General features: G+C 45.3%; 1 pseudogene; it reads right to left on the bottom strand.

Annotated features, from left to right (window-relative positions):
• Window positions 1-83,708: 83,708 nt before the first annotated feature.
• Window positions 83,709-87,414, bottom strand: LOC138670807 (B-cell CLL/lymphoma 9-like protein pseudogene; annotated as a pseudogene).
• Between the last annotated feature and the right edge of the window lie 56,765 nt (window positions 87,415-144,179).

Here is a 144,179-nt window from a genome sequence, read left to right as displayed (position 1 = left end):
GTTAAACTTCACATTGGGGTCCTACATTCTAAGCAAGTTACATGTAGGGTGCTCAGTAATCTTCCTGCACAAATGGTTCTGGGTTTTCCATGGTTGTCTATGCACAACCCGGTGATTGACTGGAAAACTCAGGATATAATTCAGTGGAGCGGATTTTGCCAGGAGAATTGCCTGGCCACATGTGTATCTGCTGTGACTTCCAGCATTCCTGAGTCACTGCTGGATTTCGCAGATGTGTTCTCTGAGAAGGGTTGCTCTAAATTGCCACCACATCGACCCTACGACTGTACTATTAGGTTTAAACCAGGGGCCAAATTGCCGAAAGCTAGGATGTTTAACATCTTTGGTCCTGAGAGGCAAGCCCTAAAGGACAACATTGCTGAGAGTCTGAGCAAAGGGCATATCAGGCCTTCGTCCTCGCCGGTGGCAGCGGAGTTCTTCTTCGTTAGGAAGAAAGATGGCGGACTACGCCCGTGTCTGGATTTTAGGGAGTTAAACCAGATTACGGTTCATGATCCATACCCTATGCCACTGATACCTGATTTTTTCAACCAGGTGGCTGGTGCTAAGACCTCAGGGGGGCGTACAACCTCATAAGAGTCTGTCAAGGTGATGAGTGGAAGACTGCTTTTAATACTCCTGAGGGTAATTTTGAAAATTTGGTGATGCCATTTGGGTTGACAAACGCGCCAGCTGTATTCCAACATTTCATAAATGATGTGTTCTCGCATGTACTGGGGAAATTCATTATTGTGTACCTAGATGACATTCTCATTTATTCATGTGACCGTGATATTCATTTAGAGCATGTGAGGCAGGTGCTACAGCTACTCAGAGAAAATAAGCTCTATGCAAAACTTGAGAAATTTGATTTTTCGGTTCAGGAGTTGCCTTTCTTGGGTTATATTGTGTCCGCTTCAGGGTTTAAAATGGACGCCGCTAAGGTGCAAGCGGTGCTGCATTGGGAACGGCCTGATAACTTAAAAGCACTCCAGCGGTTCCTTGGATTTTCTAATTATTATAGAAAAGTTATCAAAAATTTTTCTACCATTGCTAAACCGCTTACTGAAATGACGAAAAAGGGTACCAATTTCACCGCCTGGCCGGAGACTGCTGTGCGCACATTCGAATTTCTTAAGAACAGTTTTGCTTCGGCCCCCATTCTGGTGCAACCAGATGTACCAAAACCATTTACCATGGAGGTCGATGCGTCTGAGGTTGGAGTGGGGGCGGTGCTGTCACAAGGCTCATCCTTGGGCGAGTTGCGTCCATGCGCCTACTTTTCCAAGAAGCTGTCGTCCGCCAAACGTAACTACGATATCGGCAACAGGGAGTTGTTGACTATCAAGTTGGCTTTTGAGGAATGGCGACACGTCTTGGAGGGGGCAGTCCACCAGGTTACAGTTATCACGACCATAAAATCTGCTTTATTTAGAGTCAGCCAAGCGTCTGTCCCCCAGGCAGGCTCGCTGGGCATTGTTTTTCACGCGTTTCAACTTTTTTGTCATGTACCGTCCGGGGTCTAAGAACACTAAGGCAAATGCTTTATACAGGTGTTTTCCGGGGGGAGAACCTCGGGAAGATCTGGTACCCATCCTCCAAAAGGGTGTAGTGGTCTCGGCTCTCACGACAGAGGTTGAGGCGGAGATTGCCGAGGCTCAGGAGGAAGTACCACCAGAGCTTCCCATTAACAAATCATTTGTACCACTCCATCTTCACCTAAAGGTGTTGGATGAGCATCATGATGCTGTTCTGGCTGGCCATCCAGGGGTTAGGGGTACCTTGGAGTTGGTGTCGCGTTGGTTTTGGTGGCCCAACATCCGACAGGACGTGGTCTCGTACATATCAGCATGTACCACGTGTGCTAGGACTAAGATGCCTCGCTCCCATCCTGCTGGCTCATTACATCCTCTAGGGTACCCAGTAGGCCATGGATGGAGATCTCCATGTATTTTATTACAGACCTACCTTCCTCTGCTGGGAACATGGTCATCTTGGTGTTTGTTGATCAGTTCTCAAAGATGTCGCACTTTGTGTCCTTGCCTTCGTTGCCTAACGCAAATACTCTGGCTCAGGTTTTTGTGCAGGAGGTGGTCAGACTTCACGGGGTCCCGTCTGACATTGTGTCTGATAGGGGTACTCAGTTTGTGGCGAAGTTTTGGAAAGCTTTTTGCTCACGGCTGGGGATCAAGTTGTCGCATTCTTCGGTGTTTCATCCTCAGTCAAATGGTCAGACCGAGCGTATGAACCAGAATTTGGAGCAGTACTTACGCTGCTTTGTTTCTGACAACCAGGAGGAATCGTCGACGTTCCTTCCTTTGGCTGAGTTTGCCATTAACAATCACCACCAGGAATCGTCTGGGGAGTCCCCAATCTTTTGTGTTTACGGGTACCATCCTCAATTTTGTACTCTGCGTCAGGGTGGCTCTGCTGGCGTTCCTGAGGAGGACTAGCTAGGAGCACAACTGTCATCTGTTTGGAGGAGAGTGAAACAGCGCTTGCTGAGCGTGGGTGCTAGGTACAAACGAGTGGCTGACAGTAAGCATGTGCCAGGTCTGGACCTGAATGTGGGTGATTGGGTGTGGTTGTCCACAAAAAACATAAAGCTCAAAGTACCATCCCTGAAATTGGGTCCAAGGTTTATTGGTCCATTTAGGGTCGCGGCCATCATTAACCCGGTAGCCTACCGATTGGAGCTTCCTACGCTATATAAAATACACAACGTGTTTCACAGATCTCTGTTAAAGAAGGTGGTGGGTTCCGTGGATGCGGCGCCAATGCCACCTCCAGTCTTGGTGGATGGCAATTTGGAGTTTGAAGTCTCCAAGGTGGTTGACTCTCGTATAGTGCGCCGCACATTACAGTACCTGGTACACTGGCATGGTTATGGGCCAGAGGAGAGGTCTTGGGTACCAGCTTTGGACATACATGCAGACCGGCTGGTCAGTAAGTTTCACCGCCGCCATCTGGACAAGCCAGATCCTATAAGTCGTGAGGGCCGTGGGGTCCCTCGTAGAAGGTGGGGTACTGTCATGTCGGACGCTGTTCACATTATGGCGTCTGACAGATAGCGGTAATTCTACATTTGTCCACTATACGCTCACTGGCGCCGGCTGGATTTTATCCAGGTTATCCAAGGTTAATCTGGCTGGTAATCTGGTTGGAGGCTGGTTCACGCCCGTGGCCTTTAAATAGTCATTCTGGACTTTGGGCGTCGCCGATTATATCTTGTCTCGTGCCTGGTGATCTCGGTCTGGAGTGGTGGTCTAGGAGTTGAAGTATCGTATCTGGTGGTGTATTATCCTTTGTCATATTTCTCTGTTATGATCTGGTGGCCTAGGAGCAGCATGAGACGGACTCTGGAGAAGGTGGTCCCTGTACTGACTTCAAACCCTGAACCTAGCAGCGCAACTAGAAGTAGCCGTGGGGGGTACCTAACACTCCCTAGACCCCTCGGCACAGCCTAAGATCTAACTTCCCCTAAAGACAGAAACAGGAAACCTATCTTGCCTCAGAGAAAATCCCCAAAGGATAGATAGCCCCCCACAAATATTGACTGTGAGAGGAGAGGGAAATAACATACGCAGAAATGAAATCAGATTTTAGCATAGGAGGCCATACTAGCTAAAAAGAAAGAATAGAACAGAGTACTATGCGGTCAGTATAAAAACACTAGAAAATATCCACTGCATAAAATATGGATCACCACATCTGACTAAAGACATGGGGGGTATATCTGCATCTCCAGAGAAATAGCTAGGCTGCAAAAAATCCTTCACAGACTAAGCTGGACAAGACAAAAACTGTTATGACCTGGTGGTTAAGAGGCCACACTGATATGACCTGGTGGCTAAAACGCAACATGGAGCGAGCTCTGAGAATGTGGTATCTCTACTGACCGCAGTCCCTAATCCTAACAACAACACTAGAAATAGCCGTGGGATGTTCCTGACTCTCCCTAGACACCTCTTCACAGCCTAAGAAATAACTACCCCTAAAGAAGGAAATTGAAAGCTATCTTGCCTCAGAGAAAACCCCCAAAAGGAAAGATAGCCCCCCACAAATATTGACTGTGAATGGAGAGGGAAATGACGTACACAGAAATGAAATCAGAATTCAGCAAAGGAGGCCAATACTAAACTAGATAGAGAGAAAAGGATACTGTGCGATCAGTATAAAAAACTACAAAATTCACGCAGAGTTTACAAAAATGTACTCCACACCGACTCACGGTGTGGAGGGGCAAATCTGCTTTCCCAGAGCTTCCAGCTAGCCTGAATAAGACATAGTGACAAGCTGGACAAAAAGAGACATATTTGCAAAGCAATAGAGTCCAAACAAAATGGACAAACAAAAACTAGCAAAAACTTATCTTTTGCAGACAAGGACTGGCCATATGAAAATTCCAAGGAGAGAACCAAATCCAACCAAGAACATTGACAGCAGGCATGGACTAAAGCCCAGAGCAGGTTTAAATAACAAACCCAGGCAAGGCGATTAGTGAAGGCAGCTGCTACAGCTACCTAAAGGAGCAGCAGTTCCACTCGAAACCACCAGAGGGAGCCCAAGGGCAGAACTCACAAGATTACCATTAGCAACCACAGGAGGGAGCTCCAGAACGGAATTCACAACAGTACCCCCCCTTGAGAAGGGGTCACCAAACCCTCACCAGAGCTCCCAGGCCGATCAGGACGAGCCAAATGGAAAGCACGAACCAAATCGGCAGCAAGAACATCGGAGGCAACAACCCAAGAATTATCCTCCTGGCCATAACCCTTCCACTTGACCAGATACTGAAGCTTCCGCCTCGAAAAACGAGAATGCAAAATCTTCTCCACCACATATTCCAATTCCCCCTCAACCAACACCAGAGCAGGAAGATCAACGGAGGGAACCATAGGTACCACATATCTCCGCAACAAGGATCTATGGAACACATTATGAATGGAAAAGGAAGCTGGAAGGGAAAAACGAAAAGACACTGGATTGATAATTTCAGAAATCTTATAAGGCCCAATAAAGCGAGGCTTGAACTTAGGGGAAGAAACCTTCATAGGAACATGACGAGAAGACAACCAGACCAAATCACCAACACGAAGCCGGGGACCAACACACCGACGACGGTTAGCAAAACGCTGAGCCTTTTCCTGAGACAACGTCAAATTGTCCACCACATGAGTCCAAATTTGCTGCAACCTGTCCACCACGGAATCCACACCAGGACAGTCAGAAGGCTCAAGCTGCCTTGAAGAAAAACGAGGATGAAAACCAAAGTTACAAAAGAAAGGCGCAACCAAGGTAGCAGAACTAGCCCGATTATTAAGGGCAAACTCGGCCAACGGCAAAAAGGTCACCCAATCATCCTGATCAGCAGACACGAAGCATCTCAAATAGGTTTCCAAGGTCTGATTGGTTCGCTCCGTTTGGCCATTTGTCTGAGGATGGAATGCTGAAGAAAACGACAAATCAATGCCCATTCACAAAAGGACCGCCAAAACCTAGAAACGAACTGGGAACCTCTGTCAGACACAATATTCTCCGGAATACCATGCAAACGAACCACATGCTGAAAAAATAATGGAACCAAATCAGAGGAGGAAGGCAACGGCACCAAATGGACCATCTTAGAAAACCGGTCACAAACCACCCAGATGACAGACATCTTCTGAGAGACAGGAAGATCAGAAATAAAATCAATGGAAATATGCGTCCAGGGCCTCTCAGGAATAGGCAAAGGCAAAAGCAACCCGCTGGCACGGCAACAGCAAGGCTTAGCCCGAGCACAGGTCCCACAGGACTGCACAAACGAACGCACATCCCGCGACAAGGAAGGCCACCAAAACGACCTAGCCACCAAATCTCTGGTACCGAAAATCCCAGGGTGACCAGCCAACACCGAACAATGAACCTCAGAAATTACCCTACTAGTCCATCTATCAGGAACAAACAATTTCTCCACAGGACAGCGGTCAGGTTTATCAGCCTGAAACTCCTGAAGTACCCGCCGCAAATCAGGGGAGATGGCAGAAAGAATCACCCCTTCCTTGAGGATCCCAGGCGGCTCAAGAACTCCCGGAGAATCAGGCAAAAAACTCCTAGAAAGGGCATCAGCCTTCACATTCTTAGAACCCGGAATATACGAGACCACAAAATCAAAACGTGAGAAAAATAGAGACCACCGAGCCTGTCTAGAATTCAACCGCTTAGCAGACTCGAGGTAAATCAGATTCTTGTGATCAGTCAAGACCACCACGCGATGCTTGGCTCCCTCAAGCCAATGTCGCCACTCCTCAAATGCCCACTTCATAGCCAACAACTCCCGATTGCCGACATCATAATTACGCTCAGCAGGCGAAAACTTTCTGGAGAAGAAAGCACACGGTTTCATCAAAGAGCCATCAGAATTTCTCTGAGAAAAAACGTCCCCTGCCCCAATCTCAGAAGCATCAACCTCATCCTGAAAAGGGAGAGAAACATCTGGCTGACGCAACAGAGGGGCAGAAGTAAACGACGTTTAAGCTCCTGAAAGGCCTCAACAGCCGCAGAGGACCAATTCACCACATCAGAGCCCTTCCTCGTCAAATCGGTCAGAGGCTTCACCACACTAGAAAAATTAGCAATAAAGCGGCGATAAAAATTGGCAAAGCCCAAAAATTTCTGAAGGCTCTTTACAGATGTAGGTTGAGTCCAATCATGAATGGCCTGGACTTTAACAGGGTCCATTTCAATAGCCGAGGGGGAAAAATGAAACCCAAAAAAGAAACTGTTAGGAGTCGAGTTTCCTCTGCTGCACAGGGGGAATCTCGATCCGTCTCCGCTACAGTCTCCCATTCTCCTCCAGCCGCAGTGGAGCCTGCTCAGCAGGGACGTCGATCCCAGCGTCTCGCTCAGTCTGACTCTGTGAGAAGAGTTACTGCTGCTTCTCCAGCTTCTGCCTGTAAAGTCTATACTGGTCAGCAGCGAGTGGACTTCTCTGGGACTAAGTCCTTGTCTGCGCACACTGAGCATGCCCAGGGCAAGATCTCCCGTTGGAGATCGAGGGTCATGTGCTCAGACTCTGCAGCGCATTCTATTGGTCCTCTTGGCAGGTCTTGGAAGGGCAAAGTTTCTGTGGCCGCTTCCTGTCCTGCAACTATATAAACTGCGCATGACCGCACGGCCATGCGCTAGTGTACAATTTAATACGTGTGTTTGTTGTGAGTGCAAGTCGTTCTTTAAATACCTCTACCCTATTGTATGATTGTTCGCGTATGGAGTATGGCTGCTATCTAGCGCCCGACTTATCACTCAACGTGTCACACACGTGTCAGCGTCTACTGCTGTGACCGCCAGTGCGGTGCCACGCGCCAGTGTGCGCTTCCTGACCCATGTCTGGGTGCTTAGTGGTGCCTGCCAGCACGGCACAGTTCGCACTTCGGTGCCTTAATTATATAATTCCTTTCACACCCAGTAGTGGTGTAGTGCCAGCAAGGGTCTAATCGGACTACAATCCCTGTTGGGGTTTAGTTCGCTGACCACTTGCTCGCGCTCTATGTGCGGTACCGCGGTCCTGTGACGCAACAGGATCGCTTTCTTCACGCTGGGTGAGGTTTAACCCACGCGTGTAAACTTTTGAATACCGCCATATTGTCTGTCATTTCCTAGCAGCAGGTTTCACCTGCACGGTGGACCCCGGACTGCGAACGCATCTATATCATCTCTCTTGGTGCGTTCCGCCAGTCCTAACATTACACTAGCGCCAGGGTCTGGCTAGTGATGACAGACAAACAGCAATCTCTGCGACATATCCAGCAGCTGGAGGGTAGGTTGGCGGCTCTCGAGAGCGCGACCTCAGCTGTGGATGTTACTGCAGTAGCTGTACAGGCTGCCAGCGTGGCTGCAGCTACTATGTCCATTGCCACCCCTGTTCCGACATTATCTCGCCTCCCGCTGCCAGAAAAATTTTCTGGTGATAGCAAGTTTTGTAGGGGATTTGTGAGTCAGTGCTCTATTCACCTCGAGCTCCTGGCTACACGTTTTCCCACAGAGCGGGCTAAGGTGGGATTTATTCTGTCTCTATTGTCAGACAGGGCGTTGGGCTACGCCGCTGTGGGAGCGTGGCGATCATGTGGTGCAGAGTGCTCCGCTGTTTCTGAGCGCTCTGAAACAGGTCTTTTTAGGACCTCAAGTCACCCATGATACTGCGCTCCAATTGCTGGCATTAACTCAGGGTGAGTCCTTGGTCAGTCATTTTGCCGTCCAATTCCGCACCTTAGCATCTGAGCTGGATTGGTCGGATAAAGCTCTTATCCCCATATTTTGGAGGGGCTTGGCTGACCACGTAAAGGACGCTCTGGCCACTAGGGAGATTCCTGCCACACTGGAGGAGTTAATAACTGTCTCCACTCGAATTGACCTCCGTTTTAACGAGCGGAGGTTAGAGCGAGCCCAGTGTAGGCAGAGATTTCGGCTGGCTCCTACTTTCGCCAAACCTCTGGAATTTCCGGTCCTGGTTCCTGAGTCACATGAGGCCAGGGAAGTGTCACAAGCAGGATCTAAGTCCCGGACCGCTTGTGCACTCAGGGTCTGTCATGTTTGCCAGCAGTCAGGACATCTAGCCACCAGATGTCCTCAGCGGTCGAGGAAACGTCAGTGTCTAGTGGTAGTAGGTGGAGGTACACTAGACACGGCGACGTTTGCCTCTAAGTTGTCCTTTAAGGGGACAATTACTATTGGCTCATTCTCCTACTCGGTAGAGCTCTGCGTGGATTCTGGGGCGGAGGGCAATTTTATGTCTTCTGCCTTTGCCCAACATCACGCAATACCCCTGGTTATGCTTGCTCAACCAGTAACGGTGCGAGTGGTGAATGGGTCGACATTGCCCTCACAGATAACACACCAGACCATCCCTTTTACTCTGTCCATGTCGCCATCTCATCAGGAGATAATTTCTCTGCTCGTCATTCCGGAAGGAATTGATGAGGTCCTGTTGGGAATACCTTGGCTACGGTACCACTCTCCTCATATCGAGTGGTCCTCAGGCAGAATTCTGGGTTGGGGTGAATCTTGTGGGGGTAGGTGTCAGAGGGAGTGCGTTCAGGTTGCTACTACTGAGGTACCCGCAGATCTATCCTCTCTCCCCAAGCAGTATTGGTCTTATGCAGACGTGTTCTCCAAAAAGGCGGCGGAGGTCCTTCCGCCTCATCGCTCCTATGACTGTCCTATTGATCTCTTGCCTGGTGCTGAGCCTCCCCGGGGTCGAGTTTATCCGCTATCTCTCCCGGAGACGGAGGCAATGTCACAGTACATCCAGGAAAATCTGGCAAGAGGATTCATTAGGAAGTCAGTGTCACCTGCTGGGGCAGGGTTCTTCTTCGTGCAGAAGAAGAATGGGGAATTGCGCCCATGCATAGACTACAGGGGTCTTAACGCCATCACCGTTAAGAATAAGTATCCTTTGCCCTTGATATCTGAGTTATTCGATAGACTTCGGGGAGCAAGGGTATTTACTAAATTAGATTTGCGGGGTGCTTACAACCTGATTCGCATCCGTGAGGGGGACGAATGGAAGACGGCCTTTAATACTAGGGATGGGCACTATGAATATCTGGTGATGCCCTTCGGGCTCTGTAATGCCCCAGCCGTTTTCCAAGACTTTGTGAACGATACCTTCCGGGATATGCTTTCCACCTCGGTCGTAGTCTATCTGGATGATATTCTTATCTACTCTCCAGATATTGACTCCCACCGGAGAGATGTTTGCAAAGTCTTCGACCTCCTACGGGCAAACTCCCTCTATGCCAAATTGGAGAAGTGTATGTTTGAGCAGGAGTTTTTACCTTTCCTGGGCTACATCATCTCGGCCCAGGGATTGGCTATGGATCCTGCCAAACTACAGGCAGTGATGGACTGGCAGGAACCCCATTCTCTGAAAGCGGTGCAGCACTTTATGGGGTTCATAAATTACTATCGTCAGTTCATCACCCACTTCTCAACCCTGGTAGCTCCCTTGGTATCCCTCACCAAGAAGGGAGCGAATCCTAAATCGTGGTCCGAAGAGGTCTCCAAGGCCTTCACTTCTATTAAGTCCCACTTTGCTAGCGCTCCCATCTTACATCGTCCCGATGGGGATAAGCCATTCCTAATGGAGGTGGATGCCTCTTCCGTTGGTGCAGGAGCAGTCCTCTATCAAAAGGATGCTCAAGGTCGGAAGCATCCATGCTTCTTCTTCTCAAAAACCTTCTCACCAGCGGAGAGAAATTACTCCATCGGGGATAGGGAGTTGCTGGCAATGAAGTTGGCCTTTTCGGAATGGAGACATCTCTTGGAGGGTGCTCGGTTCCCATTCCAAGTCTTCACGGACCACAAGAATTTGGTCTATTTACAGACAGCCCAGCGTCTAAATTCTCGTCAGGCCAGATGGTCCTTGTTTTTCTCCCGGTTCCACTTCACTCTACATTATCTCGCCGGGGAGAAGAACATTCGTGCTGACGCTCTCTCTCGCTCCCTGGTGTCAACTGTGGAGGAGGAGGACGAGCCTCGGCTCATTGTCCCTTCAGAGAGTCTGAGAACCGTAGCTCCGGTTTCGCTTGAGTCTGTGCCTCCGGGCAAGACTTTTGTCCCCATCAATTTGCGTCCGGAGGTTCTCTCGTGGGCTCATTCGTCCAGAGTGGGTGGACACTTTGGGGCAAAGAGGACATCTGAGTTGTTGGCGAGAATGTATTGGTGGCCACATATGGTTCGTGACGTTGGAGACTACGTTCGGGCATGTGTCTCTTGTGCCAAAAATAAGTCTCTCCGTCAACGGCCAGCTGGGTTGTTATACCCTCTGCCGGTGGCAGACAGGCCCTGGGAGATGGTTGGGATGGACTTTGTGGTGGGTTTGCCCAAGTCACGTGGCTGTACTGTCATTTGGGTTATCACCGACCATTTTTCTAAAATGGTGCATTTGGTGCCGCTTCCCCGGCTACCTTCTGCACGGGCCTTGGCAGCATTGTTTGTTAAAAACATCTTCCGTCTTCACGGTATGCCAGACAAAATTGTCAGTGATCGGGGTCCCCAGTTTGTGTCTCGGTTCTGGAGAGAGCTTTGTCGCCTTCTCAGTATCGAGTTGAATCTCTCTTCCCGAGACGAATGGGTTGGTGGAGAGAGCCAACCAGACCTTGGTCACATATCTGCGACATTTTGTCTCTGCTAAACAAGATGACTGGGCATCTTTGCTACCATGGGCGGAGTTTGCTCTTAACAATGCTGTAGCTGACTCCACTGGACAGACCCCATTCCTCCTTAACTATGGTCAGCATCCGCGGGTACCTGTGCCCATGCCCGTGTCTTCCGCCGATTCCAGGGTGGCAGACAGGGCTGTGGAGGCACGGGACATTTGGGATCGCACTCAGGATGCCATTCGGGCTTCCAAGGAGAGAATGAGGTCCTCCGCCGATGTTCATCGGCGCCCCGCTCTGACCTTTGCTCCTGGCGACTTGGTGTGGCTCTCCGCCCGTAACATCAGGCTGCGAGTTGAGTCCACTAAGTTTGCGCCTCGCTACTTGGGTCCCTTCAAGGTTCTCGAACAGGTTAATCCTGTGGTCTACCGCCTGGCTCTTCCTCCACGCTTGGGTATCACCGACACCTTTCATGTGTCCCTCTTGAAACCCGTATACATGTCCCGGTTTTCCGAGTCATCTGCCGGGACATCAGGTTCGTCTACGGACGATTACGAGGTGAACGCTATTTTGGGGTGTAAGGTGGTACGCGGCAAAAAGTTCTATCTGGTGGATTGGAAGGGTTATGGTCCAGAGAACAGGTCATGGGAGCCTGCTGAAAACATTCGGGCCCCACAGCTCATTGCTGCCTTCGAACGTAGCGAGGCCCAAGGAGGGGAGGGCCCTAGGAGGGGGGGTAATGTTAGGAGTCGAGTTTCCTCTGCTGCACAGGGGGAATCTCGATCCGTCTCCGCTGCAGTCTCCCATTCTCCTCCAGCCGCAGTGGAGCCTGCTCAGCAGGGACGTCGATCCCAGCGTCTCGCTCAGTCTGACTCTGTGAGAAGAGTTACTGCTGCTTCTCCAGCTTCTGCCTGTAAAGTCTATACTGGTCAGCAGCGAGTGGACTTCTCTGGGACTAAGTCCTTGTCTGCGGACACTGAGCATGCCCAGGGCAAGATCTCCCGTTGGAGATCGAGGGTCATGTGCTCAGACTCTGCAGCGCATTCTATTGGTCCTCTTGGCAGGTCTTGGAAGGGCAAAGTTTCTGTGGCCGCTTCCTGTCCTGCAACTATATAAACTGCGCATGACCGCACGGCCATGCGCTAGTGTACAATTTAATACGTGTGTTTGTTGTGAGTGCAAGTCGTTCTTTAAATACCCCTACCCTATTGTATGATTGTTCGCGTATGGAGTATGGCTGCTATCTAGCGCCCGACTTATCACTCAACGTGTCACACACGTGTCAGCGTCTACTGCTGTGACCGCCAGTGCGGTGCCACGCGCCAGTGTGCGCTTCCTGACCCACGTCTGGGTGCTTAGTGGTGCCTGCCAGCACGGCACAGTTCGCACTTCGGTGCCTTAATTATATAATTCCTTTCACACCCAGTAGTGGTGTAGTGCCAGCAAGGGTCTAATCGGACTGCAATCCCTGTTGGGGTTTAGTTCGCTGACCACTTGCTCGCGCTCTATGTGCGGTACCGCGGTCCTGTGACGCAACAGGATCGCTTTCTTCACGCTGGGTGAGGTTTAACCCACGCGTGTATACTTTTGAATACCGCCATATTGTCTGTCATTTCCTAGCAGCAGGTTTCACCTGCACGGTGGACCCCGGACTGCGAACGCATCTATATCATCTCTCTTGATGCGTTCCGCCAGTCCTAACAGAAACCTTCTGAACTCCAAAGAGGCACTTAGACCCCTTCACAAACAACGCATTAGCATGAAGGACCTGAAATACCATCCTAACCTGCTTTACATGAGACTCCCAATCATCAGAGAAAACCAAAATATCATCCAAATACACAATCATGAATTTATCCAGATAATTCCGGAAGATAGCATGCATAAAAGACTGAAATACCGATGGAGCATTAGAGAGCCCGAATGGCATCACAAGATATTCAAAATGGCCTTCGGGCGTATTAAATGCTGTTTTCCATTCATCACCTTGTTTAATACGCACGAGATTATACGCCCCTCGAAGGTCGATTTTAGTAAACCAACTGGCACACTTAATCCGAGCAAACAAATCAGAAAGTAAAGGTAAAGGGTACTGAAATTTGACAGTGATCTAATTGAGAAGGCGATAATCTATACAGGGTCTGAAGGAGCCATCCTTCTTGGCAACAAAAAAAAAATCCCGCTCCCAACGGTGACGAAGACGGGCGAATATGCCCCTTCTCCAAGGACTCTTTTACATAACTCCGCATAGCGGCATGCTGTGGCACAGACAGATTGAAAAGTCGGCCCTTAGGGAACTTACAGCCAGGAATCAAATTAATGGCACAATCGCAGTCCCTATGAGGAGGCAGAGAACTGGACTTGGGCTCATGAAATACATCCTGGAAATTCAACAAAAACTCAGGAACTTCAGAAGAAGGGGACGAGGAAATGGACATCAAACGAATATCACTATGTATCCCCTGACAACCCCAACCAGTTACAGACATAGATCTCCAATCCAGCACTGGGTTATGTACCTGTAACCATGGAAAACCCAGCACAACAACATCATGCAAATTATGCAACACCAAAAAGCGAATATTTTCCTGATGTCCTGGAGCTATGTACATGGTTAACTGAGTCCAATACTGAGGTTTATTCTTGGCCAATGGCGTAGCATCAATCCCCCTTAAGGGAATAGGACTCCAAGGAAAAACCACAGCGCTTGGCAAATTCTAAGTCCATTAAGTTCAGGGCAGCACCAGAATCCACAAATGTCATAGCAGAGAAGGATGACAATGAGCAAATCAGGGTAACAGACAAGAGAAATTTAGGCTGTACAGTACTAATGGTAACAGACCCAGGAACCCTCCTAGTACGCTTAGGGCAATCAGAAATAGCATGAGCAGAATCACCACAGTAAAAACACAGGCCATTTTGACGTCTGAATTTCTGTCTTTCTGCTCTAGTCAAAATCCTATCACATTGCATAGAGTAAGGACTTTGCTCAGAGGACACTGCCATATGGTGCACCACCTTGCGCTCACGCAAGCGCCGATCAATCTGAATGGCTAGAGACATAGATTCGCTCAAACCGGTAGGCGTAGGAAAGCCCACCATAACATCTTTAAGGGTTTCAGAAAGACCTTTTCTGAAAATAGCAACCAGAGCCTCTTCATTCCACTTAGTGAGCACAGACCATTTTCTAAATTTCTGGCAGTATAACTCTGCCGCTTCTTGACCCTGACACAGGGCCAACAGTGTTTTCTCAGCATGCTCTACTGAGTTAGGTTCGTCACACAACAATCTGAGCGCTTGAAAAAATGCATCCACACTCAACAATGCCGGATCCCCTGTTTCAAGAGCAAAAGCCCAGTCTTGAGGATCACCACGCAGTAAGGATATGATGATTTTTACTTGCTGAATGGGATCACCAGAAGAACAGGGTTTCAAAGCAAAAAACAATGTGCAGCTATTTTTAAAGTTCAAAAACTTGGATCTGTCCCCAAAAAACAAATCAGGAGTAGGAATTCTAGGCTCTAGAGCCGGAGTCTGGACAATATAATCTTGGATACTCTGGACTCTTGCAGCAAGTTGATCCACACAAGAAAACAAACTCTAAACCTCCATACCAGAGCATATATCCAGCTCACCCAGATATCAAGAGGAAAAAGAAGACAGAACAGAGCACAGAAAAAAAATGGTTCAGAACTTTCTTTTCCTTCTTTTGAGATGCATTTAATTCATTTCTGGCCTGCTGTACTTTTATGACCTGGTGGTTAAGAGGCCACACTGATATGACCTCGTGGCTAAAACGCAACATGGAGCGAGCTCTGAGAATGTGGCATCTCTACTGACCGCAGTCCCTAATCCTAACTACAACACTAGAAATAGCCGTGGGATGTTCCTGACACTCCCTAGACACCTCTTCACAGCCTAAGAAATAACTACCCTTAAAGAAGGAAATAGAAAGCTATCTTGCCTCAGAGAAAACCCCCAAAAGAAAGATAGCCCCCCACAAATATTGACTGTGAATGGAGAGGGAAATGACGTACACAGAAATGAAATCAGAATTCAGCAAAGGAGGCCAATACTAAACTAGATAGACAGAGAGAAAAGGATACTGTGCGGTCAGTATAAAAAACTACAAAATCCACGCAGAGTTTACAAAAATGAACTCCACACTGACTCACGGTGTGGAGGGGCAAATCTGCTTTCCCAGAGCTTCCAGCTAGCCTGAATAAGACATAGTGACAAGCTGGACAAAAAGAGACATATTTGCAAAGCAATAGAGTCCAAACAAATGGACAAACAAAAACTAGCAAAAACTTATCTTTTGCAGACAAGGACTGGCCATATGAAAATTCTCCAGAACGGAATTCACAACAAAAAACATGAAAATGCACAGAACTTTAAGGTCCACAGCAGGTGGACAGCAAAAACAAAGCCAGGACTTATCTTTGTAAAAAAGCACAGCAAACTGGAGAGACCAGCAGGGAAGTGAATCCTTCCAGAACAATGGACAACTGGCACTGACTAAAGGATCCTGCAAAGCAATATACCCCAGTCAGTTTTGCAATTGGTAGATACTCCTGCAGTCCAGGCACAACTGCATTACCCTCTACAACCACTGGAGGGAGCCCAAAAGCTGAATTCACAACATTTCTCCTTCCTATATTTGTGTTTATTTTTGCCTTGTGCACATTATAGTGTTTTCCTGTGTGTCTGCGGCGTGGTGCGTATTTAGTTTTCTCTGTCTGTACTTTCTGTGTAGGTTGGTGTGTGGTCTTATCACTGAGTGGCGGGTGGAGGTTTCAGCATAGGGCTGAAACAGGAGTCAGGGTCAGGCCTGGCGGCCCAGACAAGCACACTATCAGTGTAAATTCTGGGAGAGGGACAGACAGGGTTTTCCTTAGTCTGAGGGATAGTGCAGGGGCCCGGGTAATCAGCTTTAGTCTACCCAATACCCCCGTGACATCCACTTTGTGAGAATTTGAAACTCCCTTTTTTGGGGGAGACTGACCCAAAACTCAGGCCCAGTGTATAAAACAACGCAATCTAAGTGGCAGAAAGTGGCTGGCTGACAGACACCAAACTAACAGGAATGCAGTAGATCCACTTTGTGAGAATTTGAAACTCCCTTTTTTGGGGGGAAACTGACCTAAAACTCAGGCCAAGTGTATAAAACAACGCAATCTAAGTGGCAGAAAGTGGCTGGAAGATATATGAAAAAATACAAGGACTGTAGTACAATTTCAATCTCCCTACAATGATCTCAGGACAAGTATGACATTAATAAAAAGGACTGCTGCACACAAAAGTGTGGACAAATAAACAAGATAACTGTGCAGAAAGGAGCAACAGGAATTTTGCTTTTAAAAAAGCAGTTGGTTTGCACAGCAGCCTGCAAACAGCAATGCAGCTATCAGGGAGCCTTATAAGGCAGCCTAATAAGCTACAGAGCTGATGCACAAAAATATAAACTCCACTGTCCCTGCAAACAAATGGTGGTGTTGGACAGTGGAAATCGCTACAGCACAAGCAGTTTCAGGGGTTAATCTTCCCTCCCTAACTATATCCCTTCTTCTGATGAAGTTGCAGCAACCTCTCCCTATGCTACAATCGCCAGAAGTAAGATGGCAGTTGGCGTGCACGCCCCTTTATAGCCCCTGTGACGCCGCAGAAAGCAAGCCAATCACTGTAATGCCCTTCTCTAGGATGGTGGGGACCGAGACCTATGTCATCACGCTGCCCACACTCTGCGTCCTCCTTCGTTGGCTGAAAAATGGCGCTGAACGCATCATACGAAACGCGACTTTGGGGCAAAGATCGCCGACCTCATGGCCGATCCCACACTAGGATTGGGTCGGGTTTCATGAAACCCGACTTTGCTGAAAGTCGGCGATTTTTGAATTTGTCCGATCCGTTTTGCTCAACCCTAGCCTTGATTTTTTTTGGGCACACCAAAATTGTGTCAACAAGTTGGCTATGACACACAAAAAAAGGAGTACTAAAATTGTAAGATATTTTGCGCAATGATATGCGATGCATGTTGTGAATAACTCACAGAGATAAATATAAGAACTGTAGCTAAATATTTTTGGGTCAGCTACAGATGTTTTGGGCAGAAAAAATTACAATGACCTGTCTGTAGTCTGAAGTGTGACCAAGTGAATAAATGTAGAAAAAAGGGGGCTATGGATTGCTTTAGAATAAATTGAGCAGGTATAAGCTGCAAAAAAAAAAAACCGCCACAGAGAACTGCAGCTATGTACTGTATATATTAAATAAGCAGCAGCAGACATTAATAAAGCTTTTTGAGGTATGCAGTGAGATCTATGTACTTACATACAGTGCCTGCAGGCCTTGCACTGATGTGGCTATGTGCACATAAACTCACTTGCCTACCAAGCGCCGCAATCTCCACATTAGCCCTAAAAAGGACTGTTGGTTTCTCAGGATTTGTGGACTACACACCAGCAGACCCACACTAACTATTAAAAGGACGATTCTGACCCTATCTCTGCAGCAGCTCTCCCTACACTACGTAAGTCCGGAGCAGAATGCGGTGAGCAGGGTAGCACCAGTCTTTAATAGACCCGATGACACTGTGAGGCCAGCCAATAACTGTAATGCCACAACAAAGATGGCTATGGTGTGGCACCCCAGGAGTTCGGGTACCACAGTGGCGCAGCCTTCCTCTCGGGGAAGGTAGTGCCATGCCTGGAGACAAGTGGGATCCCTTTGGCAGGTAAGTTGTACACACAACACATTCTAACTCTAGGCCAGAAGGGGGAGCTCAAAACCCTGTTTTAGGGGAACTTCCCTGATTTCAATCCTGGTCTGGAGATGGAGTTAGTTCAGTCTGTGAGAGAAGAGATGGGAAAGGAGCTCAGAGGAGTGATTAGGAGCTCAAGGAGGCAGCAATTGGGCCTCCTGTAAGCCAGAGTGCAAAAACCGGGCACCGGGAGACCAAGGTTGTGGATAACTGCAAGGTCCACAGTAGAAACGGAGGGCATAGGATGATACATAAATTGCTCATACTAAACCTGAGGTACAGCAGCAGTTAGAGCCTGGAGTCACTGTGTCTGAGACCCCAAGAGAACAACACCAGTTGCCTACCGTGCAGATACTGTCCCAGGACAGGAGAGAGAAAGGGGTGCCTTGCTAGAAAACTACAGGTAGCAAGGGACCAGAAAACCAACGCATAATGAAAGGCTCCCAACCTGACCTGCCAGGGTGATTTCTACTTGTTTTCGGGCTGCCTGGACTCCTTCTGCACCTTTTGCCAATACCCTGGACTGAGGCTGACTACTACTTCAGTAAACCAGGTAAAGACTGCAACCCTGTGTCCTCCATTATTTACTGGCAACCCACTATCCTTGCCATACACCTTGGGAGCCCTGGGGACCCCGTTTCACCTGTGGGAAGTGCGCAACATCATCACCCTAGAGGACCCCTTTAAGCAGCGTCAGTCCCCTCTGACCGAGAACCACAGGTGGCGTCACGAATAGACTTTTTTCCAAAATATCCAGGGACACAGACCGGTCACAGCCACTGTGACATCACCTTTAAGTGCAACCGGACCCGGTACCGAGTACCACAGGCCCTGATGGGTAACTGAGCACCATTACAGTGCATGGCAGACAATCCCTGCATTGTCATTGGCGCTCTAAAGAATTGCAGTGCGGAGACCCGAGCTAATCATGGAAATACTTGGCGCTCACCAAGTACACCGAGCACAGTGATACATGGGTGAGTACCGAGTAGTGGCAAGCACGATCGCTCATCACTACTCATATCATACCTGTCTCACAACCCTAAACAGTTATTCAGTACTTTCAATTCTCCTGCGTACACCAGTTCCCCCTCCCTTTCCTACCATTTCAGCTGGAGACTTTGCCTCACCACACGTGAACTTGACACAATAACGTCCCACCTCATTCCAAACTTTACCACAGTCTTCATCACAAGTTTAACCCACCTCTTCAACCTGTCAATAACAACTGGGGTCTTCCCTTCTGATTGAAACATATCTCAGCCACACCTATCCTCAAAAAGCCCACCCTTGACCCATCCACTGTGTCTAGCTATCACCCCATATAATTTCCATGTCCATTTTGAACTGTCCTCCCACCTCTCCTCTTGCTCCATCATTGACACCCTACAATCTGGCTTCAGACCATATCATTTCACTGAAACTGCCCTGACTAAAGTCAACAATGACCTACTAACCACCAAATGAAAACAACGCAAATTTTTCCTCCTCCTTCTCCTGGAACTGGCATCTGCCTTTGACACAGTGGACCATTCCCTATTACTACAGACTTTCTAATCTGTTGACATTACAGACTTTCCCTTTGTTGGATCTCCTCGTACCTAACAGACAGGACAGTCATTGTTTCCTACACACACACACCTTCTCCTTATCTTGCCCCCTATGTGTCAATATCAACCAAGGTTCAGTTGTAGGACCAGGCGCTATGCTTAGGGCACGCACACTCCCTCCCTCTTAAAAGGGACAGCCCGCTTCATCCTAAGGTCTTCCCAGCCTACAGCTTGGCAACACATATTTAAGGCTTCTCCTCCAATATGGAGGTGCCTGAGCTACGTTGCTAGTTTGCCTTGCAGGCTTCATAGTTATCAGGTTCCCCAGGTCTGACCGTCTGCTTGTCTACCCTGTACCCATCTGCTCTTGCCTGTGTCTCCATCTGCTCGTACCTGTCTCTGCTCTTCTGTCCATCAGCTGGTTATAAATTGCACCTGCCAGGCCCATCTGTCTAACACCCGGTACAGCCCGCACCTGCCAGTGCTTTTCTGTTACTCAGCTGGCCCCATCTGCATTTGTGATTCCAGAATTCCTACAGTGCCTGCCTTTATTCTTCATCCCTCCTTTGGGCCGTAGTAGTTTACCCGCTGTAGAGTGTCAGCTGCCACCTTCTGTAGGTCAGCCATGAAGTGGCACCTGGTGCCACCTCTTTGTTCCTCCTTGGTTTGCAGTTTTCGCTTGTTGCCACTTGTCCAAGTTGGGATTTGGTAGGCTACCTAATTATGCCCCTCCAGGATTACAGAGGGATATGGCACAGTGGTTCCACCACCTTCCCCGTTACAGTCTCCATCTGCTGGGTTGGCTGTAGTGGAAAAGGGCTCGGTCCCCGCTATACTAGTTCTGCTCTATTACAATTGTTGTTACTTTGTTGGTGTCTGCCACTAATTTTTGTGAATGTATAGACTCTTGGTTGGGTCTCCTTCATGCATGTTGCCTGTAGCAGTAGGCATCCAAGACCATTAAGCCTCCACTTCCTTGGAGTCAATTACCAGTGTTACTATCCTTAGATTTTTCTGACAATAGTAGTCTACAAAATTTATATAATATTTGTGCCACCTGAGTGTGGCTGAGCATGAAAGCAGGTTAAGCTGTTGCATGTGGTATCATGGCTTCTAGCAAAGGAGGCCTACACCGATCCTTCACCCACCTCGGTCTTAATCTGTCGTTCAGTTGAAAGCTGTAAATCCTGTCACAGACCCAGATGCCTTATGCATGGCTGATTGAGGCCGCTTTCCTGGTGTCTGTCCCTCATTTGATGTGTTTTGGCAGCATTTGGGGTCATTCTAAGGAGTTGTGCATGCGTTTGTTTTTGCCTCCCATTGACATTAATTGCATTCGGTTATGTTCACTGATTATTTGAATATTGCAAACTCGGCAATTGTAATCCGAACTGACAAAATATTCACTCATCTCTACAGATAACATCACCTATTCCCTGAAAAAATCAATGTCTGCCAGGGTGCATTTTACCACAGACACCTGGATGAGCAAACATGGACAGGGGCGTTAAATTTTGCTGACTGAGCACTGGGTGACTCTGGTGGCTGTGGAGTAGGCCATCAAGGGAATGCCTAACAAGTCTTGGAACCCCAATGACTTGCAGGACAGACCTCTGCATCTAACATTTCCTCCACTGCTTCTAGCTCATCCACCTCCTCTAGGGCCTCCACCTGCACCCTCATCCTCTCCCTTAATAAGACATGTCTTCCAAAAATGCAGAGAGAATCTATACCTCCATACTGCGCAGCCAGGGCTCACCGCATTTAGGTAGTGTTTAAATTAATATGTCTTGGAGATCACAGTCACACAGTTCAAAAGTTGTGGACAGCTATCCTGGCTGAGTTAGAGCAATGGTTGTCTCCACTCAACCTGGAGCCAGGGAAGGCGGTGTGTGATAACAGTGTAAATCTGGTAGCAGCCCTATGCCAGGGCAACCTTACACATTTGCCTTGCATGGCTCACGTTTATAACCTGGTGGTACAGAAATGTCTCTGCCTATATCCCAGCCTGGATGCACTGCTGCAGAAAGCACAGATGAAGGACCTCTGTACCCTTCTGCACAGTACTGAAATGGTTACTAAGATGGTTAGCACTGATGATGCCATCATCAGCATCACTATTCCAGTCATCTACATGCTGGAGCACACAATGAATAGACTGCGTGAGAAGATTGTAGTCTCAGAGGAAGAGGTGAAAGCAGAGGAGGATGCAGAAGGGATAACTATATATCTAAATTCTGGACTGTTGTTGCACAGGTGGGTTACATGGGAGCATGGATTACAGCGATCTAGGGGGCTCATGGTACGAGACAAACTGTTTGTGAAGGTGCAGGAGCCAAGGAACAAATTGAGAATGACAAAGAGTAAGAGGTGATGGATGCTCAACAGTCAGGAGATGAAGAGGATATTGATCAACTCTCTGTTGTCTGGTTGGTTGGAGGGGATGGTGGAAGCAACCTTGAGTATTACCCCACCAAAAACATACCATGGACTTGGACCTCATGTAAGCACCAAAGACATGAGCTCCTTCTTGCTGCACTATCTTCAACATGATGTCCAAATTCTTAGGGTTAGAAATAGTGTTGACTACTAGGTTACTACTCTGTTAGATCCACGTTACAAAAGTAAATTTTGCCAGATGCTTCCTCCACTTGAAAGGGACACACACATGCTGTAGTGTCGAACCACACTTACAGACAATCTTAAGAGTGGTTTTCCATGAGAGAGCAGTGAGGCACACATACTGCATCAGAGTTCTAGACTTCTCTTCCTGGACATGTCAAGGCATGATCTCAAAAACAGCAGCAGTAGCAGTGTAAGAGGCATAAGCAATTTCTGTGTGTTTCACACATTTTTTAGACCAGCCCGTGCACCAGCAGTACAGAGTAAAAGATTGATGACAAGAGATGTTGGTGAAAGAGTATTAAAAGCTTAGCATCAATTCCATCAAGGGGAATTTGGGACCTTTTGCATTTTGGTCTTCAAAAATGGAACAGTGGCCTGAGAATGCCTGTCACGCCTTGGAGGATTTGTCATGCTCTGCAGACAGAACATGTCTTCAGCGTTGTTGGTGGTGTCCTGATGGACTAACACATCAGTCATCCCCTGAAAGTGTACACTGCTTAACTTTCATCAAAATGAACAAGTCATGAATCTCCATTTACTTTTGCACCCCAGTCTCATACTGGGCAGATTAGGAAGACTAGGCGATGGTGTCATTTTTAGTGTCATGCATTGATCTGGGGGGTGGGGTTAGAACAGTTAATAATTTAAGAAAGAGTAGAGGTACAGAGAGGAACATCAAGTGCATGTATACTAATGCCAGAAGCCTCGCCAACAAAATGGACGAATTAGAACTAATGTTGTTGGAGCATAATTATGACATGGTGGGGATATCTGAAACGTGGCTGGATGAGAACCATGACTGGGCTGTTAACTTGCAGGGCTATAGTCTGTTCAGAAATGACCGTACAGATAAGCGAGGGGGTGGGGTGTGTCTATATGTAAAATCGTCCTTAAAACCCATCCGGTGTGATAATATAGGTGAATTTAATGAAAATTCAGAATCCCTGTGGGTGGAGATAAGGGGAGGGGGGAAAATAATAAATTACTGATAGGGGTTTGTTATAAATCTCCAAAACTAATGGAAGCAATGGAGAATATCCTCGTAAAGCAAATAGATGAAGCTGCGACTCAAGGAGAAGTCATTATTATGGGGGACTTCAACTACCCTGAAATAGATTGGGCAACAGAAACCTGCAGTTCCAGCAAAGGTAATCGGTTTTTGACAACTATGAGAGACAATTACCTTTCAAAACTGGTTCAGGACCCAACAAGAAGGGGGGCACTGCTAAACCTAATATTAACCAACAGGCCAGACCGCATAGCAAATATAAGGGTTGGGGGTTACTTGGGAAATAGCGATCACAAAATAATAATAAGTTTTCATGTATCCTTTAAAAAGATGTGTAATAGAGGGGTTACAAGGACACTAAACTTCAGGAGGGCAAATTTCCAACGGATGAGAAAGGATCTTGGTGCAAGTAAATGGGACGATATCCTGAGACACAAAAATACACATAGAAAATGGGTGACGTTTATTAACATCCTGGATAGGACCTGTGCACAGTATACACCGTATGGGAATAAACATACTAGGAATAGGAGGAAACCAATATGGCTAAATAGAGCTGTAAGGGGCGCAATAAGTGACAAAAAGAAAGCATTTAGAGAATTAAAGGAAGTAGGTAGTGAGGAGGCATTAAATAAATACAAAAAATTAAATAAATTCTGTAAAAAGCAAATCAAGGCAGCAAAGATTGAGACAGAGAGACTCATTGCCAGAGAGAGTAAAAATAATCCCAAAATCTTCTTTAACTACATAAATAGTAAGAAACTAAAAAATTATAGTGTTGGCCCCCATAAAAATAGTCTGGGTGAAATGGTGGATGAGGATGAGGAAAAAGCCAATATGCTAAATGACTTTTTTTCATCAGTATTTACACAAGAAAATCCCATGGCAGACAAAATGACTAGTGATAAAAATTCTCCATTAAATGTCACCTGCTTAACCCAGCAGGAAGTGCGGCGGCGTCTAAAAATCACTAAAATTAACAAATCTCCGGGCCCGGATGGGATACACCCTCGAGTACTGCAGGAATTAAGTACAGTTATTGATAGACTATTATTTTTAATCTTTAAAGACTCCATAATAACAGGGTCTGTACCACAGGACTGGCGTATAGCAAATGTGGTGCCAATATTCAAAAAGGAGACAAAAACTGAACTCTGAAATTATAGGCCAGTTAGCTTAACCTCTACTGTGGGTAAAATCCTGGAGGGCATTCTAAGGGATGCTATACTGGAGTATCTGAAGAGGAATAACCTCATGACCCAGTATCAGCACGGGTTTACTAGGGACCGTTCATGTCAGACTAATTTGATCAGTTTCTATGAAGAGGTAAGTTCCGGACTGGACCAAAGGAACCCAGTAGATGTAGTGTATATGGACTTTTCAAAAGCTTTTGATACGGTGCCACACAAAAGGTTGATACATAAAATGAGAATAATGGGGATAGGGGAAAATATGTGTAAGTGGGTTGAGAGCTGGCTCAGGGATAGGAAACAAAGGGTGGTTATTAATGGAACACACTCGGACTGGGTAGCGGTTAGCAGTGGGGTACCACAGGGGTCAGTATTGGGCCCTCTTCTTTTTAACATATTTATTAATGACCTTGTAGGGGCATTCAGAGTAGAATTTCAATATTTGCAGATGACACTAAACTCTGCAGGGTAATCAATACAGAGGAAGACAATTTTATATTACAGGATGATTTATGTAAACTAGAAGCTTGGCCTGATAAGTGGCAAATGAGCTTTAATGGGGATAAATGTAAGGTCATGCACTTGGGTAGAAGTAATAAGATGTATAATTATGTGCTTAATTCTAAAACTCTGGGCAAAACCGTCAATGAAAAAGACCTGGGTGGATGACAAACTCATATTCAGTGGCCAGTGTCAGGCAGCTGCTACAAAGGCAAATAAAATAATGGGATGCATTAAAAGAGGAATAGATGCTCATGAGGAGAACATAATTTTACCTCTATACAAGTCACTTGTTCGACCACACTTAGAATACTGTGCACAGTTCTGGTCTCCGGTGTATAAGAAAGACATAGCTGAAATGGAGCGGGTGCAGAGAAGAGCGACCAAGGTTATTAGAGGACTGGGGGGTCTGCAATACCAAGATAGGTTATTACACTTGGGGCTATTTAGTTTGGAAAAACGAAGACTAAGGGGTGATCTTATGTTAATGTATAAATATATGAGGGGACAGTACAAAGACCTTTCTGATGATCTTTTTAATCATAGACCTGAAACAGGGACAAGGGGACATCCTCTACGTTTGGAGGAAAAAAGGTTTAAGCATAATAACAGACGCGGATTCTTTACTGTAAGAGCAGTGAGACTATGGAACTCTCTGCCATATGATGTTGTAATGAGTGATTCATTACTTAAATTTAAGAGGGGACTGGATACATTTCTGGAAAAGTATAATGTTACAGGGTATATACACTAGATTCCTTGATAGGGCGTTGATCCAGGGAACTAGTCTGATTGCCGTCTGTGGAGTCGGGAAGGGATTTTTTTCCCCAAGGTGGAGCTTACTCTTTGCCACATGGGTTTTTTTGCTTTCCTCTGGATCAACATGTTAGGGCAAGTTAGGTTAGGCTATGGGTTAAACTAGATGGACTTAAAGTCTTCCTTCAACCTTAATAACTATGTAACTATATGATCTTGCGTCATTGCATTCTGTGACACCTTTGTCGTGGCTTCTGTGATTGCTGTGACTACTGCTACTGATGTTACAGCCAATTTTTTTAAATGTGGAGAATCCAAGTTGGGTATCCATCTGGTGGGTTGCCTGTAGTGGAAGATGTGTCAGAGGCCAGTTATACTGTTACTACTCTGTGGGATTTGATGGCACTTTAGTGGTGAAGGACAATAATTTTTTAAAATGTGGAGAATTCAAGTTGGTTCTCCTTCATGTGTTTTGCCTGTAGATGTAGGGCTTCCAGACAGGCAGGCCTGCACTTACTTTTACTCAACTACCTGTGTTACTATCCTTACATTGTTCTACCAATAGTACTCTATGGAATTTATGTTTGTGCCATCAAATTGTGGCTGGAAGAGTTGAGCGACTTTTACTTTTTTAGGATCGAGTCGGGTTTCGTGAATTTACTTTATAATAATAGTTAGGCATTGAAAACAGGGGGTCATTTGGCTAAAGTTGTGGGGGGGTAGTGCTGGCTCAAGATTTTCGTGGGCCCAGGAAACGCGGAATGCGTCACGGCGGTGGAGCAGGGAGAGGTAAGTATTTCAACTTTGCAAATGCTGTAATCCTGAGCAAGCAGGGAGGCCCACTAAACGTGTCATACGAAACGCAACTTTGGCGTCAAGATCGCCGACCTCATGGCGATCCCACACTAGGATCGGGTCGGGTTTCATGAAACCCAATGTTGCCGAAAATAGGCGATTTTTGAATTTGTCTGATCTGTTTCGCTCAACCCTAGTGGCTGGGAAAATAAACCTTTTGCATGAGGTAAAAAAAATGTAAGCTATTGCATGAGGTATCAGGGCCCTTAGCAAAGACAGCTTACACCTTTCCCTTAACCACCCGGTCTTAATTGAAGCTTCAATTCAAAGCTCTAAATGCTAGACCAGACCCTCATATCTCATGCATGGCTCATGGCTGACTGCTGCTGTTTTGTTTAGGTTCAAGGAATTGTGATGAATAAATAAATGCTCACAGAAAAAAATGAATAAACTAAAATGAATTTACTTAATAAAAGATACTAAATATAAACAATCACTAAAAATAGCACATAATCAATAGTCATACCTTGCATTGAAATGGTAGGAGTCAATCAGCCATCTCTCTAAGTGTCCTCTCTCTTCCATCTGTGTCTATCTCTCCTAGTCTCAGGCAATACTTCCATTTATATGTTAAAACTGACCATTGAATCTTATCTGAAGGCTTTTGATCTAAACCCTGTATGCCAGTGTGACACCTACTTCAGGCCAAATAGATAAGAACTCCCCACCTGGCATCTCTCAAAGCTTAACAAGTATCAGTCTAATTAACATTTACATGATACCATCTCATGGGAACAAGTCCATTCCATTGGTTCTCATTTTTGAAGATAAGTGTAAAGTGTACACTAAATGTAAATTACTGGGTCATTTACATTCCTTTGTTTAGTCTGACCATCTGGAATAATTAACATGTGACTGGACAAGTTTTCAATTAGCTTTCTGCTATACTCTTTGAAAGTAGACATATCTACTGCATATTATATAACAAAACTAATCAATATCTCTATCACTCGTATTAATTAATTGGAGTGTTGAAATCATTTAAAAATATTTAACATACTACACATTCCACCCCTGATTTGAATCACTTTAATCAATTAACCTACTAAATTATTTAAATTTTTATAAACCATTTTTAATTGTTCCCTATATATTTATTTGTTTGCTACCAATAGAAAACCATGTTGGTTCAAAAAACAATGGACATAAAAATAAAAAATCAAAACCAAAACAACGGACCAAAAAGTACTGGAATAATGAAATGTCTTTGCAGAAATCTTCTTTTCTTCTTTAGATCACAAATATAGATTGGTCTGCTGTGGAGGGAATGCAAGGGGATTATTGTGCCCTCATTGTCTTGCCTAAAGGCCAAGATGAATTCACTGCTTTTCCCTGGTTGGCCAAAGAACAGACTCATAAACATAATCTGTCCCTGCCCTTATGACATTAACCCCTCGTCTCTTCAAAGCAATGGGTGAGGGGGGTGCAGGTGTCCATGGCTGAGTCCCTTCATCTTCTACCGCTGCAGCTGGTCAGGGCCGTAATTTATACGCCGTTTACATTCAGGCTTTTAGGGTAAGTTCTCCCCTCGTTTGTCATCAGCTGGCAGTTTTGAGGTTTACCCTAGTCACGGCTTAGCAGCATCTGGGCTCGGTCTCAGCACTCAATTGGACATTGGCAGCTTATGTACCCATTCTGCACTGTAGGAGAAATTCATAGTGACACTTGAAAACTCAGTCCAAAGCAACAGTCCAAGATAGATTAACTTGGTCCATGATAAATCAGTCCAAAAGTTCTGGTCCTGGTGGCTTGTGTCTCCACCCTTTCATCAAGTGAATAAAACAGAAGTACCTGGTACAATTAAATATGTCCAAAACAACCTTTGAAAATTTTTATGGTAGCAAACATATATTTCTCTCTATCATAACTATATTCTCAATAAAACATGTGTATCATATATAAATTGTAAATGTCTGGACTTATACATTGAAATATATCGTACCATTAGTTATAAAACATCAGTTATCAAATGTATAAAATTCACATCAATCACATTTGCATAATAATGATCATAATAATTTCTAGTATAATCGTGTCAATAAGAGTAACAAAATTATGTTATTAGTCAAAATCAGTAATTAAATATATCCAAAAACATAACGCAAACAAATATGCTTTTAACCCAATTTTAACAAAATAATTATGTACATCAATACAAACACTTTACATGCACACACTGTCCCTGATTTCAGCAAGGCATTCACTCAGTAAGCAGTAAAGTTTCTCATTTACATATGAACAAAGAAAATTACACTTTGGGTAACCCACACCTTTGTATTGCATGCTAATACTGTATTCCAGTGTAGATGTAAATCAAAAACAAAACTGATATTAATAAACATCAATTCTTTTTAACGTATACATTTTTTCAAAAACCCAATATACACGGGAATTCCCAAAAATATAAAAACCTAAAAAAAATAAAATAAGTCACTTCTAAATTTAAATGGATTCCTGTTTGAGTACTGCAGAGACAAAAACTATTCACAATGCACAAATGGTAATCAGATTACCAAGGTCTCTTCTTTCACTCATGCAAACAAACAAAAGGTTAATTACACCCCCCCACCCCCCAATCCAACATTTGGTGGGCTGAAAGGAGAAAACTGTTGCTCTTGAAAAAAAAAAAAACTAATCACAGTGTAAAAATAAACAAAGTTGAAAGAATGAGCTCATAAAAAATACAAAATAAAAATACAAAAATACCATGTGGATTTTCTTTGGCTATCAACCATTTTAAACAAAGGATATCCATGACAAATACAGGGGGTTTACACAAACAACATACAGTGACAAAAACATGTAACAAATAAGTCAAGTCATCTATTACTTCAGTCAACCCCCATAATGTTTTAAATTGTCATCTAAATAATCATTGTCTGTAATTTTAACACCCTCTTTTCCTTGTATGTCTCTTTCACAATGGCTTCCACATACAGTCATCTTGCATCTGTTGTGGTCTTTTGCCATTTAAAAACATGAAGGTCTAGCACCAAATGACAGCGGACTGTCAATTGGAAGGCATTACAAACCCTCAAATGAGAAATGCATATTTATGCATTCCCAAAACCAAACTCAATTCATCATATCAGCCAGTGCATATGTCATAATGTGCTCACAGGATATTTCTCTTTGCATTAACGATTAAAACAAAAACAAACATCATTAGACATCACAAAAAATATGGTAAAACTGTTCAATCACAATTCTAATGGAATGTTCCACAACTTTTATCTAATTAGTCCATGAGGGAATACAGGCATGGTATTAGAGGAGTCAAAGGGGCGGGTGCAGTAGGGACTTTGTTATCAGGTGTCCCACCTCTATCCTTCCAACCTCCTATTTCATTTCTCGCCACCCTCCTGGGCCTGGCGATTTTCAATGTGACTTTTCCCCTCAGATTGTGTCATCTTCTGAACATATCACAAGTAGGGATGACATCTAGGTCCTGGAAGGGAACTCCACTAACTATCAGGTCACAAAACAGCTCCTTCCTGCTCTTTCTAATTCGGGTATTATCCCCTTTCACTCTTTTTTGATCTACTCTGTCTACTGACACTTTTGTTTTCTCTAGAGCAGATAACTGAGAGATCGAACTGCATGTTGTATATACATTAGTGGAGTTTCCTATGAGCGCACTGAACATGGTGAATAATGGGGATTTGTAAGCAGCTGGGGCACCTTCTATGAATTTATTTTTCATCATTACTGTCATCACTGCAGCATTTGGCCCCTTCCAATCCCTGACAACAGCAAAGTGTTCATTCATATCTGGCAAAGGATTACGAGTTATACCACCTATGCACGCGATTTCTCTCAGTCTCTGAACTCCATCTGCAACAGACTTCCATCGTGTTTGTGGTATTAATTCAATAGGAGAATCATACACTTGTACCACATAATCCCTTACCAAATGCAATAGTGAAAAATTATCTGCAGTGTCCCTTGCACGTCTCATTTTTAAACGCACCATGGGATCAATACAAATACTACCAATTCCTATGCCCTCAAGATGGTTCAAGATTATCGTATCGGCTCCAAAATCCCATAACCTGAGAATCCATGTTAACAACTGCTTACTGCCTTTACCTGGTAGCTAATTCTGTTAGTTCCCCTGCTGTATAATTTATAGTTTCCTCTGTCATGGCGGATTCTGCGCCAACAGCTGCATCTCCTGCATCCATGCTATCTCCCCTACGCTGAGTGACTTCTCTCTTGGTCTTTGTTACTACAATAGGTCTGGCATGCAAATCTACCTCATTTTCTAAACCATCCCATTCTATCAAATCTGACCATTTCTCATGGTACTAACATGTGCAGTACAAATATCTGACACTGGCTGCTGTCTCCTCCTGTGGTTATTCTTATTCATATTTTGCATCACATATTCTTCAAAACTCTTTTTTATATTATCATGCTGTTTCACTTGATCTCTCAAAGCTGATTGCAAGCTGATTCTTTGCTCTATAGCTGTATGCAGCTCTAACCGCAAATTATCAATCTCCTCCTGCAAACTTTGCAGTGCATGCACACAGACCCATCCAACGGCTGCTGCTGTTTTTTTGCTCCTTTGCATCATACCTTGAGAGATCAAATTTTGCAGCCACATCCTGGGGATTTGCTAAACGCTGTCACTCCATATACTTTTTACATTCCTGTGCCATTGGGGTCCATGGTCCTGACAACACCCATTCCAGCAAGGATCTGACACTACTCTCAATTGCTTTCCTATTCTTAACAAACTTATTCAATTTTGCAAACATTTTTATTCAAGACACAATTCCCACTTGCTGACACCACTTGTTTTGTTTAGGTTCAAAGAATTGTGATGAATAAATAAATGCTCACACGAAAAATTAATTTCCTTAATAAAAGATAATAAATATAAACAATCACTAAAAATAGCACATAATCAATAGTCATACATTACATTGAAATGGTAGGAGTCAATCAGCCATCTCTCTCAGTGTCCTCTCTCTTCCATCTGTGTCTCTCTCTCCTAGTCTCAGGCAATACTTCCATTTATATGTTAAAACTTACCATTGAATCTTATCTGAAGGCTTTTGATACCCTGTATGCCAGTGTTACACCTCCTTCAGGCCGAATAGATAAGAACTCCCCACCTGGCATATTTCAAAGCTTAACAAGTATCTGTCTAATTAACATTTACATGATACCATCTCATGGGAACAAGTCCATTCCATTGGTTCTCATCTTTGAAGATAAGTGTAAAGTGTACACTAAATGTAAATTACTGGGTCATTTAAATTCCTTTGTTTAGATTGACCATCTGGATCAATTGACATGTGGCTGGACAAGTTTTCAATTAGCTTTCTGCTATACTCTTTGAAAGTACAGTACATATATATATACTGTATATTATATAACAAAACCAATCAATATCTCTATCACTCGTATTAATTAATTGGAGTGTTGAAATCATTTAAAAATATATAACATACTACACAGCTGCTGTGCCATTACAAATTTATACTGTGGGTCAATATATGTGACTTTTCATGGTGTCTGCCCTAATTTCAGCAATTTGGGAAGCTTTTTTCCACCCCTTGTTGTGCATGCATTTGGTTTTGCCTCCCATTGAATTGGGATGTTCAGTAACTCGAACCAAACCTCAAACCAAAATGTTCGCTCATCTCTAGTCCCCAAGCCGTTTTTTAAACTTATTGCACAGCCTCTGGATGAATACTCTAATCGTATGCTTGCTCTTGCTGCTATCAGCGAGACCACGTGCACGATGATGAGAGTAGTACTGTCATCAGCTGATACCTGTGACCGTCAGTAACCCTTTTACCGCTGTTCGCAGATGCTGGCTCACACGCTGTCGTCTGCATGGCAGTAACAAACCTACTGCGATCAGAGACAATGTTTCTCATGCCGTCACACAGATGACAGCTTTGGAAACACCAGATGTTCAGGCTGCTGAACCTGAATAGTAACTTGGATTTCAGGGAGAGGTCTGTGTTTGAGTTCTATGCACAGACACTACCCATCCCTACTACATATAGTATCAGTCCAGGCAGATAATTGTTCTGCTATCCTTGAGTGAAAAAGGTGCAGGTTAATTGTACAGTCAATGTTTCTTAATATGTTGATTACCCATTGTATCGGTCCATGCAGCATGTTGTTCTTCAAGCATTGAAGGACAAAATATACAGGTTAATTGAACCTTTGAACAATGAGAGATGATCTCCTCCCATCCCCCCCAAATGTGTGGATAATGGCCGGAAGGACAGCTGTGGGAATAAAAAGGGACCTATCTCTTTTTACAGAGACATGCTAGAGGACATAAGCCAAGGCACAAAGGCTCCAACCAGAGGAATACAGATTTTATCCTTTGCCCATCACTGAACCCATAGAGATGTTAGGAGAACCCAGGTTGAAACAATTAGGTCACATGACCACATACCTCAACAGTCTGTCATCTTCCTAAGCTTTCCTCTACTTCTTCTCTGTGGGTGTCCACCAAAAGCCAGGTTCCACTGGTTGGGGTATTTGGCCCTGGATGCCTCGAAGTCACAGATATTCTAAATCTTAGTGAGCCAGCGGAAGGGTGAGACATTTGCACCATCTTATGTACTTGCTGGGACTGTACTATATGTTGTTGAATGTTGGTGATCCAATAAATTATTACCGTAGTGTGCTACCCTCACCCTATGTTATATGAATAGTATACTACTCACGTGGAAAGACTATGGGGATTCAGTGGATGAGCCCTGGTCCATTCGGTCTTTCTAAAGACAGCAGACGAGAGCACCCACTGACCATCATGTCTCCACAAGCGCTTAATGAGTTATGAGGAGATCCAGGAGATTGCAAGGTCTTTGATGCCAAGGAAAGAGAGGTGCTATAGATGGAGGAAGCATCTGACTGTGTCAATGGCTGAGGACAGATCAAGAAGTAGGAGTATTGAATGGAAAAATTGAAATGTCGAGAAACAGTTAAAAATCAAAATCAGTATTATAGTTCATGCACTTGGGAATAGGGGACAACATTTTTGTATATATAGAATTTGAGCAGGCCACAAATATCTCAATATGCGCCTAGAAAATTTATGGAGATGCAAAGGTACGTTAAAGGGCTCATTATATTTATGGAGGCCATGGTATGGCTGCAGAAAGTGTGCATGAGCTCTTTAAAGAATACAGCTCGCTCAACTCAAAACTTAATGTGCCTCAGGAATATTTTACATAAATTAAACATTTTCTTTACCCACTTGTCTGTATTTTGACTTTTAATAATTAGTGAAGATAAAGATTATTTTAAACTGTCATATTACGTTCTAAAATAGCTAAATGGTTGTAAATGGTTTCCTTTAGATGCACTGAGAAACATGACATGTGTGTAAATTTATCGCTTTCATTTATATTACTATACTATCACCAATCAATTTTTAATATAGTTCCAGTCACAGTAAATGATAGTGTCTTCTAATCCTTTCTGTTCTAAATTGTAGCAAAAAAAAAAAAATCTTTAGAATGGGTCAATAGGGGGAGAAAAAGAGCCAAGAATAAGCATTTTTCTTCTTTTTTGTTGTTGCACTGTATAACCAGCAGAGGACTAAATTTTTAATGGTGTCTGGATAAAGTTCGGCATTGTAGGTTTTACAGTTTTGTGGCATATTGAAAAACAAAGTAGAAGAGTGAACTGTTTATTCCCATGGTTTGCTTACTCAGCACAATAGCGAGGAAAGATTGAAAGAGCTGGCTGGACCTCTAGGCCTATAACTATTAGGACTCTATGACACATCAGCAGCTGTGGTGCCAAGCATACCTCTGCATTTCCTAATAAAACCAATACGAAGTGAAGCTTGTGAGACAGGCTCGCAAAGAAAAAACTTTTTTGGTCACTGAGCACATCCTTTTGATCTAAGAGTGAAATTATGTCAGTTTGGATGACTGTGTGTGGATGAGCTTCCCCATAATGAAAGCTTTTTTTTCCCCAGCAATTATCTCCCAGAAGGACAACAACACGTGAAACATCGAGGCCTCCATATGAAGTTGCTTTCGATCAATGATTTCTGAATCAATGTTTCTGGGGCTATCATTTAGCAGTTTGACATTATGAAATATTGATCGCGTCTGAGATGTTACAACCTTGTATACTAATGTGTCTCGTGAAAAGCTAAAACACGGGTATATATATATATATATATATATATACACTGTATATATATAGTGAAAACGACTTCCATATTGTTTCCATGGAACATTGAAATTACCATAAGTGTCAGGAATAAATTGCCATGTAACAATTCTTAAGATGCAGAAACCCATAACAGGTGTTTTTATTTTAACGCCACTTTAAAGGGAACCTGTCACGCCGTTTTTTCAGTAGGAGATAAAAAAAAACGTTAAATAGGGCCGGAGCTGTGCTTTACAATAGGGTATTTTTTGTCCCCTGATTCCCTACCTATGCTGCCGAAATACCTTACAAAAGTGTCCTTTTTCGCCTGTCAATCAGGCTGGTCAGGTCAGATGGGCGTGGTCACAGCGCTGTTTCTCCCCCACATCTTGCTTATGTTCCCGTTGGTGGCGTAGTGCTTCTCGCATGCGCAAGTGCCGAATGCACTGCGCAGCTGTAGAAAAAGAGCGCGCTCGCCGCTATTCAGCGGTTTCTCGGTGGGCGCGGCCATCTTCCTGAGGCCGCGCGTGCGCAGATGGCGTCTCCTGCTTCCCGGGGCTTCAGGAAAATGGCCGCGGGATGCCGCTCGTGCGCAGATGGACATCGCGGCGGCCATTTTCCTGAAGCCGAGATTCGAACTTGGCTTCAAGAAAATGGCCGCCGCGATGTCCATCTGCGCATGTGCGGCATCCCGTGGCCATTTTCCTGAAGCCCCGGGAAGCAGGAGACTCCATCTGCGCACGCGCGGCCTAGGGAAGATGGCCGCGCCCACCGAGAAACCGCTGAATAGCGGTGAGCGCACTCTTTTTCTACAGCTGCGCAGTGCATTCGGCACTTGCGCATGCGAGAAGCACTACGCCACCAACAGGAACATAAGCAAGATGTGGGGGAGAAACAGCGCTGTGACCACGCCCATCTGACCTGACCAGCCTGATTGACAGGCGAAAAAGGACACTTTTGTAAGGAATTTCAGCAGCATAGGTAGGGAATCAGGGGACAAAAAATACCCTATTGTAAAGCACAGCTCAGGCCCTATTTAACGGTATTTTTATCTCCTACTGAAAAAACGGGGTGACAGGTTCCCTTTAACTAGAGAAAGAGGAAATGTCAACTACCATCTTCTTTTTCTGTCTTCCCTCTTTCTCTTGACATTTTTATTGCTTGCTTCAGATTGATTTCAAAATATTAAATAAGATCCGCACTTTTTAGAACCTGAAAAGTGATATGAAGGCTAGAAATATTTGAAATTAATAGAGTCTCATATTTTTTGCAGAGCTGCTTGCGATCGTTGGCTAATTATTTTGAACGCTGTCTGGTATTGTAGCAAGTCTTGCAATTCTATAAATAGCATGGGGGAACCGTGCTTGCTGTTGGATTTAATGAGAGCTACAGTTGAGGGAGAGGTATGTTATTGCAAGCAGCTGACAACTAACCTTTGTACCTTTTGGAAAGACTGGCTGGGAAGTAGTTCAATTTCAGGTTTATGATTCTGCTTCGGGAACTGTTTTAGTGTCGACAGATATGGCCGAGAGAGAAAAAAAAAAGTAGAAAAAAATCAATTGTACATTCTCTGGAATGTGCAATGCGCCTTTCTCCAGATGCTGCAAAATGTCGGCTGTAAATAATAATCTAGGCATAAGTTTTGAGACACAGATGCGAGATTCTCCTTGTGCGAGAACATTTCAAAGCAGGTGCATGATCCATGCCTCTGTTACCATGACAACACGATAGATAACAGATATTTCATTTCGTGGTTTTCATAGGTAGGTGGATTTCTTAATTGCTCTTCACTTGTAACAGAAACATCGTCATTATTATGTAATATTTCAATTTGCCCCCTAAAAGTAACATCATTTTCACATATTATCTTTTATCGTACATGTTTGGGACATTGTCTATGGCAGAGCTCTCTATTTCGATGACATTTTTAAATCTGTTTTTCATTGTCCATCAATAGCATAAAAATAGCTTCAGCCTAAATTTGTCTTTGCCATGTATCACTGGAAGTCAGCTATAGTTTATTCATCAAATAGAAGCTTAATTGAAGACATCATTTTTCCCTCCTCTGTGAAAACTATGGGCAATGCCATAGGAAAGGATTTAACCTTTAAAGTGGTGAAATTTATTAAAAATTAATCAATGGCTATTGCCACACACGGAGCTCTCCCTACTGTTATTTACTGAACATAACAAATACACAAACGTGTTTGTACAGGATCTACCTTGGGAGATTTGAGCCAATTTGGCTTGTGTAGATAGATAACTCTCGCACAGTCTATCACATCTGTCTATCTTATCTTGTAAGCCTGTGGGTCCGTGGTTTGATGAATGTCAGCTTTTGGAATACTCTGCAAAAATCGCTTATACCTTTATAATGGCAGTTTATGCCTGTTTATGTCTGTAGGCGTTCAAAACATAACAAATAGTATCAACAAGCTAATAATTGATTTTAGTCATTAATTACTAAGCATGAAATTAATGCTGTGAGCTTTGTATGGTGCATGAAGTATTCATTTATGAATGGATAAACACAAGCATAACCCTGTTTTTGTCTCCTCTGTCACCTGTTTTTAAGACAAATGAACACTCGTTGCAATAGAGAACAATGCTATCAAAGCAAAGTCAAGTGTTTGCTTTATAAAGGCCAAAAGGAAAACACTATAGTGAAAGCTGTATTATGTAATATGCAAAAATATATTTTGCATATTACATAATATATCAAATTAAAATAAAATCACATTTACTTTCTTTAAACAGAATCAATAATAAAAAAAAAAATATAGGCATCCCATATAGAGTTTGGAGAATCTATTTGCAGGATCTTTGTCCAGCAACCAGGTCAGTATTCCAACACTGTTGGTAGACAGTCCTGCAAATCGCTGATGAACTGATGGCATCTGCATCATCATTGTGGTTTGACACATGCACAACGTCATGCCAACTCAATTAATCAAAAGTCGAGCTCTGGATGCCGCCAGGTAAGAGATAGTGATGAGCGAGTATGCTCGTTACCCGAGTTTCTCCGCGTATGCTCGGGTGGTCTCCGAGCATTTGGGAGTGCTCAGAGATTTAGTTTATGTCACCGCAGCTGCCTGATTTGTGGCTGCTAGACAGCCTGAATACATGTGGGGGTTACCTGTTTGTTAGGCAATCCCCACATGCATTCAAGCTGCCTAGCAGCCGCAAATCATGCAGCTGTGGCAATATAAACTAAATCGAGCACACCAAAATACTCGGAGACCACCCAAGCATGGTCAGAGAAACTCGAGTAATGAGCATACTCGCTTATCACTAGTAAGAGATGATTCACAGGTCTCCCATCCAGCAGATGTGGGATACTGATCTTGCTGCTGGAGAGGGAGCCTGTGAATCTATTCTCCTGTCTCTTATCTCTCCTAGTCACTAATGGCTTATAAAAGGAGGAAATTCACTGTGCATTAAGAGTGTATAATTAGAAAAAAATGTGAGAAAAATCAGTCTCAAAAGTACAGTATATCTCTACAATTCTCACCTACCATCATCATGCACTTCTATTTTACAAAATGAAAACTTGGGTTATTATCAGTGATGAGCAAATTTGTTTGGAAAACGATGGTCAAACATAAATTTAGTATGAATATGGCACATTTGTGTTCGTAATCTGAAACAAGCACAATTTTACAAAGTCGGTAAAAATCGGTAATATTTGGTAATAAGTGCAGGAAAATATTTGCCTTGCCACAAAAGTATTTTCTGCACTTTTGCAATATTAATGGTGGTGTATCATAAGAGTTTTGCATGTGTTTGATGAGGGGAGGGGGTTTGCAGAGCTCAGAGGCGCAGCGTTCTTGTAAACTTATTTTTCCCCTAACTTTACGTGTGCACATTGTGGCTAGCCAATCAGGGCGCAGAAAACATCCACAATGTCCTGACACCACAGGTTGTGTAATTGGCTGCTGAAATCAGATGTCCCTCTCCATATAAAGAGCAGAAATCTTGTTTTAGCGCAATTTTGACACAGTAACAGAGAAAAGAGGCTGCTTCTGTTAGCAGCAAAATTTTAGCTAGTTAGCTAGGTGGTTGTATATCAGTCAGATAGTGTAGCTAGCTAGTGTCCAGAGTGGCTGTTAAATTTACCTTCCAGCATTTTTTTTGGCCATTCCACAGACTAAGCCAGCAGGACACTTGTCCTACAACTATATTGTGCACTGCTTCTTTTGTGATCCATGCACGACTATAATGTTCTAAATAATATTTTTTCAGAAGCTAAATGTGAAAGAGCCTTGTCATTTAGTGCTATGATAATATAAAACTGTCTGGAGACCTAACGCAGATTAAATATAATGTAATTTTTCAGCTACAAAAAGTTAGACAGCCTGCCGTATCACACTTTATCATTTTGTTGGGTTAAAATTACACATAACCAAAAATGTTTTCTGCTCCTAAATGTCATACAGTAGGGGACTCATCTTTAATATAAATCATCTACAAGAGCACAGCTGACAGCACCACCGCTGCAGCTGACTACCTCCGCTTCAGGCTAATTAGCCTCAGCTGATCCCCTGATCTCGGGTGCTAGAGCCGGAAACCAGATAGCGTGGATATGAAGAAAAAGAAAGTGGCAGCACTCACCGATCTTCTGATGCAGGTGTATTTATTTGTTAAAAGTCTTCACGGCACAGGGGTGTGTAACATAGGGATGCGGGAGCAGAACGACGGCCGTTTCACGCCGGTCTGGCGCTTCAACGGGTTCAATGAGGGATCGGATGTGACGCCTGAAGTAGTGTGATCTAACATAGCTCCTCCTTACAGGCTCACTCCTCCCCCCCACGGCACAAACTTAGGTTAAAAAAAACATTAAAATCAAAGGTATATGCAGACAAGTGTACATTAACGTTACAATTGAGCTGACATCTTAACTGTACCTAAAGTATATAGCGAGCAGCAGAATTAAGCAATATTCAATACTGAACACGTAAACCTTATATCCTTATGGTAACGACTGTTATCGCTTACACTTACTTATTCTCTATATTTCACTACTTTTATTATTATAACTTCTTCTATACAACTCTATTACTAATGTCTTATCCAACTACACTAGCGAGATACCAGACCCAAGATAGACCATATTGTCTCTACATGAGATATATCGATAAGATAAAGGGTTGTGCAGAAAACTAGAGATGCGTGTTTTATACCTAAGATAAAGATAACGGTCACAAAAATATGGACATGTCTACTTTGTCATTAAGACCAGCGGGGCCCATGGCTCCCGTTTTCATGATCCAAGTCGCCTCACACCTTAATAGTGTATTGTGATAATCACCTCCTCGTGTGGGCGGTTTAATCCGTTCTATCCCTGCGAAAGACAATACACCCGCATTACCTCCATGTTCTTACCTTATATGTGTTATAAGCCTGGGTGCACCTTTACCTGTTATTATGGATCTACTGTGTTCTCTGAACCGTACTGAAAGGCATCTAATGGTCTTCCCTATATAGAAACGCTCACATGGGCAGTATATCACATAAACTACGTGTTTAGTTTTGCAAGTTATAAATTGCATCACTTTGTGTTTGACTGGTCCAATATGCAAAATCCTATCTGTGACATGCTGTTGACAATACTTGCAATGTCCGCATCGATGGTTCCCTAAAGGGACCCCTCGTTCTAGCCAACTCTGGGTTCTAATGGGAGTGATCCGATTCTGCACTATTAAGTCTCTTATTCTGGTGCTTCTTCTATTTGAGACCAAAGGACCTCTGGCTACCATGTCAGCTAAATCGCTATCTCTACTCAGCAGATGCCAATTATTTCTTATGGCTGCTCGAATATGCTGGTCCATGGGGCCATATTTAAAGCAGAACGTGAATTTTTCGCCACGGGAATATTGGTATTGCTGCTTCCTACGGATCTATTGTTCAGTTTCCTTCGTGCTTCCTGCAATACCTGGTCAGGATAACCTCTATCTTTCAGACGGTGTTCTAATTCCTGTGTTTGTCTATCAAACCCCCCTTGTGTGTTATTGACCCTTCTAGTCCTTACAAATTGACCATACGGCAGTGACCGCTTTGTGTGACTAGGGTGATAGCTGCTAAAGTGCATTAGTGCATTAGTGGAAACTGATTTACGGTATACGGACGTTTGTATGGCCCCGTCAATTACATCAATTGCTACATCCAGGAAATCTAGATGTAGTCCTCCGAAAGTAGATGTAAAAGACATCCCCATCGTATTGCTGTTCAGGTAGGATGTGAAGTTATCAAATTCCTCCTCTGATCCATCCCAAATGAAAAACATGTCATCGACATAACGTAAGTATAATTTGATGTGCTTCAAAAAGAGGTTATTGAACGAATACATGTATACTTCCTCGAAGTGCCCTAGAAAAAGATTCGCGAACGTACAAGCTGCCGGAGTCCCCATTGCAGTACCAACCACCTGCAGGTACCAGAGGTCCATAAAAGTAAAAGCGTTATGCGTTAAAATAAATTGGAGACTGTCACAAATGAAATTAATAACCGAACTTTCCTCTTGTGTGGTTTCCAAAATTAAACGTATAGAATCTACTCCATCTTTAATATAGTTTGTAGTATTTAGTGTATTATAGAGGCCTGATCTCGAGGCAATCAAATAAATTCTTCTGTTCCTAGTGTCATACAGTAGGGGGACCTGACTTTAAATTGTTTGTAGCATAGCTTCTTTGTCATACTGTCCTCATCCACACTTAAACAATTCTTCTTTGGCTAACGCAACACAGCATGCCATATTTCATCTTGGAATGTACTGCCGCTGAAATTCAGCTGTTTGCTAGTTGGTGCACAGTTTAAAATCTAATTTTTTACTGTAAATACTGTGCTCCTACCACACTATCTGAGCAACATGACTGTGAAAAAGTGAGGCCATGATGGAAAGGAAATTAGGCTTGGTGTTCAAGGTGTGTGTGGGGTAGGTGGTAAGGTTAGTGAAAGCACTAGTGAACCAACAATGTCACACCCTATGCAAAGACATCTGACAACTTCTGTTACTGGATGGACTAAACCACTACCTTTCTTTGGCAAATGCACAGTGGTACTCCTTGTTGATGAGGCCCAGAAAGAGCATGTGCTCGAGTGGGTGGCAAGCGCAGCTTCAAGTGACCTCTCCTCCTCCTCCTTGACCTCAATATCACATCCAGTACAGTCCACAGAGGTGGCACCCAAATTCCCCTTGCTTCCCCCCGTGTCTCAACTCTCCAACCGTACAACTGACTGTAATGAACCACAGATGGGTGAGTCTGAAGAGCTGTTTACACATTCTATGCCATGGTCATCAGAAGTGTATGCAAAAGCTTCACAGAGTCAAGAGGAGGAAATCTGCACTAATGCCCAAATTGTTTTAGCTTAGATCCGGGGCAGAACGAAGTAGGGTCCAAACAGCATCCTGACCTTCTTCATCAGATGTTAACCCCTGGGGGGCTGTGATCCTGATGAGGCTCATGCGAACTGTACTGTGCTATCAGGGCAGAAAGAGGAGGAGGGTGACTCCAAGGGCAAGGAATGTGATAACACAGAAGATGATGATGCGTTAGATCCCAGTTGGCGTGAACTTAGAGGCACACAGCAGAGTAGGTCATCTGAGGAGGAAGACAAGAAGGTAATGTTGTGCTGTACATTGCAGACACATAGTGATGCAGCCATGATGAACAATGCATCCTCAGCAACAACTGTGGCTATGACTAGCAGTGTCCACAGTTTGCAGTTCCCCATTACCAATTGTGCAGTAGCCATTACTTTTCTAAGAAAGCTGTGCCTGCGCTACACCAGCATGTCATAGACAACATCATCCATTCCTTGACAAAATCTATTTCTGCCAGGGTGCATTTCACCATAGACACATGGACGACTAAGCATGGCCAAAGGGTGTTACATCTCGCTGACTGGGCACTGGGTGACTCTAGTGGCTGTGGGGGCAGGCATTGCTCCACAACTCTTGGAATCCCCAAGGCTTGTGGGACAAACCTCTACATTTAACACTTTGACCCCTGCTTCTGTGTCCTCCTTTATCTCCTCTAGTGCCTTCACCTGCACCCTCAACCTCTGCCTTGATGAGACACGCGTTCCAACAGTGCAGAGCAAATCCCCACCAACTCCGTACTGCACAGCCAGGGCTCACAGCAACCAGGCAGTGTAAAAATTGATATGCCTTGGAGATTGCAGTCATACAGCTGAAGAGTTGTGGAAAGCTCTCCAGGCCGAGTTTGATCAATGGCTGTCTCAGCTGAACCTGCATCCATAGAAGGCCGTGTCTGATAACGGTGCAGACCTGGTGGCCACCCTACGGCGAGGCAAGGTCACACACATGCATTGCATGGCTCACATCCTCAACCTGGTGGTACAGTGTTTTCTCCACCACTATCCTAGCCTGGGTGAGCTGCTCCAGAAAGCACTGAAGCTGTGGGCTCATTTCTGTCCTTCACAACCCTCAGGTCATCGACTTGCATTGATACAGATGTCTTTGTCATGCCAGTTAACAGGTTGATATGCGATGTGCCGACATAGTGGAATTTCACTGTGCACATGTTGCAGCGAAAGTGGCAGCAGCTACGAGCCCAGACATAGTATGTCATGTCGTGTAGCTTGAGCCAATGCTGTGTGGACATGGCACATATCATGTTTACGGAGTGGGCACAGATTAGGGACCTCAGCACCCTTCTGCACAGATTCAAAATGACTACTAAGATGGTTAGTGCTGATGACACCATCATCAGCATTACTATTCCAGTCATTTATATGCTGGAGAAGACTTTGAATGGCCTGCAGGAGGATACGGTGGTCCCAGAAGAAGAGGAGGAAGCAGAGGAGGATGCAGAAGAGATAACATTGTCTCTAAGTTCCAGACTGTCATCACACAGGCAGATGCCAAGGGAGGGTGGATTACTGCAATTAAGGAGGGCTGGTGATACCATCATACTGTTATCGAAGGTGCAAGATCCGAGGAACAAATGGAAGAGGTGATGGGTGAGCAACTGTCAGATGAAGAGGATAATCCTCCCCTCTCTGTTGGTCATGCTTGGCTGGAGGGGATGGAGGAAACAAGCATCATTGTTACCAAGCCACCAACACAGCATTGGCTTGGACCTCATGATAGAGCCCAACATATGAGTGCCTTCTTGCTGCACTATCTGCAACATGATCCCCGTATAGTTATGATTTGGAATATTGCTGACTACTGGGTTGTCACTCTCTTAGATCCACGTTATAAAACCAAAATTTTGCCAGATGCTTCCCGACCTAGAAAGTGCCCCACTAATGCTGGAGTATCAAAACATGCTTTTATACATCCTTAAGAGGGCTTTTCCCCAAGGCGGCAGTGAAGCACACAGTTTGCATCGCAGCTCCAGACTTCCAACCTCAGGGATGTCAATTCTTCAATCACAAAACATTATTAGCAGGAGCAGTAGTGTAAGTGGAAGTAGTAATTTCTGTGAGTCCTTTGACACTTTTTTTTAGACCAGCTTGTGCACCAGCACAAAAGAGTCCAAGTTTGCATGTGGTGAATGAATTGAGAGGATGGTGCATGAATATCTAGAACTGAACATGAATACCATCAGGGAGGGTTTGGACCCTTTCACATTTTGGTCTTCCAAAATGGATGAGTGGCCTGAGCTTGCCTCACATGCCTTAGAGGTTTTATAATGTCCAGCAGTCAACGTTCTCTCAGAACATGTCTTCAGTGCTGCTGGTGGAGTCTTGACGGAGTGTAGGCCACCTAGCTTTCATCAAGATGAACAAGTCTCCAAGGACTTTTGCACCCCTATCGCAGATCGTACAGACTAGGATATTGCATTTTTTAGTGTGCTGTTTTAATGTCATGTATGTGCACTCTGTGATATCTATAGTTTGGCTTTTGCGCCTTCTGTGGCTGCTGCTGATGTTAACACAAATTTGTGGAAATGTGAACAGTCATTGTTGGTCTACATCTGCTTGGTTGGCTGTAGTGGAAGACGTGTCGGTCCCAATTATACGTTTTCTACTCTTGTGACACTTATTCCTCATCTGTAGTGTAAAGCCCTAATTTTTTAAAATGTGAACACTCCTGGTTGGGTGTCCAAATGTGAACACTCCTGGTTGGGTGTCCATCTGCTGGATTGGGTGTAGTGGAAGACATGTCAGTCCCAATTATACTATTTCTACTGTTGTGAAATTGATGCCACATTGGTATCGTCTAACAATAATTTTTGGAAATGTGAACACTCCCGGTTGGGTCTCTTTCATACATTTTGCCTGTAACGGTAGGCCTCCACTTCCTTGAGCTCAACTACCTGTGTTACTATCTTTAAATTTTTCTGACAATGGTAGTCTACAAAACTGATATTTGTGCCACCTGAGTGTGGCTCAGTATGAAAGCAGGTAGAGGTGTTGCATGTGGTATCAGGGCTCTGTTGTGAATTCTGCTCTTGGTCTCCCTCCGGTGGTTATGAGTGGTAGTGCTGCGGTAGTTTGATCGCAGCATTTATCAGGTGTATCCTTTTTTTGTAATTTGGGCTGGGCTATTTAAGTCCTGCTTCATCCTTTGTCAGTGCCAGTTGTCCATTGTTTTTTGGAGGATTCACATCCATTCTTGGTCTCTCCTGGTCTGCTGTTTATTTCTTCAAAGATAAGTTCTAGCCTTGTTTTTGCTGTCCACCTGCTGTGGACCATATAGTCTGTGCATTTTCTTGTTTTGTTTTGTCCAGCTTTGTCTGTGAAGGATTTTTTGCAGCCTTGCTGTGTCTCTGGAGATGCAGATATACCCTCCATGTCTTTAGTCAGATGTGGTGTTTTGTATTTTCTGTGGTGGATATTTTCTAGTGTTTTTATACTGACTGCATAGTACTCTGTCCTATTCTTCCTTTTTAGCTAGTATGGCCTCCTATGCTAAATCCTGATTTCATGTCTGCGTATGTTATTTCCCTCTCCTTTCACAGTCAATATTTGTGGACGGCTGTCTATCCTTTGGGGATTTTCTCTGAGGCAAGATAGTTTTCCCATTTCTGTCTTTAGGGGTAGTTAGTTCTTAGGCGGTGTCGAGGGGTCTAGGGAGTGTTAGGTACCCCCCACGGCTACTTCTAGTTGCGCTGCTAGTTCAGGGTTTGCGGTCAGTAAAGGTACCACCTTCTCTAGAGTACGTCTCATGCTGCTCCTAGGCCACCAGATCATAACAGTACAACTGGCCAACAATGAGTTAAATGCATCTCAGAAGAAGGGAAGGAAGCTCTTGAGCCATTTTTTTTCTCCAGTCTATTCTGTGTTCTCTTCCCTCTTAATCTCTGGGTGGCTACAGAACCTAGTATTAACATGAATGTTCAGGAGTTAGTTTCTCGGGTGGATCAGCTTGCTGCTAGGGTACAGGGTATTTCAGATTTCATTATTCAGACTCCTGCCTTAGAACCTAAGATTCCCACTCCTGATTTATTTTTTGGTGACAGATCCAAATTTTTGAGTTTCAAAAATAATTGTAAACTGTTTTTTGCATTGAGACCCCGTTCTTCTGGTGATCCCATTCAGTAGATTAAAATCATCATATCCTTGCTGCGTGGTGACCCACAGGATTGGGCATTTTCCCTGTAATCTGGCAATCCTGCTTTGCTTAATGTTGATTCTTTCTTTCAAGCATTGGGGTTATTGTATGATGAGCCTAATTCTGTGGATCAAGCTGAGAAGATCTTGTTGGCCCTGTGTCAGGGTCAAGAAGCGGCAGAAACGTATTGCCAGAAATTTAGAAAATGGTCTGTACTGACTAAATGGAATGAGGATGCCTTGGCGGCAATTTTCAGAAAGGGTCTTTCTGAATCCGTTAAAGATGTTATGGTGGGGTTCCCCACGCCTGCTGGTCTGAGAGATTCTATGTCTCTAGCCATTAAGATTGATCGGCGCTTGCGCGAGCGCAGAGTTGTGCACACTGTGGCGTTGTCATCCGTGGGGAGCCCTGAGCCTATGCAGTGTGATATGATTTTGTCTAGAGCTGAACGACAAGGATGTAGGCATCAGAATAGGTTGTGTTTTTACTGCGGCGATTCTGCTCATGTTATTTCTGATTGCCCTAAGCGTACAAAGAGAATCGCTAGTTCTGGTACCATCAGTACTGTACAACCAAAATTTCTGTTATCTGTGACCTTGATCTGCTCATTATCGTCATTTTCTGTCATGGCATTTGTGGATTCAGGCGCCGCTCTGAATTTAATGGACTTGGAATTTGCCAGACGTTGTGGTTTCCCCTTGCAGCCTTTGCAGAACCCTATTCCTTTAAGGGGGATTGATGCTACACCGTTGGCTAAAAATAAACCTCAGTTTTGGACAGAGCTGACCATGCGCATGGCGCCAGCCCATCAGGAAGATTGTCATTTTCTGGTGTTGCATAATTTGCATGATGATATTGTGCTGGGTTTTCCATGGTTACAGTCACATAATCCGGTGTTAGATTGGAAATCCATGTCAATGACTAGTTGGGGTTGTCAGGGGGTTCATGATCATGTTCCTTTGATGTCAATTTCCTCTTCCCCCTCTTCTGAAATTCCTGAGTTTTTGTCAGATTTCCAGGATGTATTCGATGAGCCTAAATCTAGTTCCCTTCCACCACATAGGGACTATGATTGTGCTATTGACTTAATTCCAGGTTGTAAGTTCCCTAAGGGTCTACTTTTCATCCTGTCTGTGCCAGAACATGCCGCCACGCGGAGCAATATTAAGGAGTCTTTGGACAAGGGGCATATTCGGCCATCTTCTTCACCATTGGGAGCAGGTTTTTTTTTTGTTGCCAAGAAGGATGGCTCCTTGAGACCGTGTATTGATTATCGTCTCTTGAATAAGATCACGGTCAAATTTCAATACTCTTTGCCCTTGCTTACTGATTTGTTTGCTAGGATTAAGGGGGCTAGCTGGTTTACTAAGATTGACCTTTGAGGGGCATATAATCTTATTCGTATTAAACAGGGTGACGAATGTAAAACTGCATTTAACCCCTTTCTGACATCGGACGTACTATCCTGTCGAGGTGGGGTGGGCCCCTTTGACCACCGACGGGATAGTACGTCCAGCGTGATCGGTGGCACTCACGGGGGAGCGTGGCCGATCGCGGCCGGGTGTCAGCTGCCTATCGCAGCTGACATCCGGCACTATGTGCCAGGAGCGGTCACGGACCGCTCCCGGCACATTAACCCCTGGCACACCGCGATCAAACATGATCGCGATGTGCCGGCGGTGCAGGGAAGCATCGCGCAGGGAGGGGGCTCCCTGCGGTCTTCCCTGAGCCCCCCGCAGCAACGCGATGTGATCGCGTTGCTGCAAGGGTCTGCTCACCTCCCTCCCTGCTCCAGGCCCGGATCCAAGATGGCCGCGGCATCCGGGTCCTGCAGGGAGGGAGGTGGCTTCACAGAGCCTGCTCAGAGCAGGCACTGTGAAGCTTGCAGCACTGTAAGTCAGATCAGTGATCTGACAGAGTGCTATGCAAACTGTCAGATCATTTATCTGTGATGTCCCCCCCTGGGGCAAAGTAAAAAAGAAAAAAAAAATGTTTCCAAATGTGTAAAAAAAAAAAAAAAAAAAATATTCCCTAAATAAAGAAAAAAAAATACTATTCCCATAAATACATTTCTTTATCTAAATAAAAAAAACAAACAATAAAAGTACACATATGTAGTATCGCCGCGTCCGTAATGGCCCGACCTATAAAACTGGCCCACTAGTTAACCCCTTCAGTAAACACCGTAAGAAAAAAAAAAAAAAACGAGGCAAAAAACAAAGCTTTATTATCATACCGCCGAACAAAAAGTGGAATAACACGCGATCAAAAAGACAGATATAAATAACCATGGTACCGCTGAAAACGTCATCTTGTCCCGCAAAAAACGAGCTGCCATACAGCATCATCAGCAAAAAAATAAAAAAGTTATAGTCCTGAGAATAAAGCGATGCAAAAATAATTATTTTTTCTATAAAATAGTTTTTATCGTATAAAAGCGCCAAAACATAAAAAAAAAATGATATAAATGAGGTGTCGCTGTAATCGTACTGATCCGAAGAATAAAACTGCTTTATCAATTTTACCAAACGCGGAACGGTATAAACGCCTCCCCCAAAAGAAATTCATGAATAGCTGGTTTTTGGTCATTCTGCCTCACAAAAATAAGAATAAAAAGCGATCAAAAAATGTCACGTGCCCAAAAATGTTACAATAAAAATGTCAACTCGTCCCACAAAAAACAAGACCTCACATGACTCTGTGGACCAAAATATGGAAAAATTATAGCTCTAAAATTTGGTAACGCAAAAAATATTTTTTGCAATAAAAAGCGTCTTTCAGTGTGTGACGGCTGCCAATCATAAAAATCCGCTAAAAAACCCGCTATAAAAGAAAATCAAACCCCCCTTCATCACCCCCTTAGTTAGGGAAAAATTAAAAAAATGTATTTATTTCCATTTTCCCATTAGGGCTAGGGCTAGGGTTAGGGTTAGGGCTAGGGTTAGGGCTAGGGTTAGGGCTAGGGTTAGGGCTAGGGTTAGGGTTAGGGCTAGGGTTAGGGCTAGGGTTAGGGTTAGGGCTAGGGTTAGGGCTACGGCTAGGGCTAGGGTTAGGGCTAGGGTTAGGGCTACAGTTTGGGTTGGGGCTAAAGTTAGTGTTGGGGCTAAAGTTACAGTTAGGGTTTAGATTACATTTACAGTTGGGAATAGGGTTGGGATTAGGGTTAGGGGTGTGTCAGGGTTAGAGGTGTGGTTAGGGTTACTGTTGGGATTAGGGTTAGGGATGTGTTTGGATTAGGGTTTCAGTTATAATTGGGGGGTTTCCACTGTTTAGGCACATCAGGGGCTCTCCAAACGCGACATGGCGTCCGATCTCAATTCCAGCCAATTCTGCGTTGAAAAAGTAAAACAGTGCTTCTTCCCTTCTGAGCTCTCCCGTGTGCCCAAACTGGGGTTTACCCCAACATATGGGGTATCACCGTACTCAGGACAAATAGGACAACAACTTTTGGGGTCCAATTTCTCCTGTTACCCTTGGGAAAATACAAAACTGGGGGCTAAAAAATTATTTTTGTGGTGAAAAAAAAGATTTTTTATTTTCACGGCTCTGCGTTATAAACTGTAGTGAAACACTTGGGGGTTCAAAGTTCTCACAACACATCTAGATAAGTTCCCTGGGGGGGTCTAGTTTCCAATATGGGGTCACTTGTGTTTTTTTTTTACTGTTTAGGTACATTAGGGGTTCTGCAAACGCAATGTGACGCCTGCAGACCATTCCATCTAAGTCTGCATTCCAAATGGCACTCCTTCCCTTCCGAGCCCTCCGATGCGCCCAAACGGTGGTTCCCCCCACATATGGGGTATCAGCGTACTCAGGACAAATTGGACAACTACCTTTGGGGTCCAATTTCTTCTCTTACCCTTGGGAGAATAAAAAATTGGGGGCGAAAAGATAATTTTTGTGAAAAAATATGATTTTTTATTTTTACGGTTCTGCATTATAAACTTCTGTGAAGCACTTGGTGGGTCAAAGTGCTCACCGCACCTCTAGATAAGTTCCTTAGGCGGTCTACTTTCCAAAATGGTGTCACTTGTGGGGGGTTTCAATGTTTAGGCACATCAGGGGCTCTCCAAACGAAACATGGCGTCCCATCTCAATTCCAGTCAATTTTACATTGAAAAGTCAAATGGCGCTCCTTCGCTTCCGAGCTCTGCCATGCAACCAAACAGTGGTTTACCCCCACATGTGGGGTCTCGGCGTACTCAGGACAAATTGTACAACAATGTTGAGGGTCCAATTTCTGCTGTTACCCTTGGTAAAATAAAACAAATTGGAGCTGAATTAAATTTTTTGTGAAAAAAAGTTAAATGTTCATTTTTATTTAAACATTCAAAAAATTCCTGTGAAGCACCAGAAGGGTTAATAAACTTCTTGAATATGGTTTGAGCACCTTGAGGGGTGTAGTTTTTAGAATGGTGTCACACTTGAGTATTTTCTATCATATAGACCCCTCAAAATGACTTCAAATGAGATGTGGTCCCTAGAAAAAATGGTGTTGTAAAAATGAAAAATTGCTGGTCAACCTTTAACCCTTATAACTCCCTAACAAAAAAAAATTTTGGTTCCAAAATTGTGCTGATGTAAAGTAGACATGTGGGAAATGTTATTTATTAAGTATTTTGTGTGACATATCTCTGTGATTTAATTGCATAAAAATTCAAAGTTGGAAAATTGCGAAATTTTCATAATTTTCGCCAAATTTCCGTTTTTTTCACAAATAAACGCAGGTACTATCAAAGAATTTTTACCATTGTTATGAAGTACAATATGTCACGAGAAAACATTGTCATAATCACTGGGATCCTTTGAAACGTTCCAGAGTTATAACCTCATAAAAGGACAGTGGTCAGAATTGTAAAAATTGCCCTGGTCATTAACGTGCAAACCACCCTTAGGGGTGGCTCGAAGGCCATTTTGAATACCTGGTGATGCCATTTGGACTCTCTAATGCCCCATCTGTGTTCCAGTCTTTCATGCATGATATCTTTCGGAGTTATCTTGATAAATTCATGGTTGTATATTTGGATGATATTTTGATTTTTTCCGATGATTGGGAGTCTCATGTGAAACAGGTCAGGATGGTATTTCAGATCCTCCGTGATAATGCTTTATTTGTGAAGGGGTCGAAGTGCCTCTTTGGAGTGCAGAAGGTTTATTTTTGGGCTTCATTTTTTCTCCCTCATCTATAGAAATGGATCCGGTTAAGTTTCAGGCCATTCATGATTGGATTCAGCCCACATCTGTGAAGAGTAGTGTTGAGCATTCCGATACCGCAAGTATCGGGTATCGGCCGATACTTGCGGTATCGGAATTCCGATACCGAGATCCGATATTTTTGTGGTATCGGGTATCGGTATAGGAGGTGTAAAATAAAGAATTAAAATAAAAAATATTGTTATATTCACCTCTCCGGCGGCCCCTGGAACATCACCGCGAGTCACCGGCGTCCGGCAGGCTTCTTTGTTCAAAATGAGCGCCTTTAGGACCTGCGGAATGACGTCGAGGCTTCTGATTGGTCGCGTGCCGCCCATGTGACTGCCACGCGACCAATCAGAAGCCGCGACGTCATTCATCAGATAAATTCCTAGAATGAGCGCCTTTAGGACCTGTGGAATGACGTCGCGGCTTCTGATTGGTCGCGTGGCGGTCACATGGGCGGCACGCGACCAATCAGAAGCCGCGACGTCATTCCGCAGGTCCTAAAGGCGCTCATTTTGAACAAAGAAGCATGCCAGATGCCGGTTCCTCGCGGTGATGTTCCAGGGGCCGCCGGAAAGGTGAATATAACAATATTTTTTATTTTAATTCTTTATTTTACACCTCACTATGGATCCCAGGGCCTGAAGGAGAGTTTCCTCTCCTTCAGACCCTGGGATCCATCAGGATACCTTCCGATACTTGATGTCCCATTGACTTGTATTGGTATCGGATATCGGTATCGGCGATATCCGATACTTTTCGGTTATCGGCCGATACTATCCGATACCGATACTTTCAAGTATCGGATGGTATCGCTCAACACTAGGGTTGAGCGAAACGGGTCGTTCATTTTCAAAAGTCGCCGACTTTTGGCAAAGTCGGGTTTCATGAAACCCGATCCGACCCCTGTGCGGGGTCGGCCATGCGGTACGCGACTTTCGCGCCAAAGTCGCGTTTCAATGACGCAAAAAGCGCCATTTCCCAGCCAATGAAGGTAAACGCAGAGTGTGGGCAGCGTGATGACATAGGTCCTGGTCCCCACCATCTTAGAGAAGGGCATTGCAGTGATTGGCTTGCTGTCTGCGGCGTCACAGGGGCTATAAAGGGGCGTTCCCGCCGACCGCCATGTTACTGCTGCTGATCTGAGCTTAGGGAGAGGTTGCTGCCGCTTCGTCAGAAGCAGGGATAGCGTTAGGCAGGGTCCATTAACCACCAAACCGCTTGTGCTGTAGCGATTTCCACTGCCCAACACCACCTTCGGTGTGCAGGGACAGTGGAAGCTACATTTTTTTTTTTTCCCCCTCAGCGCTGTAGCTCATTGGGCTGCCCTAGAAGGCTCCCTGATAGCTGCATTGCTGTGTGTACGCCGCTGTGCAAACCAACTGCTTTTTTCAAAGCACAAATCCTCTTGTTCCTTCCTTTCTGCACAGCTATCTTTTTGGTTTGTACACACTTTTTATTTAATTTGTGCATCAGTCCACTCCTTATTGCTGCCTGCCATACCTGGCTGAGATTACTGCAGGGAGATAGTAATTGAAGGACACTCCCTGTTTTTTTTTTTTTTTTTTTGTGGGAGATTAAGATTGACATTTCTGCTAGAGTGCCATCCCTGTCTGTGTCATCTCTCACTCAGTGGGCCATAGAAAGCCTATTTATTTTTTTGCTTGATTTGGGTTATAAAATCTACCTGAAAAAATCACTACATCAATCAGTGGGAGAAAAATATTGGCCTCAGGGCTTGTGTGCCACTCTTGACTCCTGTGTGCATCATCACTCACTCAGTGGGCCATAGAAAGCCTATTTATTTTTTTGCTTGATTTTGGTTCTAAAATCTACCTGAAAAAATCACTACATCAATCAGTGGGAGAAAAATATTGGCTTCAGGGCTTGTGTGCCACTCCTGACTCCTGTGTGCATCATCACTCACTCAGTGGGCCATAGAAAGCCCATTTTTTTTTTTTTTTGCTTTATTTGGGTTCTAAATTCTACCTGAAAAAATCAATAAATCAATCAGTGGGAGATTAATATTGGCCTTTGGGCTTGTGTGCCAGTCCTAAGCGTGCCATCTCTCTCTCTCAGATAGTGGGCCATAGAAAGCCTATTTATTTTTTTTTTTATTGGGTTTATAAATTTTCCCTGGAAAAAAAAAAAAAGTGGGAGATTAATATTGGCCTCTGGGCTTGTGTGCCAGTCCTGAGCGTGCCATCTCTCTCACAAATAGTGGGCCATAGAAAGCCTATTTATTTATTTTTTTTTGGTTTTATAAATTCTCCCTTAAAAAAAAAAGGGAGATTAATATTGGCCTTTGGGCTTGTGTGCCAGTCCTAAGCGTGCCATCTCTCTCTGTCTCTCAGATAGTGGGCCATAGAAAGCCTATTTATTATTTTTTTTATTGGGTTTATAAATTTTCCCTGGAACAAAAAAAAAAAAGTGGGAGATAAATATTGGCCTCTGGGCTTGTGTGCCACTCCTGACTCCTGTGTGCGTCATCTCTCACTCAGTGGGCCATAGAAAGCCTTTTTTTGTTTTATTTGTTTTCTAAATTCTCCCTGAAAAAATCATTTTATTTTCTTTGGTTTTTAAATTCTTCCTGAAAAAATCATTTTATTCTATTTTTTTTTTCCTAAAGTCTCCCTGAAAAAAAAACAAAAAAAAAACAAATCAGTGGGAGATTAATATTGCCCTTTCTGCTTGTGTGCCAGTCTTGACTCCTGGGTGTGCCATCTCTCTCTCTCCAATTGTGGGCCATAGAAAGCCTATTATTTTTTTAGCTTGATTTGGGTTACAAAATCTACCTGAAAAAATCACTACATCAATCAGTGGGAGATAAATATTGGCCTCTGGGCTTGTGTGCCACTCCTGACTCCTGTGTGCGTCATCTCTCACTCAGTGGGCCATAGAAAGCCTTTTTTTGTTTTATTTGTTTTCTAAATTCTCCCTGAAAAATCATTTTATTTTATTTGGTTTCTAAATTCTTCCTCAAAAAATCATTTTATTCTATTTTTTTTTTCCTAAAGTCTCCCTGAAAAAAAACAAAAAAAAACAAATCAGTGGGAGATTAATATTGCCCTTTCTGCTTGTGTGCCAGTCTTGACTCCTGGGTGTGCCATCTCTCTCTCTCTCTCCAATTGTGGGCCATAGAAAGCCTATTATTTTTTTTAGCTTGATTTGGGTTCCAAAATCTACCTGAAAAAATCACTACATCAATCAGTGGGAGATAAATATTGGCCTCTGGGCTTGTGTGCCACTCCTGACTCCTGTGTGCGTCATCTCTCACTCAGTGGGCCATAGAAAGCCTTTTTTTGTTTTATTTGTTTTCTAAATTCTCCCTGAAAAAATCATTTTATTTTATTTGGTTTCTAAATTCTTCCTGAAAAAATCATTTTATTCTATTTTTTTTTTTCCTAAAGTCTCCCTGAAAAAAAACAAAAAAAAACAAATCAGTGGGAGATTAATATTGCCCTTTCTGCTTGTGTGCCAGTCTTGACTCCCGGGTGTGCCATCTCTCTCTCTCTCTCCAATTGTGGGCAATAGAAAGCCTATTATTTTTTTTAGCTTGATTTGGGTTCCAAAATCTACCTGAAAAAATCACTACATCAATCAGTGGGAGATAAATATTGGCCTCTGGGCTTGTGTGCCACTCCTGACTCCTGTGTGCGTCATCTCTCACTCAGTGGGCCATAGAAAGCCTTTTTTTGTTTTATTTGTTTTCTAATTCTCCCTGAAAAAATCATTTTATTCTATTATTTTTTTTTCCTAAAGTCTCCCTTAAAAAAAAAAAAAAATCAAATCAGTGGGAGATTAATATTTACATTTGTGCTTCAGTGACAGTCCTGCGTGTGTGGCATCTCTCTCATTTGTTGCCACCAACAACAGAGTGTGTAACATTGTGCCTGATTTTCATTGTGGTCTCACTCACCTGTAAAGGGGTAGCTAAATCATACTGAAGTTATAGCTCACCGTGTAATTTGTGTGACAGCAACAAATACCGTTAGTTTGTTTACGTTTTTAAAACAATGAGGAAGTATGGTGGAAGAGGTCGTGGCCGGGGGCGTTCATTGTCAGCTGGTAATGAGGGTAGTGGTAGTGGTGGAGCATCAGCTGGTCGTGGGAAAAAAAATATTGCACCTAAGTCTGGAGCTGTGGAGCCAGGTTCGTCGTCTGGCTACACAAGGCCTCGAACGCTCCCTTTTCTGGGAGTAGGAAAACCGCTTTTAAAGCCAGAGCAGCAAGAGCAAGTTTTGGCTTATCTTGCTGACTCAGCCTCTAGCTCTTTTGCCTCCTCTCGTGAAACTGGTAAATGTCAAAGCAGCGCGTCGTTAGTGGATGTTCACGGTCAGGGACAAGTCGCTTCCTTGTCCTCTTCAGCAAAAACAACAACAGAGAAGAATGCAGCAGGCGACACAACGGGTTACTCCATGGAGCTCTTTACACATACCGTCCCTGGCTTAGAAAGTGAAGCAGTTAACAGTCTATGCCCATTACAAGTTGAATCTGACATGGAGTGCACTGATGCACAGCCACAGCCAGACTACTATGCTGGTCCTTTGACTCAGACCACAACATTGCCCTCGCAGGGTGCTGATCAAGAATCAGACCCTGATGAGACTATGTTGCCCCATCACGAACGCTATACCACCGACCGACACGGTGACACAGACGAAGTTGCACATGAGCTACAAGAAGAGGTAATAGATGACCCAGTTCTTGACCTCGATTGGCAGCCATTGGGGGAACAGGGTGCAGGCGGCAGCAGTTCTGAAGCGGAGGAGGAGGGGCCGCAGCAGGCATCAACATCGCAACAGGTTCCATCTGCCGGGCCCGTATCTTGCCCAAAACGCGTGGCAAAGCCAAAACCTGTTGGAGGACAGCGTGGCCATCCGGTTAAAGCTCAGTCTGCAATGCCTGAAAAGGTATCCGATGCTAGAAAGAGTGCAGTCTGGCATTTTTTTAAACAACATCCAATTGATCAGCGCAAAGTCATCTGTCAAAAATGTTCAACTACCTTAAGCAGAGGACAGAATCTGAAAAGTCTCAATACAAGTTGCATGCATAGACATTTAACCACCATGCATTTGCAAGCCTGGACTAACTACCAAACGTCCCTTAAGGTTGTAGCACCCTCGGCCAATGAAGCTAGTCAGCAACGCAACATCCCTTCCGGCAGTGTAGGGCCACCATTTTCCGCACCACCTGCAGTATCTGTGCAGGTTTCTTTGCCAGGCCAAAGCAGTCAGGGTCAGGGAATCACCAGTTTCGTAGTAGGAAACACTGCATCTAGGGCACCGGTGGCAACAATGCCATCTCCCACCGTCTCTCAGTCTGCCATGTCCACCGGCACCCCCGCTAGTTCCACGATCTCCAGCTCTCCAGTCCAGCTCACCCTACATGAGACTATGGTTAGAAAAAGGAAGTACTTAGCCTCGCATCCGCGTACACAGGGTTTGAACGCACACATAGCTAGACTAATCTCGTTAGAGATGATGCCCTACCGGTTAGTTGAAAGCGAAGCTTTCAAAGCCCTGATGGACTACGCTGTACCACGCTACGAGCTACCCAGTCGACACTTTTTTTCCAGAAAAGCCATCCCAGCCCTCCACCAGCATGTTAAAGAGCGCATCGTCCATGCACTCAGGCAATCTGTGAGCACAAAGGTGCACCTGACAACAGATGCATGGACCAGTAGGCATGGCCAGGGACGTTACGTGTCCATCACGGCACACTGGGTAAATGTGGTGGATGCAGGGTCCACAGGGGACAGCAAGTTTGGGACAGTTCTGCCTAGCCCACGGTCTAGGAAACAATTGGCTGTAGCCGTTCGCACCCCCTCCTCCTCCTCTTCGTCCTCCTGCAGAAGCGAGAGCTCGTCCACAGACCGCAGTCGCACAACCACTCAATCCGCAGCTGCCACTGTTGCACACCAGGTCTCCCATTATGGGGCAGCTACTGACAAACGTCAGCAGGCTGTATTGGCTATGAAGTGTTTGGGCGACAACAGACACACCGCGGAAGTTCTGTCCGAGTTCTTGCAGAAAGAAACGCAGTCGTGGCTGGGCACTGTAGATCTTGAGGCAGGCAAGGTAGTGAGTGATAACGGAAGGAATTTCATGGCTGCCATCTCCCTTTCCCAACTGAAACACATTCCTTGCCTGGCTCACACCTTAAACCTGGTGGTGCAGTGCTTCCTGAAAAGTTATCCGGGGTTATCCGACCTGCTCCTCAAAGTGCGTGGACTTTGCTCACATATCCGCCGTTCGCCCGTACACTCCAGCCGTATGCAGACCTATCAGCGTTCTTTGAACCTTCCCCAGCATCGCCTAATCATAGACGTTGCAACAAGGTGGAACTCAACACTGCACATGCTTCAGAGACTGTGTGAACAGAGGCGGGCTGTTATGTTTTTGTGGGAGGATACACATACACGGGCAGGCAGTAGGATGGCAGACATGGAGTTGTCAGGTGTGCAGTGGTCGAAGATTCAAGACATGTGTCAAGTCCTTCAGTGTTTTGAGGAATGCACACGGCTGGTTAGTGCAGACAACGCCATAATAAGCATGAGCATCCCCCTAATGCGTCTGCTGATGCAAAGTTTGACGCACATAAAGGATCAGGCGTCTGCAGCTGAGGAAGAGGAAAGCCTTGATGACAGTCAGCCATTGTCTGGCCAGGGCAGTGTACAGGACGAGGTAGCGGGCGAAGAGGAGGAGGAGGACGAGGAGGATGATGGGGATGATTATATTTTTAATGAGGAAGCTTTTCCGGGGCCACTGGAAATTGGTGGCGCGGCAAGGCCGGGTTCTGGTTTTTTGAGGGACACAAGTGACGTGGATTTGCCTGAAACTGCCCCTCAACCAAGCACAACCGCAGATTTGAGAACTGGAACTTTGGCTTACGTATCCTCAAAAGGGACACACGCATAACTAAAATGATGAATGATGACGATTACTGGTTGGCCTGCCTCCTTGATCCTCGCTATAAAGGCAAATTGCAAAATATAATGCCACATGAGAACTTGGAACTAATATTAGCAACCAAACAATCAACTCTTGTTGACCGTTTGCTTCTGGCATTCCCTGCACACAGCGCCCGTGATCGTTCTCACACGAGCTGCAGGGGCCAGCAGACCAGAGGAGTTAGAGGGGCAGAAATCAGAAGTGGCGTTGGCCAGAGGGGTTTTCTGACCAGGTTGTGGAGTGATTTTGCTATGACCGCAGACAGGACAGGTACTGCAGCATCAATTCAAAGTGACAGGAGACAACATTTGTCCAGTATGGTTACAAACTATTTTTCATCCCTTATCGATGTTCTCCCTCAACCGTCATTCCCATTTGATTACTGGGCATCAAAATTAGACACCTGGCCAGAATTGGCAGAATATGCATTGCAGGAGCTTGCTTGCCCGGCAGCTAGTGTCCTATCAGAAAGAGTATTCAGTGCTGCAGGTTCAATACTAACAGAAAAAAGGACTCGTCTGGCTACCCAAAATGTAGATGATCTAACCTTCATTAAAATGAACCACAACTGGATTTCGAAATCTTTTGCCCCACCTTGCCCGGCTGACACCTAGCTTTCCTATGAAAAGGTCTTGCCTGTGGACTATTCTGAATGCCTTTTCCAATCTCGTAATTTTCTGCACCTGATTGTCCAGCATACGACATGTTTACACCTCACTAAATGGCCAAACTCCCCACACGGGGCCGTGGTATCGACACTTGGCGACAGCACCCGTGAGAGTGCAGTTTGTCTGAAGAGGTGGGTGAGCCCGCTTTTGGTCGACGGCACTGCCACTGGGTCCCTCCTAGTACAATAAAGTGTCTCTGGCGGTGGGGGTGCGCACCCAACGTCAGACACACCGTTGTAATATGAGGGGCCCTGGGCCTGTACCGCCGGCCACAAGACAGTTTCCCCCCACCCCAGCTCAAACAGTGCTCTACCACTTGCAAAATTATCTCACAGCTCCACCAATGTTTAGTCTATGCGCTGACATCCTTCAATGCCTGCCACTGACAATACCATTGTATTGACATTTTTGTTATGTTAGGCCTTCGATGCCTGTCTGTGGTCACTCCTTCCACTAGGCCTCCACTGACCACAACACTGCTGCCCGTGTACCCCTGTAACCAATTTAAAATTGCCTACAGCCATGTGTTATTATTTTAGGCCTTCGATGCCTGTCTGCGGTGACTCCTTCCACTAGGCCTCCACTGACCACACCACTGCTGCCCGTGTACCCCTGTAACCAATTTAAAATTGCCTACAGCCATGTGTTATTATTTTAGGCCTTCGATGCCTGTCTGCGGTGAATCCTTCCACTAGGCCTCCACTGACCACACCACTGCTGCCCGTGTACCCCTGGAACCAATTTAAAATTGCCTACAGCCATGTGTTATTATTTTAGGCCTTCGATGCCTGTCTGCGGTCACTCCTTCCACTAGGCCTCCACTGACCACACCACTGCTGCCCGTGTACCCCTGGAACCAATTTAAAATTGCCTACAGCCATGTGTTATTATTTTAGGCCTTCGATGCCTGTCTGCGGTGACTCCTTCCACTAGGCCTCCACTGACCACACCACTGCTGCCCGTGTACCCCTGGAACCAATTTAAAATTGCCTACAGCCATGTGTTATTATTTTAGGCCTTCGATGCCTGTCTGCGGTCACTCCTTCCACTAGGCCTCCACTGACCACACCACTGCTGCCCGTGTACCCCTGGAACCAATTTAAAATTGCCTACAGCCATGTGTTATTATTTTAGGCCTTCGATGCCTGTCTGCGGTCACTCCTTCCACTAGGCCTCCACTGACCACACCACTGCTGCCCGTGTACCCCTGGAACCAATTTAAAATTGCCTACAGCCATGTGTTATTATTTTAGGCCTTCGATGCCTGTCTGCGGTGACTCCTTCCACTAGGCCTCCACTGACCACACCACTGCTGCCCGTGTACCCCTGGAACCAATTTAAAATTGCCTACAGCCATGTGTTATTATTTTAGGCCTTCGATGCCTGTCTGCGGTCACTCCTTCCACTAGGCCTCCACTGACCACACCACTGCTGCCCGTGTACCCCTGGAACCAATTTAAAATTGCCTACAGCCATGTGTTATTATTTTAGGCCTTCGATGCCTGTCTGCGGTCACTCCTTCCACTAGGCCTCCACTGACCACACCACTGCTGCCCGTGTACCCCTGGAACCAATTTAAAATTGCCTACAGCCATGTGTTATTATTTTAGGCCTTCGATGCCTGTCTGCGGTCACTCCTTCCACTAGGCCTCCACTGACCACACCACTGCTGCCCGTGTACCCCTGGAACCAATTTAAAATTGCCTACAGCCATGTGTTATTATTTTAGGCCTTCGATACCTGTCTGCGGTCACTCCTTCCACTAGGCCTCCACTGAACACACCACTGCTGCCCGTGTACCCCTGGAACCAATTTAAAATTGCCTACAGCCATGTGTTATTATTTTAGGCCTTCGATGCCTGTCTGCGGCGACTCCTTCCACTAGGCCTCCACTGACCACACCACTGCTGCCCGTGTACCCCTGGAACCAATTTAAAATTGCCTACAGCCATGTGTTATTATTTTAGGCCTTCGATGCCTGTCTGCGGTCACTCCTTCCACTAGGCCTCCACTGACCACACCACTGCTGCCCGTGTACCCCTGGAACCAATTTAAAATTGCCTACAGCCATGTGTTATTATTTTAGGCCTTCGATGCCTGTCTGCGGTCACTCCTTCCACTAGGCCTCCACTGACCACACCACTGCTGCCCGTGTACCCCTGGAACCAATTTAAAATTGCCTACAGCCATGTGTTATTATTTTAGGCCTTCGATGCCTGTCTGCGGTCACTCCTTCCACTAGGCCTCCACTGACCACACCAATGCTGCCCGTGTACCCCTGGAACCAATTTAAAATTGCCTACAGCCATGTGTTATTATTTTAGGCCTTCGATGCCTGTCTGCGGTCACTCCTTCCACTAGGCCTCCACTGACCACACCACTGCTGCCCGTGTACCCCTGGAACCAATTTAAAATTGCCTACAGCCATGTGTTATTATTTTAGGCTTTCGATGCCTGTCTGCGGTCACTCCTTCCACTAGGCCTCCACTGACCACACCACTGCTGCCCGTGTACCCCTGGAACCAATTTAAAATTGCCTACAGCCATGTGTTATTATTTTAGGCCTTCGATGCCTGTCTGCGGTCACTCCTTCCACTAGGCCTCCACTGACCACACCACTGCTGCCCGTGTACCCCTGGAACCAATTTAAAATTGCCTACAGCCATGTGTTATTATTTTAGGCCTTCGATGCCTGTCTGCGGTGACTCCTTCCACTAGGCCTCCACTGACCACACCACTGCTGCCCGTGTACCCCTGGAACCAATTTAAAATTGCCTACAGCCATGTGTTATTATTTTAGGCCTTCGATGCCTGTCTGCGGTCACTCCTTCCACTAGGCCTCCACTGACCACACCACTGCTGCCCGTGTACCCCTGGAACCAATTTAAAATTGCCTACAGCCATGTGTTATTATTTTAGGCCTTCGATGCCTGTCTGCGGTCACTCCTTCCACTAGGCCTCCACTGACCACACCAATGCTGCCCGTGTACCCCTGGAACCAATTTAAAATTGCCTACAGCCATGTGTTATTATTTTAGGCCTTCGATGCCTGTCTGCGGTCACTCCTTCCACTAGGCCTCCACTGACCACACCACTGCTGCCCGTGTACCCCTGGAACCAATTTAAAATTGCCTACAGCCATGTGTTATTATTTTAGGCCTTCGATGCCTGTCTGCGGTCACTCCTTCCACTAGGCCTCCACTGACCACACCACTGCTGCCCATGTACCCCTGGAACCAATTTAAAATTGCCTACAGCCATGTGTTATTATTTTAGGCCTTCGATGCCTGTCTGCGGTCACTCCTTCCACTAGGCCTCCACTGACCACACCACTGCTGCCCGTGTACCCCTGGAACCAACATCAGAAAATATAAAAATAAGTATTTTGCTTATAAAAAAGAAAATACTGGAGAGATATCAAATGCAGACATTTTAACATTAAAAACAAACACATACAACAAAAATCTGGTACAGTACTAAAAATGGCCACCAGCTACAATAACTTTCTCCTGCAAGTAGTTAACTGAAAGGTTTTTTCAATTTTAAACACAGATATGGCATCCACCGAGTGTTGTCCTGTCGCGACTTCTTTATATTATTGCCAAGAAGATGCAAAACAATGAAAATAATAAAATCATTATTTACCAAAAAAATAGAGTAAGTCAAAACCACATTGCAAATAAACATTCATTACAAATAAAGAAGCAGGGCGCGTCCGAGGGTGAGTATATACCTAATAAGAATATAATCACCCTCGGACGCGCCCTGCTTCTTTCCGACAGCCTTCCTTCCTAAGAATCAGCCCTTCCGTGGTGTAGAGAGAGGGTTTGTTACACTCCAAGGTGTTCCCCAGGTTGCCTTTCCTGAGCTTCGATCTTCCGGCTCTCGTTTAGTAGTTGTTGGAAACTACGCTGCATTAGGCCTACAAATTGGGTATGGGGTGTAGAGAGATGGTGTGTTCCACTGTAGAGAGATGGTGTGTTCCACTCCAAGGTGTTCCCCAGGTTTCCTCGCCAATGCTTCGATCATCATGCTCTCGTTTAGTAGTTGTTGGAAACTACGCTGCATTAGGCCTACAAATTGGGTATGGGGTGTAGAGAGATGGTGTGTTCCACTCAAAGGTGTTCCCCAGGTTTCCTCTCCATTGCTTCGATCTTCATGCTCTCGTTTAGTAGTTGTTGGAAACTACGCTGCATTAGGCCTACAAATTGGGTATGGGGTGTAGAGAGATGGTGTGTTACACTCCAAGGTGTTCCCCAGGTTTCCTCTCCATTGCTTCGATCTTCCGGCTCTCGTTTAGTAGTTGTTGGAAACTACGCTGCATTAGGCCTACAAATTGGGTATGGGGTGTAGAGAGATGGTGTGTTACACTCCAAGGTGTTCCCCAGGTTTCCTCTCCATTGCTTCGATCTTCCGGCTCTCGTTTAGTAGTTGTTGGAAACTACGCTGCATTAGGCCTACAAATTGGGTATGGGGTGTAGAGAGATGGTGTGTTACACTCCAAGGTGTTCCCCAGGTTTCCTCTCCATTGCTTCGATCTTCCGGCTCTCGTTTAGTAGTTGTTGGAAACTACGCTGCATTAGGCCTACAAATTGGGTATGGGGTGTAGAGAGATGGTGTGTTACACTCCAAGGTGTTCCCCAGGTTTCCTCTCCATTGCTTCGATCTTCCGGCTCTCGTTTAGTAGTTGTTGGAAACTACGCTGCATTAGGCCTACAAATTGGGTATGGGGTGTAGAGAGATGGTGTGTTACACTCCAAGGTGTTCCCCAGGTTTCCTCTCCATTGCTTCGATCTGCCGGCTCTCGTTTAGTAGTTGTTGGAAACTACGCTGCATTAGGCCTACAAATTGGGTATGGGGTGTAGAGAGATGGTGTGTTACACTCCAAGGTGTTCCCCAGGTTTCCTCTCCATTGCTTCGATCTTCCGGCTCTCGTTTAGTAGTTGTTGGAAACTACGCTGCATTGGGCCTACAAATTGGGTATGGGGTGTAGAGAGATGGTGTGTTCCACTCCAAGGTGTTCTCCAGGTTGCCTTTCCTGAGCTTCGATCTTCCGGCTCTCGTTTAGTAGTTGTTGGAAACTACGCTGCATTAGGCCTACAAATTGGGTATGGGGTGTAGAGAGATGGTGTGTTCCACTGTAGAGAGATGGTGTGTTCCACTCCAAGGTGTTCCCCAGGTTTCGTCGCCAATGCTTCGATCATCATGCTCTCGTTTAGTAGTTGTTGGAAACTATGCTGCATTAGGCCTACAAATTGGGTATGGGGTGTAGAGAGATAGTGTGCTCCACTCCAAGGTGTTCCCCAGGTTTCCTCGCCAATGCTTCGATCATCATGCTCTCGTTTAGTAGTTGTTGGAAACTACGCTGCATTAGACCTACAAATTGGGTATGGGGTGTAGAGAGATGGTGTGTTCCACTCCAAGGTGTTCTCCAGCTTGCCTTTCCTGAACTTCTATCTTCAGGCTCTCATTAAATTGTGGTTAAACGGAACAACTGCATTTGGCGTACTAGTTGGTTTGGGGCCTACTATCGGTGTCTGCCGCTCCTTGCTGTTCTCCTGGTTTCCTGTCCTGAAATTCCGTTTTCAGGCGCTCGTTAAGTAGTTGTTAATGTTAGACTGCATTTGGCCTACTAGTTGGTTTGGGGCCTACTATCGGTGTCTGCCACTCCTTGCTGTTCTCCTCCACTGAACAAAGCTGTGCCGCCTGTTTACTACTGTTGCCAATTTTGAACTGCATTTCGACTACTTACTGATTTGGGCCTACTCTCTGTGTCAGCCTCTCATTCCAGTTGTCCTCCACTGCAATGCCCCCTGATTAGTCCTGTGTTACCAATTTTGAACTGCATTTAGCCCACTTTATTCTTTGGGCCTATATCTGTGTTTCCTCCTCATCCTGCCCATTGCCCAGCCAGTGATAGATGAGTCTGCTGGTACATTGACCCATAACGCAACATTTCCCGTGCACGCTACACTGCAAGATTGTGACCCTGCTGAAAGTCAGGTCCCCCTTCCCGCATACCATACCACCTTACACGGGGACAAACAGGAAGGTGCAGATGAAAGTGCAGGTTCCTTCATCAGGTGGGGGGAGGAATACTAGTTGGCGACGTCACTGGCACAGGGCCTCTCATGGTATGCAAAAGTGTTGCTGCCGGTGGGAGGCGCCCCCGCCGTGCAAACACACCGCTGTACTTTGAGGGGCCCTGTGCCAGTGCCAATGCCAACGAGTGGGCCCCCCCTGCTTGCTCAGGTTCACAGCACTTGCAAAGTTGAAATACTTACCTCTCCCTGCTCCACTGCCGTGAAGTGGTCCAGATTTCCTGGGCCCACTAATTACTTGAACCAGCCCTACCCACCACAACTTTAGCCAAATGACCCCCAATTTCAAATGCCTTCCAATTATTATAAGGTAAATTACGCTTGACAAGCTTCATTAAGAAGAATGGATGGTTTTGACATTAAAATGGGCACTCTAGGTGTTTTCCTGGCCCCCACTCACTGCCGACTATGCTGCCCCATTGACTTGCATTGGGTTTCGTGTTTCGGTCGATCCCGACTTTACGTCATAATCGGCCGATTTCACTCGACCCGACTTTTGAGATAGTCGGGTTTCGCGAAACCCGGCTCGACTCTAAAAAGGTCAAGGTCGCTCAACTCTACTCAACACTAGTGAAGAGCCTTCAGAAATTCTTGGGCTTTGCTAATTTTTATCGTCGTTTCATTGCCAACTTCTCCAGTGTGGTTAAACCTCTGACCGATTTGACAAAGAAAGGCGCTGATGTGACGAATTGGTCCTCTGCGGCTGTTTCTGCCTTTCAGGAGCTTAAACGCCGATTTACTTCTGCCCCTGTGTTGCGTCAGCTGGATGTTTCTCTTCCATTTCAGGTTGAGGTTGACGCGTCTGAGATTGGTCTTGTCTCAGAAGAATTCTGATGGTTCCTTGATGAAACCGTGTGCCTTCTTTTCTCGGAAGTTTTCGCCTGCGGAACGCAATTATGATGTCGGCTATCGGGAGTTGTTGGCTATGAAGTGGGCATTTGAGGAGTGGCGTCATTGGCTTGAGAGGGCCAAGCACCTTATTGTGGTCTTGACCGATCATAAGAATCTGATTTACCTCGAGTCTGCCATACGACTGAATCCTAGACAGGCTCGATGGTCCCTGTTTTTCTCCCGTTTTGATTTTGTGGTCTCGTACCTTCCTGGTACTAAGAATGTTAAGGCGGATGCCCTCTCTAGGAGTTTTTTGCCTGATTCTCCTGGGGTCCTTGAGCTGGTCGGCATTCTGAAGGAAGGGGTGATTCTTTCTGCCATCTCCCCTGATTTACGACGGGTTCTTCAGGAATTTCAGGCTGATAAACCTGACCGCTGTCCAGTGGGGAAACTGTTTGTTCCTGATAGATGGACTAGTAAAGTGATTTCTGAGGTTCATTGTTCTGTGTTGGCTGCCCATCCTGGGATTTTTGGTACCAGAGATTTGGTTGGTAGGTCCTTTTGGTGGCCTTCTTTGTCGCAGGATGTGCGTTTTTTTGTGCAGTCCTGTGGGATTTGTGCGCGGGCCAAGCCTTGCTGTTCCCGCGCTAGTGGGTTGCTTCTGCCTTTGCCGTTCCCTGAGAGGCCTTGAACGCATATTTCTATGGATTTTATTTCAGATCTTCCGGTTTCCCAGAGGATGTCGGTTATCTGTGTGGTTTGTGACCGGTTTTCTAAGATGGTTCATTTGGTACCTTTGCCTAAATTACCTTCCTCTTCTGATTTGGTTCCGTTGTTTCTTCAGCATATGGTTCTTTTGCATGGCATCCCGGAGAATATTGTGTCCGATAGAGGTTCCCAGTTTGTTTCTAGGTTTTGGCGAGCCTTTTGTGCTAGGCTGGGCATTGATTTGTCTTTTTCTTCCGCATTTCATCCTCAGACAAATGGCCAGACCGAGAGAACTAATCAGACTTTGGAAACTTATTTGAGATGCTTTGTGTCTGCTGATCAGGATGATTGGGTGGCGTTCTTGCCATTGGCGGAGTTTGCCCTTAATAATCGGGCTAGTTCTGCTACCTTGGTTTCGCCTTTTTTTTGTAATTTTGGTTTTGATCCTCGTTTTTCTTCAGGACAGGTTGAGCCTTCTGATTGTCCTGGTGTGGATTCTGTGGTTGACAGGCTGCAGCGGATTTGGGCTTATGTGGTGGACAATTTGGTGTTGTCTCAGGAGGAGGCTCAGCGTTTTGCTAACCGTCGTCGGTGTGTTGGTTCCCGGCTTCGGGTTGGGGATTTGGTTTGGTTGTCTTCCCGTCATGTTCCTATGAAGGTTTCTTCCCCTAAGTTCAAGCCTCGGTTTATTGATCCTTATTGGATTTCTGAGATTATTAATCCGGTGTCTTTTCGTTTGGCCCTTCCAGCCTCTTTTTCCATCCATAATGTATTCCATAGATCTTTGTTGCGGAAGTATGTGGTGCCCGTTGTTCCCTCTGCTGATCCTCCGGCCCCGGTGTTGATTGATGGGGAGTTGGAATATGTGGTTGAGAAGATTTTGGACTCTCGTTTTTCGAGGCAGAAGCTTCAGTATCTGGTCAAATGGAAAGGTTATGGCCAGGAGGATAATTCTTGGGTTGTTGCCTCCGATGTTCATGCTGACGATTTGGTTTGTGCCTTTCATTTGGCTCGTCCTGATCGGCCTGGGGGCTCTGGTGAGGGTTCAGTGACCCCTCCTCAAGGGGGGGTACTGTTGTGAATTCTGCTCTTGGGCTCCCTCCGGTGGTTATGAGTGGTAGTGCTGCGGTAGTTGGATCGCAGCATTTATCAGGTGTATCCATTTTTTGCAATTTGGGCTGGGCTATTTTAGTCCTGCTTTATCCTTTGTCAGTGCCAGTTGTCCATTGTTTTTGGAGGATTCACATCCATTCTTGGTCTCTCCTGGTCTGCTGTTTATTTCTTCAAAGATAAGTTCTGGCCTTGTTTTTGCTGTCCACCTGCTGTGGACCTTATAGTCTGTGCATTTTCTTGTTTTGCTTTGTCCAGCTTTGTCTGTGAAGGATTTTTTGCAGCCTTGCTGTGTCTCTGGAGATGCAGATATACCCTCCATGTCTTTAGTCAGATGTGGTGTTTTGTATTTTCTGTGGTGGATATTTTCTAGTGTTTTTATACTGACCGCATAGTACTCTGTCCTATTCTTCCTTTTTAGCTAGTATGGCCTCCTATGCTAAATCCTGATTTCATGTCTGCGTATGTTATTTCCCTCTCCTTTCACAGTCAATATTTGTGGGCGGCTGTCTATCCTTTGGGGATTTTCTCTGAGGCAAGATAGTTTTCCCATTTCTGTCTTTAGGGGTAGTTAGTTCTTAGGCGGTGTCGAGGGGTCTAGGGAGTGTTAGGTACCCCCCACGGCTACTTCTAGTTGCGCTGCTAGTTCATGGTTTGCGGTCAGTAAAGGTATCACCTTCTCCAGAGTACGTCTCATGCTGCTCCTAGGCCACCAGATCATAACAGGGCTCCCAGCAAAGAAGGCCTACACTGATCCCTCACCGACCTTGTCTTATTGTAACTTTCAATTGAAAGCTGTAAATTCTGTCCCAGACCCAGATATCTCATACCTGGCTGATTGATACAGTTCTATGCTACAATTTGTACTGTGGGTGAAATGAGGCCACTTTCCTGGTGTCTTTCCCTCGTGCTGATGTCAGATGAGGGAAAAATTAAGGTCTATGGCATTAACTCAAGTCACCGTGTTCGGAGGAAGAGAAATGCTGCCTATGACCCAAAGAACACAGTCCCCACTGTCAAGCATGGAGGTGTAAACATTATGTTTTGGGGTGATTCTCTGCTAAGGGCACAGTACTACTTCACTGCATCAATGGGAGAATGGATGGAGCCATGTACCATAAAATCCTGAGTGACAACTTCCTTCCCTCCACAGGACAATAAAAATGGGTCGTAGCTGGATCTTCCAGCAAGATGATGACCCAAAATATACAGCCAAGGCAACAAACGATTGGCTGAAAAAGAAGCACTCTAAGGACATGGAATGGCTTAGTCAGTTTCCAGACCTTAATCCCATAGAAAACTTATGGAGGACGTTGAAGCTCCGTGTTGCCAAGTGACAGCCTCAAAATCTTAATGATTTAGGGATTATCTGCAAAGAGGAGTGGACCAAAATTCCTCCTAACTTATGCGCAAACCTCGTCATCAACTACAAAACACGTTTGACTGCTGGTTTAACCAACAAGTATTAAGTCTTGGTTGCCAGAGGGATCAAATATTTTTTTCTCACTGCATAATACAAATAAATTTATATAATTTATACAATGTGATTTTCTGCATTTTATCTTTGATATCCCATCTCTCAATGTTAAAATTAACCTACCCTTAAAATTATAGACTGTTCATGTCTTTGTCAGTGGGCAAACTTACAAAATCAGCAAGGGATCAAATACTTATTTCCCCCATTCTATTTGTAATTCGGCTCCCTGGAACTTTTCAACTTTTTCCCACATATCATGCTTCAAACATAAAGATACCAAATGTAAATTTTTTGTGAAGAATCAACACAATTGTGAAGTTGAACGTAATTTATTGGTTATTTTAAATTTTTGTGGAAAATCAAAAACTGAAAAGTGGGCGTGCAATATCATTCGGCCCCTTTAACTTAAAACCCCTTCCCGACCTGTGACACAGCGTTTGCGTTGTGAAAGTCGGTGCCAATCTGACCTGTGACGCATATGCTGTGTCACAGGGTGAAAGGGTTAACTCAAATTTCACCCAACCTGCAGGTACAGGGGGACTTGTACTTTAGCCCGGGGGGGCACCCTTGGCTACGATCACTCTGGTGACCTTTTTTGCCACCACCCCCCAGATCTGATTGGAGCTAGCATCCATGTGATGCTATCTCTCCATTCAGACGTGGAGGGGCGGAGTGAGTGATGGTTGCCTCGCTGTCCAGCTTCATGGTGTCCATGGAAGCTGAACAGCGAGGTGCCTGCTGGCTTCCCCGCCACATACTCACCTCGATCACCATCATGACCACCGACGCCAGGTACTCCCCTCTGCTGCCCCTGCCGTCCAATCACCCCTCTCCCCTTCATCGGTGATCACCCCCTGATCACCTCCACCTGCTGCTGCTGGCTCCATATCCTCCTGCATATCCTCAGCCCCTTCCGCACCTGACAGCCCCCTCCTGCCCTGGGGATCAGCCCCCGCCCTAGTGATCACCCCCTGCCCCCTGATCACCCCCTGATCACCCCCCTGCGATGCTGATCTCCCCCCTGCACGCTGATCTCCCCCCGCGACCCTGATCTCCCCCATGCCTCGATGATCTTCCCCCTGTGATGCTGATCTCCCCCTGTGATGCTGATCTCCCTCCTGCCCCACTGATGTCCCCCTGCGATGCTCATCTCCTCCCTGCAATGCTGATCTCCCCTCTGTGACACTGATCTCTCCCATGCGACGCTGATCTCCCCCCTGCCCCGCTGATCTCCCCCTGTGATGCAGATCTTCCCCTGCGATGCTTATCCCCCTGCGACGCTGATCTCCCCCCTGCCCCGCTGATCTCCCCCTGTGATGCAGATCTTCCCCTGCGATGCTTATCCCCCTGCGACGCTGTTCTCCCCCTGCCCCGGTGATCACCCCCCTGCGCCAGTTTTCCCATTAGGGTTAAGGTTGGGGCTAAAATTAGGAGTAGGGGTAGGGTTGGGATTAGGGGTAGGGTTAGGGTTAGGGATGGGGCTATGATTAGGGGTAGGGTTTGGAGTAGGGATGAGGTTAGGAGTAGGGTTGGGAATAGGGGTAGGGGTAGGGTTGAGATTAGGGGTATGGTTAGGATTGAGGTTAGGGGTAGGGTTAGGGTTGGGAATAGGGTTGGAATTAGGGTTAGGGGAAGGGTTAGGGGTAGATTAGGGTTGGGGGTAGGGTTAGGGTAGGGGTAGGGCTTGGATTAGGGGTAGGATTAGGGGTATGTTGGGGTTAGGGTTGGAGTTAGAATTGGGGTTTTTCCACTGTTTAGGTACATCATGGGGTCTCCAAATGCGACATGACGCCCACAGACCATTCCATCAAAGTCTGCATTCCAAAACATCACTACTTCCCTTCCGAGCCCCGACGTGTGCCCAAACAGTGGTTTAGCCCCACATATGGGGTATCAGCGTACACAGGACAAACTGGACAACAACTTTTGCAGTCCAACTTCTCATGTTACTTTTGTAAAAATAAAAAATTGCGGGCTAAAAAAAAATCATTTTTGAAAAAAAAAGATTTTTCATTTTCACGGCTCTGCGTTATAAACTTCTCTTAAGCACTTGGGGGTAAAAAGTGGTCACCACACATCTAGATAAGTTCCTTGGGGGGCCTAGTTTCCAAAATGGGGTCACTTGTGGAGGGTTTCTACTGTTTAGGCACATCAGGGGCTCTGCAAACATAACATGATGCCCGCAGACCATTCCATCAAAGTCTGCATTTCAAAATGTCACTACTTCCCTTCCGAGCCCCGACGTGTGCCCAAACAGTGGTTCCTCCCATGTGGGGTACCAACTTACTCAGGACAAAATAGACAACAACTTTTAGGGTCCAATATCTCCTGTTACCCTTGTGAAAATAAAAAATTGCTGGCTAAAAAATAAATTTTGAGGAAAAAAAAGATTTTTTTTTCACGGCTCTGCATTATCAACTTCTGTGAAGCACTGGGGGGTTCAAAGTGCTCACCACACATCTAGATTAGTTTCTTGGGAGGTCAAGTTTCCAAAATGGAGTCACTTGTGGGGGACTCCAATGTTTAGGTGCACTGGGGCTGTCCGCTAGCGATTGGAGCTAATTTTCCATTCAAAAAGTCAAATGGTGCTCCTTCCCTTCCGAGCCTTGCCATGCGCCCAAACAGTGGTTTCCTCCCCACATATAGGTATCGGCCCAACAAATTGCCCAACAAATTTTAGAGTCCATTTTATCCTGTCACCCATGAGAAAATGAAAAAATTGAGGCTAAAAAAGTTTTGTGAAAAAAAAGTACTTTTTCATATTTATGGATCAATTTGTATAGCACTTGGTGGTTCAAAGTGCTCACCACACATTGAGATCAGTTCCTTGTGGGGTCTAGTTTCCAAAATGGGGTCACTTGTGGAGGTGGTCCAATGTTTAGGCACACAGGGGCTTTCCAAACGCGACATGGTGTCCGTTAACGATTGGAACTAATTTTCCATTCATAAAGTCAAATGGCGCTCCTTCCCTTCCGAGCCCTCCCGTGCGCCCAAACAGTGGTTCCCCACCACATATATGGGATTTCAGCATACTTGGACAAATTGGACAACAACTTTTGGGGTCCACTTTTTCCTTTTACACTTGGGAAAATAATAAAAATGTTGCTATAAGATCATTTTTGGGACTAAAAAGTTAAATGTTCATTTTTTTCTTCCATGTTGCATGTTGCTTCTGCTGCTGTGAAACAACTGAAATGTGGTTTTAAACACCATAAGGGGTGCAGTTTTAGGAATGGCGTCTCTTTGGGGTATTTTCCGTCATATAAACCCCTCAAACTGACTTCAAATGTGAGGTGGTCCCTAAAAAAAGGGTTTTGTAAATTTTGTTGTAAAAATGAGAAATTGCTGGTCAACATTTAACCCTTATAGCTTCCTAACAAAAATATTTTGTGTCCAAAATTGTGCAGATGTAAAGTAGACATGTGGGAAATGTTATTTTTTAACTATTTTGTGTCACATAACTCTCTGGTTTAACAAAATAAAAATTCAAAATTAGAAAATTGCAAAATGTTCAAAATTTTCGCCAAATTTCCAATTTTTTCACAAATAAACGCAAAAATTGTGCACACATACACTTCTAACATTAGTAGTGAAGAATATGTAAAAAAATAAGGGATATGAAATGGTTTATTGTACAGTATGTAAACCATGTCTCATATCCTGTCGGGTTTGGGAAGCAGATAGCAAAAGCTGGCAATTGAATTACCGACTTTTCTGCTATCTAGCACTGAATTAAATATATATATATATACAGTGGGGCAAAAAAGTATTTAGTCAGTCAGCAATAGTGCAAGTTCCACCACTTAAAAAGATGAGAGGCGTCTGTAATTTACATCATAGGTAGACCTCAACTATGGGAGACAAACTGAGAAAAAAAAATCCAGAAAATCACATTGTCTGTTTTTTTAACATTTTATTTGCATATTATGGTGGAAAATAAGTATTTGGTCAGAAACAAACAATCAAGATTTCAGGCTCTCACAGACCTGTAACTTCTTCTTTAAGAGTCTCCTCTTTCCTCCACTCATTACCTGTAGTAATGGCACCTGTTTAAACTTGTTATCAGTATAAAAAGACACCTGTGCACACCCTCAAACAGTCTGACTCCAAACTCCACTATGGTGAAGACCAAAGAGCTGTCAAAGGACACCAGAAACAAAATTGTAGCCCTGCACCAGGCTGGGAAGACTGAATCTGCAATAGCCAACCAGCTTGGAGTGAAAAAATCGACAGTGGGAGCAATAATTAGAAAATGGAAGACATACAAGACCACTGATAATCTCCCTCGATCTGGGGCTCTACGCAAAATCCCACCCCGTGGGGTCAAAATGATCACAAGAACGGTGAGCAAAAATCCCAGAACCATGCGGGGGGACCTAGTGAATGAACTGCAGAGAGCTGGGACCAATGTAACAAGGCCTACCATAAGTAACACACTACGCCACCATGGACTCAGATCTGGCAGTGCCAGACGTGTCCCACTGCTTAAGCCAGTACATGTCCGGGCCCGTCTGAAGTTTGCTAGAGAGCATTTGGATGATCCAGAGAAGTTTTGGGAGAATGTCCTATGGTCTGATGAAATCAAACTGGAACTGTTTGGTAGAAGCACAACTTGTCATGTTTGGAGGAAAAAGAATACTGAGTTGCATCCATCAAACACCATACCTACTGAAAAGCATGGTGGTGGAAACATCATGCTTTGGGGCTGTTTCTCTGCAAAGGGGCCAGGACGACTGATCCAGGTACATGAAAGAATGAATGGGGCCATGTATCGTGAGATTTTGAGTGCAAACCTCCTTCCATCAGCAAGGGCGTTGAAGATGAAACGTGGCTGGGTCTTTCAACATGACAATGATCCAAAGCACACCGCCAGGGCAACAAAGGAGTGGCTTCGTAAGAAGCATTTCAAGGTCCTGGAGTGGCCTAGCCAGTCTCCAGATCTCAACCCTATAGAAAACCTTTGAAGGGAGTTGAAAGTCCGTGTTGCCAAGCGAAAAGCCAAAAACATCACTGCTCTAGAGAAGATCTGCATGGAGGAATGGGCCAGCATACCAACAACAGTGTGTGGCAACCTTGTGAAGACTTACAGAAAACGTTTGACCTCTGTCATTGCCAACAAAGGATATATTACAAAGTATTGAGATGAAATTTTGTTTCTGACCAAATACTTATTTTCCACCATAATATGCAAATAAAATGTTAAAAAAACAGACAATGTGATTTTCTGGATTTTTTTTTCTCAGTTTGTCTCCCATAGTTGAGGTCTACCTATGATGTAAATTACAGACGCCTCTCATCTTTTTAAGTGGTGGAACTTGCACTATTGCTGACTGACTAAATACTTTTTTGCCCCACTGTATATATATATATTTATAAAATATATATATATATGTGTGTCTCGATGACACACACATATTCATATATGTACCTATACTATGTGTAGACATCTATTCTATCTATTCTATTCTAACCTGTCAGTGTGATTTTACTGTGTACGCTGAAATGCAGGCTTTTCTATAAAACATCGGTACGTATTTCTCGCAAGTCACACGCATGGACCGATTTCTTGCACAATACGCTGACAAACGCAGCATGCTGCAATTTTTTACGCCTGTAAAATACAGCTGAGACATATACGGCAGATAGGAGCTGCCCCATAGAGAAACATTGGTCCGTGTGCAATGCATAGTTTTTGCGCAACTCATACGTCCGTAAAACTCTAGTGTGACGCCGGCCTAACATGAAGCCCAATATGTCACAAAAAATAGTCTCAGAATCGCTAGGATCCATTGAGGTGTTCCTGAGTTATTACCTCATAAAGGACACTGGTTAGAATTGCAAAAAATGGCCAGGTCATTAAGGTCAAAATAGGCTGGGTCATGAAGAAGTTAATATTTTGTTGCACCACCATTTGCTGCGCTTACAGCTGCAAGTCGCTTGGGGTATGTCTCTATCAGTTTTGTACATCGAGAGACTGAAGTTCTTGCCCATTCTTCCTTAGCAAACAGCTTGAGCTCAGTGAGGTTTGATGGAGATCGTTTGTGATCAGCAGTTTACAGCTCTTTCCACAGATTCTCGATGGGATTGAGGTTGGACATTAACTTGGCCATTCTTACACCTGGATATGTTTATTTGTGAACCATTCCATTGTAGATTTTGCTTTATGTTTGGGATCATTGTCTTGTTGGAAGAAAAATCTCTGTCCCAGTCTCAAGTCTTTTGCAGACTCCAACAGGTTTACTTCAAGAATGGTCCTGGATTTGGCTCCATCCATCTTCCCATCAATTTTAACCATGTTCCCTGTCCCTGCTGAAGAAAAGCAGGCCCAAACCATGATTCTGCCACCACCATGTTTGACAGTGGGGATGGTGTGTTCAAGGTGATGAGCTGTGTTGCCTTTACGCCAAACATATCGTTTGGCATTGTTACTAAAAAGTTTGATTTTGGTTTTATCTGACCAGAGCACCTTCTTCCACATGTTTGGTGTGTCTCCCAGGTGGCTTGTTGCAAAATTTAAATTATATTTTTTATGGATAGCTTTGAGAAATGGTTTTCTTCTTGCCACTCTGTCCATAGGACAACAATCAGTCGTACACTGCACAAATCTGTCCTTTATGAAGACTGTCCCACCTCAGCTGTAGATCTCTGAAGTTCATCCAGAGTGATCATGGGCCTCTTGACTGCATCTCTGATCAGTCTTCTCCTTGTTTGAGATGAAAGTTTAGAGGGACTGCGGGTCTTGGTAGAATTGCAGTGGTATGAAACTCTTTCCATTTCAATATGATCACTTGCACAGTGCTCCTTGGGATGTTTAAAATTTTGGAAATCATTTTGTATCCAAATCCGGCTTTAAACTTCTCACAACAGTATCACGGACCTGCCTGTTGTGTTCCTTGGTCTTCATGATGCTCTCTGTGCTTCAAGCAGAACCCTGAGACTATTACAGGGCAGGTGCATTTATACGGAGACTTGATTACACACAGGTGGATTATATTTATCATCATTAGGCATTTAGGACAACATTGGATCATTCAGAGATCCACAATGAAGTTCTGGTGTGAGTTTGCTGCACTGAAAGTAAAGGGGCCGAATAATATTGCACGCCCCCCTTTTCAGTTTTTAATTTTCCACAAAAATTTTAAATAACCAATAAGTTTCTTTCAACTTCACAATTGTGTTCCACTTGTTGATTCTTCACCAAAACATTACATTTATTATCTTTATGTTTGAAGCATGATATGTTGGAAAAGGTTGAAAAGTTCCAGGGAGCCGAATACTTTACGCAAGGCACTGTATAATGGTTTGGCAAATATGTGGATGATCTGATCTTTACATGGCAGGGATCTACAGCAGATCTGGAAAAATGTCATATGTATCTTAATACCAATGATTTAAATGTATCTTTTACCATCAGTGGTGTAGGCACAAAATTACTTTTTTGGATGCATTGTTAACAGGTGATTCCATTTTACATAAGATACATACTTCGGCATACAGAATAGGTAATTCAGGAAATTCTCTACTTCTTTCTTCCTTCGAAAGGCGATCCCTTATGGTAAGTTTAACAGAATCAACATCTATGTTCTAATCAGAATATTTTTTTTACAGGAAAGTCATGTGGACACTGAACGTTTGATAGATAGAGGTTATAATTGTTATGATATCAGAGAAGCTTTCAACAAGGTTTGCAGACAACCTAGATCCCTTTCATCCACCAGAGCCCTTCCCCCTACTGATTCAGATTCCATTATTACATTTTCCACACCCTATATTTCACTTAATAAAAAATATAGTGAAAAAATATTTTCCTGTAGTTAATCGGGATGACAAATTCCGTCAAATTACCTGGAATGGCTGCAGATCTGTAACAATTAAAGGTTACAGTTTAGGCAATGCTCTTTCTCCTAGTGTTCTCAAACAACATTCTACTCCTAAATCCTGGTTGTCTACTACTGGTTTTTACAAATGTGCTGGTAATCATGGCAATGTGTGTGTTTACGTACTTTATAAAACTAAACCTATTATTACTTTTTCAGTTTTTTCACAGAAGATTACATCTTGCATGAATTGTGACACACAATATGTAATATACTGCATTCGTTGTTTGTCGTGCAAAATGCAATGTGTTGGTTGCACTACACGAAAAATTAAGAAACGCATAACTGATAGTGTTGAGCGATACCGTCCGATACTTGAAAGTATCGGTATCGGATAGTATCGGCCGATACCCGAAAAGTATCGGATATCACCGATACCGATACCCGATACCAATACAAGTCAATGGGACACCAAGTATCGGAAGGTATCCTGATGGTTCCCAGGGTCTGAAGGAGAGGAAACTCTCCTTCAGGCCCTGGGATCCATATTAATGTGTAAAATAAAGAATTAAAATAAAAAATATTGATATAATTACCTCTCCGGAGGCCCCTGGACATCACCGCTGGTAACCGGCAGCCTTCTTTGCTTAAAATGAGCGCGTTTAGGACCTGAGAATGACGTCACGGCTTCTGATTGGTCGCGTGCCGCTCATGTGACCGCCACGCGACCAATCAGAAGCCGTGAGGTCATGGAAGTCCCTAAACGTGCTCATTTTAAACAAAGAAGGCTGCCGGTTACCAGCGGTGATGTCCAGGGGCCTCCGGAGAGGTGAATATATCAATATTTTTTATTTTAATTCTTCATTTTACACATTAATATGGATCCGATACCGATTCCCGATACCACAAAAGTATCGGAACTCGGTATCGGAATTCCGATATCGCAAGTATCGGCCGATACCCGATACTTGCGGTATCGGAATGCTCAACACTAATAACTGAACATCTAGCCAACATTCAAAACAAAAATGCGGCTTTTCCAGTACCTCAAAATACTTTGTGAATATTCACCAAGGAGACGTCACACATTTTGCTTTTTATGCATTTGAAAAGATTTTTTTTTTTTTTCCAACAATTCACACAGTTTTATTACAGAAAAATGTTTTTGTGCTCGCTCATCTTTTGAAAAATGGTGAATTTTACAAGTAACAGTCCCCACAGTTCTCCTTTCAAGAAGGACATACTATCTTAACCCCTTAGCGACCGCCGATACGCCTGTTAACGGCGGCCGCTAAGGGTACTTAAACCACAGCGCCGTTAATTAACGGCGCTGTGGAAAAAGTCCATAGCGCCCCCCAGAGGCCGATTTTCTCCGGGGTCTCGGCTGCCGAGGGTAGCCGAGACCCCAGAGAACATGATTCGGGGGTTTTTTAACCCACCCCGCATTTGCGATCGCCGGTAATTAACCGTTTACCGGCGATCGCAAAAAAAAAAAAAAGCGATCTCTTTTTAATTTCTCTGTCCTCCGATGTGATCGCACATCGGAGGACAGAGAAAAAGGGTCCCAGGTGGCCCCCCAATACTCACCTAGCTCCCCCGATGCTCCTCGTGTCTCCCGGTGGGCGCCGCCATCTTCAAAATGGCGGGCGCATGCGCAGTGCGCCTGCCGGCCGGCACCGGGAGAATCTTTGGGGTCTCGGCTGCCGAGGGTAGCCGAGACCCCAAAGAGCATGATCGGGGTCGGTATTACCGACCCCTGTTTTGCGATCGCCGGTAATTAACTGTTTACCGGCGACCGCAAAAAAAAAAAAAAAAAAAAAAGTAAAGTGTAATTCTCTGTCCTCTGATGTGATCGCACATCAGAGGACAGAGAAATAGGGGGATTCGGGGACCCTAGCATACTCACCTAGGTCCCTGGATCCTCTTGCTGCTCCTCCTGGCCGCCGGCAGCAGAACATGGCGGACGCATGCCCAGTGCGCCCGCCATCTGTCTCCATCTGCCGGCCGGCAGGAGAACAGCAGTTGGGGCTAAAATTAGGGGTAGGGTTAGGGTTAGGGGTAGGGTTAGGGGTAGGGGTAGGGGTAGGGTTAGGGGTAGGGTTAGGGGTAGGGTTAGGGGTAGGGTTAGGGTTAGGGGTAGGGTTAGGGGTAGGGTTAGAGGTAGGGCTAGGGTTAGGGCTAGGGTTGGGGCTAAATTTAGGGTTAGGGTTGGGGCTAAATTTAGGGTTAGGGTTGGGGCTAAACTTAGGGTTAGGCTTCTTTCACACTTACGTCGGTACGGGGCCATCGCAATGCGTCGGCCCGACATACCGACGCACGTTGTGAAAATTGTGCACAACGTGGGCAGCAGCTGTAGTTTTTCAACACATCCGCTGCCCAATCTATGTCCTGGGGAGGAGGGGGCGGAGTTACGGCCACGCATGCGCGGTCAGAAATGGCGGATGCGACGTACAAAAAAACGTTTCATTGAACGTTTTTTTGTGCCGACGCTCCGCCAAAACACAACTGATCCAGTGCACGACGGACGCGACGTGTGGCCATCGGTCACGATCCGTCGGCAATACAAGTCTATGGGCAAAAAACGCATCCTGCGGGCACATTTGCAGGATCCGTTTCTTGTCCAAAAAGACGGATTGCGACGGAATGCCAAACAACGCAAGTGTGAAAGTAGCCCTAGGGCTAGGGTTAGGGTTGGGGCTAAAGTTAGGGCTAGGGTTGGGGCTAAAGTTAGGGTTAGAGCTGGGATTAGGGTTAGGGTTTGGATTAGGGTTGGTATTAGGGTTAGGGTTGGCATTAGGGTTACGCTTGGGATTAGGGTTAGGTTTGGGATTAGGGTTAAGGATAGGGTTGTGATTAGGGGTGTATTGGGATTAGGGTTAGGTTTGAGGTTAGGGTTGAGATTAGGATTAGGGGTGTGTTGGATTTAGGGTTTTGATTAGGGTTATGGTTAGGGTTGACATTAGGGTTGTTTTGGGGTAAGGGTTGTGATTATGGTTAGGGTTAGTGATTAGGATTATGGATGAGGTTGGGATTAGGGTTAGGGGTGTGTTGGGGTTAGGGTTGGAGCTAGAATTGGGGGGTTTCCACTGTTTAGGTACATCAGTGGGTCTCCAAACACGACAGCCAATTTTGCGCTCAAAAAGTCAAATGGTGCTCCCTCCCTTCTGAGCTCTGCCGTGCGCCCAAACAGTGGGTTACCCCCACATATGGGGCATCAGCGTACTCGGGATAAATTGGACAACAACATCTGGGGTCCAATTTCTCTTGTTACCCTTGTGAAAATAAAAACTTGGGGGCTACAAAATCTTTTTTGTGAAAAAAAAAAATATTTTTTATTTTCACGACTCTGCATTCTAAACTTCTGTGAAGCACTTGGGCATTCAAAGTTCTCACCACACATCTAGATAAGTTCCTTGGGGGGTCTAGTTTCCAAAATGGGGTCACTTGTGGGGGGTTACTACAGTTTAGGTACATCAGGGGCTCTGCAATCGCAACATAATGCCCACAGACCATTCTATCAAAGTCTGCATTCCAAAAAGGCGCTCCTTCCCTTCCGAGCTCTGCCGTGCGCACAAACAGTGGTTTACCCCCACATATGGTGCATCAGCATACTCGGGATAAATTGGACAACAACTATTGCAGTCCAATTTCTCCTGTTACCCTTGTGAAAATAAAAACTTGGGGGCTACAATATCTTTTTTGTGGAAAAAAAAATATTTTTTATTTTCACGACTCTGCATTCTAAACTTCTGTGAAGCACTTGGGCATTCAAAGTTCTCACCACACATCTAGATAAGTTCCTTGGGGGGTCTAGTTTCCAAAATGGGGTCACTTGTGGAGGGTTTCTACTGGTTAGGTACATCAGGGGCTCTGCAAACGCAACATAATACCCGCAGACCATTCTATCAAAGTCTGCATTCCAAAACGGCGCTCCTTCCTTCCGAGCTCTGCCGTGCGCCCAAACAGTGGTTTACCCCCACATATGGGGTACCAGCATACTCAGGACAAATTGGACAACAACTTTTGGGGTCCAATTTCTCTTGTTACCCTTGTGAAAATAAAAATTTGGTGGCTAAAAAATCTTTTTTGTGGAAAAAAAAAATATTTTTTATTTTCACGGCTCTGCATTATAAACTTCTGTGAAGCACTTGGGCATTCAAGGTTCTCACCACACATCTAGATAAGTTCCATGGGGGGTCTAGTTTCCAAAATGGGGTCACTTGTGGGGGATTTCTACTGTTTAGGCACATCAGGGGCTCTCCAAACGCGACATGGCGTCCGATCTCAATTCCAGCCAATTCTACATTGAAAAAGTAAAACGGCACTCTTTCTCTTCCAAGCTCTGCGGTGCGCCCAAACAGTGGTTTACCCCCACATATTGGGTATCGACGTACTCAGGAGAAATTGCACAACAACTTTAGTGGTCTAATTTCTCCTGTTACCCTTGTGAAAATAAAAATTTGTGGGCAAAAAGATCATTTTTGTAGAAAAAATGCAATTTTTTTTTTCACGGCTCTACGTTATAAACTTCTGTGAAGCACATGGGGGTTCAAAATGCTCACCACACATCTAGATAAGTTCCTTAAGGGGTCTAGTTTCCAAAATGGTGTCACTTGTGGGGGGTTTCCACTGTTTAGGCACATCAGGGGCTCTCCAAACGTGACATGGCGTCCAATCTCAATTCCAGCCAATTCTACATTGAAAAAGTAAAACGGCACTCCTTCTCTTCCAAGCTCTGCGGTGCACCCTAAAAGTGGTTTACCCCCACATATTGGGTATCAGCGTACTCAGGAGAAATTGCACAACAACTTTTGTGGTCTAATTTCTCCTGTTACCCTTGTGAAAATAAAAATTTGTGGGCAAAAATATCATTTTTGTAGAAAAAATGCGATTTTTTTTTTTCACGGCTCTACGTTATAAACTTCTGTGAAGCACATGGGGGTTCAAAGTGCTCACCACACATCTAGATAAGTTCCTTAAGGGGTCTAGTTTCCAAAATGGTGTCACTTGTGGGGGGTTTCCACTGTTTAGGCACATCAGGGGCTCTCCAAACGCGACATGGCGTCCAATCTCAATTCCAGCCAATTCTACATTGAAAAAGTAAAACGGCACTCCTTCTCTTCCAAGCTCTGCGGTGCGCCCTAAAAGTGGTTTACCCCCACATATTGGGTATCAGCGTACTCAGGAGAAATTGCACAACAACTTTTGTGGTCTAATTTCTCCTGTTACCCTTGTGAAAATAAAAATTTGTGGGCAAAAAGATCATTTTTGTAGAAAAAATGCGATTTTTTTTTTTCACGGCTCTACGTTATAAACTTCTGTGAAGCACATGGGGGTTCAAAGTGCGCGCCACACATCTAGATAAGTTCCTTAAGGTGTCTAGTTTCCAAAATGGTGTCACTTGTGGGGGGTTTCCACTGTTTAGGCACATCAGGGGCTCTCCAAACGCGACATGGCGTCCAATCTCAATTCCAGCCAATTCAACATTGAAAAAGTAAAACGGCGCTCCTTCACTTCCAAGCTCTGCGGTGCGCCCAAACAGTGGTTTACCCTCACATATGGGGTATCGACGTATTCAGGAGAAATTGCACAACAACTTTTGTGGTCTAATTTCTCCTGTTACCCTTGTGAAAATAAGAATTTGTGGGCGACAAGATCATTTTTGTGTAAACAAAAGCGATTTTTTATTTTCACGGCTCTACGTTATAAACTTCTGTGAAGCACTTGGGGGTTCAAAGTGCTCACCACACATCTAGATAAGTTCCTTAAGGGGTCTAGTTTCCAAAATGGTGTCACTTGTGGGGAGTTTCCACTGTTTAGGTACATCAGGGGCTCTCTAAATGTGACATGGCGTCCGATCTCAATTCCAGCCAATTCTGCATTGAAAAAGTCAAACGGCGCTCCTTCACTTCTAAGTTCTGCGGTGCGCCCTAACAGTGGTTTACCCCCACATATGGGGTATTGGCGTATTCAGGAGAAATTGCATAACAAAATTTATGGTTACATTTCTGTTTTTACACTTGTGAAAAAAAATGGTTCTGAAGTAAGATGTTTGCAAAAAAAAGTTAAATGTTCATTTTTTCCTTCCACATTGTTTCAGTTCCTGTGAAGCACGTAAAGGGTTAATAAACTTCTTGAATGTGGTTTTGAGAACCTTGAGGGGTGTAGTTTTTAGAATGGTGTCACACTTCATTATTTTCTATCATATAGACCCCTCAAAATGACTTCAAATGTGATGTGGTCCCTAAAAAAAAATGGTGTTGTAAAAATGAGAAATTGCTGGTCAACTTTTAACCCTTAAAACTCCCTAACAAAAAAAAATTTTGTTTCCAAAATTGTGCTGATGTAAAGTAGACATGTGGGAAATGTTATTTATTAACTATTTTTCATGACATATCTCTCTGATTTAAGGGCATAAAAATACAAAGTTTGAAAATTGCAAAATTTTAAAAATTTTCGCCATATTTCCGTTTTTTTCATAAATAATCGCAAGTAATATCGAAGAAATGTTACCACTATCATGAAGTACAATATGTCACGAAAAAACAGTCTCAGAATCAGCGGGATCCGTTGAAGCGTTCCAGAGTTATAACCTCATAAAGTGACAGTGGTCAGAATTGCAAAAATTGGCCTGGTCATTAAGTACCAAATTGGCTCTGTCACTAAGGGGTTAATCTGCTAGGACTTTCTGGAAAAAGAAATGCTGGTATAAACCAAAGCCAAATTGAGCTATGATCTTCTCTTTCAAAAGGGATTGCGTGGAACATACACGAGTCCTTCTTCAATCAGGACACACATCAGAACTGGACAACCTCTAACATTTTCTTTGCTTTATAATTTCTGACACAGAAATGTGATTTTTATCCAAGGAAGCCACTATAAACTGTTTAGCCGTGAGAGCCATCTTTAAATGGAATCATGGAAGGAAGATCTAGGTTGGTGCTAGTGAGTCTCTGACACTAAAATGGTAAGTGTCCTGCTCCTGGGATGTATGTATCCAAGGATATACTACGCTGTCTCATTTGGTGTCCAACCATCATGCTTTGTTGTCCATGCAAATGCCCACCAAGAGCACCCTGTGGTGACAACATACTGGAACTTTGGGTGTACATTTCTCCGGACACACTCCGCTGCTTCATTAACATGAAGTTCTGTTCAGCTGTCTGAGATGGAGGCGCCATTCCTGTCCTACCCATAGGGTGCAAAGGTGGAATTCCCAGGGCTCTCTGTGGGCCTGGAAGACTTGGGCCTGAACGACCTGAATGTTGCTCAACCATCATATTCTGGAGGCCAAGGAGATGCATATTAGCAGGATGTGGTTTTGAGGGTTGGGTACTCCCCTTGGGAAAGTACTGCAGAGTGCCACTTGGCTTTTCAGATGGCATGATACGGGACAAGTCAAATTCAGGTATGCCACTGGGTGATGGCCGAATTACTTCTCCTAGCTCTGGGTCTGTAAGAACGGCAGAAAGACCAGGGCCATACGGTTCAGATATCCTGGGTGGCAGGCGAGGTTGATTTGGTGTTTCATCTGGATAGTTTTGATGCATGATGTTATTTCCACCTCCTTGTTGTGAAGATGGATTATGTGGTAGCCCAGGCTGGAGTCGTGGTGGGAAGACCATTGGGTTGGAGGACATCATTTGCGGACCAGGACAGCAAGAGTCCTGTGTCACAGCAGGAATCATCAAAGGTGTCTGAATAGGGTTAATTGATGGGTGCATAGGTGGACCAGGTGAACTGAGCATTGAATTGGGAGGTTCATGTGAGAGTGGCGACTGTCCTTGGAGACCAATGTTTCCTATTGGACTTTGTGCAGAACTTAAATTTAAATGCAGGGAGATCGGCGGATTCATCCCAGGGCCTTGCTGGCTACCAGGTGGAAGGAGGACTCGATCTGGTAGTAGATCATCATCAGATGTAGCAATAGTTTTAATAGCATTGTGATACAATGGAGTGGTGCTGGGCATGGCATACTTAGACATCTGAGACATCATCAAGGATAAAGGATTCGGGGTCGGTGTACCATCTTGAACTACCATCTTCTGGCCACCGCCTGTCATTCCACCGCCATTTTGTACTCGTGCTGTCCGAATTAGCTCTTCTGATCCTACTCCTGCTTGGGAACTCATTAGCTCATTCCTCATTTTCTGGGACAATAACATCTGCTGATGGGGTGTCATCTGAAGGTTAAGGTTCATATTCATATTGACACTCATGTTCATATTCAGGTTTCCACCTCCTCCTGCTTCAAGCTCACGGCCTGGTCCTGGACGTCCCATAATTGGGCTTACCATGTTTCGAGACCCTCCAAAATCCATGCCAATGGTAGACCCACCACCCAGTCCATCTCCTTGGAACATAGAAGGGTCACCTGGACGCTGTTGGATTATGACTCGTTCCATATCTATGCCTTGTCCACTGGGTACTGACAACTGTCTCTGAATAACAGGTGAATGTTTCTCTATGAGCTGTTGTCTCAAAAACTCATCACGGGAAGAATTGTTTAAAAATCTCTCCACTTCTCCTTGCCCTCCCCCAGGGTATGCCATACCACTTTGTGGAAAGCTACCTTGTCCTCCACCCATTGGTGTCATATCTTCAGGCCATCTACCCGTTCTTTGCATGACTCCCATGCTGTCCATTGGTATGTTTTGCACAAATCCATATCTTCCTGGAAATCTTGGACCCTGGAATGGCATCCCTGCACCTCTCAGTTGAATGGTTTCCTGGCCCTCGAGTGATCCAGGCAACCGATTACCAGCCCACTGTTCACCAGGCTTATTGTGGTAAGGTGGCGGAGGTCCCCTGAGCATCAGATCAGGTCACGGTGCTGAGCTCCCATGTATAGTCATATGCTCTTCCTTCCTCCTCTTTTCTGCATAATATTCCTCCTGAAGCTTTCTCCATGCAGCCTGCTCTGGTGTAAGACTATCTTGTCCCAACCTCTGCATCATCAGACTCATTTGATGACCCATGTCTGGTCCTGATGGAGGACCTCCCATTTCTTGGTCCATCACTGGACCTCCCAAATTTTGAGTTTGTGCTATCATAGATTGCAAGGGTTCTTCATACTTTTTTACTGGGGTTGGTGGGTTTGAAGGTACATGAGGCTGAGGATGAGAAGGTACAGATCCTTCTACTGGACTTGTGTTGTGTCTTAATAATGACTCACTGTCGGCACCACTTCGAAGCAACAGCCTTTCTATATCTCGTAAAGTCTGAAGCGATCGTTCCCGATGCTCAAGTTGCTCTCTTGAAAGAATCTCTGTGTTCAGAGTCCCAGCGGTCTCTTGCGTGCTTTCCAAAAGGTCAGGGTCATCGACTGGTAATGGGACAGAAGGTACAGGAGGCGGATTGGAGTGACTACTGGCGGGACGGCTATTTCCCGTCGTGTTTGGGGTCAATTCTTGTTTTGGATCTTCCACTGCTGCTTCAGTTTGGAGCACATTAGGGGGAGCCTGGATAGGCACGCTTGTTGGATGGCTGGCTGGTGTGGGTGAAGTAGAAGGTGGTAGTGTGGGCACAGAATCTTCTACTACAGTTTCTGGAGTGATTGACTGTTTCTGAAGAGTTTCCTCATCCAGCTTGGCTCGAGGAACCTTCTGCTGGTGGTAGAGCAGAATGGTATCTGCTTGGCCTTGTAAAACAGCTTCGGCCGCCGCGTTTGCCAAATACGTTGTGAAGACATAAACGTATTGTGAGGGCGCCTTGGACGGACCTCCTGGCCCGCCTCCCTCTCCGTGTAAGTTTTGGTTAGCCCCATGGGGTGTGCTGGAAGAACTGGAGTCATTGAGTCCTGGAAGGGAAGCGGATCCTGATCCTGGTACTGTAGGAGCGGATATCGCAGAATCGCTGACACTACAGTTGTGAGCGATCAATAAATTCTTCTCATCCTCTTCGCTGTCCGGTCCTGAACACCACTCGTCTCCACTGTACGGCTGTTTACGCTCCAAAACACAACGTCTTTTGCTGCGAGGGGGTAACTCTCCTTTGGGTTCTGGGTCCAGAGAGGGGGTTCCTGGATCTTTTTGCTCTGCTACCTCCCCAGATGGTTCCCGTTGCCCGTTCCCATGGTTTGGACCCTGGTTCTGTGTGGCTTTCAGACCCACGCCGCTTGGTGACATGTGACTGGGTTTGGGGCCAAGCAGCCCGGTCTCTTTGGATCCTTGGCTCACATTTGCAGGCTGTGATTGTCCACCATTGCTAGATGCCTTCCCATGATTGCTCAGTTTGCTTTCAGAGTGCATTGGATTGGCAGAGAATAACACTGATGATAAGAGGGATGTCAAGAACCTCTCGTCAGCACTCTCCCCTGCGGCCTCCCATGGCCTCAGTCTCCGGCCTCCTGTGGGGTCTCCCAGTTCCCCCTCTCAGCATCCGCAGCTCGGGGGCCGAGGGGGAGAGAGAGCCGCAGCTGAGGCGAGCCCCGTGCCCCCTCTCATCCTGCCCCCTCCTCCGAGCCGCAGGGCACGGCGGGCATGTAACCGAGCTGCCCGGCACTCCTCGCTTACCCATTTGAAAAGATTTTTAATCCTATTTGGGATGGAAACAAACAGAAACTATTGAATTCAAGGGAGGCATTCTGGATTCTAAAGCTGGACACAAGATATCCGATGGGCATGAACTCAAGAAATAATTTAATTTATATTTTTTTGACATGTGTTTTTTGTTGTTTTATTTTCCCTTCGCTGCTGTGTTTGCATCCACACCTTGCGCATATGTAATTAATCATTTGCCATCTGTGATTGGTTGTTCATTTATATTTATTCTGGCTGTGATTTTAATTGTATATCCTATGACTAAAGGTACCGTCACACTCAGCAACTTTACAACGAGAATGACAACGATCTGTGACGTTGCAGCGTCCTGGATAGCGATCTCGTTGTGTTTGACACGCAGCAGCGATCTGGATCCTGCTGTGATATCGCTGGTCGGAGCTAGAAGTCCAGAACTGTATTTGGTCGTCAGGTCAGCGTGTATCGTCATGTTTGACATCAAAAGCAATGATGCCAGCAATGTTTTACATGAAGCTAACAACCAGCGAGAACGATAAGTGAGTCGCCGTTACGTCACTGGATCGCTCCTGCATCGTTCTGGAGTTACTGTGTTTGACGTCTCTACAGCGACCTAAACAGAGACGCTCCAGCGATCGGCTCGCTGTCTATGCAGCGTCGCTGAGTGTGGCAGTACCTTAAGGGTGCTGCATGCACCTGAAACACATAAGGCATTTCATGTTTTTAATATGGCTTGCTATGCCTGAATAAAGTTTTTGTCTTCATTTTTTCATCAGTGGTGTGCCGCTATCCTTTATATTTTTTAGTCTCTATGCTTTCTCTCTGATTAATGCCCTCCAGGATGCAAATTTTGTTAGACGCAGTGGCGTAGGAAGAGGGGTGCGGGGGGGGCGGTCCGCCCCGGGCGGCACAATGCGGGGGGCGGCCGGCGCTGCAGGAGAAGAAGAAGAAAAAAAAAAAAGACGCCCCTTTAAATCTTCGGGCGGCGCCGTCCGCCGCCACGACCAGGGCCAGCTCCCCCCACCCCCGGACCCTGCCCCCCGCTCTAATACTCACCTCTCCTGGTTCCTGCGGCTTCAGCGTCCTCTGACTCTGCGACGTCTCAGAGCAGAGGGCGCGATGACGTCACTACTGTGCGCGCCGCTCTGCCTCTCTGTCCTGAGCGTCGCAGAGCCGGAGAGACACTGACTGGCTGCACCGGACCTGCGCTAGGAACGGGAGAGGTGAGGATTTTACTTTTTTTTTTTCTTTATGTCTGACTGTCTGGGGGCAATGCTGGACACACTGGGGCAATACTGGAGACCATGGGGCAGATTGCTGGACACACTGGGGCAATACTGGAGACCATGGGGCAGATTGCTGGACACACTGGGGCAATACTGGAGACCATGGGGCAGAATGCTGGACACACTGGGGCAATACAGGAGACTATGGGGCAGATTGCTGGACACACTGAATACTGGAGACCATGGGGCAGATTTCAGGACACATTGAGGCAATGCCGGAGACCCTGGGGCAGACTTCTGGACATACTGGGGCAATACTGGAGACCATGGGGCAGATTGCTGGACACACCGGGGCAATACTGGAGACCATGGGGCAGAATGCTGGACACACTGGGGCAATACAGGAGACCATGGGGCAGATTGCTGGACACACCGGAGCAATACTGGAGACCATGGGGCAGAATGCTGGACACACTGGGGCAATACAGGAGACCATGGGGCAGATTGCTGGACACACTGGGGCAATACTGGAGACCCTGGGGCAGATTTCTGGACACATTGAGGCAATGCTGGAGACCCTGGGGCAGACTTCTGGACACACTGGGCAATGCTGGACACTGGGGCAGATTGCTGGACACACGGGGGGTAATATGCTGGACACACTGGGGCAATGCTGGACACTGGGGGTAATATGCTGGACACACTGGGGCAGACTGCTGGACACACTGGGGAAAGGCTGGACACTGGGGCAGATTGCTGGACACACTGGGGGCAGTGCTGGACATACTGGGGCAGATTGCTGGACACACTGGGGGTAATATGCTGGACACACTGGGGCAGATTGCTGGACAACATGGGGGTAATATGCTGGACACACTGGGGCAGATTGCTGGACAACATGGGGGTAATATGCTGGACACACTGGGGGCAGGACTTGAGGCATGGGCAGAATGTAGATACAGGGCATGATTGGAGAGACGGGGCAGGATTGGATCAAGGGGCATGATGGATACGATGGAGACATATGGGGCAGGATGTGGAGATCATATGGGGTAGAATGGATACTCATGAGGGCAGGATGCGAGAACATATGGCTGGAGCCAGGAATGAGATAAACGGGGCCAGGGTGGGGAATAGTGTTACCATAGGGGATAATTAAGGGATATTATTACTGCAGTGATGTATTTATTTTATTTTTTTGAGTATACTGTTTTAAATGGGGGGGCGGTCCTGTTACTGTGCAGAGTGACACTATATCACCTTTTTTTCTTCATGTGATGTAATGTAGAAGTTGTGAAAAATTAAGTAATGTGTTCTGCAAGCGGAGCTCAAGATAACTGTGTTATTTCCTGCTGAAACGAGTCCTGGCTGGAAGGAATGATGGCGGTCTGTGCTGGATGAAAGATGAAGGACTTCACCTAGAGACGTCACTGGTGAGTCAGTGTTACCTATACACTGACACTATACACTGTATACTATATAGAGGTCCTGTGTATAATGTCACCAGTGATCTCTGTATTACCTCTACACAGACACTGCATACTAAGTACAGATCTCCTGTGAATACTGGCACTTATGGTGATAGTATTGTGGGTTTTTTTTTATTACTGATCAGTATTGTAGTATTCAGTCACTATGTGGTGGTAATATGTGGTCTGGAAATGGTGTTGTGGTATTTGTCCCTTGTATGTAGTATTATTCGGTCACTATGTGGCCTGGTCATGGTGTGGTGGTATTAAGTCACAGGTGTGGCATGTGGGGGTGACACCATTAGGCCCAGTTTAAGTTCTACAAAACAGGAAAACCATTTTTGGTAACCTTTGTGTGTATTGAGCCGGGGGGGCGCCAAACTCGGGAACAGCCCCGGGCGGCAAAAGCTCTAGCTACGCCTCTGGTTAGACGACCCTCTCTTGGCAGGTTTGTAATTCGATATTCTTTCAATTTGATGATAATAGATTTGATGGTGCTCCAGGGAATCATCAGAGATTGGGATTTTTTTTTATATAATCCAACCTTGACTTGAAATTCTCAACAATTTTGTCCTGACTTGTTTGGAGATCTCTTTGGTCTTCATGGTGCTGTTTTGCTAGTGGTGCTTCTTGCTTAATGGTGTTGCAGCCTCTGTGGCTTTTCAGAAAAGGTGTGTATATACTGACAGACCATGTGACACTTAAACTTCACATAGGTGGACTTCTTTTCACTAAACTTGTGACTTATGAAGGTAGTTGCTTGCAACAGATATTTTTAGGGACTTCATAGCAAAAATGGTGAATGCATATGCACATGCCAAATTTTATATACACTGCTCAAAAAAATAAAGGGAAGACTAAAATACCACATCCTAGATATCTCTGAATGAAATATTCCAGCTGCAAATTTGTATTCATTGCATAGTGGAATGTGTTCAGAGCAATAAATCAAAATTATTAATATAAATCAAAATGAATATCCCATGGAGGTCTGGATTTGGAATGATACTCAAAACCAAAGTGGAAAATCAAATTACAGGCTGATCCAACTTCAGTGGAAATGCCTCATGACTGGGAAAAGATGCTCAATATTGTGTTTGGCCTCCATGTGCCTGTATGACCTCCCTACTGTACAACACCTGGGCATGCTCCTGTTGAGGCGGCGGATGGTCTCCTGAGGGATCTGCTCCCAGACCTGGACTAAAGCATCCACTAACTCCTGGACAATCTGTGGTGCACCGTGACATTGGTAGATAGAGCGAAACATGATGTCCCAGATGTGCTCAGTCAGATTCAGGTCTGGGGAACGGGCGGGCAAGTTCATATCTTCATTGCCTTAATCTTGCAGGAACTGCTGACACTCCAGCCACATGAGGTCCAGCATTGTCCTGCATTAGGAGGAACCCAGGGCCAATCGCACCAGCATATGGTCTCACAAGGGGTCTGAGGAGCTCCTCTCGATACCTAATGGCAGTCAGGCTACCTCTGGCGGGCACATGGAGGGCTGTGCGGCCTTCCAAAGAAATGCCACCCTACACCATTTCTGACCCACTGCCAAACTGGTCATGCTAAAGGATGTTGCAGGCAGCAGATCACTCTCCAGACTCTGTCACGTCTGTCACATGTGCTCAGGGTGAACCTGCTTTCATCTGTGAAGAGTACAGGGTGCCAGTGGCGAATTTGTCAATCCTGGTGTTATGTGGCAATTCCCAAGCATGGTGTTGCACTGTGAGCACAACCCCCATCTGTGGACATCGGGCACTCAGACCATACTCATGGAGTCAGTTTCTAACCATTTGTGCAGACACATGCACATTTGTGGCTTGCTGGAGGTCATTTTGCAGGGCTCTGGCAGTGCTCCCCCTGTTCCTCTTTGCACAAAGGCAGAGGTAGAGGTCCTGCTGCTTGGTTGTTGCCCTCCTATGGCCCCCTCCACGTCTCCTGATGTACTGGCCTGTCTCCTGGTAGCGTCTCCAGCCTCTGGACACTACGCTGACAGACACAGCAAATCTTCTTGCCACAGCTCACATTGATGTGCCATCCTGAATGAGCTGCACTACCTGAGTCACTTGTATGGGTTGTAGAGTTTGTCTCATGCTACCATGAGTGTGAAAGCACAAAGAACTTTCAAAAGTGACCAAAACATCAGCAAGAAAATATTGGTGCTAACATGTGGTCTGTGGTCCCCACCTGCAGAAACACTCATTTACTGAGTGTGTCTTGATAATTGCCAATAATTTCAATCTGTTGTCTATTCCATTTGCACAACAGCATGTGAAATTCATTGTCAACCAGTGTTGCTTCCTAAGTGGACAGTTTGATTTCACAGAAGTTTGATTTACTTGGAGTTATATTATGTTGTTTAAATGTTCCCTTTATTTTTTTGCACAGTGTATTTGATCCCATAAATTTAATTTTTGTCTTTTTTTTCTCATTTCACTTCACCAACTTTGACTATTTAGTGGTGATGCATCACACAAATCGGATTACAAAAATATTTAAACACAGGTTATAATGTAACAAAATAGGTAAAAAGCCAAGGTGTGAAAAATTTTGCAAATCACTGTATAATGCATCCCATTTAGTCATAATATGTCTCCCATTCAAAATAATGGGTGGTGGTTTTTCATGGAGTGAGAATCATGCTATGTGAAAATACCCTGAAGATATATTTGTAAGATGAACATTTAGCAAGTTTTTGATGCTGCAGCTTTTCTGAAGCATTTCTGCACTTAGTTAAATTAGGTTACTTGCATTTTATTCATTGTACTTTTGAGTGCGTATTTACATTAGTTTTTTTCTCTTTTTACTATGTTTTAAATGAAGCTAGTTTGATTTTGATACCACCCGATATTTGTTTTTATGTGTGTATTAGATGTGTTTTTAGTGCTGCTAGACTGTAGCAGTTGCCAGTAATGTAGACAATGAGCATTAAAGAAATCCTTCTTTTTTGACAGTGGATAGCATTTTCACACTTCTCTCTTTGGTTGCTTTTTATGCCAAATAAAAGATGTTTTTATAGCATCAGCTTTCAGAAATCTCATGCACTTTTTTTCCTGACTGAACTGGAAAACTACTGCATTTCTGAAAATTGCAGAATGCCAATTCTTTGCTGTGTTTTTGCAGCTTTTTTTCACCTATAGAAATGATGGGTAAGTGCCAAAAAACAGCAAAATGCAGCATAAACACTGCTATCAGTTTTGCAGCATTTATGGCAAAACAATTCAGATACAGCAGGATGTTAAATCCATTTTTTGTGATTTTCCTAAGTTTAAGCTGTAATATTTTGGTATTTTCACAGGAGCATGAATGTTAGCATTTGTAACAGTTTTATTAAATTAGTGATATGTGTGTAAGTAAACAATTCCTGAACAATTCAAGCCCTACCAATGTGTAAAGATAAACAATGCCCTCTATCTAAATGTACTACCAATGTGTCAAGTAAACAATGAATAAGGCCGGTTTCACACGTTAGTGGCTCCAGTACTTGAGGTGACAGTTTTCTCATGTACCGGAGACACTGACTCAGGTAGACACATTAAAATCAATGTGTATCTGCACATGTCAGCGTGTTTTCATGGACCGTGTGGCCGTTTGAAAAACACGGAGAAATGTCAGTGTTCGTGGGAGCGCACGGATCACACGGACCCATTAAAGTCACTGGGTATGTGTAAAACACGTACCGCACACAAATGTTGTCCGTGTGCAGTCCGTGTGCCGTGCAGGATACAGCGCTACGGTAAGCGCTGCCCTCCCTTCCCCCCCACGTGTGGTGCTGGAGCCCCATTTATTTCTTCTCTCCAGCAGTGTTTGCTGGAAAGAAGGAGTGAATATTTTTTTTTTTTAAATAAAGTTGCCAGTAATCTGCCCCCCCCCCCCCACACTGGCATTAAAATACTTACCCAGCTCCCTCGGCGCTTACATCCTCTCAGCTTGTAAAGGCACGGATGATTGGCCTCGGGGAGACCAAAACATCCAACACCGCGGAGACACCATCACGTGTTTCTCAACGCAGTGATTCCAGAACACTGCCCCCATCCCTTATGGGAAATATGCAGATGCATGTAAAGAAGCTGCGGAGACACCATCACGTGTTTCTCGACGCAAGCAGTGAATAGCCAGGCCTTTCCCCGGGAAGGAACAACCACGGGAAGGGCAGCATCCTATGAAGGAAAGCCACCTATGCCAAGCATGGTATCCATCCACAGACAGCTGTTTCGGGGTGTTTGCCCCTCATCAGTGTGGAGTAGGAATCTGGCTATTAGGAGCAGTGCCTAGTAAAAAGGCTATAAAGGCACAGATGATTGGCCTCGGGGAGACCAAAACATCCAACACCGCAGAGACACCATCACGTGTTTCTCAACGCAGTGATTCCAGAACACTGCCCCCATCCCTTATGGGAAATATGCAGATGCATGTAAAGAAGCTGCGGAGACACCATCACGTGTTTCTCGACGCAAGCAGTGAATAGCCAGGCCTTTCCCCGGGAAGGAACAACCACGGGAAGGGCAGCATCCTATGAAGGAAAGCCACCTATGCCAAGCATGGTATCCATCCACAGACAGCTGTTTCGGGGTGTTTGCCCCTCATCAGTGTGGAGTAGGAATCTGGCTATTAGGAGCAGTGCCTAGTAAAAAGGCTATAAAGGCACAGATGATTGGCCTCGGGGAGACCAAAACATCCAACACCGCGGAGACACCATCACGTGTTTCTCAACGCAGTGATTCCAGAACACTGCCCCCATCCCTTATGGGAAATATGCAGATGCATGTAAAGAAGCTGCGGAGACACCATCACGTGTTTCTCGACGCAAGCAGTGAATAGCCAGGCCTTTCCCCGGGAAGGAACAACCACGGGAAGGGCAGCATCCTATGAAGGAAAGCCACCTATGCCAAGCATGGTATCCATCCACAGACAGCTGTTTCGGGGTGTTTGCCCCTCATCAGTGTGGAGTAGGAATCTGGCTATTAGGAGCAGTGCCTAGTAAAAAGGCTATAAAGGCACGGATGATTGGCCTCGGGGAGACCAAAACATCCAACACCGCGGAGACACCATCACGTGTTTCTCAACGCAGTGATTCCAGAACACTGCCCCCATCCCTTATGGGAAATATGCAGATGCATGTAAAGAAGCTGCGGAGACACCATCACGTGTTTCTCGACGCAAGCAGTGAATAGCCAGGCCTTTCCCCGGGAAGGAACAACCACGGGAAGGGCAGCATCCTATGAAGGAAAGCCACCTATGCCAAGCATGGTATCCATCCACAGACAGCTGTTTCGGGGTGTTTGTCCCTCATCAGTGTGGAGTAGGAATCTGGCTATTAGGAGCAGTGCCTAGTAAAAAGGCTATAAAGGCACGGATGATTGGCCTCGGGGAGACCAAAACATCCAACACCGCGGAGACACCATCACGTGTTTCTCAACGCAGTGATTCCAGAACACTGCCCCCATCCCTTATGGGAAATATGCAGATGTATGAGCGGTCACGTGGTGCCGCACATTACAGTGATGAATATGCAGCCCCACCTCCCATAGGGGTGGAGCCACATATTCATTACTGTAATAAGCAGCACCGGGTGACCGCTCATACAGGACAAGCAGCGACGCTGAGAGGATGTAAGCGCTGAGGGAGCTGGGTGTTAGGAGTCAAGTTTCCTCTGCTGCACAGGGGGAATCTCGATCCGTGTCTGCTGTGGTCTCCCATTCTGCTTCGGCCACAGTGGGCTCTGCTCAGCGGAGGCATCGCTCCCAGCGTCTTGCTGGGACTGATTCTGTGCAGAGGGTTACTGCTGCCTTTTCTGGCTCTCCTGTTGTACCCTGCACTGATCTGCGGCGAGCGGGCTTCTCTGGGACTATGTCCTTATTTGCACACACTGAGCATGCCCAGGGCAAGATCTCCCGTTGGAGATCGAGGGTCACATGCTCAGGCACTGCAGCACATCCCATTGGTCCTCTTGGCAGGTCCTGAAAGGGCAAAACTTCTGTAGCTGCTTCCTGTGCTGCAACTATATAAACTGCGCATGACCGCACGGCCATGCGCTAGTATTGTCTTGTTATAATGTGTGTGTGTAGATGGATGTATGTCGATGGATGAAAGCTCCTAAGTATCCCTCCCTAGTGTTGTTGACTGCTCGCGGATGATGGTAGCTATCTAGCGCCCGACTAGCCATCTGCACGTAACACACATCACAGCGTCCAGTTGCTGTGTCTGCCAGTACGGCGCCGTGCGCTTCCTCTGCGCTTTCCTTACCCAAGCCTGGGTAACTATTTAATAGTTTCCTTACACACCCAGTTGCGGTGTTGTGCCAGCAAGTGGTCTAATCGGACTTCAATCCTGAGTTGGGGTTGTGTTCGCTGACTTCTTGCTCGCGCTCTATGTGCGGTACCGCGGTCCTGTGATGCAACAGGATCACTTCCTTCACGCATGGTGAAGTTAACCCGTGCGTGTATACTTTTAGTACCGCCATATAGTCCGTCTTACTAGCAGCAGGGTTTATACCTGCACGGTGGACCTCGGACTGCGAACGCACCTAGTTTCATATCATCTATACTTGGTGCGTTCCGCCAGTCCCTAACATAATACTAGCGCCAAGGTCTGGCTAGTAAATGGCGGACATTCAGCAATCTTTGCGGTATATCCAGCAGCTGGAGGGTAAGTTGACGGCTCTCGAGAGCTCAACCTCAGCTGTGGATGTTACCGCAGTTGCTGTACAGGTTGCTAGCGTGGCTGCAGCAACCTTGTCCACTGCCACCCCAGTTCGGACATTTTCTCGCCTCCCATTGCCAGAAAAATTTTCTGGAGATTGCAAAACTTGTAGGGGATTCGTGAGTCAGTGCTCTATCCACCTCGAGCTCCTGGCTGCACGTTTTCCTACAGAGTGGGCTAAGGTGGGATTTATTGTCTCTCTCTTGTCAGACAGGGCGTTGGAGTGGGCTACGCCGCTGTGGGAGCGTGGTGATCATGTGGTGCAGAGTGCTCCGTTGTTTCTGAGCACTCTGAAAAAGGTCTTTTTAGGACCTCAAGTCACCCATGACACAGCGCTCCAACTACTGGCATTAACTCAGGGTGAGTCCTTGGTCAGCCATTTTTCCGTCCGCTTCCGTACTTTAGCTTCTGAGCTGGAGTGGTCGGATAAAGCCCTTATCCCCATATTTTGGAGGGGCCTGGCTGATCACGTTAAGGACGCTTTGGCCACTAGGGAGATTCCTGCCACACTGGAGGAGTTAATAACTGTCTCTACTCGTATTGACCTCCGTTTTAACGAGCGGAGGTTAGAGCGAGCCCAGTGTAGGCAGAGGTTTCGGCTGGCTCCCACCTTCACCAAACCTTTGGAATCTCCAATCCAGGCATCTGAGTCACATGTTTGCCAGCAGTCAGGACATCTTGCCTCCAAGGGTCCTCAGCGGTCGGGGAAACGTCAGCGTCTAGTGGCAGTTGGAGGAGGTACACTAGACACGGCGACGTTTGCCTCAAAGTTGTCCTTCAAGGGGACAATTACCATAGGCCCATCCACTCTTATGGTTGAGCTATGTGTGGATTCTGGGGCAGAGGGTAATTTTATGTCCTCCTCTTTTGCCCAGCGTCACGCAATACCCTTGGTGATGCTCGCCAAGCCTGTAACCGTTCGAGTGGTAAATGGGTCAACACTACCCTCACAGATTACCCACCAAACCATTCCTTTCACGCTTTCTGTGTCTCCATCACATCAGGAGATAATCTCCCTATTAGTCATTCCTGAGGGAATTGATGAGGTCCTGTTGGGGATACCATGGCTTCGCTACCATTCTCCTCATATTGAGTGGTCCTCTGGGAGAATTTTGGGATGGAGTAAATCCTGAGAGGGTAGATGTCAGAGGGAGTGCGTTCAGGCTGCTATTACACAGGTACCCGCAGATCTTTCCTCTCTTCCCAAGCACTATTGGCCCTATGCAGACATGTTCTCCAAAAGAGCTGCGGAGACCCTTCCGCCTCACCGCCCCTATGACTGTCCTATTGACCTCTTGCCTGGTGCCCAGCCTCCCCGGGGTCGAGTCTATCCGTTATCTCTCCCGGAGATGGAGGCAATATCTCAGTACATCCAAGAGAATCTGGCAAGAGGATTCATTAGGAAGTCAGTGTCACCGGCAGGGGCTGGGTTCTTCTTCGTACAGAAGAAGACTGGAGACTTACGTCCATGTATAGACTACAGGGGTCTTAACGCCATCACCGTTAAGAACAAGTACCCATTACCCCTGATATCTGAGCTGTTTGATAGGCTACGGGGAGCGAGGATATTTACTAAGTTAGATCTGCGGGGTGCTTACAACCTGATTCGCATCCGTGAGGGGGATGGATGGAAGACGGCTTTTAACACCAGGGATGGGCACTATGAATATCTGGTGATGCCCTTCGGGCTCTGTAATGCCCCAGCCGTTTTCCAAGACTTTGTGAACGACATCTTCCAGGATATGCTCACCACCTCGGTCGTAGTCTATCTGGATGATATTCTCATCTTCTCTCCAGATATTGACTCCCATCGGAGAGATGTTCGCAAAGTCTTCGACCTCTTACGGGCAAACTCCCTCTACGCCAAGTTGGAGAAGTGTGTGTTTGAGCAGGAGTCCTTGCCTTTCCTTGGTTATATCATCTCTGTCCAGGGTTTGGCTATGGATCCTGCCAAGCTACAGGCTGTAATGGACTGGTAGGAACCCCATTCTCTTAAAGCGGTGCAGCGCTTTATGGGGTTCATTAATTACTATCGCCAGTTCATCCCACACTTCTCAACTTTGGTAGCTCCCTTGGTTGCCCTCACCAAGAAGGGAGCAAATCCCAAGTTGTGGTCAGAGGAGGTCTCCAAAGCCTTTCTCTCGATCAAGTCACACTTCGCTAGCGCTCCCATCCTACATCGCCCCGATGTTGATAAACCATTTATCTTGGAGGTGGATGCCTCATCCGTTGGTGCTGGAGCAGTCCTTTTCCAAAAGGATGCTCAAGGTCGGAAGCATCCTTGCTTCTTCTTCTCCAAGACCTCCAAGGACGTCCACCCATTTCTTCTGATACATGTTGGCACCAATGACACGGCAAGGAAGGACCTACCGACAATCTGCAAAGACTTTGAAGAGTTGGGGAAGAAAGTAAAGGAACTGGATGCACAGGTAGTTTTTTCTTCTATCCTTCCAGTAGACGGGCATGGCACCAGGAGATGGAACAGGATCCTTGATGCAAACAACTGGCTAAGACGATGGTGCAGACAACAAGGATTCGGATTCCTGGACCACGGTGTGAATTACTTGTACGATGGACTCCTCGCCAGAGATGGACTACACCTCAACAAACCTGGGAAACACACATTCGCCAGAAGACTCGCTACACTCATCAGGAGGGAGTTAAACTAGAAGAAGAGGGGACGGGAAGAAAAACATTAGGCTTGAACAAAGAAGATCCAGGAAAACATACTCAGAAGGGAGGTAAGAACATTTCTAAAACAATCCACAGCGAGGAGATTGGAACAAAACAAAATCCTCTAAACTGCATGCTCGCAAACGCCAGAAGCCTGACAAACAAGATGGAAGAACTAGAAGCAGAAATATCTACAGGTAACTTTGACATAGTGGGAATAACCGAGACATGGTTAGATGAAAGCTATGACTGGGCAGTTAACTTACAGGGTTACAGTCTGTTTAGAAAGGATCGTAAAAATCGGAGAGGAGGAGGGGTTTGTCTCTATGTAAAGTCTTGTCTAAAGTCCACTTTAAGGGAGGATATTAGCGAAGGAAATGAGGATGTCGAGTCCATATGGGTCGAAATTCATGGAGGGAAAAATGGTAACAAAATTCTCATTGGGGTCTGTTACAAACCCCCAAATATAACAGAAACCATGGAAAGTCTACTTCTAAAGCAGATAGATGAAGCTGCAACCCATAATGAGGTCCTGGTTATGGGGGACTTTAACTACCCGGATATTAACTGGGAAACAGAAACCTGTGAAACCCATAAAGGCAACAGGTTTCTGCTAATAACCAAGAAAAATTATCTTTCACAATTGGTGCAGAATCCAACCAGAGGAGCAGCACTTTTAGACCTAATACTATCTAATAGACCTGACAGAATAACAAATCTGCAGGTGGTCGGGCATCTAGGAAATAGCGACCACAATATTGTACAGTTTCACCTGTCTTTCACTAGGGGGACTTGTCAGGGAGTCACAAAAACACTGAACTTTAGGAAGGCAAAGTTTGACCAGCTTAGAGATGCCCTTAATCTGGTAGACTGGGACAATATCCTCAGAAATAAGAATACAGATAATAAATGGGAAATGTTTAAGAACATCCTAAATAGGCAGTGTAAGCGGTTTATACCTTGTGGGAATAAAAGGACTAGAAATAGGAAAAACCCAATGTGGCTAAACAAAGAAGTAAGACAGGCAATTAACAGTAAAAAGAAAGCATTTGCACTACTAAAGCAGGATGGCACCATTGAAGCTCTAAAAAACTATAGGGAGAAAAGTACTTTATCTAAAAAACTAATTAAAACTGCCAAAAAGGAAACAGAGAAGCACATTGCTAAGGAGAGTAAAACTAATCCCAAACTGTTCTTCAACTATATCAATAGTAAAAGAATAAAAACTGAAAATGTAGGCCCCTTAAAAAATAGTGAGGAAAGAATGGTTGTAGATGACGAGGAAAAAGCTAACATATTAAACACCTTCTTCTCCACGGTATTCACGGTGGAAAATGAAATGCTAGGTGAAATCCCAAGAAACAATGAAAACCCTATATTAAGGGTCACCAATCTAACCCAAGAAGAGGTGCGAAACCGGCTAAATAAGATTAAAATAGATAAATCTCCGGGTCCGGATGGCATACACCCACGAGTACTAAGAGAACTAAGTAATGTAATAGATAAACCATTATTTCTTATTTTTAGGGACTCTATAGCGACAGGGTCTGTTCCGCAGGATTGGCGCATAGCAAATGTGGTGCCAATATTCAAAAAGGGCTCTAAAAGTGAACCTGGAAATTATAGGCCAGTAAGTCTAACCTCTATTGTTGGTAAAATATTTGAAGGGTTTGTTATTCTGGATTATCTCAATGAGAATAACTGTTTAACTCCATATCAGCATGGGTTTATGAGAAATCGCTCCTGTCAAACCAATCTAATCAGTTTTTATGAAGAGGTAAGCTATAGGCTGGACCAAGGTGAGTCATTGGACGTGGTATATCTCGATTTTTCCAAAGCGTTTGATACCGTGCCGCACAAGAGGTTGGTACACAAAATGAGAATGCTTGGTCTGGGGGAAAATGTGTGTAAATGGGTTAGTAACTGGCTTAGTGATAGAAAGCAGAGGGTGGTTATAAATGGTATAGTCTCTAACTGGGTCGCTGTGACCAGTGGGGTACCGCAGGGGTCAGTATTGGGACCTGTTCTCTTCAACATATTCATTAATGATCTGGTAGAAGGTTTACACAGTAAAATATCGATATTTGCAGATGATACAAAACTATGTAAAGCAGTTAATACAAGAGAAGATAGTATTCTGCTACAGATGGATCTGGATAAGTTGGAAACTTGGGCTGAAAGGTGGCAGATAAGGTTTAACAATGATAAATGTAAGGTTATACACATGGGAAGAAGGAATCAATGTCACCATTACACACTGAATGGGAAACCACTTGGTAAATCTGACAGGGAGAAGGACTTGGGGATCCTAGTTAATGATAAACTTACCTGGAGCAGCCAGTGCCAGGCAGCAGCTGCCAAGGCAAACAGGATCATGGGGTGCATTAAAAGAGGTCTGGATACACATGATGAGAGCATTATACTGCCTCTGTACAAATCCCTAGTTAGACCACACATGGAGTACTGTGTCCAGTTTTGGGCACCGGTGCTCAGGAAGGATATAATGGAACTAGAGAGAGTACAAAGGAGGGCAACAAAATTAATAAAGGGGATGGGAGAACTACAATACCCAGATAGATTAGCGAAATTAGGATTATTTAGTCTAGAAAAAAGACGACTGAGGGGCGATCTAATAACCATGTATAAGTATATAAGGGGACAATACAAATATCTCGCTGAGGATCTGTTTATACCAAGGAAGGTGACGGGCACAAGGGGGCATTCTTTGCGTCTGGAGGAGAGAAGGTTTTTCCACCAACATAGAAGAGGATTCTTTACTGTTAGGGCAGTGAGAATCTGGAATTGCTTGCCTGAGGAGGTGGTGATGGCGAACTCAGTCGAGGGGTTCAAGAGAGGCCTGGATGTCTTCCTGGAGCAGAACAATATTGTATCATACAATTATTAGGTTCTGTAGAAGGACGTAGATCTGGGGATTTATTATGATGGAATATAGGCTGAACTGGATGGACAAATGTCTTTTTTCGGCCTTACTAACTATGTTACTATGTTACTATGTTACCAGCGAGAGGAATTATTCCATCGGGGACAGGGAGTTGCTAGCCATGAAGTTGGCTTTTTCAGAGTGGAGACATCTCTTGGAGGGAGCTCGCTTTCCCTTCCAAGTCTTCACTGACCACAAGAACTTGGTATATCTACAAACGGCCCAGCGGCTGAATTCTCACCAGGCTAGATGGTCCCTGTTCTTCTCCCGGTTCCATTTTACTCTCCATTTCCTCTCCGGGGAGAAGAACGTTCGTGCTGACGCTCTCTCCCGCTCCGTAGTGTCATCGGAGGAGGAGGAGGAGGAGCCTCGGCTTATTGTCCCTTCTGAGAGCCTGAGAACTGTAGCTCCGGTTTCGCTAGAGTCTGTGCCCCCGGGCAAGACTTTCGTACCAGCTAACTTGCGACGGAGGTTCTCTCTTGGGCTCACTCCTCCAGAGTGGGTGGGCATTTTGGGACCAAGAGGACATCTGAGCTTTTGGCGAGAACATACTGGTGGCCGCATATGGCCCGAGATGTCAGGGACTATATTCAGGCGTGCGTTTCTTGCGCCCAGAATTGGTCTCCTCGGCAACGGCCTGCTGGGTTGCTTTACCCTCTACCGGTGGCAGACAGGCCCTGGGAGATGGTCGGATGGACATTGTGGTGGGCTTACCCAAGTCGCGTGGCTGCTCCATTATTTGGGTTGTCACCGACCATTTCTCTAAGATGGTGCATTTGGTGCCGCTTCCTCGGTTATCCTCAGCACGGGCCTTGGCGGTGTTGTTCATTAAGCACGTTTTCCGATTGCATGGTATGCCTGACAAGATTGTCAGCGATCGGGGTCCCCAGTTCGCGTCTCGGTTTTGGAGAGAGCTCTGCCGTTTACTCAGCATAGAGTTGAACCTCTCCTCTGCATACCATCCCGAGACGAATGGGTTGGTGGAGAGAACCAACCAGACTCTGGTGACATATTTGCGACATTTCGTCTCTGCTAGGCAGGATGACTGGGCATCTTTGCTACCTTGGGCGGAATTTGCCTTGAACAACACCATAGCCGATTCCACTGGTCAAACTCCCTTTCTCCTTAATTACGGCCAGCATCCGCGTGTCCCTGTGCCCATGTGTTATGCGAGGCAATTCAGTATCACAATGGACATGGAGGTCAGAGCACATACAGTGATCTGACAATAACCCAAAATAATAGAATGAGCTCTGAGACGTGGGAACTCTGCAGACCGCAATCCCTGATCCTCTCCAAACACAACTAGAGGCAGCCGTGGATTGCGCCTAACGCTACCTATGCAACTCGGCACAGCCAGAGAAACTAACTAGCCTGAAGATAGAAATAATAAGCCTACCTTGCCTCAGAGAAATACCCCAAAGGAAAAGGCAGCCCCCCACATATAATGACTGTGAGTAAGATGAAAAGACAAACGTAGGGATGAAATAGATTCAGCAAAGTGAGGCCCGATATTCTAGACAGAACGAGGATAGGAAAGATAACTTTGTGGTCTACACAAAACCCTAAAGAAAACCACGCAAAGGGGCAAAAAGACCCTCCGTACCGAACTAACGGCACGGAGGTACACCCTTTGCGTCCCAGAGCTTCCAGCAAAACAAATAGACAAGCTGGACAGAAAAAATAGCAACAAATAGCAAAGAAGCACTTAGCTATGCAGAGCAGCAGGCCACAGGAATGATCCAGAGAAACACAAGTCCAACACTGGAACATTGACAGGAAGCATGAATCAAAGCATTAGGTGGGGTTAAGTAGAGAAGCACCTAACGACCTCACCAGATCACCTGAGGAAGGAAGCTCAGAAGCAGCAGTACCAGTTTCCTCCACAAACGGAAGCTCCCAGAGAGAATCAGCCGAAGTACCACTTGTGACCACAGGAGGGAGCTCCGCCACAGAATTCACAACAGTACCCCCCCCCCTTGAGGAGGGGTCACCGAACCCTCACCAGAGCCCCCAGGCCGATTAGGATGAGCCACATGAAAGGCACGAACAAGATCGGGAGCATGGACATCAGAGGCAAAAACCCAGGAATTATCCTCCTGAGCATAACCCTTCCATTTAACCAGATACTGGAGTTTCCGTCTTGAAACACGAGAATCCAAAATCTTCTCCACAATATACTCCAATTCCCCCTCCACCAAAACCGGGGCAGGAGGGTCAACAGATGGAACCATAGGTGCCACGTATCTCCGCAATAATGACCTATGGAAGACGTTATGTATGGAAAAAGAATCTGGAAGGGTCAGACGAAAAGACACAGGATTAATAACCTCAGAAATCCTATACGGACCAATGAAACGAGGTTTAAACTTAGGAGAGGAAACCTTCATAGGAATATGACGAGAAGATAACCAAACCAGATCCCCAACACGAAGTCGGGGACGCACACGGCATCTGCGATTAGCGAAATGTTGAGCCTTCTCCTGGGACAAGGTCAAATTGTCCACTACATGAGTCCAAATCTGCTGCAACCTGTCCACCACAGTATCCACACCAGGACAGTCCGAAGACTCAACCTGTCCTGAAGAGAAACGAGGATGGAACCCAGAATTGCAGAAAAATGGCGAAACCAAGGTAGCCGAGCTGGCCCAATTATTAAGGGCAAACTCAGCCAAAGGCAAAAAGGACACCCAGTCATCCCGATCGGCAGAAACAAAGCATCTCAGATAGGTTTCCAAGGTCTGATTGGTTCGTTCGGCCTTGTCATTAGTCTGAGGATGAAAAGCCGAGGAAAAAGACAAGTCAATGCCCATCCTACCACAAAAGGCTCGCCAAAACCTCGAAACAAACTGGGAACCTCTGTCAGAAACGATATTCTCTGGAATGCCATGCAAACGAACCACATGCTGGAAGAACAATGGCACCAAATCAGAGGAGGAAGGCAACTTGGACAAGGGTACCAGATGGACCATCTTAGAAAAGCGATCACAGACCACCCAAATGACTGACATCTTTTGAGAGACGGGAAGATCTGAAATAAAATCCATAGAGATATGTGTCCAAGGTCTCTTCGGGACCGGCAAGGGCAAAAGCAACCCACTGGCACGAGAACAGCAAGGCTTAGCCCGAGCACAAATCCCACAGGACTGCACAAAAGAACGCACATCCCGCGACAGAGATGGCCACCAAAAGGATCTAGCCACTAACTCTCTGGTACCAAAGATTCCAGGATGACCAGCCAACACCGAACAATGAACCTCAGAGATCACTTTATTTGTCCACCTATCCGGGACAAACAGTTTCTCCGCTGGACAACGATCAGGTTTATTAGCCTGAAATTTTTGCAGCACCCGCCGCAAATCAGGGGAGATGGCAGACACAATTACTCCTTCCTTGAGGATACCCGCCGGCTCAGATAAACCCGGAGAGTCGGGCACAAAACTCCTAGACAGAGCATCCGCCTTCACATTTTTAGAGCCCGGAAGGTACGAAATCACAAAGTCAAAACGGGTGAAAACAGTGACCAACGAGCCTGTCTAGGATTCAAACGCTTAGCAGACTCGAGATAAGTCAGGTTCTTATGATCAGTCAATACCACCACGCGATGCTTAGCTCCTTCAAGCCAATGACGCCACTCCTCGAATGCCCACTTCATGGCCAGCAACTCTCGGTTGCCCACATCATAATTCCGCTCAGCAGGCGAAAACTTCCTGGAAAAAAAAGCGCATGGTTTCATCACTGAACAATCAGAACCTCTCTGCGACAAAACAGCCCCTGCTCCAATCTCAGAAGCATCAACCTCGACCTGGAACGGAAGAGAAACATCAGGTTGACACAACACAGGGGCAGAAGAAAAACGATGCTTCAACTCTTGAAAAGCTTCCACAGCAGCAGAAGACCAATTGACCAAATCAGCACCCTTCTTGGTCAAATCGGTCAATGGTTTGGCAATACTAGAAAAATTGCAGATGAAGCGACGATAAAAATTAGCAAAGCCCAGGAACTTTTGCAGACTTTTCAGAGATGTCGGCTGAGTCCAATCATGGATGGCTTGGACCTTAACAGGATCCATCTCGATAGTAGAAGGGGAAAAGATGAACCCCAAAAATGAAACCTTCTGCACACCAAAGAGACACTTTGATCCCTTCACAAACAAAGAGTTAGCACGCAGGACCTGAAAAACCGTTCTGACCTGTTTCACATGAGACTCCCAATCATCCGAGAAGATCAAAATGTCATCCAAGTACACAATCAGGAATTTATCCAGGTACTCTCGGAAGATGTCATGCATAAAGGACTGAAACACTGATGGAGCATTGGCAAGTCCGAATGGCATCACTAGATACTCAAAATGACCCTCGGGCGTATTAAATGCAGTTTTCCATTCATCGCCTCGCCTGATTCGCACCAGATTATACGCACCACGAAGATCAATCTTGGTGAACCAACTAGCCCCCTTAATCCGAGCAAACAAATCAGATAACAAAGGCAAGGGGTACTGAAATTTAACAGTGATCTTATTAAGAAGGCGATAATCTATACAAGGTCTCAGCGAACCATCCTTTTTGGCTACAAAAAAGAACTCTGCTCCTAATGGCGACGATGACGGGCGAATATGCCCCTTCTCCAGGGATTCCTTCACATAACTGCGCATAGCGGTGTGCTCAGGCACGGATAAATTAAACAGTCGACCTTTTGGGAATTTACCACCAGGAATCAAATTGATAGCACAATCACAATCCCTATGCGGAGGTAGGGCATCGGACTTGGGCTCATCAAATACATCCCGGTAATCAGACAAGAACTCTGGAACCTCAGAAGGGGTGGATGACGAAATTGACAAAAATGGAACATCACCATGTACCCCCTGACAACCCCAGCTGGACACCGACATGGATTTCCAATCCAATACTGGATTATGGGCTTGTAGCCATGGCAACCCCAACACGACCACATCATGCAGATTATGCAACACCAGAAAGCGAATATCCTCCTGATGTGCAGGAGCCATGCACATGGTCAGCTGGGTCCAGTATTGAGGCTTATTCTTGGCCAAAGGCGTAGCATCAATACCTCTCAATGGAATAGGACACTGCAAGGGCTCCAAGAAAAACCCACAACGCTTAGCATATTCCAATTCCATCAAATTCAGAGCAGCGCCTGAATCCACAAACGCCATGACAGAATATGATGACAAAGAGCAGATCAAGGTAACGGACAGAAGAAATTTTGACTGTACCGTACCAATGATGGCAGACCTAGCGAACAGCTTAGTGCGCTTAGGACAATCAGAGATGGCATGAGTGGAATCACCACAGTAGAAACACAGCCCATTCAGACGTCTGTGTTCTTGCCGTTCAACTCTGGTCAAAGTCCTATCGCACTGCATAGGCTCAGGTTTAAGCTCAGGTAATACCGCCAAATGGTGCACAGATTTACGCTCACGCAAGTGTCGACCGATCTGAATAGCCAAAGACATAGACTTATTCAAACCAGCAGGCATAGGAAATCCCACCATGACATCCTTAAGGGCTTCAGAGAGACCCTTTCTGAACATAGCTGCCAGCGCAGATTCATTCCATTGAGTGAGCACTGACCATTTTCTAAATTTCTGGCAATATACCTCTATCTCATCCTGACCCTGACAAAGAGCCAGCAAATTCTTTTCTGCCTGATCCACTGAATTAGGCTCATCGTACAGCAATCCGAGCGCCAGGAAAAACGCATTGATATTACTCAATGCAGGATCTCCTGGCGCAAGAGAAAATGCCCAGTCCTGAGGGTCGCCGCGCAAAAAAGAAATAATAATCAAAACCTGTTGAACTGGATCACCAGAGGAACGAGGTTTCAAGGCCAGAAATAACTTACAATTATTTTTGAAACTCAGAAACTTAGTTCTATCTCCAAAAAACAAATCAGGAATAGGAATTCTTGGTTCTAACATAGATTTCTGATCAATAGTGTCTTGAATCTTTTGTACTCTTGCCGAGAGCTGATCCACAAATGAAGACAGACTTCTAATGTCCATCGCTACACCTGTGTACTGAACCACCCAAATGTCTAGGGGAAAAAAAAGACAAAACACAAAGCCAAGAAAAAAAAATGGTCTCAGAACTTCTTTTTTCCCTCTATTGAGAATCATTAGTACTTTAGGCTTCCTGTACTGTTATGCGAGGCAATTCAGTATCACAATGGACATGGAGGTCAGAGCACATACAGTGATCTGACAATAACCCAAAATAATAGAACGAGCTCTGAGACGTGGGAACTCTGCAGACCGCAATCCCTGATCCTCTCCAAACACAACTAGAGGCAGCCGTGGATTGCGCCTAACGCTACCTATGCAACTCGGCACAGCCAGAGAAACTAACTAGCCTGAAGATAGAAAAAATAAGCCTACCTTGCCTCAGAGAAATACCCCAAAGGAAAAGGCAGCCCCCCACATATAATGACTGTGAGTAAGATGAAAAGACAAACGTAGGGATGAAATAGATTCAGCAAAGTGAGGCCCGATATTCTAGACAGAACGAGGATAGGAAAGATAACTTTGTGGTCTACACAAAACCCTAAAGAAAACCACGCAAAGGGGCAAAAAGACCCTCCGTACCGAACTAACGGCACGGAGGTACACCCTTTGCGTCCCAGAGCTTCCAGCAAAACAAATAGACAAGCTGGACAGAAAAAATAGCAACAAATAGCAAAGAAGCACTTAGCTATGCAGAGCAGCAGGCCACAGGAATGATCCAGAGAAACACAAGTCCAACACTGGAACATTGACAGGAAGCATGAATCAAAGCATTAGGTGGGGTTAAGTAGAGAAGCACCTAACGACCTCACCAGATCACCTGAGGAAGGAAACTCAGAAGCAGCAGTACCAGTTTCCTCCACAAACGGAAGCTCCCAGAGAGAATCAGCCGAAGTACCACTTGTGACCACAGGAGGGAGCTCCGCCACAGAATTCACAACACCCATGCCCGTGTCATCCACCGATTCTAGGGTGGCAGACTGGGCGGTGGAGGCACGTGACATCTGTTACCGCACACAGGATGCCATCCGGGCGTCCAAGGAGAGAATGAGGGTTTCGGCTGATACACACCGGCGCCCCTCTCCGGTCTTTGCTCCTGGCGACTTAGTGTGGCTCTCCGCCCGTAACATCAGGCTGCGAGTTGAGTCCTCTAAGTTTGCTCCTCGCTACATTGGCCCGTTTAAGGTTCTGGAACAGGTCAACCCTGTGGTCTACCGTTTGGCTATTCCTCCACGCCTTGGTATCACCGATACTTTTCACGTTTCCCTCTTAAAGCCCGTTCATTTGTCCCGGTTTTCTGAGTCATCTGCTGGGACATTGGGTTCATCCACGGATGAGTTTGAGGTGAATGCTATTGTGGAGTGCAAGGTGGTACGTGGCAAGAAATTTTATCTGGTGGACTGGAAGGGTCACGGCCCAGAGGATAGAACCTGGGAGCCTGTGGAGCACATTCGGGCTCCGCTGCTTATTGCAGCTTTTGAGCGTAGTGAGGCTCAAGGAGGGGGGGCCCTAGGAGGGGGGGTAATGTTAGGAGTCGAGTTTCCTCTGCTGCACAGGGGGAATCTCGATCCGTGTCTGCTGCGGTCTCCCATTCTGCTTCGGCCGCAGTGGGCTCTGCTCAGCGGAGGCATCGCTCCCAGCGTCTTGCTGGGACTGATTCTGTGCAGAGGGTTACTGTTGCCTTTTCTGGCTCTCCTGTTGTACCCTGCACTGATCTGCGGCGAGCGGGCTTCTCTGGGACTATGTCCTTATTTGCACACACTGAGCATGCCCAGGGCAAGATCTCCCGTTGGAGATCGAGGGTCACATGCTCAGGCACTGCAGCACATCCCATTGGTCCTCTTGGCAGGTCCTGAAAGGGCAAAACTTCTGTAGCTGCTTCCTGTGCTGCAACTATATAAACTGCGCATGACCGCACGGCCATGCGCTAGTATTGTCTTGTTATAATGTGTGTGTGTAGATGGATGTATGTCGATGGATGAAAGCTCCTAAGTATCCCTCTTTAGTGTTGTTGACTGCTCGCAGATGATGGTAGCTATCTAGCGCCCGACTAGCCATCTGCACGTAACACACATCACAGCGTCCAGTTGCTGTGTCTGCCAGTATGGCGCCGTGCGCTTCCTCTGTGCTTTCCTTACCCAAGCCTGGGTGGTTAGTGGCGTCCGTCAGTGCGGCACCGCATGCACTCTCGTGCCTCTATACACTATTTAATAGTTTCCTTACACACCCAGTTGCGGTGTTGTGCCAGCAAGTGGTCTAATCGGACTTCAATCCTGAGTTGGGGTTGTGTTCGCTGACTTCTTGCTCGCGCTCTATGTGCGGTACCGCGGTCCTGTGATGCAACAGGATCGCTTCCTTCATGCAGGGTGAAGTTAACCCGTGCGTGTATACTTTTAGTACCGCCATATAGTCCGTCTTACTAGCAGCAGGGTTTATACCTGCACGGTGGACCTCGGACTGCGAACGCACCTAGTTTCATATCATCTATACTTGGTGCGTTCCGCCAGTCCCTAACACTGGGTAACTATTTTAAGGCCAGCAGGGGGGCGCACAGGGGGTAGGAGGGGGCAGATTACCGGCAACTTTATTTTAAAAACAAAAATAAATAAAAAAAAAGATTATTCATTTCTTCTTTCCAGCGAACGCTACTGGGAAGAAGGGATGAATACCGGCTTCAGCAACGCACGCAGGTGTAGGCTTTCTGTGGCCCACTATTTGAGAGAGATGGCACACAGGACTGGCACACAAGCACAATGGCCAATATTAATCTCCCACTGTTTATTTTATTTTTTTCAGGGAGAATTTAAAAACCAAAAACAGACACTAGGCTTTCTGTGGCCCACTATTTGAGAGAGATGGCACACAGGACTGGCACACAAGCACAAAGGCCAATATTAATCTCCCACTGTTTTATTTTTCAGGGAGAATTTAAAAACCAAAAAAAAAAAAAAAACAGACACTAGGCTTTCTGTGGCCCACTATTTGAGAGAGATGGCACACACAGGACTGGCACACAAGCACAAAGGCCAATATTAATCTCCCACTGTTTTTATTTTTTTTCAGGGAGAATTTAAAAACCAAAAACAGACACTAGGCTTTCTGTGGCCCACTATTTGAGAGAGATGGCACACAGGACTGGCACACAAGCACAAAGGCCAATATTAATCTCCCACTGTTTATTTTATTTTTTTCAGGGAGAATTTAAATACCAAAAACAGACACTAGGCTTTCTGTGGCCCACTATTTGAGAGAGATCGCACACAGGACTGGCACACAAGCACAAAGGCCAATATTAATCTCCCACTGTATATTTTTTTTTCAGGGAGAATTTAAAAACCAAAAAAAAAAAAAAACAGACACTAGGCTTTCTGTGGCCCACTATTTGAGAGAGATGGCACACACAGGACTGGCACACAAGCACAAAGTCCAATATTAATCTCCCACTGTTTTTTTTTTTTCAGGGAGAATTTAAAAACCAAAAACAGACACTAGGCTTTCTGTGGCCCACTATTTGAGAGAGATGGCACACAGGACTGGCACACAAGCACAAAGGCCAATATTAATCTCTCACTGTTTATTTTTTTTTCAGGGAGAATTTAAAGACCAAAAAAAAAACCCAGACACTAGGCTTTCTGTGCCCCACAATTTGAGAGAGATGGCACACACAGGACTGGCACACAAGCACAAAGGCCAATATTAATCTCCCACTGTTTTTTTTTTTTTTCAGGGAGAATTTAAAAACCAAAAACAGACACTAGGCTTTCTGTGGCCCACTATTTGAGAGAGATGGCACACACAGGACTGGCACACAAGCACAAAGGCCAATATTAATCTCCCACTGTTTATTTTTTTTAAGGGAGAATTTATAAACCAAAAACAGACACTAGGCTTTCTGTGGCCCACTATTTGAGAGAGATGGCACACAGGACTGGCACACAAGCACAAAGGCCAATATTAATCTCCCACTGTTTATTTTTTTTTTTCCGGGAGAATTTAATAACCAAAAACAGACACTAGGCTTTCTGTGGCCCACTATTTGAGAGAGATGGCACACACAGGACTGGCACACAAGCACAAAAGCCAATATTAATCTCCCACCGTTTATTTTTTTTTAAGGGAGAATTTAAATACCAAAAACAGACACTAGGCTTTCTGTGGCCCACTATTTGAGAGAGATGGCACACAGGACTGGCACACAAGCACAAAGGCCAATATTAATCTCCCACTGTTTATTTATTTTTTTTCAGGGAGAATTTAAAAACCAAAAACAGACACTAGGCTTTCTGTGGCCCACTGTTTGAGAGAGATGGCTCACAGGACTGGCACACAAGCACAAATGCCAATATTAATCTCCCACTGTTTTTTTTTTTTTTTCAGGGAGAATTTAAAAACCAAAATAAAAAAAAACAAAACAGACACTAGGCTTTCTGTGCCCCCAAATTGGAGAGAGATGGCACACACAGGACTGGCACTCTAGCAGAAATGCCAATCTTAATCTCCCACTCCTTTTTTTTGTTAGGGAGAATTGCCAAGAAATCAGGGCCAGTATTACACACTAGGCTTTCTGTGCCCCCAAATTGGAGAGAGATGGCACACACAGGACTGGCACTCTAGCAGAAATGCCAATCTTAATCTCCCACTCCTTTTTTTTGTTAGGGAGAATTGCCAAGAAATCAGGGCCAGTATTACACACTAGGCTTTCTGTGCCCCCAAATTGGAGAGAGATGGCACACACAGGACTGGCACTCTAGCAGAAATGCCAATCTTAATCTCCCACTGCTTTTTTTGGTTAGAGAGAATTGCCAAGAAATCAGGGTCAGTAATACACACTAGGCTTTCTGTGCCCCAAAATTGGAGAGAGATGGCACACACAGGACTGGCACTCTAGCAGAAATGCCAATCTTAATCTCCCACTACTTTTTTTTTTAGGGAGAAATAAAAAAAAAACGATTAAAGACACTAGGCTTTCTGTGCCCCACAATTGGAGAGAGATGGCACACACGACTGGCACTCAAGCACAAATGCCAAGATTAATTTCCCACTATTGATTTTTTTTCAGGGAGAATTAAAAAAAAAACCAGGGACTGTCCTACAATTACTATCTCCCTGCAGTAATCTCAGCCAGGTATGGCAGGCAGCAATAACAAGGAGTGGACTGCTGCACAAATTAAATTAAAAGTGTGGACAAACAAAAAAGATAGCTGTGCAGAAAGGAAGGAACTACAGGATTTGTGCTTTGAAAAAAGCAGTTGGTTTGCACAGCGGCGTACACACAGCAATGCAGCTATCAGGGAGCCTTCTAGGGCAGCCCAATGAGCTACAGCGCTGAGGAAAAAAAAATGTAGCTTCCACTGTCCCTGCAAACAAAAGGTGGTGTTGGACAGTGGAAATCGCTACAGCACAGGCGGTTTGGGGGTTAATGTACCCTGCCTAACGCTATCCCTGCTTCTGACGAAGCGGCAGCAACCTCTCCCTATGCTCAGATCAGCAGCAGTAAGATGGCGGTCGGCGGGAATGCCTCTTTATAGCCCCTGTGACGCCACAGACAGCAAGCCAATCACTGCAATGCCCTTCTGTAAGATAGTGGGGACCAGGACCTATGTCATCACTCTGCCCACACTCTGCGTCCACCTTCATTGGCTGAGAAATGGCGCTTTTCGCGTCATTGAAACTCGACTTTGGCGCGAAAGTCGCGTACCGCATGGCCGACCCCACACAGGGATCGGGTCGGGTTTCATGAAACCCGACTGTGCCAAAAGTCGACAACTTTTTAAAATGACCGATCCTTTTCGCTCAACCCTAGTGCTAACATCGAATGCGGGCCTTTAACCTCTGTGTTGCCACTGTCACTAGTGACAGCGACATCAAGGAGCATCGCACAGGGAGTGGGCTCCCTGCAAGGTTCCATCAGGACAACTTGATGTGATCACGTTGTCCTGTTGGTCTCCATGGAGACCTCCAGCTGCAAGATGGCAGCGAGCTCCTTCAGGGAAAGTGGCTCTTCAGTGCCTGCTCAGAGCAGGACCTGAGATGCCTCCTTCCCTGCCTGTCAGTTTTCCGATGTTCTACAGTGCAGATGCACTGCAGAACATCACATCAGCGATCTGATGTAATGCAGTGCTGTCTCATTCTTGGAAAATGTAAAAAAAATTATAAAGTGTAAAAATATTTGCGATATAAAAATTGGAAAAAGTATAGCTCTCAAAATATGGTGATACAAAAACTATTTTTTGCAATAAAAATCATATTTTATTGTGTAACAGCAGCCAAACATAAAAACCCGATATAAATCTGGTATCGCTGTAATCACATAGACCCAAAGAATATTTACCTAATCACTTATACCGCATGAGGAATGGCGTAAAAAATAAATAAAACCAATTCTTCACCTGCTGTTTTTTTTCAAGATCACAGAAAGGATTGGCGCACATTTATCTTGTGTCTGTCCTGAGCGCTTGCATAGGGGTTTCTGTGTAAGTCTCTGAAATACGTGATTCAGATGGAACCTCTGGCGGACAATCCTCTCTATAATGAGGCAGATGGAGGCACTGTGGATGTCTGTCCTGTGATCCGATGCTGTACATCTTTCTAGGATTCCTCACATTCTGTTGATTTTTTTCATTCTGCCTGCCAAAGATCACAGTAAGGCTCAGCTCCCATTTATCCTGCGCTCTAATTATTTTTTCTATAAAATTAATTTTATCATGTAGAAGTGCCCAAATTTTTAAAAACTGTATAAATTGGGTATCGCTGTAATCGTACTGAACAGAAGAATAAAGCTGCCTTACCAATTTTATCACAAGCAGAACAGTATTAAAAAAAGAGCAATTCATGAATTGATGGTTTTTGTTCATTTTCTCTAGCAAAAATCTGAATAGAAAGCGATCAAAAAATGTCATGTGCCCAAAAGATGGTTCTAACAAAAATGTCAGCTTGTCCCTCAAAACAACAAGCCATAACATGACTCTGTTAGCCAAAATATGGAAAAAATTATAGCTCTCTAAATATGGTCATGCAAAATTTAGTTTTCGGAATGAAAAGCGTCTTTTAGTGTGTGACAGCAGTCAAAAATAGAATCCCGATTATAAATCTAGTATTGCTGTAATCGCTCTGACCCAAAGAATAAAGTCACCTAATAATTTACACCGCACGAGGAACGGTGTAAAAAATAAATAAAACCAATTCTTCACATTCTGTTGATTTTTTTTGTTCTGCCTCCCAAAGATCGCAGTAAGGCTCAGCTTCCATTTATCCTGCGCTCTATGCTGAGTGTTTACACCGGGGTTTCTGTGTAAATCTCTGAAATTCGAGATTGAGACAAAAACCCCGGTGGAAGATTGCCTATAATGAGGCAAATTAAGGCACTCTAGACACCACAGGACCTGTGATCCGGCGGTGCCCGTCATTTTAGGATTGCATAAAAGTGCCACTGGTCATACATTTGTGCACTTCTGTAAAGAAGGACACCAATGAACAGATGCCAGATGGAGTCCAGAGTAACTCTGCTGCCTCATTATAGTGAATGGCTCCCTCCGGGGTTTCATCGGAATCTTGTCACGTTTTACGAAAATGTAAAACTTGGGGCTAGCACACAATTTTGGTGGTAAAAATGTAAATTATTTTATCTTTGTTGCTCAATGGTATAAAAGTTTGTGACATACCTGTGGCATCAATATAATCACTGCACCCCTAAATGAATTCAATAAGAGGTTTAGTTTGTAAAATGGAGTCAGTTATGGAGGGTTCTGCTGTATTGGCACCTCAGGTGCTCTGTCAATGTAACATGTCACTCTCAAACAAGTGCAGCAAAAATCTGCACTGTAATATGGCGTTTCTTCACTTCTGAATTTTGCACTAAGCCTCAAAAGTAGCTTTCGATGACATATGGGCTATCGGTGAACTCAGAAGGAATTTCACAACAAATTTTGGGGTCCATTTTCTCCTATCACCCTTGTGAAAATGCAAAATTTGGAGCTTTAAAAGATTTTTGCTGGAACAATTTTATTTTTTTTCATTTTTCTCCACCTCCTCCTGCTCCTCATCATCCTCCATATCCGCTGTGGTGTTTCAGAGCACATTGTCCACGTCAGCCAGAAGCTGGAGCTCTGCAGCACTGCCTCAGCGAAGGGACAATTGGCTCTGCTAAAGCTAATTTGTCTAGGAGACAAACAGCTGAGTCACTTAAAGGAATAATAGACCATACAGATCGGTAAATTTAGCATTTGAACCTCCAACCAGGCATAGTCGTGTATGATAGTGGGTATAAACTGGTGGCAGCTGTTAAGCTTGGCAAGCTCACCCACATACATACATGTGCTTGGCACATGTGCTCAACTTGGTAGTTCAGCGGTTTACGAAAACTGTCCCAGTTTTGCCAGAGTTTCTTGTCAAGGTTCACCACTTCAGCACCCATTTTTGCAAGTCTGCTCTGGCAGTACTGCAGCAAAGTATGCAAGTGCCAGCTCACCAACTGGTGTGTGATGTAACCATGCACTAGAACTCTACATGCTTGCAAGACCTTGTGAGCAGAAGAGGCCTGTGCTCCAACACGCACGTCGTTATTCTTGTCAGCCTCCACACAACAACTGAAGAGTGGTCATGGATGTCTGACATTTGTTTGGTTCTCTAAGACATTGAGGACTCCACAAAGATGGTGAGCATTGATGACACCATAGTGTGTGCAACTATCTTGGTTCTGTTCCTACTTAGAGTTGCTGTTCACAATTAAACATGAAGCTTTGAATGCGGACCAGGCAGAGGCGTAGCTAGAGCTTTGGCCGCCCGGGGCTGTTCCCGAGTTTGGCGCCCCCCCCTCCCCCGGCTCAATACACACAAAGGTTACCAAAAATGGTTTTCCTGTTTTGTAGAACTTAAACTGGGCCTAATGGTGTCACCCCCACATGCCAAACCTGTGACTTAATACCACCACACCATGACCAGACCACATAGTGACCGAATAATACTACATACAAGGGACAAATACCACCGCACCATTTCCAGACCACATATTACCACCACATAGTGACTGAATACTACAATACTGATCAGTAATAAAAAAAAAAAACCACAATACTATCACCATAAGTGCCAGTATTCACAGGAGATCTGTACTTAGTATGCAGTGTCTGTGTAGAGGTAATACAGAGATCACTGGTGGTATTATACACAGGAACTCTGTATATAATGTATAGATAATACAGTGATCACTGGTGACATTGTACACAGGACCGCTGTATATAGTATACAGTGTATAGTGTCAGTGTATAGGTAACACTGACTCACCAGTGACGTCTCTAGGTGAAGTCCTTCATCTTTCATTCAGCACAGACCGCCATCATTCCTTCCAGCCAGGTCTCGTTTCTGCAGGAAATAACACAGTTATCTCGAGCTCCGCTTGCAGAACACATTACTTAATTTTTCACAACTTCTACATTACACCACATGAAGAAAAAAAGGTGACATAGTGTCACTCTGCACAGTAACAGGACCGCCCCCTCATTTAAAACAGTATACTCAAAAAATAAAATAAATACATCACTGCAGTAATAATATCCCTTAATTACCCCTATGGTAATAATATTCCCCACCCTGGCCCCGTTTATCTCATTCCTGGCTCCAGCCATATGTTCTCGCATCCTGCCCTCATGAGTATCCATTCTACCCCATATGATCTCCACATCCTGCCCCACCAGCCTCCATCGTATCCGTCCTGCCCCATGATCCAATCCTGCCCCGTGTCTCCAATCTGCCCATGCCTCAAGTCCTGCCCCCAGTGTGTCCATCATATTACCCCCATGTTGTCCAGCATATTACCCCCAGTGTGTCCAGCAATCTGCACCAGTGTCCAGCAATCTGCCCCAGTGTCCAGCATTGCCCCAGTGTGTCCAGAAATCTGCCCCAGGGTCTCCAGCATTGCCCCCAGTGTGCACAGCAATCTGCCCCAGCGTGCACAGCAATCTGCCCCAGCGTGCACAGCAATCTGCCCCAGCGTGCACAGCAATCTGCCCCAGCGTGCACAGCAATCTGCCCCAGCGTGCACAGCAATCTGCCCCAGCGTGCACAGCATTGCCCCAGCGTGCCCAGCAATCTGCCCCAGTGTCCAGAAATCTGCCCCAGGGTCTCCAGCATTGCCCCAGTATGTCCAGAAATCTGCCCCAGTGTGTCCAGAAGTCTGCCCCAGGGTCTCCAGCATTGCCTCAATGTGTCCAGAAATCTGCCCCAGGGTCTCCAGTATTGCCCCAGTGTGTCCAGCAATCTGCCCCATGGTCTCCAGTATTGCCCCGGTGTGTCCAGCAATCTGCCCCATGGTCTCCGGTATTGCCCCAGTGTCTCCAGCATTGCCCCCAGAGTCAGACATAAAGAAAAAAAAAAATCCTCACCTCTCCCGTTCCTAGCTCAGGTCCGGTGCAGCCAGTCAGCGTCTCTCCGGCTCTGCAGCGCTCAGGACAGAGAGGCTGAGTGGCGCGCACAGTGATGATGTCATCGCGCCCTCTGCCCTGAGACGTCGCAGAGTCAGAGGGCGCTGAAGACGCTGCAGCTGCCGCAGGAACCAGGAGAGGTGAGTATAGAGCGGGGGCCGGGGGGGCGCCGACCGAAGATTTAAAGTGCCCGCGCCTTTTTTTTTTTCTCCTCCTGCAGCGCCGGCCGCCCCCCGCATTGTGCCGCCCGGGGCGGTCCGCCCCCCCTTCCCCGCCCCCCTCTTCCTACGCCACTGGGACCAGGTGGAGATGCAGGAAGACATTACACAGAAATATTGTAGCCAGCCCAACCCAATCTCATCTGCTCAGCGCGGAATTGGTAACAATGAGGAGGTAGATGCTGCGGATGAGGATATCACGCTGTGACAGTTTTTGGTAAGGAAAGGGGGCCCTCAATCTGTCCCTGAAACTGGGACCCTAACTATCCCTGTCCCAGGGCTACTCTTGAAGGTAGAGAGGCTCAGAGCTTACTATGCTCCTGTTAATATCCCTCCCTATTCCCCAGGAGGCCTGGGATAAATATGTTCGTGTATAGACATGTGAGACAAGTGGATTACAAAAAGCAACTTACATACAAAAACACCAAGGGTAGAGAGGAATAAAGGAAAGGATAGGAATGCACAAACCAAATATGAAGAAATAATGTTGAAAGCATAAACCCAAAAAAAGCATACAAGCAACAATCTCCAGCAGCAACTATAAACTCCAACATCAGCACACCAACTCCAGCAAGCCAGGAAGTAAACTTTGAAAGGCAGGGATGAAAAGGTCTGGCCAGGTTTTATAGAGAGTGAAAATGAGCAGGTAAGGAGCAGCTGTGATATGGATCTGCATCCACAAAGAGTGCAAAGATCCACAAAGATCTGCAACTCACAAAGAGTGATTAACCTGTTCAGCACCAAAGGAAACAAAGTCCATTTAATATGAGAAACAAAACACACAGGCTAAATGGAAGACCTGTGATTCACAGTACATAAGATTGTCTAACCCCAGATCTCCTAAGAGGACATGACACACTCATGACAGAGAAAGTGATGTGCTAGCCACCAGCACCTGTTCCTCCAGAGACTAGTAGCCACATAAAATTTGGCCCATTTATCCTACGTGGATGGGCTGAGAATGGGAATGAGGAGGAAGAGAGGGAGGAGGAGATGGAGAGTCGTCAACATGGTGGAGACAGGGAAGGGAAGTATTGGCTGTATGGAGCTTGGCACATATGGCCGACTTTATGTACCACTGCCTTTCCCGTGAAATGCGCGTTACATTCATCTCAGCAAAAAAAGAGTACTGGTTGTTCATTCTGCTAGACCCACACTACATGGAGAATTTTGCATCTCTTCTTCCTGAGGTGGAGAGGTCTTCTAAAATATTGCTATACCAGAAGGCCATTGTGGAAAATATGTTGCAAAAATTCCCATCAGACATCACTAGCGGCAGGGAGCAAGCATCCTTGCCTAACCAAGGAGGAGAGGCCAGGGAGACACACAGCAGAGGTACACTTTCAAAGATGTGGGACAATTTTATGACTTGAAGACAAGAAAATATATACCAGCTCACCCGTCAATGCATTAGCTGAACTTTGGGAGCACGGACCCACTGTGTCCAAGCGTATATAGTCCGAAAGAAAAGAGATGTCCAGCTCCACCGAATCCGTGAAGATTAAATTTCTTTGTTCACAAAACGTGTAACATAGAGGATACAAACTTCTGCACAAAACCAAGTGGGTGTGAATCTGAGATTTGTATCCTCTATGTTACAAGTTTTGTGAATAAAGAAATTTTATCTTCACAGATTTGGTGGAGCTGGACATCCCTTTTCTTTCCAATTTTATGACACCAGCCCAGTGCCCAGGGCCTCATGACTGGGTATTTTTGACATGGAGAGAAACGTTTTTAAAAATGGTTAAGCAATACCTGGCCGACCAAATCAGCATACTCAGTAATTCGACTGTGACTTTCAACTATTGGATCTTAAAGCTGGACACCTGGAATAAGCTGCCCCTCTATGCCTTGAAAATGTTGTGCTGCACTGCCACTAGCATCTTGCATAAGCAGACAGACTCACTTTAAGGCTGGGATCACACATACGCGAGATACAGCTGAGTCTCGCAGGTGAAAACCCAGCTCTGGTGCTGGCATTCCAGAGCAGAGCGTGCAGCTCCATGTATTGCTGTGCGGCTGCACGCTCCACTCCAGAGTGCCGGCGCCACAGCTGGGTTTTCACCTATGAGACTTGGCCGTATGTCGCGTATGTGTGATCCCAGCCTAATAATAATTAACAAAGCCTGGACTAGCCCACACTTTTCCAAACCACCAAATGACAGCAGCACATGAAGTGTTTGCAATATTCAATATTTTAATGAGACCCACCAGTGTTTGCCTTTCTGTGGTCTGTGGATGAACCTCATCATATTTTCTGTTTGGCTTTGCAGTATCTGCAAAGCCTTTATGACTGTATAAGTACATCAACTACACTTTCAAAATATTTTCGTTCAAAATGTTGTTATGGATTCAATGACCCATCCATACAGCTTAACACGGTTATTGTTGCATTATTGTGGTATGTAAACCTTACAAAAAGCGTAGAAAAATAGATCAGAATTAGACTACTCATCCATACGGTATTACGTGCTTTCTGTCACATTTTGGTGGTATGTAACAGTAGAAAAAAGCATGAGAAAATTTTGCTTATTTCTTCACATTTCATCCCATACACTATTTTGTATTCTGGGGTGCATTTTTGGGATATTTAAGACAAAAAAAAGTTTAAAAGTTTTGCTGGGTTACATTTCTCAACCATACAGTATTACCTGTTCTTGGGTACATTTTGCTGGTACCTAACCCTCAAAAAACTTGTTCAAAATGTATCATTATTATATTGCTCATCCGTAGGGTATTACATCTTCTTAGGTACAGTTTGTTGCTAGAAAAGCCTCAAAAACCTTATTCAAAATTGTTCAGATTTATATTGTTCACCTATAGACTATTCTGTGGTCTGGAGTACATTTAGTTGCTGTATAAGACTCCACAAAGTTGTTCTAAATGTATTGGTATCATATTGCTCACCCATAGGGTTACATCTTCTTGGGCACATTTACTTGCTATATAAGCCTGCAAAAACGTGTTAACTTGTTCAAAATTTATTGGTATCATATTGCTAGCCCATAGGGTATTACATCTTCTTGGGTACATTTCATTGCTATATAATCCTCAATAAACTTGTTAAAAAGTGTCTTGGTGTTATATTGCTCATACATACACTATTCCGTGGTCTGGAGTTCATTTCATGGTTATAAAAGCCACAAAAAACTTGTTTCAAATTGTATCGGTATTATATTGCTCATCTATAGGGTATTACATCTTCTTGTGTACAGTTCATTACTATATAAGCCTCAAAAAAACTTGTTTAACCCCTTACCGACATCGGACGTACTATACCGTCCGATGTCGGCTCCCCTGCTTTGATGCAGGGCTCAGCGGTGAGCCCGCACCAAAGCCAGGACATGTCAGCTGTTTTGAACAGCTGACATGTGCCCGTAATAGGCGCGGGCAGAATTGCGATCTGCCCGCACCTATTAACTAGTTAAATGCCGCTGTCAAACGCAGACAGCGGCATTTAACTACCGCTTCCGGCCGGGCGGCCGGAAATGACGTCATCGCCGACCCCCATCACATGATCGGGGGTCGGCGATGTGTTTCCATTGTAACCATAGTGGTCCTTGAGACCTATATGGTTACTGATCACCGGTGGCTGTGAGCGCCACCCTGTGGTCGGCGCTCACAGCACACCTCCATTTCTGCTACATAGCAGCGATCAGCAGATCGTTGCTATGTAGCAGAGGCCATCGAGTTGTGCCTGCTTCTAGCCTCCCATGTAGGCTATTGAAGCATGGCAAAAGTAAAAAAAAAAGTTGAAAAAAATGTTAAAAAAATAAAAAATAAAAAATATATAAAAGTTTAAATCACCCCCCTTTCGCCCCAATCAAAATAAATCAATAAAAAAATATAAAATCTACGCATATTTGGTATCGCCACGCTCAGAATCGCCCAATCTATCAACTAAAGAAAAGCATTAACCTGATCGCTAAACAACGTAGCGGGAAAAAATTCGAAACGCCAGAATTACGTTTTTTTGGTCGCCGCGACATTGCATTTAAATGCAATAACGGGCGATCAAAAGAACGTATCTGCACCAAAATGCTATCATTAAAAACATCATCTAGGCACGCAAAAAATAGGCCCTCAACCGACCCCAGATCATGAAAAATGGAGACGCTATGGGTATTGGAAAAGTTTTAGCAAAGTTTGGAATTTTTTTTCACCACTTAGGTAAAAAATAACCTAGTCATGTTTGGTGTCTATGAACTCGTACTGACCTGGAGAATCATAATGTCAGGTCATTTTAAGCATTTAGTGAACCTAGCAAAAAAGCCAAACAAAAAACAAGTGTGGGACTGCACTTTTTTTGCAATTTCACCGCACTTGGAATTTTTTTCCCGTTTTCTAGTACACGACATGGTAAAACCAATGATGTCCTTCAAAAGTACAACTCGTCCCGCAAAAAATAAGCCCTCACATGGCCAAATTGACAGAAAAATAAAAAAGTTATGGCTCTGGGAAGGAGGGGAGCAAAAAACGAACACGGAAAGACAAAAAATCCCATGGCCATGAAGGGGTTAAAAATGGTTTGGTATAATATATTGCTCAGCCATAGACTTTTACCTGTTCTTGGGTACATTTGGTTGGTATATAAGTCTCCAAAACCACATTCAAAATTTTAGGTTGTGGTCAAATATTGTAGATTGGGTGCATTTTTGAAACCTTTTTTTTCTGCATTGATTTGTGACAATACCGAAAATCAAAACCTATAAGCAAAAAAAAAATAGCTTGGCTTTCTCACTGACTCCCATTATACTTGTTACTCGAAATGAGAATGCGAGTATTAGGAATTGCTCCGATCATTTTAGTGATCACTCATCCCTAATATTCATATGTTTGAATAGTCCAGTCAAAGTCCAGACATAAATCACATCCAACCTGTGGCACCCTCCATCCAATCTCACTCAGCTAAAGCTAATTTGCAATTAGTATTGTGCTGTTCCTTTTTTGTAATCTACAGTGTATATATTGTGATGCAGTGACCCCTGTTATAGCTGGGGGCGCTGTGAGTGCTCCTCAGGATATGCATGGAGGCGTGTCTGTGGTTATAATAGTGATAGTGAGATAGTGACCGGCAGGATTGTAAATGGCCTGTATGTGTCACAAAGTTAGTCTGCTCTGTAAGCCTGAAGTAATGTTGTTCTGGGACCTGTAGTCCCACAAGTGTTTGTATAGTGATCTGAGGCTTACTGGGTTAGTTTGTGAGCTGGGCGGGTCGATCTAGCCACAAACACCTCTCATCTATGGAAGTTGTTACAGCCACATAATGTGACCATGACGTGGTCACATGGTCTGTAGTGGGTCTTTGGTCTCTGTAATGGAGAGTGTGAGATCCTGGGCAGCTTGTGTGTTGGAAGGCCCTGTGTGTGGACTGGATCCCTGAATCCCTGAGGCCGTGGATCTGAAGACTTGTGTGTTGGGAGATCCTGGGAGTAGGTTTGGATCCCTGATAAGCACACTGAGAGACTTGTGTGTTGGATTGTCCCTGGTGGGGACGAACGTCCTGAACAGCACACACAGTGGCCTGTGTTGGAAGTCCTGGGAGTAGGACTTCCTGAAGAGCACATGTGAAGGACTGTATTCAGAGTCTGCAACAGCACTGCATTGGGGGAGCTACAGCCCATCTGAGGATCTGGACTGACTGATGTGTACCTGCCAGGCAAGTTGGTGATCCCAGTTCGGCAGTTTCCCTGGAGATGAGAGGACTGACAGGAGGTCAGTGTATGGAGAAGGAGCTCCAGAAAGGTAACATCCGGGAAGAAGGCTATCATAGTGGCAAAAAGGTATCTGCCAGTGGAACAGACTGTTGGTGCTTATTGTGTTCCATGGATATTGATGAACTGTTTGGTGTACGGTCACCCATTGTAAATGGACGAAGTGAGAAGTCTGGCATGTTAAGTGAACTGTGAGTTAAAGCTGTATATGAAGTATGTAAGTTAAAGCTGCAACTTAATGTCATCTGTTGGTGCCTATTGTGTTCCATGAAGTGTAATGGACTGTGCATGACACGGTTTATGATGCCATAATAAACCGCATTGACAGTTTTTGCGAGAAAAACGTGCCTGTGTGACTGAATCCCATTTTAAGCGAGATAGTAAGCCCCATATTACAATTTATACAGCTCTGGCAAAAATTAAGAGACCACTGCAAAATATTCAGTTTGTCTGATTTTTCTTTTTATATGTATATTTTTGAGTAAAATGTAAATTGTTCTTTTGTTCTATAAACTATATATTCTTTTGTTATATATATATATATATATATATATATATATATATATATATATATATATATATATATATATATATATATATATATATATATATATATATATATATATATATATATATATATATATATATATATATATACAGTGGGGCAAAAAAGTATTTAGTCAGTCAGCAATAGTGCAAGTTCCACCACTTAAAAAGATGAGAGGCGTCTGTAATTTACATCATGGGTAGACCTCAACTATGGGAGACAAACTGAGAAAAAAAAATCCAGAAAATCACATTGTCTGTTTTTTTTTATCAATTTTTTTGCATATTATGGTGGAAAATAAGTATTTGGTCAGAAACAAACAATCAAGATTTCTGGCTCTCACAGACCTGTAACTTCTTCAAGAGTCTCCTCTTTCCTCCACTCATTACCTGTAGTAATGGCACCTGTTTAAACTTGTTATCAGTATAAAAAGACACCTGTGCACACCCTCAAACAGTCTGACTCCAAACTCCACTATGGTGAAGACCAAAGAGCTGTCAAAGGACACCAGAAACAAAATTGTAGCCCTGCACCAGGCTGGGAAGACTGAATCTGCAATAGCCAACCAGCTTGGAGTGAAGAAATCAACAGTGGGAGCAATAATTAGAAAATGGAAGACATACAAGACCACTGATAATCTCCCTCGATCTGGGGCTCCACGCAAAATCCCACCCCGTGGGGTCAGAATGATCACAAGAACGGTGAGCAAAAATCCCAGAACCACGCGGGGGGACCTAGTGAATGAACTGCAGAGAGCTGGGACCAATGTAACAAGGCCTACCATAAGTAACACACTATGCCACCATGGACTCAGATCCTGCAGTGCCAGACGTGTCCCACAGCTTAAGCCAGTACATGTCCGGGCCCGTCTGAAGTTTGCTAGAGAGCATTTGGATGATCCAGAGGAGTTTTGGGAGAATGTCCTATGGTCTGATGAAACCAAACTGGAACTGTTTGGTAGAAACACAACTTGTCGTGTTTGGAGGAAAAAGAATACTGAATTGCATCCATCAAACACCATACCTACTGTAAAGCATGGTGGTGGAAACATCATGCTTTGGGGCTGTTTCTCTGCAAAGGGGCCAGGACGACTGATCCGGGTACATGAAAGAATGAATGGGGCCATGTATCGTGAGATTTTGAGTGCAATCCTCCTTCCATCAGCAAGGGCATTGAAGATGAAACGTGGCTGGGTCTTTCAACATGACAATGATCCAAAGCACGCCGCCAGGGCAACGAAGGAGTGGCTTCGTAAGAAGCATTTCAAGGTCCTGGAGTGGCCTAGCCAGTCTCCAGATCTCAACCCTATAGAAAACCTTTGGAGGGAGTTGAAAGTCCGTGTTGCCAAGCGAAAAGCCAAAAACATCACTTCTCTAGAGGAGATCTGCATGGGGGAATGGGCCAACATACCAACAACAGTGTGTGGCAACCTTGTGAAGACTTACAGAAAACGTTTGACCTCTGTCATTGCCAACAAAGGATATATTACAAAGTATTGAGATGAAATTTTGTTTCTGACCAAATACTTATTTTCCACCATAATATGCAAATAAAATGTTAAAAAAACAGACAATGTGATTTTCTGGATTTTTTTTTCTCAGTTTGTCTCCCATAGTTGAGGTCTACCTATGATGTAAATTACAGACGCCTCTCATCTTTTTAAGTGGTGGAACTTGCACTATTGCTGACTGACTAAATACTTTTTTGCCCCACTGTACATAGTGGTGCAGTGACCCCTGTTACAGGTAGGGGGCGCTGTATGGTCTCCCCAGAATACGCATGGAGGTGTATTGAGACCATAGGAATGCATGGCAGTCACAGGCATAACTGTGGGGATAAGACAAAGTCTGGTGTTATTGTGAATGGACGGTATGTGTGTCGCAGAGGAAGACATTCTGCACTGTCAGCCTGAAATAAGGATGTTTTGGGACCTGTAGTCCAACAAGTAAATTGTGTTGTTTAACAAGGGAGGCTGGCCGGTCTAGTTCTTAGAGATGGGCAGGTTAAACTAGCCACTCACCCAACTCCCACCTATGGGAATGGTTGCAAGTATGTAATGTGACCAGGGTGTGGGTCACATGGTTGAGAGTGTTTAGACCTGAATGGTCTGTGCTGTAGGTCCTGGAAAGGCCTATGTGTTGGGAGTGCTGTCTCCCTGAATAGCAGTGGTTGGGCTTTGGACCTGGTAGTTTGGGTGTTGTACGAGCGTCCTGAAAAGAACCTGGACAGGCCACATACGTGAATAGAGCCTGAGGTGGCCCTACGCTGAGAACCTTGGACTGATGAGGAGTCAGCCTGTGGAGCAGGAGCTCCTGGAAGGTAACCCTGGACAAGGGGAATGTAATATACCTAAGAGAAGTTTATCTGCTACATGAACAGACTGGGGGTCATGATATGTTTGTGGATGTATTGAAATTAACTTTATGTTATGTGGTTTATGGTGGTTAAAGGGAACCTGTCACCCCGGTTTTTCAGTACGAGATAAAAATACTGTTAAATAGGACCTGAGCTGTGCGTTACTATAGTGTATTTTGTGTACCCTGACTCCCCACCTATGCTGCCGAAATAACTTACTTAAGTCGCCATTTTCGCCTGTCAATCAGGCTGGTCAGGTCAGATGGGCGTGGCGACATCGCTGTATCTTCCCCCAGATCTTGCATATATTTCCGTTGGTGGCATAGTGGTTTGCGCATGCCCATCTTCTGAATCCACTGGGCAGGAGAAGAAAAAACGCGCGATCGGCGCTATTTCCCTGGTGATCTGTGGGGGCGGCCATCTTCCTGAGGCCGTGCGTGCGCATATGGACTCCTCTCCTGCCCGGGGCTTCAGGAAAATGGCCGCAGTATGCCACGCGTGCGCAGATGGAGATCGCGGCGGTCATTTTTCTGAAGCCGAGTTCGCATCTCAACTTCAGGAAAATGGCCGCCGCGATCTCCATCTGCGCATGTGCGGCATCCCGCATCCATTTTCCTGAAGCCCCGGGCAGCAGAGGACTGCAACACTGATTGACAATCAATTTCACCTGCTGTTGTGCAACTGGAACAGACAACAGATGGAAATTATTGGCAATTATCAAGACACACTCAATAAGGAGTGGTTCTGCAGGTGGGGACCACAGACCACATCTTTCCACAATGCTTTCTGGCTGATGTTTTGGTCTTTTTTGAATGTTGGTTGTGCTTTCACACTCGTGGAAGCATGAGATGGACTCTACAACCCACACAAGTGGCTCAGGTAGTTCAGCTCATCCAGGATGGCACATCAATGTGAGCTGTGGCAAGAAGGTTTGCTGTGTCTGTCAGTGTAGTGTCCAGAGGCTGGAGGCGCTACCAAGAGGCAGGCCAGTACACCAGAAGATGTGGAGGGGCCCTAGGAGTGCAACAACCCAGCAGCAGGACCTCTACCTCTGCCTTTGTGCAAGGAGGAACAGGAGGAGCACTGCCTGAGACCTGCAAATGACCTCCAGCAGGCCAAAAATGTGCATGTGTCTGCACAAACGGTTAGAAACTGACTCCATGAGGATGTTCTGAGGGCCCGACGTCCACAGATGGGGGTTGTGCTCACAGCCCAACACCATGCAGGGTGCTTGGCATTTGCCACAGAACACCAGGATTGGCAAATTCGCCACTGGTGCCCTGTGTTCTTCACCAATGAAAGCAGGTTCACACTGAGCATGTGGCAGATGTGACAGAGTCTGGAGATGCCGTGGAGAGCAATCTGCTGCCTTCAACATCCTTAAGCAAGACCATTTTGGCAGTGGGTCAGTAATGGTGAGGGGTGGCATTTCTATGGAGGGCTGCGCAGCCCTCCATGTGCTCGCCAGAGGCAGCCTGACTGCCATTAGGTTCAAAGATAAGATCCTCAGACTCCTTGTGATACCATGTGCTGGTGCAATTGGCCCTGTGTTCCTCCTAATGCAGGACAATGCCAGACCTCATGTGGCTGGACTGTGTCAGCCATTGCTGCAAGATAAAGGCATTGAAGCTATGGACTGGCTTGCCCATTCGTCCGACCTGAATCCGATTGACCAAATCTTGGACATCATGTCTCGCTCCATCCACCAACGTCACTTTGCACCACAGACTCTCTAGGAGTTGGCGGATGCTTTTGTCCAGGTCTGGAAGGAGATCCCTAAGGAGACCATCCGCTGCCTCATGAGGAGCATGCCGAGGTGTTGAAGGGAGGTCATACAGGCACGTGAAGGCCACACACAATGCTGAGCATCTTTTCCCTGTCACGAGGCATTTCCACTGAAGTAGGATCAGCCTGTAATTTAATTTTCCATTTTGATTTTGAGTGTCATTGCAAATCCAGACCTCCATGGGATATTCATTTTATTTACATTGATAATTGTTATATTTTATTGTTCTGAACACATTTTACTATGCAATGAGTACAAATTTGCAACTGGAATATTTCATTCAGAGATATCTAGGATGTGGTATTTTAGTGTTCCCTTTATTTTTTTGAGCAGTGTATTTTCACAATGGTAACAGGGAAAATGGACCACAAAATTTGTTGTGCAACTTCTCCTGAGTTTACTGATACCCCATATGTCATCGAAAACTACTTTTGAGGCACAGTGCAAAGCTCAGAAGGGACGTACTGCCATACTACAGGGCAGATTTTGCTCCACTTGTTTGAGGGTGCCATGTTACATTGGCAGAGCCCCTGTGATGCTGACACAGCATAACTCACCATAAGTGACCGTATTTTACAAACTACATCTATGAATAAATTCATCTAGGCTGGCAGTAATTATATTGATGCCATGGGTGTGTCACAGACGTTTATACCATTGGGCAGTGAAGATAAATTTACATTTTTACCACGAGGACTGGGTGTTAGCCCAAGGTTTTACATTTTATTACTGGGAAATGGGTAAAAATGGCTCTAAAATTTGTCCCACAATTTCTACTTAACGTGGCAATAGCCCATATGTGGCTGTACAATACTACTTAGCCATACAGAGAGACTTGGGAGGGACGGAATGCTATTTGCCTCCTGGAACACAGATTTTCCTAGAATAGTTTGTGGATTCCATATAAAGAGCCACTAAGTGATAGAAATGCAGAATCCCCCTAAAGTGACCCCATTTTTGGAAATTACAACTATTTGGGAATGTATCCACAGATGTAGTGACAATTTTGACTCCATGGGTGTATTCCAGAAACAAGCAGCAGTGGATATTGTTGAGTGAAAATTGCAAACTGCCGTTGTAGCGACTAGTACATTATGTCCATCTCATACTTCTAGAGACACGCACCTGTAAGTTAAGTAGGCTCTCATCACTGCAGAAATGCAAAACATGTGGGTACTAAATGTGGTTTAGGCACACTGGAGCTCATAAGGGAGGCGGGCATTTGGATTTGGGATCGCAGAATTTGCTGAATTTCTTTTGGGGGACAAGGAGCCATTTTGCTTTTCCAGAGCTTTTGTGCTACCAGAAATGTGGAAGCCCAATATATTTCCATTAACAGATGATGGACCTTAGTGGGGATTTGCTTTTTTTGTGGATTGAGTTATAGCTTTTATTGGGAACATTTTACGTAACATTTATGATCACATTTACACAGCATTCTACGCTGAGCACTTACATCTGGCTTTCCATCTAAATCACCGAGTTATGTGACAGATGAAACCCTCAATGGATCCGTTCACTATAGTGAGGAAGCAGAGTTTCTCTGGACTCCATCTGGCCTCTGTTCAGCGGTGTCCTTATTTTCAGAAGAACACAAAACTGTTGCCATCCTAAAAAGATGGACACCGCTGGATCACAGGTCCTATGGCATTCACAGTGCCTTAGTTTGCCTCAATATAGGCAATCTTAAACCGGGGGATTTATCTCAATCTTGAATTTCAAAGATTTACACAGAAACCCCGGTGTAAGCGCTCAGCATAGAGCGCAGGATAAATGGGAGCTGAGCCTTACTGCGATCTTTGGGAGGCAGAACGAAAAAAATCAACAGAATGTGAAGAATTGGTTTTATTTATTTTTTACACCATTCCTTGTGCGGTGTAAATTATTAGGTGACTTTATTCTTCGGGTCAGAGCGATTACAGCGATAACAGATTTATAAACGGGATTCTATATTTGACTGCTGTCACACACTAAAAGACGCTTTTCATTCCGAAAACTAGATTTTGCATGACCATATTTAGAGAGCTATAATTTTTCCATATTTTGGCTAACAGAGTCATGTTATGGCTTGTTTTTTTGAGGGACAAGCTGACATTTTTATTAGTACCATTTTTTGGGCACATGACATTTTTTGATCGCTTTCTATTCAGATTTTTGCTAGAGAAAATGAACAAAAATCAGCAATTCATGAATTGCTCTTTTTTAATACTGTTCTGCTTGTGATAAAATTGGTAAGGCAGCTTTATTCTTCAGTTTTTTAAAAATATTTTCTCACTTCTACATGATAAAGACAATTTTATAGAAAAAATAATTCATTTTGCATTGTTTTATTCTGAGAGCTATACCTTTTCTTTTTTTCCTGCTGGTGGAGCTGTATGGCAGCTTGTTTTTTGGCGGGATAAGATGATGTTTTCAGCGATACCATTTTTATTTGCATTCTTTTTTTATCACGCTTTATTGCACTTTTTGTTAGGTGGTATGATAAAACATTGTTTTTTTGTTCACTGGAGGGGTTAACTAGTGGGACAGATTTGTAGAACGGCTTGTGACGGATGTGGCAATGTCAAATATGTGTTCTTCAATTGTTACTTTTTTCACATAAATACATGTATTTGATAAATATTTGTTTCTTTTTTTCTTTATTTGGGGATTTAAAAAAAATATTTTTACACTTTTTATTTTTTTTTAAACTTTTTTACATTGTCCCATACTGGAACATCATTGTATATCATCAGATCACTGCTCTGATACTCTGCAATTCATCTGCACAGCAGAGTATCGGAGCAACATCTGTCAGGCAGGGAATGATGCATGTCAGCAACTGCTCTCTGCAGGCACTCACAAGCCACCTTTTCTGCAGGACACCACAGCCATCTTGCGGCTTGGGTTCTCCATGGAGACCATCAGGACAATGCAATAACATCGCGTTATCCTGATGGAAGCGCACAGGGAACTGAATCCCTGCGTGATGCTCCTCTATGCCGCTATCACCACTGACAGCGGCATTATAGGGGTTAAATGCCCACGATTGGTGCTAGCATCAATCATGGGCATTGCTGCAGTGTGCCAGCTTTCACACAGAGCTGACACCCTAACCTGATCGCCACGGCGCTCAGCATGAGGCCGCGCAATTGTGCCACCATACATATACTCCTATTTGCTGGAACGCAGTTCACTGCTCACTGTCCCTATCTCTATGACTAGGCTATGACCTGCGACGTCCTCTCTATCCAAATGCACCACAAAATTGCTGCTACATTCACTGCTTTAGCTTTTATACTGGATATTATACACCCTCCTGATTGGCTGTGCTATACGATGTGATAGCATTGCATATTGTTAGGATTCACTGTTTACTGTGGATCCCTAAAAATTTGCCACATGGTACCAATACATTATTGTATACCAGCCAACTCTCTATTTCCAGCATTATGGAGACCCAAGCTATGATGAGGAAATGATTTTCAAGATATGTTTGGACCTGTTGCATGTGTCAAACATTTATAGAGTTTTCAATGGATATGCATAATGCTTGATATGAGGCTACCACTTTAAATGTTATAACATTTAAACTTATCCTCAGAAGCAGAGGTGACTCTTGGTCTTCCTTTCCTGGGGTGGTCCTCATTTGCGCCAGTTTCTTTGTAGCGCTTGATGGTTTTTGCCACTGCACTTGGGGACACTTTCAAAGTTTTCCAAATTTTTCAGACTAACTGACTCATTTCTTAAAGTAATGATGGCCACTCATTTTTCTTTACTTAGTTGCTTTTTTCTTGTCATAATACAAATTCTAATAGTCTATTCAGTAGTGTGTCCACAAGAGTTCTGCACAGCACAACTGATGGTCCCAACCCCATTTATAAGGCAAGAAATCCCACTTATTAAACCTGACAGCGCACACCTGTGAAGTGAAAACCATTCCCGGTGACTACCTCTTGAAGCTCATCAAGAGAATGCCAAGAGTGTGCAAAGCAGTCATCAAAGCAAAAGGTGGCTACTTTGAAGAACCTAGAATATAAGACATAATTTCAGTTGTTTCACACTTTTTTGTTAAGTATATAATTCCACATGTGTTAATTCATAGTTTTGATGCCTTCAGTGTGAATGTACAATTTTCATAGTCATGAAAATACCGAAAAATCTTTAAATGAGAAGGTGTGTCCAAACTTTTGCTCTGTACTGTGTGTGTGTATGTGTATATATATATATATATATATATATATATATATATATATATATATATATATATATATATATACATATATATATATACTAGATAGATCACAAAAATAGGCAGCACTCCATATTCAAGAGATAATATGCAGGTGTTTATTGAGCCCACATCTCCTTGCAACGTTTCGGCTCAAACTGCTCCCATCCTGCACCCCTGTTCTGTCATGTGCTGCTCCCATCTTGCGCCCCCATTCTGTCATGTGCTGCTACCATCCTGCGCCCATTCTGTCATGTGCTGCTCCCATCCTGCGCCCGTTCTGTCATGTGCTGCTCCTATCCTGCGCCCCCGTTCTGTCATGTGCTGCTGCCATCCTGCGCCCGTTCTGTTATGTGCTGCTGCCATCCTGCGCCAGTTCTGTCATGTGCTGCTCCCATCCTGCGCCCGTTCTGTCATGTGCTGCTGCCATCCTGCGCCCCTTCTGTCATGTGCTGCTGCCATCCTGCGCCCGTTCTGTCATGTGCTGCTGCCATCCTGCGCCCGTTCTGTCATGTGCTGCTGCCATCCTGTGCCCCCGTTCTGTCATGTGCTGCTCCCATCCTGCGCCACCATTGTATTATATGCCCCCCATAAGATGCTCCATTATATATGCCCCGTATGCTGCTGCCATATATATATAAAAAAAAAAAATACCATACTCACCTATCGTCGCTGGGCGCCGAGTGCTGGGGGCCTGAGCAGGCGGGGACACCGGCGCGCTGTGGGGGTCAGGTGCCGGAGTCACCGCTAGCTCAGGCCCCCAGCACTTGCTATATTCACCTGTCTGTCCCGTTCCAGTGCTGCGCGCATTAAGCGCGTCATCGCGCGCTCTGAACTGGGAACGTCACAGCAGGGGACCCGGGAGATGGAGCCGCACGCAGCGTTGGAACGGGGGACATGTGAATACACTTACCCTCCTGGCGGTCCCTGACTCTCCGGTGGAGATCGCGGTGTGCGTTCAGTGTTTACGCATACCGCGTTCTCCTGGGAGCGTCACTCTGTGAGGCCCAGACTGCGCCGGCGCTTGCGCAGTCTATAAAGGCTTCGGACATAGTGACGCTCCCAGCGTTATATTATAGATATATATATTTATTAAGATACACTTACCGGTACTTTTTTCCCAAATATGCCATTGCATGTCTGAGGCAGTTACTGTTGAGCTAGGAAACAAAATACCCTACTGAGAAAATTTTCTAAAACTTAGAAAATAAATAGTGAGTAGCTGTGTTTATAAACTGCTCCCTGTAGCTCTTTAACTGGTCCCAGCTTTGCTGTAATACAAGTAGAATGCTGAAAATTATTCTACAAAACAGAATACATTTGGAAAACCTTACAAGCAAAATGCACTGGATATTTTTATTTCCATTGTCGCATGCATTGACTTAATATGAAACATTTGTATCGTCTTGTAAAGTAATATTAGCAGTAGAAAACACATAAAAATAACAGATATTTGCAGAGGAATCTGTTCCAGTTAAATTCAACTTTTAATTTAAAAGTAATAAACGGATTTTATAAACCATTTCTTTTGTTTATGGGGTTATTTTTTTGAATGTTCTTTTTCATAAGCGAGATCTTAATTTGTATTAAGTCCAATAAACATTTTTCTCTTTTTTTCTTTTGTAAGATGCATTATTGAATAGGTAAATAAATACCTGTTTATGAACTTAGATATAATAGGTTATGCAATGCTTAGGTTATAGTGGATATAGCAAGTCTATACCGACATTGACATAAATAAACAAGATTATGAATGCAGCAAAGGTTCCAATTTTTATTGCATCTTCTTTGGAAATCTTAAAATAAAGGTAAGAAATGCAGCAATGAGTGTCTGTATTTGTGGGCCTCATGAATATACTTAATGCAAACTTTTAATACATAAGTGTAACTCTTTAGAACAAAATTAGATCTACATGTCATCTTTGGGGCCTACAAGTGAGCAACAATGTAAGGTGCTGATTGTGGAGACATGAGGGTCAGAGAGTGCTCACGTCTACTGACCTGGCTGTCTTTAAAAAGACTGCGTAGGACGAGGCTCATCCCACTTAATGCCTGTAATCCTTGTGCGTGGACAGAAAACTACACAGACACCAAAGGGTGGGTGTACCCCACTCTGGTAAGACTTTATTTAGTAACAGTCAACAGTATACAATACATCCCTTCAGGGCCGGACTGGCCATCTGGCAATTCTGGCAAATGCCAGAAGGGCCTGTCTGGTCGTGGGCTGCCTTGTCTGCTACATTATTAAAAGAATCGGTGTTCTCAAGACACCACACTGTTAAAAGTTATGGTGGAGCACAAATTTGCTGACTGTCACTTACACCAGCAGGCCACGGGTATCATTAGAAATATTGATCTTGTCATAAATCTTCCTTTCCTCCATCCAGGGTAATATTAGTAATATATCCCATCTGTTTTTAGGGACGGAGACAACATAGGCCTGTGCGATTTCAAATGACAGGGCTGAATTTCATCCCCAGTCCATACCTACATTCCCTGCAAGGATCCAAGATGGTGCAAGTGAGAGTCTAAGGCCCAGGGTCACACATCGCATCATATAGCACTTGTATCACTGTTAATCTATGGGGCAGCTCCCATCACTGTTTTTTTTTTTCCTCGGGCATATTCAGCATGCGAGTGAAATTGCAGCATGCTGAGATTGTACGTGTGTATCACCCGAGTCTCGCCAATGCAAGTCTATGGGTGCCAGAAAAAATTCGGACACCACATAGACCATCAGTGTAGCTTGCGAGAAAAATGCAACCATTTTCTACATTTCAGCCCATTGAGCCATAATATTCAATGGGGAAAAGCAGTGAGAAATGTAAAGCCAGCAGCCATTATTCCTCCATGCATCCAGGAATCAATATCACCATTACACACTGAATGGGAAACCACTGGGTAAATCTGACAGGGAGAAGGACTTGGGGATCCTAGTTAATGATAAACTTACCTGGAGCAGCCAGTGCCAGGCAGCAGCTGCCAAGGCAAACAGGATCATGGGGTGCATTAAAAGAGGTCTGGATACACATGATGAGAGCATTATACTGCCTCTGTACAAATCCCTAGTTAGACCGCACATGGAGTACTGTGTCCAGTTTTGGTCACCGGTGCTCAGGAAGGATATAATGGAACTAGAGAGAGTACAAAGGAGGGCAACAAAATTAATAAGGGGGATGGGAGAACTACAATACCCAGATAGATTAGCGAAATTAGGATTATTTAGTCTAGAAAAAAGACGACTGAGGGGCGATCTAATAACCATGTATAAGTATATAAGGGGACAATACAAATATCTCGCTGAGGATCTGTTTATACCAAGGAAGGTGACGGGCACAAGGGGGCATTCTTTGCGTCTGGAGGAGAGAAGGTTTTTCCACCAACATAGAAGAGGATTCTTTACTGTTAGGGCAGTGAGAATCTGGAATTGCTTGCCTGAGGAGGTGGTGATGGCGAACTCAGTCGAGGGGTTCAAGAGAGGCCTGGATGTCTTCCTGGAGCAGAACAATATTGTATCATACAATTAGGTTCTGTAGAAGGACGTAGATCTGGGTATTTATTATGATGGAATATAGGCTGAACTGGATGGACAAATGTCTTTTTTCGGCCTTACTAACTATGTTACTATGTTACTATGTTACTATCTTACGAGAAACTACACCATTCGTGTTCTAAATGCTCCTTAAACAGCCTGCTCTAAGCATAGTTGGTCAATCATACTGTTTGTTCAAGGACCATCCCTGATGAAGGAGACCGCGATCTCCGAAACGCGTTGGATTGCTTTTTGGTCCTGACAGCGCCTTGTACTCCTACACATCAAATGACTTCTTACGTCACTGAAGGTCCTGCTAGCCGGACGCCGCTTTGCATTCCTCAATTACGGAGCCCGGTGAGCTCGTGCTACATCGGGAAGGAGGCTAAGGTAGCGTTTGTCACCGGCCGGGATAACGCTCCTGAAGATTTTCGTGTTTGGCTAAAGCTGCTGCAGTGTGTGTTTTTTACACACCAACGACTACATGCATCGGAGGAGGATAAGAAGAAAATCCTAGTGACCTAAACTCAGACTTCAACCACCATATTAAAGATAAGGTAATAAATAACGTATATTCTGGACTATATGCATGTTCACAAACAATTATATTTTATCTTTATTGCACATAGTGGACCATAATTTGTAGGCTTATCTACAAATAATCCTGTTTTTGAAGGGATATACATGTGTTTCTATTAAGAGTTTTTTTTTCGTCAAAGGGTATATACAGGCGCAAACTTCTTTTTCTTTGTCTTTACTAGAAATGTAAAGCCATACGTGTATCATTCAGATGTCATACGGATACATACGCATACACAGGTGTGAGGAAATCTCATCATTGCATTGCAAGCACATTACACACAGATGACCATACGGAGAACACTTGTGTGACTCTCAGCAGGGAGACTTGGTAAGTGTGACCCTTCTGCTGGCTTGCTTAGTAGGGTTGAGCGAAATGGATCGGACAAATTAAAAAATCGCCAACTTTCAGCAAAGTCGGGCTTCATGAAACCCGACCCGATCCCAGTGTGGGATCGGCCATGAGGTCGGCGATCTTCGCGCCAAAGTCGCGTTTTGTATGACGCGTTCAGCGCCTTTTTTCAGCCAATGAAGGAGGACGCAGAGTGTGGGCAGCGTGATGACATAGGTCTCGGTCCTCACCATCTTAGAGAAGGGCATGACAGTGATTGGCTTGCTTTCTGCGGCGTCACAGGGGCTATAAAGAGGCGTGCACGCCGACCGCCATCATACTTCTGCCGATCGTAGCATAGGGAGAGGTTGCCGCAGCTTCATCAGAAGAAGGGATATAGTTAGGGAGGGAAGATTAAGCCCCGAAACTGCTTGTGCTGTAGCGATTTCCACTGTCCAACACCACCATTTGTTTGCTATATTGAGGCTATATTTTTTTGCATCAGCTCTGTAGCTTATTAGGCTGCCTTATAAGGCTCCCTGATAGCTGCATTGCTGTTTGCACGCTGCTGTGCAAACCAACTGCTTTTTTAAAAGCAAAAATCCTGTTGCTCCTTTCTGCACAGTTATCTTGTTTATTTGTCCACACTTTTGTGTGCAGCAGTCCTTTTTATTGCTGCCATACTTGTCCTGAGATCATTGTAGGGAGATTGAAATTGTACTACAGTCCTTGTAATTTTTCATATATCTTCCAGCCACTTTCTGCCACTTACATTGTGTTGTTTTATGCACAGGGCCTGAGGTTTGGTTTAGTCACCCCCCAAAAAAATGAGATTCAAATTCTCATAAAGTGGATATACTGCAGTCCTGTTAGGCTGCCGTGACACTAGTAGTAGGGTTGAGCGACCTTGACCTTTTTAGAGTCGAGTCGAGTTTCGCGAAACCCGACTATCTTAGAAGTCGAGTCGAGTGGAATCGGCCGATTATGGCGAAAAGTCGGGTATCGCCCAAAACACGAAACCCAATGCAAGTCAATGGGGGAGCATAGTCGGCAGTGAGTGGAGGCCAGGAAAACGCCTACACTGCCCATTTTAATGGCAAAAACATCCATTCTTGTTACAGAAGCTTGTCAATCGTAATTTAGCTTATAATAATTGGAAGGCATTTTAAATTGGGGGTCATTTGGCTAAAGTTGTGGGGGGTAGGGCTGGTTCAAGTAATTAGTGGGCCCAGTAAATCTGGACCACGTCACGGCAGTGGAGCAGGGAGAGGTAAGTATTTCAACTTTGCAAGTGCTGTTATCCTGAGAAAGCAGGGGGGGCCCACTCGTTGGCATTGGCACTGGCACAGGGCCCCTCAAAGTACAGCGGTGTGTCTGCACGGCAGGGGCGCCTCCCACCGGCAGCAACACTTTTGCGTACTATGAGAGGCCCTGTGCCAGTGACGTCGCCAACTAGTATTCCTCCCCCCACCTGATGAAGGAACCTGCACTTTCATCTGCACCTTCCTCTTTGTCCCCGTGTAAGGTGGTATGGTATGCGGGAAGAGGAACCTGACTTTCAGCAGGGTCACAATCTTGCTGTGTAGTGTGCACGGGGAATTTTGCGTTATGGGTCAATGTACCAGCAGACTCATCTATCACTGGCTGGGCAATGGGCAGGATGAGGAGGAAACACAGATATAGGCCCAAAGAATAAAGTTGGCTAAATGCAGTTCAAAATTGGTAACACAGGACTAACCAGGGGCATTGCAGTGGAGGACAACTGGAATGAGAGGCTGACACAGAGAGTAGGCCCAAATCAGTAAGTAGTCGAAATGCAGTTCAAAATTGGCAACGGTAGTAAACAGGCGGCACAGCTTTGTTCAGTGGAGTCCCTGTGGACCATGCATCCAACACATTAACCCAGTGCGCCGTAATGGACACGTAACTTTTTGTGGACATGCCTACTGGTCCATGCGTCTCTTGTCAGGTGCACCTTTCTACTGTTTGATTGCCTGAGTGCTATGACAATGCTGACTTTTTCATGCCGCTGGAGGGCTGGGATGGCTTTTCTCGCAAAAGAAATGTCGACAGGGTAGCTTGAACCGTTGCACAGCGTAGTTCATCTGGGCTTTCTAAATATAAAACAAAGAAAAAAAGGAGGCTACATGCACTTTCAGCTGGGTTCCAGGGGTACACGGCCAGCATTGGTCTGGTCAGTGGAGAACTATTGGAAGGAAGGACCGCAGACACGCTTCGAAGGCCTAACATAATAACAGATGGCTGAAGGCAATTTTAAATTGGTTCCAGGGGAACACGGGCAGCAGTGGCCTGGTCAGTGTAGTAGTAGTAGAAAGAACGGACCGCAGACAGGCATCGAAGGCCTAAAATAAAAAAATTGGGCTGGCTGTAGGCAATTTTAAATTGGTTCCAGGGGTACACGGGCAGCAGTGGTGTGGTCAGTGGAGGCCTAGTGGAAGGAGTGACCGCAAACAGGCATCGAAGGCCTAACATAATAACACATTGCTGTTGGCAATTTTAAATTGGTTCCAGGGGAACACGGGCAGCAGTGGCCTGGTCAGTGTAGTAGTAGTAGAAAGAACGGACCGCAGACAGGCATCGAAGGCCTAAAATAAAAAAATTGGGCTGGCTGTAGGCAATTTTAAATTGGTTCCAGGGGTACACGGGCCGCAGTGGTGTGGTCAGTGGAGGTCTAGTGGAAGGAGTGACCGCAGACAGGCATCGAAGGCCTAACATAATAACACATGGCTGTAGGCAATTTTAAATTGGTTCCGTGGGTACACGGGCAGCAGTGGTGTGGTCAGTGGAGGCCTAGTGGAAGGAGGGACCGCAGACAGGCTTCGAAGGCCTAACATAAAAAAATAGGGCTGTTGCCAATTTAAAATTGGTTCCAGTGGTACAAGGGCAGCAGTACAATGGTCAGTGGAGGCCTAGTGGAAGGAGGGACCGCAGACAGGCATCGAAGGCCTAACATAATAACACATGGCTGTAGGCAATTTTAAATTGGTTCCGTGGGTACACGGGCAGCAGTGGTGTGGTCAGTGGAGGCCTAGTGGAAGGAGGGACCGGAGACAGGCTTCGAAGGCCTAACATAAAAAAATAGGGCTGTTGGCAATTTAAAATTGGTTCCAGGGGTACACGGGCAGCAGTACAATGGTCAGTGGAGGCCTAGTGGAAGGAGGGACCGCAGACAGGCTTCGAAGGCCTAACATAACAAAAATGTCAATACAATGGTATTGTCAGTGCCAGGCATTGAAGGATGTCAGTGCATAGACTAAACATTGGTGGAGCTGTGAGAGATAATTTTGCAAGTGGTAGAGCACTGTTTGAGCTGGGGGGGGGAACTGTCTTGTGGCCGGCGGTACAGGCCCAGGGGCCCTCATATTACAACGGTGTGTCTGACGTTGGGTGCGCACCACCACCGCCAGAGACACTTTATTGTACTATGAGGGACCCAGTGGCAGTGCCGTCGACCAAAAGCGGGCACACCCACCTCTTCAGAAAAAAAACAGCACTCTCACGGGTGCTGGCGCCAAGTGGCGATACCACGGCCCCGTGTGGGGAGTTTGGCCATTTAGGGAGGTGTAAACATGTCGTATGCTGGACAATTAGGTGCAGCAAATTACGATATTGGAAAAGTCATTCATAATAGTCCACAGGCAAGACCTTTTCATAGGAAAGCTAGGTGTCAGCCGGGCAAGGTGGGGCAAAAGATTTCGAAATCCAGTTGTGGTTCATTTTAATGAAGGTTAGATCATCTACATTTTGGGTAGCCAGACGAGTCCTTTTTTCTGTTAGTATTGAACCTGCAGCACTGAATACTCTTTCTGATAGGACACTAGCTGCTGGGCAAGCAAGCTCCTGCAATGCATATTCTGCCAATTCTGGCCAGGTGTCTAATTTGGATGCCCAGTAATCAAATGGGAATGACGGTTGAGGGAGAACGTCGATAAGGGATGAAAAATAGTTTGTAACCATACTGGACAAATGTTGTCTCCTGTCACTTTGAATTGATGCAGCAGTACCTGTCCTGTCTGCGATCATAGCAAAATCATTCCACAACCTGGTCAGAAAACCCCTCTGGCCAACGCCACTTCTGATTTCTGCCCCTCTAACACCTCTGGTCTGCTGGCCCCTGCAGCTCGTGTGAGAACGATCACGGGCGCTGTGTGCAGGGAATGCCAGAAGCAAACGGTCAACAAGAGTTGATTGTTTGGTTGCTAATATTATTTCCAAGTTCTCATGTGGCATTATATTTTGCAATTTGCCTTTATAGCGAGGATCAAGGAGGCAGGCCAACCAGTAATCGTCATCGTTCATCATTTTAGTAATGCGTGTGTCCCTTTTGAGGATGCGTAAGGCATAATCCGCCATGTGGGCCAAAGTTCCAGTTCTCAAATCTGCGGTTGTGCTTGGTTGAGGGGCAGTTTCAGGCAAATCCACGTCACTTGTGTCCCTCCAAAAACCAGAACCCGGCCTTGCCGCGCCAACAATTTCCAGTGGCCCCGGAAAAGCTTCCTCATTAAAAATATAATCATCCCCATCATCCTCCTCGTCCTCCTCCTCCTCTTCGCCCGCTACCTCGTCCTGTACACTGCCCTGGCCAGACAATGGCTGACTGTCATCAAGGCTTTCCTCTTCCTCAGCTGCAGACGCCTGATCCTTTATGTCCGTCAAACTTTGCATCAGCAGACGCATTAGGGGGATGCTCATGCTTATTATGGCGTTGTCTGCACTAACCAGCCGTGTGCATTCCTCAAAACACTGAAGGACTTGACACATGTCTTGAATCTTCGACCACTGCACACCTGACAACTCCATGTCTGCCATCCTACTGCCTGCCCATGTATGTGTATCCTCCCACAAAAACATAACAGCCCGCCTCTGTTCGCACAGTCTCTGAAGCATGTGCAGTGTTGAGTTCCACCTTGTTGCAACGTCTATGATTAGGCGATGCTGGGGAAGGTTCAAAGAACGCTGATAGGTCTGCATACGGCTGGAGTGTACGGGCGAACGGCGGATATGTGAGCAAAGTCCACGCACTTTGAGGAGCAGGTCGGATAACCCCGGATAACTTTTCAGGAAGCACTGCACCACCAGGTTTAAGGTGTGAGCCAGGCAAGGAATGTGTTTCAGTTGGGAAAGGGAGATGGCAGCCATGAAATTCCTTCCGTTATCACTCACTACCTTGCCTGCCTCAAGATCTACAGTGCCCAGCCACGACTGTGTTTCTTTCTGCAAGAACTCGGACAGAACTTCCGCGGTGTGTCTGTTGTCGCCCAAACACTTCATAGCCAATACAGCCTGCTGACGTTTGCCAGTAGCTGCCCCATAATGGGAGACCTGGTGTGCAACAGTGGCAGCTGCGGATGGAGTGGTTGTGCGACTGCGGTCTGTGGACGAGCTCTCGCTTCTGCAGGAGGACGAAGAGGAGGAGGAGGGGGTGCGAACGGCTACAGCCAATTGTTTCCTAGACCGTGGGCTAGGCAGAACTGTCCCAAACTTGCTGTCCCCTGTGGACCCTGCATCCACCACATTTACCCAGTGTGCCGTGATGGACACGTAACGTCCCTGGCCATGCCTACTGGTCCATGCATCTGTTGTCAGGTGCACCTTTGTGCTCACAGATTGCCTGAGTGCATGGACGATGCGCTCTTTAACATGCTGGTGGAGGGCTGGGATGGCTTTTCTGGAAAAAAAGTGTCGACTGGGTAGCTCGTAGCGTGGTACAGCGTAGTCCATCAGGGCTTTGAAAGCTTCGCTTTCAACTAACCGGTAGGGCATCATCTCTAACGAGATTAGTCTAGCTATGTGGGCGTTCAAACCCTGTGTATGCGGATGCGAGGCTAAGTACTTCCTTTTTCTAACCATAGTCTCATGTAGGGTGAGCTGGACTGGAGAGCTGGAGATCGTGGAACTAGCGGTGGTGCCGGTGGACGTGGCAGACTGAGAGACGGTGGGAGATGGTATTGTTGCCGCCGGTGCCCTAGATGCAGTGTTTCCTACTACGAAACTG

This window comes from Ranitomeya imitator, chromosome 1 (assembly GCF_032444005.1).
Source record: "Ranitomeya imitator isolate aRanImi1 chromosome 1, aRanImi1.pri, whole genome shotgun sequence".
Classification (NCBI taxonomy): Eukaryota; Metazoa; Chordata; class Amphibia; order Anura; family Dendrobatidae; genus Ranitomeya; species Ranitomeya imitator.
Note: the sequence above shows the minus strand (reverse complement) of the source record. Positions and strands in the feature narration are given on the sequence as shown.